A 121,896-nucleotide genomic window follows, 5' to 3' on the forward strand; every position below is an offset into this window, starting at 1 on the left:
GAAGTTCAAATCAATCCAAATTACCAATCTTGGGGAATGCTGCAGATTATAATTATTGATGCATTGATGTGTACTTACATACTAGCTTGTAATTTTCTCCCATGGATTAATATAGTCTAATGTGACTTTATTATAATTAATTTGTTGATTATATTTTGCATTTTGTATCTGAATCATCAAAGCAACTGAGTTATATGGATAAAATATGTCTATTAAATAAATAAAATAGTTACAAAGGTCCTTCAAAACTGTATACAGTGCGCCTACATAGATCATAAGTTTTGATTCCTATCAGCAGAATTGTTGTTGATGGACTGTAGATGGAGCAGAGAAAAGTAAAAAAAATTATTAACCACCACTTCATTACAAATTCATGCAGTGAACTCAGTCTTAAACAAACACTGTGCAAACTGAAACGGAGCATCAAGGCTTCCAGGTTTGCTTCCAGCAATGACACGAACAGCAACCTTTTGGCATTTATCTGTCCCCATCTACTGGCACACGTGGGAACTTCACAGATGTTCCATCCAGAGGACAGGCGAGAAGAAAAGAGAATTGTCTGTATTAGTAACTGCTGGAACTTCTCTTGGTTATATTATATATAATGTCTCCCTCTTTAACTTGGGGACCTGTAGACACAATCTGAAGATATTTCATCGTTGCATGTTTTTCAGGTAAAAATACCTGTAGCTTTACCTGAAAAGGTGGCTGTGAGTAAGATGCAAACAGAGCATAATGTGTCAGTCCGCGTTTTCTCCAATGTTAAATGTTTATGTTGTATATAAAACTTTTATTACTCATTCTATAAATTAGTCATGAGCATGGTTCCTTTCTCATGTTATCATACTACTTGATTCATATTTAATTTTTTATAATTATTTTGTAAGAGAAAGTAACAAGTAATGCCATCCAAGTCCTGTGAGACGTACAGTACATATAAAACAGGAATATTTATTTTATTTTTCTTCTATTTTTCATATGTGAATTTAAAAAAAAGCTTCATTTTAAGGAGCATTAATGAAGGTTTGCAATTTATTCACAGCAACACATTTCTATCTCTAAAACCAACAGATAATATAAAAACTTCATGCTGTAAGCTAATGAGGTCTCCTGCCACCTCTTGGTAAAAGAGTTGTTTACTAAGCATCAGTTCAAACCTAACTGATGCTGAACACCACCTCTTGGCTTCGGCTGTAATAAGCTACATGTAACATACATCACAGAGTAATTAATGTTTCTAGAGAGGTTATTAACTATGATGTAATGTATACAGCTCTCAGAGCCTTTGAGAGGACCATTGTGCTGTGATGCCCTGTAGCCAGCAGTCTCAGTCCACACTACAGCCATGTGGAGGCAGCAGGGTCTCACTCAAGTCAGCCAAAACGCCGCAGTGTTAGGTTGCTTTCCTTCTATTAAGCATTAACTGTACTTCTGTGTGTGTGTGTGTGTGTGTGTGTGTGTGTGTGTGTGTGTGTGTGTGTGTGTGTGTGTGTGTGGGGGTAACCCTCAGACTCAAGCAAACTGAGGCATTTCATGTTGCTGAAGGTCAGCGTAGATGATTTCATTACAACTACCATTTGTCCACTAAAAAAATTAAAATACAGCTTTGGCGTTTGAGCTTTTAAAAAGTCGCTCTGGAGTGTTAAGAAACCTGTGGAAAGACACCAGCCATCCATCACTTCCAATTTCACTGTCACTTCAGTCACATCCTCGACAGTTGCTCGGGCTTATCACCTTCAGAGATTCGTCCAGTTTAGACAAGTTGAGTTTTATGGTTTTATAGATTACAGCACAGCCTACTCACAGCTAGTACTCAAGAGCGACCCTTCTAAGCTATAACAAGAGAGCAAACTGTTTGACCCTCTGTGGACTGTGCCAGCATGGCAGCTAGATGGAATCAACTCAGCGGCTCTTCAGTCAATCATTGACTTTGATGCCGTAACAATTCTCAGATAGATAACAAAAAAATCATGATGGGAATATGAGGTAGAGGAAAACACTGCACACTGCTTTGTAAATGGACAGGATTTTGACAAAAAATAAATAAATAAATAGGTGTTTAAAAAATAAAAAAGGAAAAAAAAAAAATCCCCAAAAGACACGTACATATTTATAGACATGACCACAAAGTATTATAGCAGCATGTGGGTGGAGGGACAATGAAAGTGGGAGTCCAAAGTTTAAAGGTAAGTCTGAGCTGATTTTTTCCATCATATGTGGGTCTCCTGTGGCCACAAGGGGAGAAAGCACTGCATCAAACCTAATGGGTTAGTCAATAAATAACCAGGCGCACAGAAAAATATGGCTACTTTGACATGCGTTTTCATATATGACACCACGCTTTGAGCCTTCAGGCCCAACTCAGCGCATGGACCGATTGTGCTGCATTCGCGTGTACACTGTGGAGAGGTCAAGGTCTGAGCCAGAAGCACTGTTACAGCCAGTCACATATATATCACACATAATATCACAGCTCCTAACTGCACAGAAGCTAAGCCTCCAGGCGCAGAAACACATGCACAATCATCAGAGATAAACAGATATTTAATCAGTAGTTACCTCAGGATGACGTGCCCCACCAGTTTTTATGAGTTTTATCTAGAAAATAAGTGCAGCAATGCAATATTTGATAAAACAATGAAAATGTGCTGGTGATTTACTCATATCTGGCAATAATGCCACAAAGAAAATATTTGTCATATGACAAGTTCAAAATAAGGTTTAAGCCTGTGTGTTCAGATTTAGCAGGCAGTCCTGTTTCCATGTTCTCCCTGTGCCTGCGTGGCTTCTCTCTGGATGCGCCAGCTTGCTTGCAAAGACATGTTAGGCATGTTAGGTTAACTGGCCTATGGTGTGGACGACTGCCTGTCTCTCCATGTTGGTTCTATGATAGACTGGCAGCCTGTCCAGGTTGCACCTTTTGACCTACAGCAGCTGACGGAGACTCCCACGAACCTGAATTGGATGAGTGGTAAAGACAGTGGATTGATCAGGTTCAAAATGCATGTGATGACTGGCATTATTATTATTATTGAAAAACATCTCTGTAATTGTTCTATTTTCACAGTTCTTTTTGTTCTTCACCTTCTCATTTCTTTAAATCGGTTACTGTGTGCCACACTGGAATTCTTCCATCAGTCAAACTTGATTTTTTTAGTTCAGTTCAAAGTGCTTCACAGACGACTGTACAGATGCAGTAAAACAGAAACAAAATACAGTAACTCTTGAAATCTATTAAAAAGACTAAATATTGTAAAACAGAATAAAACATTAAAAACATAAGTTCACTAAAATGAAATGATGAGCAAATAAATAAAGCAATGCTCAATAATGTACATTATTATTATTATTATTATTAATTTGCCAGTGCAGTAGTTTGGCTGAACACTGTGTATCTGATACTGCCTGCGGCTGCAATCATCTTATTGGTTGTGCAGTAGTCAAGTACTACAGTATAATGATTGATTCCTGGCTATGAGCTGTTTTTTGAAGCTACAAGATACAAGATCAGTTTCATTAGACCTGAAAGCAAATAAATGAAAACAGAAAAAGAAGGTTTATTTATTTATTTAGCAATTTAGGGTTTTTATTTAGGGTTGATAACTAGCATGTTCTTTTGTTAGAGTTTAAACTTTTTAATAGGTGCAGAAGAAGAGCATGACAGACACTTAAACATGTGCTGCCAAACATCCAGAGGGAGCAAAATCTAGGCAGAATATTAACCAGTGACCAAAGCAGGTTAAAGGAATAAGGAACTCTTACGGCTGCTTTTGAAGTTGATTTTCAGAGAGTGAAGTTCAGTTTCAGAAGGAAACATAATCACCAAAGTGAGACAAGCAGGTCCCAAATTTACCATAAAATCAGCCGCTGCTCCTAGCTCCTGGGTCTTACAGGGTAAATATGTCATGGTCCCTGGCTCTTGGTGTCACTTGTACAGTATTTTAGCTTGGCTCTTCGTAATGTTAGTTTTCCTTTGTCATTTATTACATCCTCTCTTTTTATTCCAGTTCATCTCTTGGTTATGTAATATTTAGTTATCATCTTTTGAGACGCCTTTTCTGTTTCCCTAGTCGTGTCCCTGTGTCTGTCAGCTCTCCCTGAGTCTCGTCTCCATGATTGTCTATTTTTGTTTTTTCATCTGTCTCTGTCTCAAGTTTGTATCTCTTAGTCTTGGTCTCAGTTATATTTCCTGTTTTATTTCAGTAGCCTTTGTGTTTGTGTTTTGCTTTCCCCATTATCATTTCCCTGGTGTATCTTATCTCCCTGATTACCTCATAAGAACCCACACTGATGCCGGTGCCACAGTTTTGCATGTCAAGGAAATTTCCTTAAACAAGTTTGTAGTTTAAAAGATTTTTGAAATGCTTTATAAATTTTTCTTGAAAGAGAAATGTGTGTGGGCTCTTATTTAAATGCTGCCTGTGTCTTCCTTTGTCCTTCGTCTTCCCCTTATGCTGTGTGCGCCGTGCGTTCCTAGATTGCGTGTTCCTGGCTTCTGCTCTGCATTATTTTGTATTTATTCCCTGTGAGCATAAGTTCAGTCCTCGTCTTCCGAGTCCTAATTCTGCCTACCATGACAAAAAATTAAATCAACAATAACAAAAATAACGACAATCACCACCATCCCTCACAAGAAATTTCAAATGTGTTTAAACAAACCAGGAACTGTAAAGCTGACTCTAAGCCATCAACTCAGTGACCTGGCATTAAATCCACAGTGATTATTTTATTGCAAATGGGAGTGAGTGTAACATCATTGTAGCTTAATCATTTGCTCATATTCACACCAGTTATTATAGATGTAATATGGTGCATCATTAAAATCCTATCTCTGACATATCTCTCACTATAATCTTACACTAATATAGTGACCAATAAACACATGCAGGTACAAGGCTGTGTGTGTGTGCGTGAGCGCGCATGCGCGCGCATCTTATCTAAGAAGCTGTAAACCTGTGCGCGTGTGAGTGGGTGGGATGAGCGTGTGTGCACGTGTGCAGACAAACATGTTTGGGCTTCCTTTGAAGATTATGGATGCAGATAATGTGTGCAACTACAGCTATACTTGATGTACTAAAAAATACATATTGAATATGTATGTATTGTTTATATTACAAGTAGAGCTGCGACCATGTTGCCCCAGTGTCAGTACTATTAATTTAATAAAATATTTAACAATGCAGTAAATGACATTGTGGAAAGACCATCAGTGGATTGATATGTTATGTACATTACTAATTTAACATGAGCTGTTTGATTTGAAGAAAAATGAAACTATGTAGTTTTAAAAATTAAAAAAACAACATCCCAGATGGATTCATATGAATGATATTTTGGTTTTCTTGCCCCTCACCCCTGGAAGAATTGCAGTTTAGTGTTCCATTTTATACCACCAGGGGGAGCATGTCTGTGTTCGTTACACCTGTATCCCAGCCTGAAGACAGGTTTTTATTTGGGATGTTTACTTTTTCTTTTCTTTTTTTCTTTCGTTTTTTTTGCTATAAGCCTTGAAAATAACTACATTAATTAAAAAAAAAAAAGTAAAAAAAATTATTTAAAAAGAAAAATCAGAAATTAATGGTAAAAAAAAAAAACAAAAAAAAAACTTTCTCATCTTTTCTCCTTTGAACACTGTGAATTGTGTCCGTTTCAGTGCAGTCCCTCAGAAATTCAAGTCATGGGTTTGTCACTCAGCGGGCCCCTGCCTGCAGATGCGAACTGCACATGTGTGCGTGATCCTTGAAGTGACAGCATCGGGAGTGCGCTCTGCGCGGCGCTATAAAAGCAGCACTCAGGCTCAGAGTGAGCAACAGGTAACTCAGGTGAAGCCTCCTGCGCGCCTCTCAGAGATCAGGACACAAAGCGCTCCGCTGCAGGTGCGTACACTGTCTGCCATCAAGGCCACATGGTCGCATGTAATCTAGGAGATATTTGAGAGATACTAATAACTGGAGGATTCAGAGGCTGAGAGATGCTCTTGCGTTTAAAATGACAGATTTTTGGACAGGTGCTTTTTTGCTGATTATCTTTCAGGGCTGTAATAGTGGTAAGTGTGTTTCTTTCTTGTCCTCGTTATGAAAGCTTGATCAATTGTTGATCAGGTACAGATGTGGTAAAGTTAGAATCTCATCTTGGGTTATATTGACTATCACACAGCTGCTTAGTAGATGGTAAACAGTGTGGCCTGGCTTTGGGATAGCCATTTTATTTTGAAAAGGTGAATTATACAGCTAGCCTTATATGTCAACACTCTAACATCTGCTTTTTCAGATCTATGAGTTATTTGTGTATGTTTTTAAGTCTTGTCTTTTTTCTGTTTCTCAGACAGTCATGGCTCCCAGACCAGAAGTAGCCGGGGATTCCTCCTCCTCTATTGGTATGTCCTTTACTCGTGGATACTTTGGTCTGCTGTTTCAGTGTTATTTCCTAACACTTTCTCCTGCCTTCTTTCCATTAGATGATAAATCTCTATCTAAAGAAGAGGGTCTCCCACCTTCTTACTCCACTCTGGTGCTGGTGAAGGAGAATGAGAATGAGAATGAGGAGAGTGCGGCAGATCCGTGGGATCTCCCAGAGCTCAAAAACACTGGGGTCAAGTGGTCAGGTGAGGCAGCATGCATGTCTGACTGCTATGTACAGTATGTTTACCTTCACAATACCTGACGCTGATTCAGTGCTTTGTGTCCTTTTTGCTAACAGAGCTGGATACGAAGGGAAAGATTTTAAGAGTGCTGACTGCTCTTCTGAAGTTGGTTCTGCTGCTTGGACTTCTTTACATGTTTATTTGCTCCCTGGATGTTCTCAGCTCTGCTTTCCAGCTAGTGGGAGGTAAAATAAATAAATAATTTATAGGTTTTTAATCACAATTTTTCCAGGTACTGTAAGTGCTTATGCAATGTGCATTGAGAACTGTATTTTTGACCTCAGTGTGTGCGTGGGTGGGTGGGTGTGTGCAGGAAGAGCTGCAGGTGACATCTTCAAGAACAGTGAAGTGTTGGCTAACCCTGTGGCTGGGCTGGTCATCGGGGTTTTAGTCACAGTGCTTGTGCAGAGCTCCAGCACCTCCTCCTCCATTGTGGTCAGCATGGTCGCCTCTGGATGTAAGGAGACACACATAGAAGATGCATGCACACACAATTTACTGACCAGCGTATTCAAACAAATGTATTGTAAACCCACAATAGAACCTCTGACGGCTTCAAAAGGCTCATTCTGAAAAACAGGCTAAAAGGGCAGCTCGCTTAAGTTGCTTGAACCAGGAAACGTTTGTTATTTCGGTCTGAAAAACACTGAAACTATTAATCAATTAAAAAAAAATTAACTGTCCATCAGTTAAAGACTGTAGCTTTAGTATATTACACATTAATATAATATTATTACCTTCTTCAGTGCTTGAAGTTCAAATGGCTGTGCCCATCATCATGGGAGCCAACATTGGAACGTCTGTCACCAACACTATCGTGGCAATGATGCAGGCAGGAGACCGAAATGAGTTCCGCAGGTAAATCACGCAAAGATACACATGTAGGGACAAAAATATTACCGTAATTCTACAAATAGTGTTTGGCAGATGTTCACGAGTGTGTTCTTCTCTTATTTTCAGGGCATTTGCCGGCGCTACAGTCCACGACTTCTTCAACTGGCTTTCTGTGCTGATTCTTCTGCCGCTGGAAGCCGCCACTGGTGTTCTGTACAAACTCACCAAACTCATCATCGATTCTTTTCATCTCGAGTCGGGAGAAGATGCCCCCGAACTGCTCAAGGTCATCACAGACCCTCTCACAAAATCCATCATCCAGGTAACTATAAAACCATGAAGTGGATTTTCTATCAATATAAAGAAGAAATGCCTTTTTTTTTTTTTTTTTTTTTTTTTTAAATAAAGTTTTTCTTCTCATAGCTGGACAAATCTGTTATCAGTGCAATTGCCACTGGTGATGCAGCTGGCATGAACAAGAGTCTGATCAAAATATGGTGCAAAACAGAATCCAACACGGTAAGAAATCAACAAGTGCGAGTTACAAAAGTAGTAGTTACTACAGCAAAAACACACATGAAGCTATGGTTAGATCTGTTTTTCTCTTAATGACTGATTGTTAGATCATACTTTATAAAGAGGTGCAATGTTGCTTGCAGTCACTGAGAGATTATCACCTGCCACTGTAATAGCTACAGCACTGAGCCTTGCTTTTGTGATTTTTTGCCTTCTTTTTCAGACTTTCAGGAATGAGACAGTGGACACCTGTCCACCGGGTGGCGTCTGCTGGGACGAAGGAAACCAGACCTGGACCCAGATGAATGAGTCTTTTACCAATAACATAGAGAGCTGTAAGAGTTCATCCACGCCATTTTTGGAGGGGGGAAAAAAAGAACATTTACAAGGCATTTAGGATTGCCTGATCCACCAAAGCTCAGTGAAATATGAGCGAGCCAGTCAGCCACAACAACCTCTTTCATCCAGACTTTCTGAAGAGGAGACAATGACCACCTTTGAGATGTTACAGTGACTCAGCTAATACTCTTCCTTAACCCGTCTACCTGCTCAATAGGTCCATTCATGTTGTCTGGCTGAAGCACCTAGGTGTCACATGACCATAAAATGGATCACTTCTTGAAGCAGCACGCTTCTGGTGTTCGAGCTTAAGAAAATCGTTTCTTGGCTTCATTTTTCATTTTGATAAGATCAGAAATTGATCCTGATCAATGCAACAAACACAGTTTGTTTTACAGTTGCAAAGTTTTTGCCGAAATACTGAATTCTTAGTGTTTACATCAGCTTCATTTACCAGAGTTTACTTGAAATGTCTCAATCTCTTTTGCCATCCCTCGCAGGCAAGCACCTCTTTGCCAATACTACCTTGTCCGAGCTGGCTGTGGGCCTCATTCTGCTGGCTGGGTCTCTGCTCGTCCTCTGCACCTGTCTCATACTCATCGTCAAGCTGCTCAACTCCATGTTGAAGGGGCAGGTGGCTGTGATGATCAAGAAGGTTCTCAACACAGGTACGAAAACCAACCAAAACTTTTCCATGTGACGTCCAGCCTGTTTGATAGTCAGCACATCTGCTTCTGTGGTGATGCTCGATGAGCGACGCAGGTACAGCCTTCCTGTTGCTTCTGGCTCACCTTCAGGTCGAGCGGTCCTGTTGCGTGACGGAGAAAGCTCAGACACATTTACTGTTTAGACTGAAATATTCACGTTCTCTGGTCATATGGATATAATGTGCTCTTTGCTCACCTCGTGTGTTTCTGTTTGATCACAGACCTACCCTTCCCCTTCACCTTCCTCATGGGCTATGTTGCAATTATGGTGGGAGCTGGGATTACCTTCCTAGTTCAGAGTAGCTCTGTCTTCACCTCAGCCATAACTCCTCTTGTTGGTAAGCCATTATTAGGGCACAGATCTCGCTCTGTTTCTGCGATTTTATTTGACACTAGATCTTATATCTTGTTAAATCTTCTTCACCAGGTATTGGTGTCATTAGCCTTGAGCGAGCATATCCTCTGACGCTGGGGTCAAATATTGGTACAACAACAACATCTATACTTGCTGCTATGGCTAGTCCTGGAGAAACACTAGACAATTCCCTGCAGGTAAGATACAATTAAAACTTGCTCTTATGCGCCTGTATACAGTCACCGGTGTAGCTGTAAGGATGGTGATGCTGGTTGGTCCAGACTGTAGACTGTTTATAAAAGATGGATGTAGCCACAATGATGTCACCCAGTGGTTTGTGAAGTCTGATTTTGGCATTTTGGCTAGTAAGCTTGGTTTGCAAGGTGCGCCCACATATGGGTGCATTGTACATACAAATATACTGCTAATGCAACTGCCACCTATCAATCAAAGATTAAATTGAAATAAATCACAGCTTTAAGTCTTAATATAATTTAATCTTCTGAGTTATATGATAAAATATAACATGAGGAAGGAAACTATCCTAGAAACTTGCTTATTTATGGCATAAAGTTGGGTGTTTTAATGTGGGAGTCTGTGGGGATTTGGAGTCGTCCTCGTGTGAGCTGCAGTATTTGGGTCTACCCTGTCAACATCAGATGGCTCCAGATGTTATGTGGCTTTGTCTTTTCCACTTCTGAGGTTGACATTTTAGTTTTTCTGTGCGATATTTCAGCTATATATCCCAAGTGATGCATTTAAGGGTATATTTGTCACAAACAAATCAGGTGCCATACAGGAAAATCTATTTCTTTATCCATAATTTCTTTGAAATCTGATGGCGATAGCCTTGTTTGAATGTGATGTTTCTCTTTATTTTTTCTAGATTGCACTTTGCCATTTCTTCTTCAACATCTTTGGCATCATACTGTGGTACCCAATCCCCTTCATGCGGTTGCCCATCAGGTTGGCCAGAGGGCTGGGAAACATAACCGCCAAATACCGCTGGTTTGCTATTGTGTACCTCATTCTGGTCTTCTTGATTTTCCCCCTGACTGTATTTGGCCTGTCGATGGCTGGCTGGCAAGTCCTGGTTGGCGTCGGTTTGCCTTTTGTTGTTGTAATTGTCATTGCAATTATTATCAATGTGATGCAGTCTCGCTGCCCACGCTTCCTGCCCAAGGTCCTCCGTAACTGGAACTTTTTGCCCCGGCCCCTGCACTCTTTGGCCCCGTGGGACGGCGTTATTACCTCAGCTTCGAGCTTCTGCTGCAAACACTGCTGCTGCTGCTGCAAATGCTGCAAGTGCTGCAAGCAAAATGAGGAGGATGAAGCAATCAGCCGAGACAGGAAGCCAAGTCTGGAGATCTATGATAACCCGGCCATGTCTAAAGACGAGGACACAGACCAGGCCACGATAGCAACACATCTTTAATATTGTTAAGGCTCATTTGTATCTATATGCAAACCTAAATGCAATAATGTATACATTTGTAATTGTTCATCACTTCTCAGGTTGTGATATGTTATTGATTCCCTTTTAATGGATGATACACTGAGCACTGTAGTAAACGCTGGTGGATGAACAGAAGTGTTGCACATATTATGAACCTGCTGGTGCCGGGCATGTGATGCTTTTAATGTCGGCTATGACTTAACTATGGATGGTTCTGAATGTTATGAGTTATTTTTATATTTTGTAAGATATGTGGAAGGAGCCTTTGGTTTTATTTTCAACATTTCAATTTTAGATGTTTAATGTAGCATTTTAAAGTGTACTGTTATTAGTAAATGTTATGTTATCCCCCAGTATTTAAGACTATATAATATTTGTAAATAAAAAAATTGCTATTTTTAAAGTGCAGTATTGTCATTTTGTTTGTCTTTTCCTCTCACTTACATAACACAAGCTTATAGTTACTGATAGGACATTTTAATCAGCTCATCTGATATTCAGCTCTGCCTCGTGTGCAATATGTGAGCTCAGCAAATTCATTCTGAGTGGACTAAATTTAAAACAAGACGCATTTTCAAGTGCATGATTTTAACCTTTTGGAAATAGAAGTCCAAGTTATTTATAGTTAGTGATGAAACATTTTTATCTATTTGCAGAACATACGTGTTTCACATGAGAGATCACAAGATTCACTGTAAGAAAATGGCTTCTTGCAGCTGACAGATTGTATTTCATATCTGATTCACCTCAGAACACGAAGTGAGGGAGGGACTTCAGACTGAAACAACAAAGTTTCACAGAATAGCTTGTTTCAAATGTTAAATATTTGATAAATATATGTGAAGAAAATGTTTCTGTAAGCTGTGTTTAGAAATGCAACATTTGTTCATGCAAGGTTTCCAGTTAAGGGCTTAAAAGAGCCAATAATGGCTCTGTAGGCGCTGTAGTCTCTGACCTTGTGAGCCCAATCAAAGTACCTGCTCCTCCCTCACAACCACCTCCACCTGATTACTGCCCTTCCTCTATTTATGACATCCAGGAGCACCAGAGGGCTTAAAGTACAGGACATTCAGATCAAAAGGAGACTTTAATCATGCATTTTATGGTTTTATTTATTACTCAGTCATTATTAGTACAAATGAGATGTCAGTGCTGTGTAGCTTCATGAGCTACTGCAACTTTTTCCCTGCCAAAATGTCACTTTAGGAGGAAAAAAAACACAAAAAAGTTGTGCACATTTATAATATGTGACATTAGTGCATGTCATCCTTTTTGTCAGCTTTAATGAGCATCTGGTGTTTTTGTCACATTACAGTTAAACAGTGTGATGATTTAGTAAGCACACGGGTGACATAAACATATAATTAAGTCCAGATATTTCTTCTCTTTGTGTCAACAAGTGCTTCGCCGCTCTTTGAGCAACATCTTAAGACATCCCGAGAGGCGAGTAATGAGCACAGTCAGATACAATGTGTGTGCAGAATTTTGTAGCTTCTCTGTTATTAGTGTTAGATTCTGGAGTTCAGGTAAAGTGCAGCCCATTTTAATCTTCAGTTCTCTGGATTTTTGTTCTAATTTTGCCTCAGTTACGCACGCATCAGGTAGTTACCCAATTCCAAATAAAAGCAGGAGACTGAGACTTAAAAACAACTTTAAAATACGGCACTGCGTGAGAGTGTGAAAGTACACACTCAACTGTGCTTTAGAGCAGATAGTAGTTAGAAAAGACACTATAAAGGTTTATGAGCTATGAGATATATTTCATTTTACTGTAGTTGTCTGTTATTATTAGTAAACAAATCAAGTTTCGTCATCATAATCCTTCACACACCACAAACCTTAACGCACAAACACAGTCAGCTATCTCAGTGTGCGGCTCAGGAATGTTCACAGTGCTCCAGCACCGTGGAGGCAACACAACTTTCTGCAATATGTTATCACACTTTAATCTTTGATTAGCATGCACTGGACATATTCAAAGGTATTCAACTTGCAAACAGGTATGTTTATGGATTTGGTGAATGTGGAAAATATTAAAAGCAGTAATCATGAAGAATGAGCTAAAAAGAAAACTTTTAGGACCCAGAAAGTTAACAAAGGCAAATATTCAGTAGTTTGAGAGATTTCTTTCTAGGCCTGCATTCCTAACAGGCAGTAAAACTGAGCTATCAGCATTCACAGTCAATCATTGTGCCATAAATTCACTCAAAACTTGGCATCTCAAGGGATCAAGTGACGACAATAAAATGTGTTTCTAGGAGTAGTCCAGACTTTCTGCGTTTTATCTAAATCTTTATCGATCTTTGACCGACATGTAAGAGATAATTCTAATAACTCTGATAACTTGATTTGTGTTGTTATCACTGAACTAATTATATTGAGCTTAACAACAGAAGTGGGCAGTGAGCGACCCATGTATTACCTGCTACTCTAGTGAATACTTTTAAAACTGGCAAACATGTTAACTCTGCAGCAGATACGGAACAATTTCCATTTGCAGGCATGTCTCTGGCCACAAGGTGAACGTAAAGGCAAAACGTTACTGTTATTTTCAGCTCTGCTTTGCCCTCCACAGATAACGCTGCTTTGAGGGTCCACCACTTCAACTTCCTGTGTTAATAAACTGTATTTCTCACTGTGGGAGAGAGACCGGGAATCATTCTTTTATGTTTAAGGCAACATCAGGGCTGACTAAAACACTGCTTTGCTAACTTTGCAACAAAAATGACTCCAATAAATCCATAAAAGAATATAAATTCAGTGAATTTGTATTTATTAGTCAGAAAATAAACGACAACTGGAACAAGAAAAAAAAATGTATTTATGCTATTCAACAAATCTATTTCCTTTAGTCTCGTGTCAGCTGAGCTTGAATTGTTGCTGCATGTTGCTGTTATTTATTGTAGTTTCTCCTTTCCCTGCTCTCGCTGAGTGGAGCTGACAGCAGTTGAAGATGAACACCGACCAGTCTTACACTAAACAGAAAGAGTGAGAGAAGACGAGAGAGAGAGAGAGAAAGCAGTCACTTGATCACAGCTTGCAGTTGGGTTAAAAACAAACATGAATAAATAAGGAAAAAGAAAGAAATCCTCTGACCCTTAAGCTGTGAAGAAGCTATTGGCTTCTTCTACACTATGTTAGCTTTCCTGCACTAGTTACAGTAGCAGTGTGTAAACATAGAGCAACATAAAACTGACACAGGAAGAGCTCACTAGCAACACAAGGAACAATACAACGAAAATTTTAAAAAAACTAGAAACAGAAATATCTGGAAAGCTCAACTACTAGAAGTTCAAAGCCAACCTGGCAACTTGGAGATGCCAGAGAAGAGGGGTAATTAGGTGGGTGGGAACAGGTGGCGCAGAAAACGAACTAAGTGGAACGCACAAGAGCAAAATATCACAAAATGAAGCTGGAAACAACTTCTTAACAGTTTGTTTATACCCCTCTGCCTCGTAGGCTCGTGATCACAGTTTAAACTCTGCGTTGTTGTACACATTTTGAATTACAGGCTGCTCTCTCACTTTCATAAAACCATGACTACACCTGACAGCGTTTCTAACAAATTACTGCTGCAAAGGGATGTACTCTGCCACATGTTAGCAGCTGCAGTCAGTGCATACATAATGACAATAAAGCACATACTTTGTAACCTCATTTAAAATGGCATATGAAAGTGATAACACTACATTTGGTGCAGCACACAATTTAAGAGCTGAGAAGCTCGCGGCTGAGGACTGAAACAGACAGCAGGTACAAATACTGTCATGTATGTTACACAAAATTAATGCTGGCTTGTTTGTGTCTGTTTACTTACTTAATAATTAGACTACCTGTGTAGTACGGGACTGCACATTTCTCCAAGTCTAAATCAATGTTTTCAAATCATGCAGCTTACAGTCTGCATCTGAAGACTCATCCAGAGGACTGATGCACAGGTACGAGAGTCTGTCAGTTGGCACTCTGTACCTTTTTTCCTAGCAGCATTAGCAGTCACATCGCCACCAGTCTGTTTGAAGGCTGAAGCAATTTATTTATTAACAGGAGTTCTGATGGCTTTACAGCAGTAGGCAGTAGTATGTAATTACTGCGTGCTGATGGGTAAAGGTCCACAGCAACTAAGTAACGACTGAGCACACAGCGGCTGAGGCTGGATCTGATCCATTTTTCAGTGTCAAGGTTTTTGCAGCTTTTGTAAAGTCTGTATAAACAAATGATTAGTGTCTCAAACTGCAATACAAAGTGATGTTTTATGCCAGCATTTTAACATAATATACTGGACGGATGCAAGATGAATTGATGTTGTTCATGCTGGGTCACTGACTCGGTTGCTTTGCCTTTTTTTTTTTAATGCTGTGAAATGTCAAAATGCCCATTATGGTGCAAAGCCAATTTATATCAAAGCCTGAAGAGGTGAAAATTGATACTTTTAGTGAGATTGTGTCATTCCTCATAGTTATAGAAAATTCCAAGCCCTTACACTGTTTTGGACTGCTACAACAGTCCAAAAGAATATTTTTAAGCTACAATACATTCAGAGATGTAATAGCACAAAATAGCAATACACAAAAATAATACACTCTGGAGAGATCTGACTTTTTGGATCTCCAATAAGCACAATTTTTCCTTTTTTTTTTTTCATTCAGGACATTGTGTGAGGACAAACAGTCCTTCAGCTCCATGCAGTTTCAGCTTCTGTTGATCAGATTTGATTAAAATCAGTTTATTCCCTTGAGGTAAAACTTGAAAACTTTAATTAATTTTAATTTAGTTAATTATAACCCCGGTGTAGTTGCCTGTCTTCACCACAATGGCCTTTTACATTATATTTAATAGGAGACCTTACAGGCTGCTAACTCTTCATATAGCATCATTATATTAGTTTGATGTTATTCTCTCTCTCTTTTTCCAAAGTAGTAAAAACTAATATTTTAAATCACTAAACAATAATCATTTATTACAATAACAATTTTCTTGCTCTCTAGTGTATCTGGTTGAAAGAATTGCACCACAGTTATTATAATTATTATTATAATTAACTGAACAAAAAACAAAATGAAATGAAAATTTATATTAGAAACAAATGAAAATTGAACTAAAACAATTTGGTGTGCTTACAGAAGTCATGAAAGCAAAAATGCACGCACACAGAGAAAGCCTTTAAAATTAGTCTTTGTAACTATATCTTAATATAACAGTATGGAGGTGTTGGTGCATATATATTTATTAAGATTACAAGAAGGTGAATTGATTGCACAAATTGTCTTTATTGTAACATCGATATTGTAATATCTATCTTAATTTGATCATCCTAAATCTTGAGAAATGCCCCCATATTACAAACTAAAATTAATAGTGAAATTAATAAAGATTTAATAAAATCTAAATTAAAAGGAGCAAACCCAGTGTGGAAACTAACTAACTAAAATTAAATAAAAGTAACTAAAGGAAAATCATCTAAAACTATCATAACTCTGCTGTTTAAAGGTTGTTTCCACTCTGGGCTGAGTGGGATCAAAGCTGCACTCATAACCAATAATCACATCATGAGGAGTCTGGTGAATACAAAGATCTAAACACAAACCCAACCAGTACGTACCACACTGGAATGCACTGGTTCCAATAAGCAGCCTCCTACTAAGTCTGATCTTTTCCTGGCTTGCTGCCTTCCCTGAGCATACTCATCCTTAGTAACTCTACACACTGCCAGTGAACGGAGTGCAACTTCTGTTCAGTGTGACCGTCCTCTGTCTGAGTAACTGTGGCAAAGTGTAGCTTACTTTCACTGACGTGGGCAGCGGTAGTTTTCTCCATGCGGCTGCTCGTACAATCTAAGATTCGCCCTGATAATGATGACGATGAACCAAAAACATTTGATACTTTTTATTAGCTGATGACATTTTTGGCAAAGTGCTGCCGTGAATTAGTCAGAACTGTGGGCTTGTGTCATTTTTTTTTTTTTTTAAAGTGTTGATACTGTGTGGAAAAAAAGCTTGATCTGTGGGCACTGGAAACCCTGATAACATTCACGACTTATTTCACATTGTGCCATTGTGCATTCACTCAGCTGTTACATTTGCACACATTAAAAGTCAATTGTGTGACCAGCAGCCAAGGACTGCCGAGGGCTTGCCCTCTGGTCAGTCAAGGCTGAGGGCCAAATGGAAAGGCTCCCTGCACAGGTCTGAGCCTGCATTCTAAGAGGTAAGGTTAAACTGATTTGCACAGAACTATGACTAAAATAGCAATAAAAACAGTTATGGTCAAAATGTTATTTGGCAAAAAAAAAAAAAAAAAGGTAGTTAAAGCTACAGAAACATTGTAACAACAGTGTAATATTTTAACGTAATAGCACGAGTGTAATTTATATATTCCAGAAGTTATGAAAAAAAAAAAAATCCTGCAAAGAATTTTCCCTACAGGGATTAATAAAGTTTATTTTTAAGTGATTTATTAAACACACTTTTAAAAATTCTGATTTCTGCCACCATGTTGGACCTAATATTCTCGGTCATATAGTTTTGAAATATGTGTGTAGGAAAAACTGAAAATATATTAATTTTTTTTAAAAAGTTATCACAGAAGCACCCTAAATATCATGAGATTTTATTTTTTGATGAAAAAACGACATTTATGAATGTCAGCCATTCCCATGGCTTTGTTGTTGGATAAAAGTTTAAACTTTAAGAAATTCTTTTAAAATAGTAAGACATGGATGGACAAGGATACACGCATGAACAAAGCTCAGATCAGTGCTTAAACAAAAACACATACACTATAGTGCCAAAAGTATTCACTCATCCATCCGAATCATTGAATTCAGGTGTTCCAATCACTTCCATGGCCACAGGTGTATAAACCAAGCACCTAGGCATGCAGACTGCTTCTACAAACATTTCTTAAAGAATGGGTCGCTCTTAGGAGCTCAGAGAATTCCAGCGTGGTACCATGATAGGATGCCACCTGTGCAACAAGTCCAGTCGTGAAATTTCCACGCTACTAAATATTCCACAGTCAGCTATTAGTGGGCTTATAACACAGTGGAAGCGATTGAGAACGACAGTGCTGAAGCACATAGGGTGAAGAGATCTGCAAATTTCTGCAGAGTCAATCACTACAGACCTCCAAACTTCATGTGGCCTTCAGATCAGCTCAAGAACAGTGAGTAGAGAGCCTCATGGAATGGGTTTCCATGGCTGAGCAGCTGCATCCAAGCTTTACATCACCAAGAGCAATGCAAAGTGTCGGATGCAGTGGTGTAAAGCACACTGCCACTGGACTGTTGAGCAGTGGAGATGTGTTCTCTGGAGTGATGAATCGTACTTCTCTGTTTGGCAAATCCAATGGATGAGTCTGGGTTTGACAGTTGCCAGGAGAACGGTACTTGTCTGACTGCACTGTGCCAAGTGTAAAGTTTGGTGGAGGGGGGGGTTATGGTGTGGGGTTGTTTTTCAGGAGTTTGGCTCGGCCTCTTAGTTCCAGTGAAAGGAACTCTAAATGTTTAAGCATACCAAAACATTTTGGACAATTTCATGTTCCCAACTTTGTGGGAACAGTTTGGGGATGGCCCCTTCCTGTTCCAGCATGACCGTGCTCCAGTGCACAAAGCAGCTCCATAAAGACATGGATGAGTGAGTTTGGTGTGGAAGAACTTGACTGGCCTGCACAGAGTCCTGACCTCAACCTGATAGAACACCTTTAGGATGAATTAAAGCAGAGACTGTGAGCCAGACCTTCTCATCCAACATCAGTGTCTGACCTCAAAAATGTCCTTCTGGAAGAATGGTCAAAAATTCCCATAAACACTCCTAAACCTTGTGGAAAGCCTTCCCAGAAGAGTTGAAGCTGTTATAGCTGACAGCATATTAAACCCTATGGATTAAGAATGGGAAGTCACTCAAGTTCCTGTGTGTGTGAAGGGAGCCCAGCAAATACTTTTGGCAACATAGTGTAACCGGAATCCATCACAGAATTAATGTGAAACCATTTTTGCCAGAGTGTATTAGACTAAGATGGCATTACTGTTGCAATGGACTGAATCCTTATGACAAGTTGTGCTTAAAATTTGATACCAAACATGAGATTTACTGAGGATCTGTCATTCTCGGTGGCAGGGAAGCGACCACAGTGATCAAACTCTTTCCCAGGCAAGTTTCATTGCTCGGTAAAGTCTCACTCAAATATGTGTGTTTCCATGTTTTCAGTGGTGCTGCTGCTGCTACATTTCAGCCAGTGATCTATGCTCATTAAATATCTGTAACCGGCTTCCTGCTAACAGTTAACAAAATGGTGCTGGTTGCTTTCTCCTTTTATTTACAGGTCATGACAGCCAGAGACCGCACTGAAAACAGAAATATCATTTATCAAAGATATTTTTTTGAGTGATGCATAGCTAATAGCTTAAAAGTAACCACTGTAGCAGTACGCTAATTTTAGATATAATGGTTTTGACCAGGGTTCTTGAACCTGCAAGGATTTAAAAAATTTTTTTTTGCTTTCATGCTGGCTTACAAGTGTGCTTAATCTGGCAAAGTTAAATACCTGATACATACAAGTTACATCCAAAAATATTACACAGTATCAGCAGCGTCATGGAGGGATTTGCAGAGTAGTCACGTGTGGTAAAAGATTTTAATTTACAATTGTTAGTAATGTTGAGATTAGTGTATAGTCTAGTGGCTCTATGCAGATTTGGGGGGGGGGGGGGGGGGGGTGAAAATTGCTTAAAATGGCTCTATTGATGATAAATGTAGCCAACCGCTGGTTTAGAGCATCAAAGGTTATTTATGTCATCAGAGATCAATAGCGTGATGAAGCCAAAATACACTCATACACACCTGCAGTCAGACGTCTGCACCAAGCTGTGCTGTTAACTTGGAATAAAATAAAAAAAATAAAAAAAATATTAATAATCCAGACAGACCTTACTGTGTGGGATAAACCTGGAGTTAAAATGTTTTTGTAGCTATGAGATCATTCTGTAGTTGCTTTTTTATTCCCTTTTATCGCCTCAGTGGATTATTGTGCAACATGTCAGTAGATACAAATGCTGCTAAAGTCCAGCTATGATTGCATGGAAATATTTGCTATTTTTAGACATATTACAACTGAGTCAGGCAGTATAGCATAAGCATGCAATGCCTTTATCTTACTCTTGTATCTTTGGAGGTTATTTTTTAAAGCTGATTAAAAGGTGCCTTCTACGTGGCCACGAGTAGCTTAGTTTGTGGATTATTGTTGTTCCAACACATGAGGTTACTTGAGGTTTCAACCCAGCTATGTAAATACATTAATTAATAAAATACAATGAATGCATGTAGCTCCCAACGTTAGTCCAGCATTTCTCAAAGAGGCGAGGTTTTCTTGATGGACTGAGCACATTTTCTTCTTCTGCCATGTTAGAGGTGATTTGCTTATGCCACATAGAGATAGAGGGAGAATCTCCACTTTACATGACAACGCAATCAATTTATGTCCTGCAGTCGTGACACATTTGACAAACTGCATGCTGATTCTTTTTCTTTTTTTGCATAAGGAGTAATAAATGTGTCCACTAATAAAGACAGTTTACAGGAGATCTGGAATCCAAAAGTCTCTTCCTTCTTCTATGTGGCGAAAAGACAGCAGGTTAATGCTGATGACACTCTTGCAAAAGAAACTCAAGAGTTTCACTTCCTGGTTAAATGTAGACTTTAAAAAAAAGGGGGGGGGGGTGAATAGCTGTTTTATGAGGTTAGTGGCAGTCACTGTCTTTAAAAGCTCAGGTCTTAGCTCTGTTCTGTTCAGGGCTTTAGTGTCTGTGAGGGTCAAAATTCTGTTAATGTTCAATAGGGAGAAGCTTTAGTAGAGCGGAGTTTCTTCACTGAAAAGTTCCTAAGAGGGGCTGAGCTATACACAACCATTTAAAACACCACAGTGAGTTTGAACTTTCAAATATTAGTTTTTATCTGATCAAAAATGCACGCCAGTGAAAGTTTAGATTCCTCCATAATAACCAAATAAATAGTTCAGTGAGAGTTCAATTCAGGTGGAAATGAAGGAATGAAGTGTGAAAGCTGCAGATAAATTCTGCCAGTGTGCAGGAATGCTGCCTCAGCCACAAATACAATGCACACTGTGGCAATTTAAGGTCACATCAATCGGTTATCAGCCTGTTTTCCAATCACAAAAAAATTCCAACTATCCAGCATAAATGTGAATCATATTTCAATAATAACCATGACAACAGACTTACTGAATATAGCTTGAATGAAAACACAGAAATGTTGAAAAACATAAAAAAGGTCATTATTAACAAATATATCTGCACATAATGTACTGTATGCTGAGGCAAAATGATATCATCAAGCTGTAAGCTGACTAAGATATTAATGAAAGGCTTGCATTGTCAGTAAATCGACTTATTTAGGCCATGAAGTGATAAGAATGAGGTCAATGAGTAACAGTAACAAGTGAAAGAGCAGCACAGATCCTAACAAATGTTGCTTTAAAGCATTCCTGAAGTATTTACACAGGCTGTAAAACAGGCTTTTACCGAAATCTCTGAGACAGCAGGAAGAAGCCATAAAATTTGGAGCAGATACACTTTTAAATCACAAGTTAACAAAACTGGAAAAAAATAATTCAACGCTTAGGCTGACGAACCCAAGCTGCAGGTGGAGAGGTGGAGCGGAGTGGTTCAGGGAGTAGAGCCAGGTGGTGTATTTAGCACACCTGTGGTGAATTCGCTAATCAACTTTTCCTCTCGTTCATTAAGGTGCTGGTACCTGAGACAGTACAACAGTACAGCTGCCTGCCAGTTTGCAAGAAATATGAGTTGTGGGTTATGGAGTGTGTCCTGGGATCACCTCCAGCAGGGCATGTCACTGTTAAAAATAAGGCACACACATATGTAACGTGTCAACGAGAACGCACTGTATCAAAGAGTCAAGGTGAACCCACAGGTAGTGAAGTCATGTGTGATGATTAAAGAGCTTTTTGAATCAACTTAAGTATTTTCAGTTAATATGAATTTATTTTCTGTTGACTCACTCCAAAGGAATTAACTGTCCTTGTGGAAATAAGTGCACAAACACTCATATGAACCAACATGCAGTGTTTATCAGCCTTTTATTTAATTGTACAAAAAACAGCATAGCACCGTAATCCCACTCCTTAAGGCACACGTGAGTAATGCACCTATTTTCCTTCTCCAGTGAAACCAGAACATCAATGACGTGGCAGCTTTTGATCCATCACAATTCACCAGTTACTGAAATGTGTGAAGCGCAAAAAGATAGTGATCAATTTTGTTGTCCCTGGTGAGCTGTACTACTCAAACTAATAAAAACAGGAAGTCAGGGAGGCTCTCAAACAGAGATATCCAGGACAGAGACATCTTGCATCACTAGAATCTGACCAGCACTCTGAGAGGAGTAGCAATACTTGCAAGTTGTGGAGGGATGGATGCTTCGCCATCCCACGAGCTCATAAATGTCATCAAGACAGCTTGATGTTTACTTTTGGATATTCTTTTACAGTGAGTGTTGTGCCACTCTACACAGTTCTGGCTGTGTTAACACTGCATAGTTATGAAGTCCGCCTTTACTCATGGTGTCACAGCTTTGCTATTTTAGCATGACGGTAAATTAAACACAACTTGAGCAAATGAACTGTAACCAAAAACTCGTCATACTTTTGCTGATGCTCATAAGTTTCTGCTGCAAACCTGGAACTTCTCTGACAAGCACACTCTGAATAAATGCAAACTGCAGATGAAAGAAGATACAGTGGAAACTGTACTGTTACATGGTGCTTATTTAAATAAAAAATAGTCCAAATGAATGAATTAAAATAGAAAGTACATGTTACAATTTTAGATATTTGAGTTTGCAGAACATTTAAGTAATATGTAAACATGGTGCTGAGCAGTACAGCCTTAAAGAACTGCTCGCATGGCATAATCCTTAGGTGCTCATATGGATACCTATAGACACTATGGACAGGTAGTTGCTCTTACTATACTATTTATCTGCACCAAGGAGGTTATGTGATTGGTTCAGTTTGTTTGTTTATTTGTCAGATTACTCACAAAGTTATGGACCCATTTACAAGCTGAGATTCTTTACCATCATTTCACAGAGCAAAACAGGACCTTTTTTTTTAAAAATTAGATCTTTGCAAATACATATTCATTTGAGATAAGATAATTTGGGAGGCCTCCTTTTGATGCTCTCAAGAAAATATCTTAAACAATGATCTGGATCCAGGGCTTCATACATGGTGTGGAGGGAATCTTCAGCTTTGGTGGAGGTGGTGCTGTTGTAGCAGTAGTAGGATAAGTCAGCATGGTCACAAAAAAAAATTGGCCCGAGCATACACAGATGCAATAAGTATAACACCGGCCTCCCTCTCATTTTCATAATCTGGTAACTGACAACATTTAAAGGCTAGAAATGAATTATTACCTTATTTTGGGCAACAGCGTGGAAAAAAGTTGTTTTGTTTTGAATTTCATCCTATGATGACCTGCACAAAAAGATTCTACCGCATAAACTGCGGAAAACACTAGCCTGGAGATTACAGCAGTATGTGTAGGCAGTGTTTAAAGCCAGAGACAGACAACATCGTGGACAGAGATAGCTGAAAGAAGAGGGAGATCATTAGTCCGTCCCCAAATTATACACAGACGTCACTGTAAACTGACGGAGTGCCACATGGAGCTGTTTACACTGTGAAACTCCTTATTTAACTAATGACAGCCCAGTGAATACCAGCTATAAACTGCACATCATCACAAGTCACTCAGAGCTGTAAATAACTGTTACGAACTGAGTGACACTGCCTCTTCCTCGTGCTCATTGGCAGCCATAGAAACAAAATCCCTCAAAGGAAATCGCCTGTTATCTTTATGAATGCAGAAACAACAGCACCGCAGAGGCGCATTACTTTTCTTTTTTTACCAACACCCCAAAAACAGGCTCTAAAGGTGTGTTTGAAGTGTCACCCATTCCCATAGTTACTTCCTTTCCAGCCAAACTCTCCTTAGTGATGGATAAAACTGAGATTTTGACCAAAAGCACCCGGTCAACAAGAGATTCAATCAATATCGAGGGAAATTCCACTGCTCCAGCCGTATACCAGGGCCAACAGTTAAGCGCCCTGCATGCTGTTGCCACATGTCTTGTCTCCTGAGCAACGTTTATCATCAACATGCCACTGATAGGACAGGAGGCAAGCCTTAATAGTTGACTTATTAAAACAGAGCTTTTGGCCTAACATCTCATCCATCACTGAGGCCGACTCTTGTTGCTTTTTTTATACACAGGTATCACATTTATATTTTTATTGGGCGTACAGGCTAGATAAGAAAAAGGTCCTTCCTGTACTCAGCATTAATTAGATGGATTGTACGGTAAGGATTTTATTTTCCACAAATAAAACAATAGAAATATTATTGCTGGAAAAAAAGTTATCAGCTCTTAAATAAAGAGGCTTGCTCACCACCTAACCCGAGCTTCTCCTCTTCCTGTCTTGACATGAGTCACACGCCTCCAAAACAGAAATGTGTCACACGAATAGTTCTGTAACTCATCTGCTAAATGCATGCTCTTACAATATGTAGTGTCTGGGGCTTTTGCTGTGGCTATTGGATCACTGCCCTTGGTATGTTATGTCATAAAAGATGATAGAGTAGTGCGGTCCAGAAAGCACACAAGCACACACCCAACACGGTCACAGCCAAATCGCTAGTCTGTCGCAGCCACTGCTCGCCATTCATGGTAAGCCCTAGATTCCATGCCACTGTGTAGGTTCTTCCCATGATGCCATCTTGCCCTCTATTCAAGACGACACCATCGTGGCTGTCAGATGACGTCCGTGCCCTTGGTGCATTTGCAGGGTATCTGTCCACTGTGTTAATTTGCAAAAGAAGGAGGATGAAAGAAGACACTTCCCACAGCAAACATGACACTGACATTACGCAGATTATCTGCAAAACTACAAATCAAAGAAATCGGTGGTGCAAACCAAAGTATAATGAAACTGCACCACCTTGTGGCAACCACTGGCAATTAGGTGCAGTGGTGAACCATACAAATACCTACCAAGAGAGCTTTTCAACAGAGCCACAGCAGCAATGACAAGGACAGCAAGAAGAGATGTATACACCTATAAAGAAACACAAAGAAGGAGTTCATATTTTCTTTCACCAAATAGCAATCTCTAATGATGCCAACGTCGTATTCATGATAAAAGTCCAATTTGCATTTTTAACATTTTTCTAAAATTAAATGTAGGCCGGATTGCAACGGAGGTTAACATTCTGCAGATTCTGAGGAGTGCAGCTTGCGTTATATTTTCCCTTACTACACACAGCATGATTACATTGCCTTATGCCTACCAAGAGGAGCTGTGCACGGTTCTGAGTCATTCTCCTCAAGGCTTTTCCCATCTGGAGTCCGAGCAGAGCTAAAGAACAGGGCGTCACTGCCTTTTCACCCTCCATCACTGCACATCTTAGGAGATAAACATGAAAGCTGTGTTACATGAGATAAAAATAATACTACAATCAGCCCTCATACTCCTTTTAAGAAACAGCAGCAGAAGCATGCATTGCAATGAGCGCAACATTAAAGCCAACAAGTGAATAAAATGGATCACGTTATTGGAATCTTTGTGTCCTGGCACTAATGTGGATGTTTGTTTGACATATTCCACCCACCTAAACATTTTTGGAGATTCTGTAGTGTTCTTATGAAAGACGGGCACATACCACTGTAACACTGTAACATCACCTTCTTGGCTGCAGTCTTCTGCTTTGAAGTCTCAACATGAGCATTTTAGCTGCAGCTATCTTGCTATTTTATAACCAGACATGACAAGCGAGGGGTGGATCTCACTGATATAGCAAGGACACTGCATGCTCAAAGCAACTTGTCCATCACTATGTGGCTACATCCTAAAGCATCCCATGTTTCATTGTGTATTTTGTCTTGAATGGAAAAAGAAGTTACATAATAAACCGCACAAGAGTTGAACCTAGTGACTGAGATGATAAATTCGTCCGGAAAATGTCTCTGAGCTGGAGTCTGTATCCCTCTTTCATGTACTGATGACCCTGACCTCCCTGACAGTGTGCCGCCCTGCCTCACTGCTTTGATCCAGACTCCTCAGTTTCTAATTCAATTGAGCATCTGCTGGATGTGCTGGAACAAGATCCATCCACTGAGCCCCCAGGTGCAAGACACTGTAGGACAACCCCAGGGGTCTCATGTCCCTCTGATGGGTCAGAGCTGTTTTAGTTAAACTAGGGGAACACATCAGGCTGTTATCAGTCCTGGAGCATTTAATAGTGGCAAAATTGCTGGAATGTCTCAGTTACACAGACGGTGTCTTTTGGCTGCAAAGTGTCGCTTGCTAGACATGTCAAAAATGAGATGGGTCTCTCCCTCTGAAATTATCATCGACCAAAAGGGTTGCCAGTATGAAGGAGGATATCTCAACTCTAAACATAATCTTTTCCTAAACCCAACCAGGAAGTGAAAGTAAAAAGCAATCGAAATGGGGAAAAAAAAAATCAAGTGAAGTGCAAATGGGGATGAGCCATGGCCTCCGGGCTGATAAGCCTGCGACTAATGATGCTGCCATCTCTCGAGCCTTCTTTAAGTGGACTTTGTAGGTATCTAAAATAGGATTATCTTTCTGGTGATGTGTCATGGCACTGATGCCAAAAGACACCTTATGCATCACGGAGAGATAAAGCGGCACACTCAGTATTTGACATTTTGACATTTGCATCTTCTCCCTGTGCTTGTGTGGGTACTCTTCAGGTACTCCAGCTTCCCGCTACAGTCTAAAGACAAGTACAGTTGAAACCAGAAGTTTGCATACACTATATAAAAAGACACATATGCATGTTTTTCTCACTGTCTGACATGAAATCAGGATAAACCTTTCCTGTTTTAGGTCAATTAGGATTACCAAAATTATTTATATTTGCCAAATGCCAGAATAATGAGAGAGACATCATGTGATGTCATGTCTTTGGAATCTTCTGATAGGTTTATTGGCAACAACTGAGTTAATTAGAGACACAGCTGTGGATGTATTTTAAGGCACACCTGAAACACACTGCTTCTTTGTGTATCATGGAAAAGTCTAAAGAAATCAGTCAAGATATCACTTAGAGAATTGTGGACTTGCACAAGTCCGGTTCATCCTTGGGTGCAATTTCCAGATGCCTGAAGGTGCCTCGTTCATCTCTACAAACAATTATACGCAAGTACAAACAAGATGAGATGTCCAGCCATCATACCGCTCAGGAAGGAGACGGTTCTGTGTCCCAGAGATGAACGTGCTTTGGTCCGAAATGTGCAAATCAACCCACGAACAAAAGCAAAAGACCTTGTGAAGATGCTGGATGAAGCTGATGAGAGTGTGTCTTTATCCACAGTGAAACGAGTACTCTGTCGATGTGGGCTGAAAGGCCACTCTGCCAGGAAGAAGCCATTACTCCAAAAGAAACATAAAAAAAGCCCAAATAATGTTTGCAAATGCACAGAGGAACAAAGACCTTAATTTTTGGAGACATGTCCTGTGGTCTGACGAAACTAAAGTTGAACTGTTTGGCTGTAATGACCATCGTTACGTTTGGAGGAAAAAGGGAGAAGCTTGCGAGCCTGAAAACACCATCCCAACTGTGAAACATGGGGGTGGCAGCATCATGTTGTGGGGTTGTTTTGCTGCAGGAGGGACTGGTGCACTTCACAAAATAGATGGCATCATGAGTAAAGAACATTATGTGGCAATACTGAAGCAACATCTCAAGACATCAGCCAGGAAGTTAAAGCTTGGGTGGTTACAAATTGGCTTAAGGATAACAAAGTCAGTGTTTTGGAGAGGCAATCACAAAGCCCTGATCTCAATCAGATGATGATTGAGATTCATGTCAGACAGTGAGAAACATCCATATGTGTCTTTTTATATAGTGTATGCAAACTTCTGGTTTCAACTGTATGTTAGACTGATGACCTGTCCAGGGTGTACCCTGCTTCTCACACTTTGACAGCTGAGACAGGCTCCAGCCCCCAGCAACGGGATGAGTGAGAGTGAAGATGGATGGATGGATGGTTCTAATGTTCTGGCTAATAAGTGGCAACCACTGCTGTTAGCTAACTGCCTTTGTAGATGTTCAGTTCAAAGACTAAAGACAGATGAGAAAAGCTAGCACAGCTCTGTTTTAGCAGTACTGTATCCTCTTTGTTTGTTTTGTGTATCGTTCCTTTTTAGCTAACAATAAGCTTTTTCCACTCATGTTTCATGTTTGTGCTGAAAGTGCATTCGTGTTTAACCTAAAGACAGAAAGGAGCGCTACTGCAACCATCATTTATCTCACACATGGCAGGAAAGTGATTTAAAAATATTTAACTCCTGAGAATTTACATATTATTGTTCAAATGGCAGTATTTTTAATCTTTACTAATGTACTAGAAAGGTTACTGATCACTGTTGTTGTCACAGCTGATTAATTAAAAAGTACCTTTTTAGGATCCTCTCCATCACCTTATCCAGATCATCGTGACGGGAAACATTAACCAAGCTGAGGACGCTCTGTGGAAGGCTGTGGCCTTCTTGCGCCAAAACAAACAAGTTGTACATTCCCTGGGAGTCAGTATGAAAAATAAAATTAGAACAGCAGTGATGTTTTTTTTTTCTCACTGAGAAAGTATCTAAATAATAACACAGCATAATGTTGTTTGTTGCTTTTACTGCAGTGGGCCCGGACCTGTGAAAGTTTAATTAAGTTTATCACAGGGTGATGAGATTATAGCTGAAGTAAATCTGTCACCTGAGGGCTGCCTGCTAGTGCTGCTCTGCTATACATTGATATGGCCTGCTCAGCCAAGGATAATGAGTCCTCTTGTGTGCTGGGGGAATGGTAGTAATAGTAGTCTCCCATTTTCAGCAGAGCTATAAAAGAAGATAAATACTTGCTGTTCAGTGGCCAGATTGACAGGGAGACTGGATTTAAAGCAAAATGAAATGAGAAGAACTCACCGGACGGATGGGGATCAGAGTTTAATATAGAGTAGTTATGATATCTCCACTGATGCTCATAACCGAGATTCAGCTCCTGCATTTCGGAGAATGAGCGCACAGTGACAATAATGACTTTAATAGAGGAATTATGTGCAATTTGTTCATCAGAACTCCAAATATGATTGCAGGATAATGATGAAAAGCTCAGGTGGTGTTTTGTTTTAGGACAGCCATAACGGGTTAAACCAGAGAAAGTGGATGCACTCACCTCACACAGGTGTGCAACATTGCTCTGGGCCAAACCTAGACCAGTTTGAGCTGCCAAAAGATACTTCACAAAGGTTTCCTGCCTGTTGGCGACACAGTAGCAACAAATATGAAGAGGGGGAGACAATAGAAAAGACCAGAGACAATGATTAAATGAGGGCATTTGAAAAGTAATTGAAATTAATGTCCCTACCACGAGCCCTGGAGGTAGGCCTGAAGAGCCTCTCTTATCATAAATCCAAGGTGTCCATTTTGTTCACAGACCTTTTTCAGCAGCCTGCACGGAAGGTAAAGGATGTCTGCTGTATTATGGGATATAATTTACTCCACATAAACAGGGAAAATTTTAATATGATCTAAAAATAGTTTAGATTTGTTGAGGTCATTCTAAAAAAAGCGGCACGAGCTGCAGGAGGACCCTCTTTAAATTCATAAGATACCAGAGGAGCACTTGTAAGCAGAATCTCTCTGTGCCAGACAATAATGCGGTGACAGTGGTTCTTATTTTTAGATATGCAAATACTGGGTTCTGACCTTGAATTAGCCACTGTCATTGAAATTAGATGCCAATGAGCTGCAGGCTACAGTGCAACAGCCCATAACAAAGCTTTCTTCGCCAAGCTAATGAAAGCATCTTACATCACAGCCCTCTTCATATCCTGAGACACCCCTTCCAGGCATCCTGTCGAAAGGTACCAAGCAGCTTCCACCGATGCAGCTATATGACCAAGCTCAGATGCATTCAGAAACTGCTCAAAAGCAGCACTCTGCGGATCACATCAACAAAAATAGATCAGCTCACTGATCACACCTGGACAGTGCTAAAAATACATTTCTGAAGTTGTGGAAATCAAACCTCATTTTTCTGCGGTCTGTCTGGGTTCAGCCCACTGAGGTGATAAATCCCCAGGTTGAACATCCCATCATGGCTCCCATTTAAAGCAGCTTGTTCAAAGAATTTCACTGCAGTTTTGTGGTCCTTCAGTACAGTCCCATGGTACCAGCCTAGACCATTCAAGGCATTAATTGAGCCCTAAAGCAAGGGAAACAGACGCTAGTATTTATAGTAAATTCACACACTGTAAACACACCAACTGACTTGTACACGCTCACCATTGCTGCTGCTTTTTTCATCAGCCGAAAACCTCGGGTGTTGTTCCTTTTCACTCCCTGGCCCTGAACGAATCAACATCAATCAGTGAATCAATAACTGTCAAAACACAGACATGGCACACACAAACAGACGCACAAAACATCCAGTGTTCAATTCAACTGTAAAATAGACATTTTTACAATCTCAGACTACCTTCATCAGTAGGATGGAGTAGTCGTACATCGCAGAGGGATCCTTCATTTGCATAGCACTTCTCTCGAACCACTTCACCGCACTCACTATGTCTTTTGAGACTCCATTTTGCCCCCAGTACAGCATTGTTCCCATGTGTTTCTAAAGTTAATGGAGTTTTTATTAGCCTATTCTGAACACCTACTGTGTTATTGACCACAGAGGAGAAATTAAAGTACGACTGACTTTGAAAGGTTCACACAGCACTTATTTTTACAGTACGTCTTGTCAAAAGTCAGAAGAGTTTGTGTATCTCACATACCTGAGATTCTATGTCTCCTCTCTCTGCTTTGAATTTCAGATACTGGAAATCATCACTTGTCTCGTGTGTCAGGCGGCTTAAATCCTCTTCATTGTTTAAATAGATATGTTCAATGGCGTATTGCTTTGGAAAAGACAAACAGAGGCGTTATGATAGTGAACGGCTAGTGCTGCTACTGCGAGTAAAAATAGCATCAGTGTGCAGCGTCCGGAGGATGTTGTGCTCTGCCAAAAACAACCATCACTTGCATATCTGTCCATCTGATGAATGCATGGGCAATATTCAAACATGTTTAATATTTTGGTCTTGGCCAGTTTCTGAGGAAAATCACTGGAAACTTTATTAGGTACACCTTGTTAGTACCAAGATAGAACTGCTTTTGCCTCCAGAACTGCCTTAACTCTTCATGGCACAGATTCAACAAGGTGAAGTAAACATTCCTCACAGATTTTGGTCCATATTGACATGATAGCATCACACAGTTGTTGCTGCAGGTTTGTCAGCTGCACATCCATGATGCAAATCTCCCATTCCACCACATCCCAAAGGTGCTCTATTGGGTTGAGAGCTGGTGACTGTGGAGGGCATTTGAGTACAGTGAACTCATGTCATGTTCAAGAAACCAGATTGAGATTATTTGAGCTTCTGCAGCATGGCGCCTTATCCTGCTGGAAGCAGCTATGAGAAGATAGTGTACACAGTGGAATTTGGATTTGGGAGACAGACACCCTCTCTATTTTTAAGATTAGGCTTAAAACTTTCCTTTTTGATCAAGCTTATAGTTAGGGCTGGATCAGGTGACCCTGAACCATCCCTTAGTTATGCTGCTATAGGCCTAGTCTGCTGGGGGTTCCCATAATGCACTGTTTCTTTTCATTCACTTCTTTTTACTCTGTTTATACTCCACTCCGCATTTAATCATTTGTTATTAATCTCTGGCTCTATTCCACAGTGTGTCTTTTGTCCTGTCTCTCTCCCCTCAGCCCCAACCGGTCACAGCAGATGACTGCCTCTCCCTGAGCCTGGAGTTTTTCCTTCCCACTGTCGCTTGCTCATAGGGGGGTCGTTTTGACTTCTGGGTTTTTTCTGTAATCACTGTAGGGTCTTTACCTTACAATATAAAGTGCCTTGAGGCGACTGAATTGAATTGAATTGAATTGAATTGAATTGCGGTCACACTGTAAACCCAGATTTTGATTCCACTTAAAAATATTGAGTTCATATTACTTAAAATTACCTAGAATGTGAACATTACTTGTTAATGCTGAGTAGACTGTACTTTTTGATGGTCTATCTTATTGTAATTATGTGTTTGAGTTCAAACAACTTACCGGTAATATCATCAAGTTTTGCACCTGCTAAAGATCTAGTTTATACCAGTTTTAACAGATTGGATTAATGTGCACCTGCATGGTGGCACGATGGTTAGCAGTGCTACCTCACAGGTAGAATGCCATCTAGAAGGTCTGGGTTCAATTCTGGCTTGGCCCGGGCCTCTCGCTGTTTGGAATAGCAGACATTTGGTGTTTTTGTTCACAACGCTCTCTTGTATATTTTTTTTATTGTTCCATGGACAAATGTTATTTGTAAATGTTAATGTACCAGCATTCAGCAGGGCTGAGTTTTATCATGTTTATTTACCAAATTTAAACAGACACAGTTCAACACTGTAAAAAATATTTGTGTTACTGGGTGGTGTGGTGGTTAGCACTGCTGTCTCACAGCTAGAATAGCTATCTGATAGTCCAGGTTCAATTTCACACAACCATGAAAAGGATAGGGGGGGTTGACTGATCAAAAGTCAATTTATTTTTTCATGAACTATAAAACATAAGTTTGGTCAATTAGAACATACAATTTAGTTCAACTGGAAATGGAGTAGTGCTTACTTAACAGGCTGAGTTAAATGAACTGTTTGATTACTTAAAAAATTTAAGGCAACGAGTTACCCTGGTTTTTTTAAGTAGATTCAACTTATCCGGGTTTACAGTGCATAAAGTAATGAGCATGGTCACCAGTATTACTGAGCTGGGCTCTTGTGGTTAAACAATGCTTATTTGGTACTAGGAAATATCCCCCACACCACTACACCACCACCTCCACTAGCCTGAACCTTTAATACAAGGCAGGATGCTTTTTCTTGACACCAAATTCTGACCCTACCATCTGAATGTTGCAGCAGAAATTGAGACTCATCAGACCAGGCAACATTTTTCAAATCTTCTATTGTCCAATTTTGGTGAGCCTGTGTGAAGTGTAGCCTCAGTTTGTTGTTCTCAGCTGACAGGAGTGGCACCCAGTGTGGTACGTGCAGAGATGTTCTTGGATACTTTGAATGTAACGAGCCATTCTCCCTTGTCCTCTGATTTCAACAAGGCATTTTCACCCAGATATTGGATATTTTCTCATTTTTGAGAAACCCTAGAGATGAGAGAGTGGGAAAATCCCAGCAGATCAGCAGTTTCTGAAAAATACTCTGACCAGCCCTCCTGATACCAACAACCATGTCGTGTTCAAAGTCACTTAAATACTGAAATCAGCTTTGTTCGCAGTACATCAGTACATGCCTAAATGCACTGAGTTGCTGCCATGTGATTGGCTGATTAGATATTTGCATTAACAAACAGCTGAACAGGTGTACCTAACAAAGTGGCAGATGTGTGTACATTGCTCACAATTATTTTGGTCTATGTTGAGATCAGGATTATTGGAAAAATTGTTTATTTTCTTTTTACCATCGACTGCCCTGAATTATAAAAAGAAAGAAAGAAAGAAAGAAAGAAAGAAAGAAAGAAAGAAAGAAAGAAGAAAGAAAGAAAGAAGAAAGAAAGAAAGAAAGAAAGAAAGAAAGAAAGAAAAAAAAGCCACAGTCTGGCAGGGAGTGAATTTGGGCATATCTGAAAAAAAGTGCAATCATCTTGTCTTGATTATCTTATTTTCATAATCACTGGGAGATAAAATTGTATTTCAAATTAGAATTAAAGATATTTATTGTGTGAGTTTAATGGATTTTTAGAGCATTTTTGGTGGCACGCTGCAGCTTTGACACCGTGAAAGTTGAGACAGTGACTTGTGCAAGAGCAGATTTTTTTATAGCCCCTTTAAATAATTTCACAACTCGGTTGACAGTAAGAACAAAATAAACTAGGTTTTTCCTTTGTTTTCATTAGCACTCAAAATCTCACCCAGTCTAAACTAACAACCCCACACGGTCATAACACTGTGATTTAAATATTGTGATTGGTGCTCAGAAATACATGACATCGCTGTTTTGTATTTAAGATGGGCGCACACCTCCGAGACAACCAGAGACAAAACAACACAGAAGGAAAGAGAAAATAGAAAACAGGATCTTGCTGCTTTTATCAAGGATTCAGAGGGATTGTTGTTCTGTTGTCTCCTCTGGCTCTTAAAATGCTTGGTCAAAATGCCACAGAAAATGATCATTACTTGGTACACTGGCTCAGTGACGATGGAGTAGACAGTAAGGTCTTTCTGCCGTATTCATGGACCTCTGTTCATTAGATGCAGCTTATTGAAATACTCAAAAAATCAACAGGAAATCGCTCGGAAGCAGCCTTTTCTCATAGTGTGCTCGTCATCTTTCAAGTGCTCTCCCTCTACTCATCAACACGTCTAAATCATTCATAAATGAATGATTTAGGACCTGCGCTCTGTGTTGCGTCCAGCTGGCTGAACTAGCAGCCGCACTATTATTGTATTCTGAAGGCAGCGTGTCATTTCCACAGCATGTGTGCATGTTTTTATGAATGCATTTGTGTGTGAATGGCTCTTTTCACACTGCACTTTGTGTATTTTTAAGCTGAGCTGGCTGTAGTCACATATTATGCGCGGATATGAGAGAGGTATCAATCGTCTCATCTTATTCTTAAAAAAAAGAAAGAAAAAGAGAACTTAAAAGAAAATAAATACATTTCCCAAAATGCAGATATAGCTTTTTAAATATACTAGGACAAACTGCATGTTACAGTGTATCTAATATGGGCCCTTGTAACAAATTCCAAATTTTTATTATTTCAATAGGACTACTATAATTCCTACCCTTAACTGAATATCCATGAAAAGGCTAAAGCAGGAGCAGACAGCAATGAGAAAACACTTAATACTGATCAAGTAACAAACAGCATGAAAAGGAGGAGCAGGGATGGAGGAGGAGGGCTGCAAAGTGGCTTGCAGAGTAGCATCAGCAATAGCAAGGCTACAGCAACATAAACAGGATGAAATATACTTTAGTTATGTCAGAGTTGAGAAATTATTCAATGAAATGAAATAATTACCCCCTATAAGAGATTTGGCTTCCTGATGCACAGAAGATTATCAGCCGAGTCATCCTCTGACATGTGCTGGCATTAATATCAGCTGTTGTCAGCTTATCTACCTAACGCTATGCTCAACTTATACGAACTTCACTATTATCAAGATTGTTATAGCTATTCAAAACAAAACACTAATTCAGAAATGATTTCCACATTAGAAACATACCATGTTTTCATGTATTCTGGACCTGTCAATGCTGCTCTGTGTTCCAACGTTGGAATAGTAGCTATAAGCCATATCCAAGTCTTTAGGAAACCCATCAATTCCCATCAAGTGTTTGTACCCTGCATGCATCAGGGCAAAACGGTCATCACCCGAGGCGCCAATCAAACTGTAGACATGACCCTGAAAAATGCAAGGGGGGGTCAGTATTATCACTACTATTATTACTGTATCACACAAATGGCTTTACATATGATAAAACAGCAGTTAAGATACAAATAGGGCCCTGAGTGTACCTGCTCATGATTGACTGAATGTCCCAGGCCAGAGAGATGGATGGTGGCCAATAAGAGAGATGCTCTGTGATTTCCAAAGCAGGAGGACGCTCGTAACAGTGCCATTGATTGGGATGTGATTTTCATTTGTGCCTTATCCACAGGCAACATTGTTCCAACTGCTTCCTTAAACAAAGCACTCCTGAGGTGCTTCAAGCCCAAAAACCCTTCAGAAACAGATTGTTGTGTGAGTTCCATAATGCATCCCTTACACATTGGATATATTGTAGTGGTCGAGGTTATAAACAGAGCAAAAATCTCCACCTGTTCCAATTTCCTCCTCCATTGTTAGCAAGAAATGAAACAGAGTGCTGTGCTTTAACTGTGTTTCAAACGTCCATGTTTGTGTGCATGTTTTCTCTTTTGATTGAAACTGACCCCGCAGCCTTAAGAAGTCGGGGGTACAGACATCTGAAATGAAACAGAAAAAGGAACCTGTTAACAGTGTTCTCTCTGTACTCAATAGGAGCACTTTTAGTGCATTGACACACTTGATATTATGTCTCTCAAAGGTCACTCCTTGCAGAACAGTGCAACATGGCTTGTGTAGGACATATCAAAATATTTTACCTCTGCTGACTGGCGACAGAAGGTGATTCTCCGTCACTTCTTGCAGAAACTCTTTCGTAAATGCTCTTATTTCCTGACACTCATAGTGAGTCCTCTGCAGTTCATGTAATGTTGACACAGAATGCAGTTCATTTTTGATCTGTGATATGAATAACCCAGCATTTGAAAGGAGAACAGGCATGAAATGGCGCAACAACGTTATTTCTGATCAGAAATTTGATTTTTTTAAGGAAGCATTTAAGCCTCGTTTATCATCACCACATTGTTTGTTGCTCACACCAAGTGTGATATCACCACAGCCTCATAACTATTTATACTGTCAAGTGAGGTGTGCCAGACTTGCTGCAGTCTTCTCCTGAATGATACATGTCATCACTCAGAAAAAAAACCTCTCCATCAGCGCTGGCACAGGAATGGAAGAAGTCGCAACTGGAAGCAGGAGGTTTGTTCAGTTTTTACCAGAAAGTCTCATCTTTATTGCAGCATTTCCCTCTCCGTAATCTGAGAAACTCTGGGCTGCTGAGATGATTTAGCATTGACATAGCGATAAAGTGACGCCACCCACCGGGTCACAAAAATTGAGAGGTACGTGTTGAACTGAAATGACACCAAAGCGAGGCACCAGTAAATGTGGTGTCACTTTTGACAACCTGAGCATAAACTGCTGTTTTTCTAAACTGGGCAAAAGATTAAGCGCAGAATTTTCCTCGTGTTTAGTTTAATTTTGGTTTTGGGTTTAAGATATTTAGGATGAAATTATCTCTAGAGTGGACCTCTTGTGCTCATTTCCAGCTTCGTGTTTTTATTCTTGGCTTTACGTGATTCAAAGCTCACAATCTTAGCAATCTTTTACTGGGCCTGGGTGCAGCCTCTCAGTTTACCCACTATCTAATAGCAGCAATTATACCTTCTCTCCCTATAAGGCTACACATTTTAGGCTTACTTTCTTATGATTGGCTGCCCCTCACAAACAGAAGGCTTGAATAGCAGGTGGGTGGGGCTTCTGTGCAAGAAGTGTGTATTTGAGATGACCATATTAAGGATATCAGATCTCCCTGACATCACACAGATCCACAAGCAGAGTCAGACTGATTAGCAGTAGCCACAGTAGGCCCTGCTTTATTCAGTTGAGAACTTCTCTCTGGGTTTTAATGCCTTCTTTAATTACAGAAAGCAGCACAAAAATATTTAACTCAAATGAATATATTGTGCTTCTTTACACTTTACCTGTTTGGTTCCAAAACGGTAGTATCTGATAGGCCCGAAATACCCAGCGATGCCTGCTAAGTATCTGCTTCCTCCGATCACAAAGTATCCGTCAGTGTCATCATAATGGATGCTGTCCCGAAATCTATGACATTTAATACCACTCAAACCAGCAATCACACACAATCATAGGCTGACAAAAACAATATTTCTCTTGCAGAAACTGGGCAACAGTTGTGTTTTGCTCATGGGCTTACCCATATACATATTTTTTGGTTTGACCATCCCATGTGGTTTCCAGCAGCACCTGAAAGTCAAACATAACAATACATGAGCCCAGAAAAAAAAAAAAAAACCTGCTCAGCTGTAAACACCTCCAAATTGCAGTACACACTAGAATCGCCTGGAGTTTCCCAGCTGGAAAGAAACCATCATCAACATCTCACAGCTGTTCTAAAAGGAAACAAAGACTAAAAAACCCACCAGAAAAAGGATGACTATAAGATGGTGCCCAGAGCTTTATTTTGATTTCTGTTCCTCATCCCACCACCTCTAGGCCCATGCTTGGGTGCATTACCTTTGAGTCCTGTATGTAACAGTCTAATCTAATCCATTTCCACAGGGGCAACGCTGCTCGGGCTTGAAATGCTTCATCTGCTCCCGTTCTCTTACGTGCCTGAATTACGATGCCCCCTATACAGCACATACGACATATATTTCACCACAAGAGAGCCGAAGCTCTTTATTAAACACGCTCACAATCGTATGAGTGGGAGTGACCCACCTGTGTCTGTAAGTTGCATCAGAAGCGTGTCATATGAACTTTTTCCATTGACATGATGGATGATCCCACATAGCTTCTTCTGACACCATTTCAGTAGGTATATCCACACAGATAAGGTGACGCTGGAAACCAAGCAACGAAACGTGATTTGACAAATCATTTCATCATCCACTCAAGCATGAGGTTGAATTTAAAGCGCGGCGCTGTCTGCTAAAAACGCCTGACCTCGCTGTCTTTCATTGACCGTAAGTAAAAAGCTTATATGCTCTGGTGAAGCGGCTTGGTGAAGCTTGTAAAGTCATTTAAAAAGACACTGAAGTAAAACTAAAAGTGGAGTGTATTCTAACTGATGCCTGCACTGAAAAGGAAATGATCACTGACCTGCAGCCTGTCAATCTGCTGATCTCAACACAAACCGTGACCATTATCTACACTATCTACTTTATATGTGAGGAAAATGTGCTGGAGCCCACCTTTAAAACATATAACATCTAAAAGCTCTGTTTTACTTAATCCTTTGATTCAACATTTGGAACCTCAGCAGGAGATTTTTTTTCATGCTGTGTGGTTGAACTTCAGACTAAATCAGTTCCAGCTAAAATGAGGTAAATTAGAAGTCCAACCTGGGCTGTGTCACAGCATGAAGTCGGGCTCTCTCTAGAGCTCTGTCGATGAAAGGCTGGAACCTGCGGATCACTCCAAAGTGCTCACCAGTACTTGCCAGAGGGAACTTTAGCATATCGATTACATCTGTGTTCAAGCAAAACAGCAAAAGGCTCCATTCGCAAACAGTTTCACGTTTTCTTTAAAAGCTTTGGAGATAACGATGAGACATGCGGAGAAAATGACAATGTGATTAAGGGTCAGACCTGACTCATGTGGACACTGATGGATTCTGTGGCTGGTCATCTGCCACATTAGTTGAGCCGACCATGACGGGCACCCGGTGGGAGGTTTACTTGGCCGCTCAGAGGGTGGAATTATCTGCAGCACTTTATAAATCCTCAACATGGAGCTGCGGTATGTGCTGAGTTCACTGCCATTTTTAAAACTGTCCAGCCAAGCACGGACTGTCATATTCTGCGTGTCCAAAATGTTCCTGTTGAAAAAGTCGAGTTGATATGAAATGGACGGAGGCAGTCTGAGCGGCACCTGATGGATCCTGTAGACTTGGGTTCGGCTGCTGATCCACTTTCTCCTGAAGACCACTAAATCTGTCTCCTGCAATGTGGACACCACCACCTCGACTGCAAGCTGACATTGCCTGGAGCACTGATACCGCACGCGGACCACTGAGCCGTCTACCACTTTGTCAGGGACGGAGTCAAACCCTATAAAATTGTCAGGCAGGGTCTCACCACTCTGGGCTGAAAGGACTTGTAAAGCACACTTTGCCTGGGTAAAGAGAAGGAAATAAAAAACATTAAGCAAATATGAAGAGAAACAGGCTTGCATGAAGTTTTATTCTCTCAAACAAATCTGAAATATTTATGCAGCTGAAAACGTACCTGCAAGAGTGAAAATATGAAACTTGTTGAAGAATCTTGTAACATTGTTACAAGAATCTTTAAGCTGGTAATTACACAGGATCATCACTAAAGCAACTACTTTCACAGTCACATTGTTTTCAGCAGTTATAGCTTCTTTAAAGAACACAATAATTATTTTCAAATTTGCAAGACTGAAAAAAGGTATAAGAGACATATAGACATGTAATAAAGGTGCTTACCATTGGAGCAGAAACAGTGAAGATATATCCAAAAATGATGGAGTGAAACACATTCATTTTGATTGTGTTGTTGTTTAAGATGAAGTAAAAAAACAAAACAAAAACAAATTTATATTCGTTGGATTATGAATCTCTTTGACATTCAGAGTTTTAAATAACTTTGGTTTGGTTCTCAGTGTTTGACACTTCTGGAACACTTTTCCAAAGAGCTCTGTGAGCGAACACCCTGTGAAATGCAGCCTTACCTGAAATTCTGGTTTTTCAAGTTCATGTAACAAAACTTTTAAAGGGCTGGTACCCACAAGGGCTTGGCTATATTTACTCTGATGAGTAATAAAAAGGTTTTGATTCATGTTATTCATGATTCTATTTGGGAACTTTCCATAACAGTGAAGCATCAGAGCTGACTTAATCTGATGTACTGGAGCCAAGACTTTGTCATCAGCAACCCCCCCACCCCACCCCAACCCCCCCACCCCCACCCTCCACTCCCCCCGTCCTCTTTGGCCAATGCCCACACAAGACTTTGAAGAAATCTGACCTGAAAAAAAAACCTGATATGGCAGCCAAAATTAATTACCCATGGGCTACTGACTGTTTATGTTTCAAAGTCAAGGGCATGACACGTGGTCATGTTGCTAATGGGTTGCTTTAGGTAACCACACGTAGATGAACATGGTCTATATAAATGGTGGCTGCTGCTATAACAGACATATGCTCTTGATGGTATATGGCAAATCTTTACCTGACATTAAACAGAAGCATTTTTGATTGGATTTTGTTGGAGAGTTTTTTTTAAGCCAGCAGGATATGCTGTAAAAAAATATATATATTTATACTCTGTAGCCTTTTCTGGCGTTCAGAATCATAGGTCATAAGTTTTAATGGCTTTACAGGACATATGCAATTTTCAGACCATCTTTGAGGACAATCGACGCACCGAATATCCTGCAGTGCCACATGGAAAGAGGATTGCTTCTAACTATGTGAGTGGTTTGCCCTTTAGCAGTAGCACAAATCTGTTTTATTTTTACATACCAGTGGCAGAGTACTTAGATCAAAGTCCGATACAGTTTGGGCAAATCAGCACAGTCCAGAGCTCCAGTGCCATCTCATCTGAAGACTCCTTCTTAACGTCCTCCTCCTTGCCAACATGCCTTCCGTTTGCTTCCTCACAGTCCGTGCCTCTGCCCTTTCCCATGGCTCACGGCACCACCACCTTGGCTTTCATGTTTCAAGGTGGCGTGATGGCTGCAGCAGACACTCGTTCCAGTTGCTCGGGCCTCGTCGCGTGCCCAGCCTCGCAGAAGATCCTGCCCATTCACAGTCACTTGGTGGGCCTGACCTCGGGTACTTCGGCCGACTGCGCGCTTTGGAAACGTATTTTGGCTCGTGAGCTCCGGCTTTACCAACTCCGCTACGGTCGACGGTTGTCCACAAGAGGAGCTGCCAAACTGCTTTCACACATGCTTCACCCTTTCAAAGGAACTGAGCTGTGTGTGGCTGCCACATTGTGTGGGTGGGATGGAGGAGAAGCGGACGATGGAGAGGCTGGTCCTGGTGGTCATGGAGAAACAACAAAAAGTCAAATGACTGAGCAGAAAAACTTTGCAGATAGCCCCAGTGAAAAGGTCTCTCTGGCAGAGGCTCAAAGCTTTCCTTTCTCTCAGCAGTGCTTCAGCAAAAAGAAAATTAATTTATCTGGACCGGATCTGTTTTATGTATGCAGTGATGGTACTCGCCTACAGGGAATGCTTTTCTCTGTGGGCTCAGGATCCCCTTATGCCTACTCAATTCTGGACCAAGGAGTTCACTGGGGACTGGAGGTAGATGAGGCCACATCAATAGCTAGAGAAGCTGTGTACAGGGCTACGTATAGGGACGCATATTCAGGAAACTGTACGGACATTTTTCACATCACCTCAAAAGGATGGACTCGCAGAAACCGGGAGGATTTGAAAGAGGAATATTACAGAGAAAAGGAAAGGCGGAGGCGTGAGAGAAGGAAGAGGCAGGACGTGACTTTGTCTGAGTAAAGACGTGAAACAAACAAAAATGGCTTGGGAAGCGAAAGGCGTTGGGAGTATTTTGGAGCGATGTGATATGATGGCATCTTTGCAGCAGTTACTAAATTAATGAACAGGACAGGCAGTTGCATCCTCCGGGCTATTTCTCAAATGATTTGGGCATGCATATCGTTCCCTCTAATAAACAGCTGATGTTTTGTTTGTGCTGATGATTAAAACCTATTCTAAGAGCACCCTGCTTGCTGGCATTTTGATTTAGACTCTAAAGCGTTATGAATCATTTCAAGAATGTGAGATAATTACTACCTACTCCTGCATGCGGGTAAATCGCATAAACACAGAGAAGCAGAAAATGAATAGTCTAAAAATCTAAATGTCTGGAGGCTCAAGGTCATAATGTATTGCTGTATGCAAGGCAACACATTTAGCTGCAGCAATAAACAGTAAGGGGCCGTAAACTGATTTGTGCCTGCTGTCAGAAGACTTCTGAAGTTCTTCTGACACTTCAATAAATTAATGAATAAAAGGAATTTCGCTGCCTGTTCATTTTGTTTGAGCACTGTGGTCATAAATAAAGAATAGCTGTAATTACTCAACTGACAATGACTCTATACTGCAAAGTATATTAGGGTAAAAGGTACAGAGCTGTCCATCCTCATCCTCAATGTTCAGCTACCTCTGCTATTTTTAGTGAAGAGTATAATGATGAAAGGTTCACAACACGAGTGTTATGGCGCACTGATTTCACTTGTTGTGTCAAAATGTTGTAATGAAGAGCATGACATCCTGTTTCTATATTCAGAAATGATAAGATCATTTTTTAAGTATTGCAATATAGTATGAGTGAGTTTTTCTAATTGCTAACACACTGTACGCATATGTGTGCAGCGAGCATGTCTTATGTGTTGTTAACAGTAAAAAATAAATTACAGGCTGGGATGCGTGACTGGAGCATCAGTGGGGATGTGCACCAGTACTACTATATGATTGACTGCAGCTGTGTGAGTAAGAGGGGAAAGCCTCCCATTCTCCCAGACCTCATGCATAATTCCCATCTTTGGAAGTTCATTAATGGCAGAATTATTGAGCGAGTGAAAACAAACAAACAAAAAATGTAGAAAGAAAGCATTTGGTGGTCTAGATTTGAAATCTTGCGGGAACCAACTCTTGAGAAAGCGAGTTGGTGAAATATATATATATATATATATATATATATATATATATATAGCACCTTTAAAGAGCATGTGTCACAGAGTGCTTCACAATAAAAAATATGAGTCACACAGACATTAAATGCACGCATCCAGACACAAGGTGAGACAAAACTGAAACTAACTCTGAACAAATTGTTTTTAGCTGCTTTTTAAACGGATCTGAAGTTTAAGCGCAGTCACCTCAAAAGCCGTGTTTCCTTTCTTGTTGAGACTGGAGCGAGAAACAACCAACAAACCGTAATCAGACGACCTCGCCCAGAAAACATTCTGACATTCTATTGTTTGCATGTCTATTCAAGTCATTCATGTCACACCAAAAATAGCTCCACGATGAAAGGTGTGCAGGCTTCCTTCATGAATGTCAGCTGGACATCCTAGACTTTCTAGTAAGGGGGAAGCTTGGTATCTTTTTTATCAAGAAGAACAAAAACAATAAACAAAGGCAAATTAATTCTAGCTAATGGAAAGGGGAAGAGAAAAAATGAATGCCTAGTAAATTGGGATGGATCAGGAGTCATTCTTTACATGATACATAAATGTAACTACGCATAACACTAGTCTTCAGACAACAAATGTGCTAAAAATATTTTTTAAAGGTGTCTGAGTGAGTTTGCTTTTTTTTAACATGAGATTTACATTAGTCAAATGATCTAATAAATTAATGAAGAAAAAAAAAAGAGGCATCTGTCGGTCCACATGATCAGGAACATGGGATAACAGAGGCTCATGCCTCAGTGAACTCATGTACCTCAGGAAACCTGCAATGAAGCCCGGGGGTAAAAGCACTGGACAGCTGAAGCTGCCCACCAATCAACACCTCGTATACCTCACCTGCTGAAACCACTCTGAGGATAAACCCTCAGTGATCCCAGGTGACACGGAGACAGAGGCAGCTGCAGGCGATCTAATGATCCTTCTACAGGACCACTTACAGAAGCCTGCTTCTTCAAGATAAATCTTTTCGATCAAAGGCTTCCTGTTAGTCATCTTGGCTTGAGCTGAACATGTTTGCGTTTTTAGGGACAAACACTGTAAAGGTGGTTGATTTCTAACACAAAACAAAACAAAACAAGAGCTTCACAGCCAAAATGAATCCAAGGAAAGAAAAGAAACACACGATCATTAGAAGTTAAAATGGCAACTGAAATTCAAATCACAGGCCTTGATTTGTAAGAAAAGGTCAGACTGGACATGAGTTGGTTGGAAAGAATGTCACCATCTGGTCACCTGCTTTCTAACCACTTTTCACTTATGCAGTCAGACAGTGGCCATTTTAGGCCGGCTGTCGCTGACAGTCTCCTGCTGGTATCACTAAGGAACAGAGGCTCTTTTATACATAGAAGTATGTGCTGACCATCCGCGGCTCTAAGCACAAGACTTCTGAACTTGACAGAATTTAATAGGAAGCGAGTACAGAGCTTTGTGCTCTGAGAGGAAACAAGGACAAAATAGTAATTCAAAGTTTTGAGTCCACAAGGAGAACCGAGTCTAAAATTCGAGTGAGCAGTATTTTTTTCCTTTTGCTCGGCCTCTTCAAAGCTTTTTTTGTTCAGTTTTGACAGTTTTTTTTTTTTCCTTCATGCAAACTGCAGCTGAAAGCAGAGCGAGCTACACTAGAACTGAGCAAGAAGCAAAATGTCACAGACCCAGCTTTCTATGTTACTTCAGTACATCTGTTTTTTGGTTTTTGTTTTTTTGTTTTTTTGAAAACATCTGACCCTAACAGCCAGAAAATTGCCAAAAACTCCTTGACAGCTCAGGCTAAACTGAGAACATGTTTTGTGCTTAGAAAGCTGTCCCTGTGAGCTCTCACATCCTCAGCACCAGATTGATTACTGCCCGGCTTTGTTTTGTGCTTGCTCAGTAGTTTTGACATTAACGAACCTCCGTAGAGGCTGGGTACAAGGGATCTGAGGAGTGACCTCGGGGTTGCAAGCGTACTTTCTTGTCATTATCACCAAACACTTGTCTCATCACCACTTGTTTAAAGGCTCTCATGTTTCTTAGTCATCAGACAGAATTCAGGCTAAGATATGATCAAAAACATGGTTTTGTAAAGGAAGACTGCACCCTGCAGATGATCACTTTTTACCACATTCAGGTACTCAGTGTGGTTTACGCTGCTGTGCAAAAAATAAATTCTTTCAGATTAAAAATATCCAGAACATTTGAGGCATAAATAAAGCATAGAAGATATACAATTGTAGCAATTTATTACTCCTGATTTGAAATGGTTCAGAATGCACATCTCTCTCTTTTTCTTTTTTCTGGTTTTAACTTACGCAAAAAAAACAAAAAAAAAAACAATTACTCCAAACATCAACTTCAAATTTCAGATTGGTGCAGTGTAAGGAAAACACATCTTAAACTGAAATAAAATATGCTATGGAGTGTGACAAGGGTGGTAATTACAGTCCCACAAATGTTTTTAGCAAATGAGAGAACGCAGCTGGTGAAAATTCCTCTTTTAGTGCATCTCTGAGTGACAATTTTCTGGTCCGGCTTCGAGGTGAAACAACTGGGAGAAACGCGAACTCACTGAAGATGATTATGCAGACTGGCTACATTTAGGCAGATTTTAAAAAAAACACTGCATGGCTTTCAAAGACGCCATGGAGGCTAAACAGGAAATACTGAAGGCAATTAAACAACACCTGCTATGACTGTGGAGATATTTCAGATATGAAAATGGACAGCCCCAGCATTTAGAGGAGATGCATTTGTTCCCACTAATTACAAAAAATAATAAAAAAAAAATGAAAGAAGCATTTAAAAAAAAAAATGCATTTCTCAGCGAGGCACCAATGCCATTAACTGGGGTAAGCCTTTTTTTTCCCTCAAAATTGGTCCTTTTAAATATGATTATAATTATGATTATACACATAGTGTTATGATCTCAGTCAGCAGCAGCACAGCTTCTCTCATCTGGCTCTGTGCGCATGCAGGCATGCAGGAGAATCAATATTTTTCTTTAAAAAAAAAAAGTTGTAAGCTACTGGGTTCTTTTTCCCACATTAGAAGTGTTGTAAGGTAATGCTGCCTGTTCTTCTGCTCTTCAGCCAGACTAGGTTACATGGGTGAGACGTGCACTCAGCAGACACAGAGTCAACAAGGTGCTGGAAACCTTCCTCACAGATTTTGGTCCATATTGATATGATAGCATCACACAGTTGCTGCAGATTTGTCAGCTGCACATCCATGATACTAATCTCCCATTCCTCCACATCCTCAATATGCTCTATGGGACTGAGATCTGGTGACTGTGGAGGTCATTTGAGTGCAGTGTACTCATTGCCACGATCAACAAACCAGCTCGAGATGACCTGAGGTTTACTGTATGTCATGATGGGTCATCTTGTTGGAAGCAGCTATCAGAGGATGGGTACGCTGTGGTCATAAAGGGATGGATATGGTCAGCAGCATTACCCAGGTAGGCTGTGGTGTTTAAACGATGCTCGAGCCTAAGAGGTCCAAAGAAAATATCTCCTGCACCATTACAGCAGCAGCAGAAGCCAACAGCGCTGATGTGAGGCAGGACGGATCCATGCTTTCATGCTGTTTTCTGACCCTGAGTGGTTATTTGAGTCACTGTTTCCTTCCTATTAGCCCGAAGCAGTCTGGCCATTCTCCTCTGACCTCTGGCATCAATAAAGCATTTTTCGCCCTGGGACCTGCCACTCATGGGATATTTTCTCCTTTTCAGACCATTCTCAGTAAAGCTGGGAAAATCCCAGTAGATCAGCAGTTTCTGAAATACTCAAACCAGTCCATCTGACACCAGCAACGTGCCACCAAGTCACTTAAATTAGCTTTTGTCCCTATTCTGAACTTCAGCAGGTCATCTCCACCGTGTCTACATGCCTAAATGCACAGGACTGCTGCCATGTGATTAGATATTTGCATCAGCAAGCAGTTGAACAGTTCAGCTATGCCTAAGTAAGTGTCTGGTGAGTCTACATGATTCCTTAAAATCACAGACAGAATTAGAGCTTTAAACACAAGCAAAAATCTTGCGGAAACCTATCTGATCTACTGAATACAAATTCATAAACTAAAGCAGATGGCACATGCAGATTTCAGCAGGTTACACCAACAAACAGGAAAAAAAAGCCACAAAAGCAGCCTGATATCAGACAGAATTGTCAATTTGCTGCACTCTGACTCACATCTAGAACCCCACGAACACCAAAGCGGACAGAAGACTAAATCATGTGCACACTTGTGTTGACTCAGCAGGGATAATATTAAATGCGAAAAGTGGGGAATTATTATTTGAAAGCAAAACAGGATGGCTACAAGTCTCACTGCATGATATCCCACTATGTTTACCTGGAGCTTGATTTTTGTGTTTTCCACTGTGCAAATAAAAACTTTGCAGGAATGATGCAAAAAATGTAAAAAAAAAAAAAGAAAAAAAAGAAAGAAAAGAAAAAAGTGCATATTAAATGTACCAGAATGCAGCAAATTAAGGGTCTGATGCTCAGAATTTCCAGGGGGAGAACCCCGAGCCCCATAACATGTTCCCACCAATGCTCGAGCGAAAACTGCACCCACACATTATGTCCAAGTACACCAAAATGACGCAAACAGTTTGTCTTTGTGGCACTCAGTGGCCGCTATTTCAAAAATAGTAGGCTTTTAGAGTGACTATGGTCGTTGTGTGATAGTTACAAAGTAATGGAGAGAGGGAAAATAGAGAGAGGTATACACACAGAGAGGGACGGAGGGAGGGAGGGTTTGACAGAGGGAGAGAGAGACTGGGCTAAGTGGACAGACCTCACGTTGAGCTCAGATGAACCTCAGCATCCTTTCCCACGTTGGATCATTTCAGCTCCGTTAAACCAGAGGACCACCAGAGCAAAACCGCAAACACACGGTAAGCTCCTCTCATAATTGACTTTTTTTTTTTTTTTTTTTTTTTTAAATCTTCAGATTTCAGTAGTTGACACAGACAAGTTTCCAGCCCTCGGCTCGGCTCAGCTCAGCTCCCCACTTTATCGTCCAGATTCTCGGGGTCTTTTTGGAGGCTTTTAATCGGGACGAGGCGGTTACCAAATGTTTCTCTGTCAGTTTGAAGCTGTTTGTAGTAGATATGTGCGAGCTGCTTAGTTGAAATAACAGTGGGCTGAGAGAAGGGTCTGGAAAAACAGACAATTATTTTGGGTGACTGAACTGAGCGCCAAGCTTTGACAGATGGTGCGGATGACGCCGTGCTTCCCCTCTTAATTTCCCGGCTAGGTAGGTAATTTTTGTCTATGTGCGTGTGCGCGCGCCGTTTATACTCACCTGCCGCGTGCACTTTCGCGCGGGGACGCTCGCTTGCAAAAATGAATGAGGTCGCTGGACCTCGGTTAGTAGCCGAAAGCAGAATTTTGGGGACGTTGCATTCATTATAATAGTTAGCCCAAGTGTGTAAATCACATTAATATGCATCAAGTAGGTCATTTTTCTGGCTTCCTCTAACAAGACAAGGTCACGCTCCGGGCTGTTTGGTGTATCTCTACTAGATATGCTAATGAGCGGTCCAGATGTGAGTGTGTGCGTGCACGCGGAAGGGCTTGTGTGTATCAGAGACCAAACGGAGGCTTTGTCACGTGTTGTGGCGAATCTAATATCAGAGCCGATAAAGGAGAGCCATTCCACTTCCCGTTTATCCCACTGGACGAAAATTGGCAGCAAGTCAACAGGGGGCGCTCATGAGCTAGCCCTCAATGAATAGAAGTGAATGGAGTTACATGGCTAAAATAAATAAGTCTCATTATACCTGCCTCTAGACAAAGAAGAAAATCCCATATATTGTTTTATTTTTTTCTTCTGATACAGTATTGATAATGTGTCTGAGTTGAAATATAAAAATGCTCATGTCCTTCAGTTTTTCTTATTTTTTGCCCATATGACTAGCATTCTCCTAATGCATGCTGATTGTTTGTTAAGGAGTTATGACAGGCCACTATCTTGATGGCATCCATTTATAGATGATAACTAGATGTTAGAAGTGTCATTAAATCAGACAGAAGTTTCCGTGTGTGGATAAGAAGCAGCTGGTTGCGCTGGTCGAAGGTGACTGAAATTCTCCGCAAGTTTTTTATGATGCAGTGAAGTCCTGATAGTTGCAGAGAGGTGTTTTACTTCAGTCGAAACCTTTTTTTAAAAAATGGACCTGTAGCTGTTCTCTCAACAGCTTCTATCGAAAATATGGTGAAAATGGTCTGAAGAAAAAATATTTACCCAATGCAATTTACATTTTTAGAGCTGTGCCTCTGTAGGGCTCCATTCCTTCTCAACTATCTCAGGAGCGCCCCCTATGAAACCAGAGGTTCACAGAGCGGAAGGTTTCTATTACATTTAAAGTTCGCTGGTAATATCCTTTGTTGTTTGCAATATAATGTCAGAGAGACATTACTCTGCCTCTCAGACTCTTTACCTTGTATCCACAGAAGCGTTTTCACATGACAAATTAAACATGGCTAAACACTTGCTCATCGCAGGGCATTTGCTCACTTAAGCTGTCTAGTGTGTCAAACCTTGACAATAATGAAGTGACTGATGTGCTGAGTACAGTGGGCCTCTCTTCACCAGTCTGACTTGGATAGACTTAAGAGATTTCCCTGTGTGCACTGAGCCAGCGAGAATGGATGAGAGGTCTGTGGGCATTAAGACGAATGGCAAAAGGAGGGTAAGCCTGAGATGTTCAAATGGAGCAGAATCTGTCCACATCCTGAATGTTTAAGCCACCCCCCCCCCCCCCCCCCCACTCCCCCCACACCCCTCCCCAGTGTACTTCCACTACCACTTCCCCTCCTCTGCCTCCTCTCTGCCCCCATCTCCCATTTTTCCCTATGTATAAGGCCTGACATGCACAGGCTATTTTTAATAAAAACGAAATAGCCTTGTTGCAGTGAAGCATCTCGATGCAGAGTGAAGTGAGACTGAAACAGCGATTTGCAATTTAGAGCTATGTCACCACTCATCATTCCATTCTGAGCCAGCAACAGCAAATCGTCCTCACGCTTTCATCCTCTATCCCTGCCTTACATTTCACACATATCTTACACACACACACACACACACACACACACACACACACACACACACACACACACCCTTTACTTTAAAGACTTCAAACAACGGTGAATGACATGTACTGCTGGCAACATGGGTTTTGGACCAAAGCTGGCAGGGAGAAATGTAAGCCGTAAGCTCAGTCTATGCTAATGCACAATAGCTGAGGAAGACAAAAGTGTTTTGGAAGAGCCACTTCTTGTATTTCCATAGATCTGGGAAGCCGGCAGACAGATGCAGATGATGAACATGAAGCATTACACATGGATGACTTGGTAAATTTGGTGTGGAAAATGAAGCAAAAATAATCAAGGGTGGATTGCCTTTTGTGGGAAAAATAATGACGTAAAAAGGGCAGAAATTACTTAATATTTCCTGTGATCAAAGCTCAAATTGTCTCTGTTCTCAAGCGTACTTCTTTAAGTGGGTCAGTATCTGCAGAGAAAAAGAACATTGGCTTGATTTTAATGTGCCCATGCAGCATATCATTTTGGATATATCAGAAAATGTTCGGGTTAGAAAATGTTCTGGTTCATATTATAGAAACCATCAAAGCTTGCTGCGTTCCTATAGGCTAACGCTGCACCATTTTCCCTCATAATTTATCAAAGTGCATGCTTTTCTGTACATTTATTGAGTCAGATCAGGCCATTGGATTTAATTTTTGCCAGAGCACTGTATAGTTTGTGCCCTCTAGCCAAATTATTGATAATTTGCGTGAAATGCAGATTATTTTCAAGAACTTTTAACTTCCAAATCTGTTCAGAAGAGACATACATGCATGAAAACTTTATTTGCATGCGTTTGAAGACCACCTCCCCGTGTACCCATGACTCATGTAATTTGCTGTGCAAAGATGATAATGCACGCCTCCATGCGTGCATAAAGGTGAAAGCAGCTGTCAGAACAGTCACTGGAGGGGAAAAAAAATGAGGCAGAGTGGTGGGTCCAGGTGGGATGTGGGTGCAGAAACAGCCATCATACAATTTTGGATCTTGTTAAGTTGCTGACACTTTGCACTGCATCAAGTTTCAAAGATCAATGACCAGAGATCTGACTCAAATACTGACGAAAAGCAGATCATTAAACTTTAGGGAAATGAGGACAAGTCATTGATTAAATTATTTATGAGCCTAATTAATCTCTTAAGGGGAACTTCTTTCAGAACTGGGCACTGAAGCATGGGTAGACCATCTTTAGGGATGGCATCAATCACCTGCTGTCCAGGCAATTGTGTGTGACAAGGAGCAGTAAAGTACCTGAGCTCCACCTCATCGCCGGACCTTCAGGCTCCGAATTAATTGAAATTTTTTAGGACCACGATTATCTCTCCGAGAATGAGATCAATAACCAGAATCACACACAACAGCAATGAGAGGACTATGACCAACAGCATCAGGTACAAAGTGAACTTTTCCCTATCAGACACCATCATCATAGTTTCTGTTCAGAACTCACGGTTATTTGTACAGCAGCTGGCAGAGAGTTCAGATTAGCAAACAAAGCTGTGCAGCAAACAGTAGAGCAAATATTTATCTTGAAATTTGTCCTAAAAAAATTCTCCTCTTCATATAATGAGTAAGATGTAAGGCTTATTTTTTTTTCCCCAGTTCTGTATCTTAAAGCACTTGTTTCTCATTTTAATGAATACAGTCAAGATCACACTAATTATGTCTTCTCTCAGGTGATCCTCTGCAGCATGTGCACTGCATGGGAATATGAGAGTAAAGAAGCTGAAATGAAGACAAACACCAGGGAGAGGGAAGGAAAAGCTGAAGCAGGAGCAGAACGAAGGCATGCTGGAAAAAAACCATCATAAAAACCGGCAGCCGATCAGCTCTTTGTGAGCCGTTCCATGAGACAAACTGATCGGCGAACGTCAGCAATGGCAGCGCATGTTATGCTTCTTTTCCTTTTATTCTGCAAAGGGGAGAGACGTGGTATTTCAGAGGCTGCCGGCCTTTCAGAGGAAGATCCAGATTCTCAAGTAATATCAGACGAAAAGCAACAAGTTTTACATCATCCAGAGTCCCTGGACAAATTTTTTATTGGAATCAAAGAATTGGAAAGTCATGTACAGGATTCCGAGAGTGATGCAAGAACCCTGCCAAATGTGGCTTTTCAGCTAAATGACGGCAAGCCTAATGATTCTGACTTTAAGAGCAATGCAGCAAAGCAAATTGACACGAGACTTAAACCTCCAGATTCTTCTGCCAAACCCCTTATACCTAAACATAGCTCTGAACTCACTGTGAACCGTGAGAAAAGGAACAATTTGACTAATGGAGAGGTTGAAGGTGTAATTAATGATCACAGTCTAGTGCCAAGCTCAGAGGAGGAGTACGCTCTCCAGCCTCGGCTCTATTTGGAGACAGGTGTCAGTGACGTTCAGCCTGAGAGGCTACGGGGCCTCTCTAAATGGGTCACAGAGTCTGAACGTAGTCAGTACCTGCTGCCTCACTCTCGCCGCCGCAGGAGCTGGCTCTGGAACCAGTTCTTTGTGATTGAGGAGTACAGAGGGCCCGAGCCTGTGCTCATTGGACGGGTAAGCTATTGGCACAGCCGGTCAGCATGCACATGTGAATCACCTGAATCTCACTGTAGTGCAACATAAATGCAAATTGTGTCTTATTTATGAGAACCAAAGAAGTTTTTTTTTTGTTTTTTTTTTTGCACACACAAACATTTTTGTAAGATAAGTTATAATCACGCAAAGGATTTAATTGGAGCAAAGAAAAATCTCTTCTGTGCTCAATACATGTATTTACATAAATCTGTTCTGTTTTCGGTACATTCGTTTATTTACATGTTTTCCTTTGTCCACGTAATTTCACAGTGACAGTCTTTCCACTCATCGCTTCATCTCATCCTCGCCCCCGTGTGTCTCCATACGCACGAATCTGTGCTTAAAACCTGCGTACAAACATACTGCACACATAGCAGGGATTCATTCAACTTTTCTTACCTGACATTATTTATGCTCTGCAAAGCATGTGTAGTCAGAAATAAGAAAGGCCAGGCTGCATTAGAGTAAATAAAAACATATGTTTATCTTCACGCTTAACATATTAAAGCCATGTTTATTAAAAGAAAAGGATTTCAAAGACAACAGCATTAAGAGTTATTCATTTGCTTTGGCCAAATATATTAAACATAAAATTGATGGTTTGTCATTTTTGCTGGATGTTATCACTTTCCCACTTATGGCTTTTGTCCAATAACTGGCTATCAGATCAGGTGGTCCTTTTCCTCCACCAGCTTTCTTCTTTTTCCTTCCGCTCTGTCTTTTATTTGTCATTTATCATTTTATCCTCTCTTATTAAATCGTTTGTTTTTCTAAATTAACCAACATTTGCATAATCTCAGTGCACAGAAACATCCTCCACCTAAGCAGATTTTCTGGAAATTTGGCCAAAGTCTTTACTACATATGAATAACCTATTAATAATTATACAGCTAACTGAATTATCAGTTACAATGAGAAACTAAAATTAAATATGCATATAAAAGATGGTTTTGGAAACATTTTGGAGCCTCATTGTTATCCTGCTGGAAGAGTTCACCGTACTCAAATGGCTCCACAGTCACCGGATCTCAATCCCGTAGAGCACCTTTGGGATGTGATGAGATTCTCATCGTGGATGTGCGGCTGACAAATCTGCAGCAAAACTAAGTTTTTGCGGTGTTAAAAAAGTTCCATTGTGTGCTGGAGAATGAGGCACAGACCTGATCATGTTTATGCATCACCATCCTCACTTGTCAAGTCATATACTTGAGTTTTTACAGCCATCACACCAGCAAGCTTCAACTGCTGCCTGTGTCGCAACATGAAAAGTGTCTGAGATGATTTAATCCACAGCACACCTGAACCATTCAATCCCAGGGGTTTACTTGTAGCACTTCACAGTTAGAAGCTCCACGCTAATGCAGCTGCTGGCAGCTACAGCATACTCAGAGTTGGATTATATCAGCAGTAACGCTAACAGGGAAGGCTGCCAGCCACTTTGTAGCTAGCAGTATACTTTATAGTGACAGTCTAGATTGGATTCTTACCAGTGCGGTATACACCTCATAAATGTTTAATCTTCCTCCGTGGTTGTTATTGATACAGTCAGGGAGGGGTGTTAAAGCAATCAGGAGACATGTAGGACTGTTTATTCCTCTGCAAGCAAAGCCTTGATGTTGATATTCATGTAATACAGTGCCCTTCCATTGTGAGGAGGTTGGAAGCACAGTGTTTTCTCTCAGAGGTATCTCATTTTGTTTGCCAGAAATAGAGACATGATCTTGTCAAAGCCATTGCCGGTGCAAGGTTTGAGGTGAGCTATCAACAGTTCATATCACAGGTGCCACCACCCGTGCAAAAGAGGAAGGAATTTCTCCGCCAAAGAAAGCAATATGAAGCAGATATAAACCCGGAGGTGTATGTACTGCATGAGCGAGAGGAGGGGAAAATTGAGATTACAGAGTGGGAGAGAAAGTGACAAAAGGATTGGAAGAGACAGTTCCCTCTTTTTCTTGCTTTGCTTGTACAGGGTGGATAAATTTCTTCCCCACAGTGAGAGTGTTTTTCCATGCTGACTGAAGCACAGCAGGACTGAGCCAGCAATTAGACAGTGAGGAGAGGAGGTCTGGATAGAAAGTGGGAAGCAGGGAGGAGGAGGGGGGTGGGGAGTGAAAAGCAGGGGAGCGAGGTGGGCACAGACTCTGACAAAGATGTCTCTCGTGGTGAAGTGTGGGATCAAAATCAAAGCTAGCTTTAAAGAAGAAAGAAGGGGGTGGGTTAGAGATGAATTTAAAAAAAAAAACTGGATCCCTTATCTAGCAATTTGTAGGGTATGCTATCATGAGCATGTATAATCCCAACTTCATCCTTCCAACACATGCGCACCACATATACACACTCAATGTACACTCATCATATATTTTTCCTTGGTTTTCTGCCTGAACCCCGTGCTGTGTGTGTGCACCTGTTGTTAAAATGCATTTATGTGCAGTATGTTGTATTATATAATGTGGACATCTGTCTTAACCACACAAACGATTCTGTGCTGATCATTATGTAGGCAATTGAATTTGCCTATTTTTGTGTTGCAGAAAGAATTTTTTTTGTGCCACAAAATGAACAAGCCTGGAACAATCATGCGAAATTGCTCTGCACATTTGTAAACAGACAGTGTTGCAGCTGCAATTGAAAGTCAAGGCTCTCACGAGTGTCTCAGGTCCACTGCAAAGATTGTGATTAAGCCGTGTGGATTATGAACATGTGCAGATGCGCCTTGAGACAGAGCGATGTGAAGGTTCTCGATCAGAAAGCTCAGTGCGATGAAGGCTGAGTAATCTCTTTAGCTTTCTATTTTTGTGTGTTTGGCCTTTTACCTATCAAGCTCACACTAATATCCTCGCCGCCATTAAATACCAAACCAGTATTCTGCACCAGAGAGCAAAACAGTCAGAAAGAGAGAGAGAGAGAGAGTGAGAAAGAAGGAGAATTGCGAGCAGATGGACATTCTGAGTGAGCGAGGTAACTTGATGAAAAGAGAGGAAAAAAAAGGACTGGAAAACGAGGTGGTTTATAAGGTAAAGGCAAGTCAGGCAGATGGATTTACGAGAAGGGGAGGAAAGCGACAGATGGATAGAAGAGACAGAAAGATTTACAGATGGATAGTGCTTGAGTTAGCAGAATGCATCTGTGAACATACATGTTTGATATTTGCAGTGTCACTGTCCGCACTGATGTGCATTTGCCCTCAACAAACCCCCGATGGCATGCTTGGTCCATTGAGTTAATTAGCTGTATGCATCAGTACTCATCCTGGTCCCATATGTATCTTCCACACCTGGTGCCATTCATTTCAGTTTCAGTGAGCACATCCCGCCTTGACATAAATCAGCAATTTCACATAGTCAGGGTTGCAGTAGCTGCTAAACAAATGCAAGTGTTAATGAGCGATACCTGCATCAGCATCTGTAAGTAATGTTGCCTGAAGGTGTTGTAGTCATTTACCCTGTATGCATTTGTTTTTCCAGCTGCACACAGATATGGACAAAGGAGACGGAAGCACTAAATACATGTTGGAGGGAGAGGGAGTGGGCTCTGTGTTTGTGATTGACAGCAACACAGGCAACATACATGTCACCAAGTCTCTGGACCGAGAGGAGAAAGACCAGTATCGTCTCATCGCAACAGCTACAGACCGTGAGACTGGCCGAGCCCTGGAGCCGTCCTCTGAGTTCGTCATCAGAGTGCAGGACATCAATGACAACCCACCCGTCTTCCCCAATGAACCCTATGTTGCCATGGTGCCGGAGATGGCCAACGTAGGTATGGAGCCTAACACAACACTGAAGTGGAACTCCACACAAAATCTCCTGAGAGGTGATAAAATGTTAGCAGTGTTTTACCCAACTGAGGATTTATTCAGCTTAAATTTGTCACTTGCAGAGGAGACATATAGAAAAACAAAACTTGAGACGGTCTTATTCAAACATATTTCCTGTCTAACATATGTGCAGTTCTTTACTCTGTAGCGAGCGGAAAATTAAGCTCTCAGAGGTCACTGACGGGTGTCGAGTGACACAAATGTAGTTTTTCCATGTCTAAAAGACCATCACACACACGTGCAGTGGCATTATAGGACTGCTAGCAAAAAGCAGTTTTTGGTTATTTATTAGCTCACTGTGGGAAATTATACCAATCTGTATAATCACATAATGATCTATAGCGATCTGTAGTAGAAGAGTGAAACACATATCCTGAAAACTGTAACTGGAGAAGAAAACAACCAAGGGCTTATAAGCTAACAAAATGCCTGTAGCCAGCTAATATTTCTAAATTTTACAATTTTAGAGGAATTAGTTTAACATTCTATGTTTAGCTAGCTGTTAGAATGCTAATGTTAGCTATAGAGATAGTGTAGCATACAAAACAACTGGCACCACAAGCACAATTTAGAGCCAAAACACTAGCTGACTTTAGCTGGCTAAAATATCAGATGTTGCTATGTTAAAGGATTATTTTGGCACCTTCAACTGTAGAAAAGCTAATGCTAGCAGTAACAAGCCACTGTTGGAAACACAGAGCACATTAGTCACAGCTTTCTGAATAGTCCACATTCACATTCTACTTTTATAAAATTAGAACTTATAAAAAAATGTTTCAGTTTAACCTACAGAAATACAGAAGTGTAAAGTTAACCTTTGGGTATTTGACTTGTAAGTCCATCTTTTATATACAGTTTGTTCTTTCGGCTGTCAAGGCTAGAAAGAATAAATACCTTAAAAATGTTTCTGCCGCATAATCAGCTTGCCAGCTGTCTATTCATTTTCTCAGTATCCTGCAAACAATCATATTTTTTGCCACAATGTGGCTGTGGCTGAATACACTCCCACTGGCATCATTTCAAGAAGAGAAATTGTGCAATATTGTAACTGGGTATGTAGCTGTATTTATTCAAGCAACATATGTACTTTGGAGCTTTGTGTGTGTAGAGAGACAGCAGAGAGCTGGATTATCTTTGTTGAGTTTTTGGGATGAAGTATTACTGTTAGATGGCTCATTAACCAGCCACCTGCTTTAACATCTTTAATTTGAAAGGGTCCATTGACCTGTCATCCGTATCACGCCTCTGCTCCTTTACAGGTACGTCAATAATCCAAGTCACAGCCAGAGATGCTGATGATCCAACATATGGAAACAGCGCCCGGCTGGTGTACGCCATCACTCACGGCCAGGACTTTTTCTCTGTGGACCCTCAGACAGGTCTGTTGATATCTTCCAAAGTACCACACAACCTCTTTAAAGCTGTTTCATAACATGCCTCTTCTGCTGATGTTCACACTTCACATAGCTAATCCCTGTGGTGCTCTTATATATATTGTGTGCGGCGTCATTTTCCACCATATGTCCAGTATGGATAAGAACAATTTGCATGTTCTTTTCCAGACTTGCATTAACTATGATCCGTTCAGAAACAAAAGTGGCCTGAAGTCATATGTGTGCAGCTTCCTAATTCTAAAATATATGCATCTGACTCGCGCTGATGGTAATTCAAAGAGGCGTTGTGTCACTGTGAAATCTGTTGCTGTTGTGATTTTTGCTGCATGTCCCGCTCTCCTCTCCACCAGGCGTTCTGCGGACAGCCGTACCTGACATGGACAGAGAGACTCAGGATGAGTATCTGGTCGTTCTCCAGGCCAAAGACATGGGGGGCCATCTGGGTGGGTTATCAGGAACTACGACTGTCACAGTGAGGCTGAGCGACGTCAATGACAATCCCCCTCACTTTAGAAGGAGTAAGCAGATCACCATTTAACTGTTGGCTACTTTCAATATCTGTCGCTTTAGGATGTGCGTGTGTGTGTGAGTGAGTGAGTGAGTGAGTGAGTGAGTGAGTGAAGATTTAAATGATGAAATATCTTGGCGTGGCGTTTGTGACAGCAGCCTGATACTTTACCCTCCTTTGGGCTCTGGTCCCTTTGACAGGTTCATGATAAGACATAAGCCCTAAATAAGCTAAATAGCTTGTTACTCTACTGTATCCTATTTGATGCACTCTTCCTAATCATTGTTTCTAGCATCAATTGTGATCACATAACCTCTGCCAAGACTGCCATTAACACTGAAATAAACACTCCCATTTGGCCCCGGAGGTTTAAATGGACTCTGGCTTGACGTAGAAGAGTGAAAGATCATGTCCGCTTTTCTTATCCAAGCTTTTCCCTGTTCCATGATATTAATATTTCATCTTAAAGTTCAGTGCTTTCTGCTTCAATAGACAGTAAAATCACTGCAGAATGTGTCTAACACTTTGAGACATATACTGCATTTTCTCTGTACTACTACTTTTTCTTTGCTGGCTTTCTTCGTCTTCCTCGTCTTGCAGACAGTCTATGCTTACTGCCATTCATCTTAATGCTTAAAGCTCCCTCTCCTCATGTTGATAAATTGTTCTGCAATACAATGTTTTATAGAAGCTATTTAATATTTCCAAATGTCAGCAGTCTGTTATTTATTTACTGATATCTGACTATATCTCTCCCCCCCCCACCCCCGTCACTGCAAGTCATTATTCTCATTTTGACAATAATGCCACAATTTGCGCAAATGGCTCATTTAGTTTTTGAATGCAAGAGTGGAATATTTAAATGTTCTTCATTATGTGGAGGAATTGAGTGATTAACAGTCAGTAAGGTAGGGCTGCTTTGATTAAAATGAAAGCATTTCTCTAAATGTGCTCTGCAGCATTAGCAGAGATGCAGAAGTCACCATGGGAAGCCAAGTAAAAAGACCTGCCTCAGATCACTTTGCCTGCTTTCATGCCTGCTTAAGAGACACTCTCTAATCCAAAGTAAACATAACAGAAAAACAAATTAACTGCGTAATTCTCTGTTTAATAAATACAGCTCATTCATAGGAATGTGGGAAATAACGCTCAGTGAATTTGAGGCTTTAGAGGTTTTTTTTTTTTTACTGTCTTTTTAACATTACTGATGGGATTTATTAGGCTGGTGTAGAGCTAGGGCTGTCAAACTGCTTTAAGTATCATTTGTGTGGTAGTTTAAAAATGTCCATTTTCCCAGAACCACATTTTTTTCCCTTTATGTATCAATTAGGTTGATCAATTGGTAAGATCATAATTCATAACACCAAAATTAATATTGAATCGGAGTGTAACTTTGCAAAGACAATGTCGGACTCTGTAGTTTTCTCTGGGCCCCTCCGCAATCGGACCAGGAGCGACATGTTTAGCTGCATGTTCTCCTTGAGTGAGTGGTGTCCAAAAAATTATGTGGGTTTTATAGATAATTGGGAATGTTTCTGGGGAAAACCCGGTCTTGTTAGGAGAGACGGCATCCATCCCACTTTGGATGGAGCAGCTGTCATTTCTAGAAATTTGGCTGAATCCCCCCCCCCCCCCAAAAACTCCATCCCTGCATCCCTCCAAAACTCCATCCCCATAGAGATGCTGCTGCTCCCAGACCACCAAAAACCAAACCAAAAAAACAGCAAAAAAATCAAAATTTAAGCATAAAAACTCACAAAGAAAGATTAAAATAGCATCCTCAACTCACCAACAAGTCAAACAGTTAAATCTGGATTCTTAAACACTAGGAAAATTAAATAGAAATAAAGTTCATTAAGTAAGTTTACAGTTTTGCGTGGGTTAAATCATTAGCAGCCTACAGTAAAGACGGGCACTGTGGGGTTATTTTCACATTTTTGTTTGAGTAGAGGCGCAGACACTTTAGCATAAAGTTTCTCCTGTGTCACTTTTCTCTACAGTTCAGCTCGGAGAGAGGTAAAAATGTAGATTGCCTCAAAGAGAAAATTCCACACTAAATTTACAGTCGCTTTGAAGATATTCACCTTATTTGATGTGATACGAGCTTTAGTTGAGTCTTGAAATTCATTTTTCCACCGAGAACTATAAATGTCGTGGCCCAGTTCTTACTCAGGAATTACATAAGGAGGTAATCTGGATCTGTGCATTGATTACAGCAACCAATACTTCTTCTAATATGTGTGTTTGGGTTCATATGTAAGATATAGTTAAAATTAATGTTAGCACACCTTTAAATCTGGTTGTGAAATATGTGTGTAGAGAGGTTGTTTTGATACAAAATTGAGCCAAACACTATTCTCATCAGCATTCAGTGCCAGCACAGAAACTGTTAAACTCTCTGTTTTCCTCCCCGCAGGTGCGTGGTCCTTCTCTGTTTCAGAGCTAGCTGCACCAGGTGTGGAGGTGGGCCGTCTCACTGCCACTGATCCTGATCTGGGAGAAAATGCACAGCTGGAGTTTACCATCCTGGACACTGAGGAGGCTGAAATATTCAACGTAACTGGAAGAGACAAAGAGGCTGTCATCGTGCTGAACAAGGTGAGTGACTAGACGCAGCTGCGGCAGGCAGAGGAGGGAAACGTGTACAAGGCAGCTTTAGTTTATTACCTATAACAATTTTCATAATAGCCGACTATTTGAAGCTGCATGTAGGTATTTACGCTTAAATAGCCACATAATGAGAAAAACATCTCCAATTTGCAACATTTGAGATGATTAAACAAATGGGCTTTGGTCTGGTATTTGTGAATTAATTTTTTATAAGCAGATAAACACTTCAGCACCCCACTCAAACTCCCACTGCTGCTGATAGGTTCAGGCTCCCAGGGCTCTACAATGGGCAATTAATGAGTAACAGTGAACAAATAATCAGCTGTAGCTCATTTGAAGTGTTAAAAGCAGCCAGTGTGAAGCTGCCTTTTTACTTTTAAGGGTTTTAAAAGCATTGGACATTCAAACATAATTACTGCACTTTGAAATCTTAAATTAAGAAGTTGCAAAGAGTGAAGTAAAGCGAGAGGCTGATGATTAATTTCAGAATTGTATTAAAGCCAGATAAAAAAGAAAGAGAGTCCAAAAATGGAAGGTGTGTGTTACATAGAGAGATAAAGAAAAGCGAGAAAAGGATCTTAAATGAATTATGAGGTATTGTATGTGTGCAGTAATAAACAGCATTTCTATATATTAATCATATATGAAGGGTCTTAAGTAAAGAGTGGCCAACTGCTTTATTCTTCATTCAACAGATCCTTGATTACGAAACCCGCAATTCATATACTTTCTCTGTGGAAGTTGCAAACCCTATAGTGGATGCCCGGTACATAAGAAAAGGTCCCTTTAAGGACCAGGCAACAGTCCGGATCATGGTCCTTAATGCTGATGAGCCGCCGCGATTCTCCCAGGCTCTGTACCATCTGGATGTGTCTGAGAACTGCCCCCCTGTCTGTTCCGTTGGTCGGGTCTACGCCGTGGACCCAGATACAGGACAAAGCACCAACATCAGGTAATTATTACATCATCACTCTCTCATTCAGTCACCCACTCGCTCACTCCGGGCTCTTTTATTCCTTGCTATTCTTGATAGTGCCTATTACTTTATCTCAGGTACTCCATCGATCCCCAGTCAGACCCCGAGGCCCTGTTCCGCATCGCCTCTGACACTGGCTTCATCAGCACCGTGATGGAGCTGGACCGTGAGCAGGAGCAGTGGCATAATATCACTGTCATTGCCACACAGAGGGGTATGTCAGACCTTCTGCCCTCGGGCGCTCCGAGCAGCAGAGCTTACCAAAGTCATCTTTCACTGAAAGTACTGCCTGCAGTTGGGAATACAAAGTGTGGAGTAAAAATGATAGAAAGTCTGTGCAAATTTTAACATTAGTGTCACTCTCCTTTTTTTTTTTTTTTTTCAGACAACCCAAATCTTGTGTCAAGGGTTGTGGTTGCCATAGAGACACTGGACCAGAATGACAATGCGCCGGAGTTGGACAGGCAGTACACGACGTCAGTATGTGACTCGAGTGCCCCCGGTCAGGTCCGTTCTTGTTTTGTTTTTGCCTGTTATTTCGTTTAACTTCAGTCTGGGTTCTTGTTTTTGTCCACTCTGTGTCAAACTCCCACAAGTGACTGTTTTTCAAAACCTGAGCAACTCTCTGTCCCACTTGCAGATACTTTTACTTCCTTTTATCACTCAAGTGTTAGAGGTCCCATAGAAGTGCCCTTTTTTTTTTTCTAAGGAAAGCAAATTAGGGGTTTTTTTTTATCCATTATAAGAGAAATTGATTAGAAATGTTGTAAATGAAATTATTCATCATAAATACTTTAGGATTTTTTGATGGAAAGTCTGTGTAGCCGTACAGAGGCCCATTTTTCAGAAACCATCCTGTGCTGATCCTGTTTGCACAGCTGGAAAGGAGCAGATTTGGCTAGTCCAGTGTCTGGAGCATCAGCCTGTCTCTGGAGTCTTCACTGTAGTTTTATTCTAACAAATGCTAACGTGATAAATTAGCCGTTTTAACGTGACAAACATGTATTAGATAACAAAATGTGCCTTTCATGGTTGCTGAAAGTGAAGCTTGTAGCTACTCTGCAGATTTTACAATTACTATATGTCATTATTATGACGATTAGTAACTCTAACACTAATTATTCTGATCATTTACAACATTTTTTAACAGTTCAATTCATTTCAGTTATATTTAGATACCACCAATTCACAAGAACAGTCATGTCAAGGTACTCTATATAGTAAGGTAAAGGAAGGTACCTTACTATATGATCAAGATGATTGCCTGTGAGCAGCAGTTGGTGACCCTGGGGAGGAAGAAGTTCCTTTTAATGGGGAGAGGTCTCCAGGTGTCTGCTGAGACCAGAGGGGGAGGAAGATGCAAAAAAAAGAAAAATGAGAGCGTAGAGAGAGCACAAACAAATGGGACAAAACACAAATTATCTGGGAGAGAGAAGACAGAAGTTAGTGGCATGTAAACAAATCAGGAGTGAAAAGAGGGACGTGTAGGACAGATCAGTGCATCATGGGAAATCCCCCAGCAGCCCGAACCTGCAGCATAGCGAGGAGATGGCCCAAGCTCACCTGATCCGTCCCTAACTCGAAGCTTTATCAAAAAAAGAATGTTTTAATCTTAAAAGCAGAGAGAGTGTCCGAATCCAAACTGGGAGCCGCTTCCACAGGAACATTTCTGATAGCTGAAGGCTCTGCCTCCCATTCTACTTTTAGAAATTCTAAGAGCAACAATTAAGTTTGCAATCTGAGAGCAACGTGCTCTATCAGGATAATATGAGACTATTAAGTATTTAAGATCTGATGGGGCCTGATTATTCAGGACTTTGTATGGAAGAAGAGCTTTTGTAAAAGAAATCTGGACTTTAAGAGGAAGTCAATTAAATATTATTTAAAATGAAAACTAATGTGATTAAAAAACATGAAACTCACCCCCAAACCTTTGAGTGACAGTTCATTTCCAATTATAATAACAGATTCTTTAATATGGATGGGCCTTATTCCTTCACAGTGAACCTTTCTGACTGTGCATGTATGTTACACTGAATTAGGAAACTTGAAAAACCAAAGCATGAGTGTGAAGTTAAAGTTGTAATTCTTGGTCTGCTGGTTTGACAGCTGGTGCAGCAGTGTGTTTTAATAAACAAAGGTCAGTCAGTATCAATTGCAGCTGTGATCTAATTTCATTCTGCACATTTTTTAAACTGAGCCACTGTTATGAGAAATAAATGAGCGGTCGGTTTTTGTTTCCCGTGACTGCTTCATAATTAAAGGCCCCCCTCGTGTTTCACTGGCTGGTTGCTTTTGTAATAAGACAAATAATATACCTGATTTATGGAGCAGTTACAAAACAATCTTATAAAGTGCTTTTCATGGATGAAGCACACATTTAAAATATTTCTGGACTGGGACAACAGGCTAAATAAAATCAGTCATCCATCCATTCATTCTCTAATCCAAATGGGGTTTGGGGGGGGGGGGGTTGGGGGGGGTTGAAACCTATCTCTGATCACTTCGTGCAGACGGGTCGCCAGTCCATCAATGGGTAACACAGAACGGCCCGGTTCCAACCCCGCCCCCTGCCAGCGGTCCAGACCTTTCACCAACTGAAAACATTTGGCGCATCATGAAACAAAAAAATGTGACAAAGACCCAGGACTGCTGAGCAGCTAAAATCCTCCATCACACGAGAATAGGACAATATTCCGCTCCTAAAAAGTCCAGCAACTGGTCTCCTCAGTTCCCAGACATTTACAGTGACTGCTGTAAAAAGGAAAGGGGATGCCGCACAGTGGTAAACGTGGCCCAGCCCAGCTTTTTGGAGACGTGCCCGCTGCCATCAAATTCAAAATGACCTTTTTTTTCTAAAAATTGCACATTTTCTCAGTGTATTCGTTTGATATGTTTTCTGTTTTGTATTGTAAATAAAATACGGGTTTATGAGATTTGCAAACATTGCATTCTGTTTTTATTTGGCATTCATTGCAACTGGAAGAAAACATAAAGAACTTTTCAAAACGTCTACCAAGTCATGTAAAAATGAGTCCCACTGAATTCATTTTTTGTACATGTGTGGAGTTTCCTCCATATGGGACACAAAAACAGGTGGCAAACCTTCACACACTGGAATCGGGCCAGAGGCGGACTCATGGTCTGTGGTTGTCATGCATGCAGAGAAAACCCACACACAGAAGCAGCTTCCTGAAACCTCGTGGCACAGGATGATGCTGCTAACTGCCTGCAAATAAAATCAAGAACAATACAGACATTTAATATGATCATTTTTAATACAGCACTATAAGAGTGAACATTAAACAACAGCACTACCATAAAATTTAAAACAGTAAAGCTGGCATCATTGTTTCCTGTAAACCCTCTGTGTCAGACTAATATTACCACTAACAATGAAAACACCTATTGAGGGCTAATGGCAGAATCTAAATTGAATGGCTTTTGCTCCAATAATGACAACAAGAAATATTCTAAAGCTACAAGTACATGTTTGAATAAGTCATTTTTATTTGATTGATTCTTTCATTTGAACAATTTTAGAGGTTTTAAGAAGGGAAAAAAAAAATTTTTTCACCCTATTATCATCCTTTTATTTTTTGTTTCTCTGTTTCCTCTTGGAGAATTCTTACCTCCAGGATATTATTAAAACAGTGCGTTTTCATCTGTGATTTCTCAGGTGGTTCAGATTTTACGAGCCATCGACAGGGACCAAGCAGGACAGGACACCCCGGTCCACTTCAGCATCCCTCCAGAGTCCAGCTCTGCCCTCAACCTCTCCATCAGAGAAAGTGGAGGTTGAAAACATTGGCTCTGTGTTTCCTTTTCATGCAGAACCCAGAAAACTGACAACAGCCAAAACTGGTGCATGTTTGTTGTGCAGTGACCGTGTATGATGTGTGTGTGTGTTTTTGTTTTTGCCACTTTTATCAGGTGTGACAGCCAGCCTTGTGCTGCAGTCAGCCTTGGAGCCCCTGCCTGGCTTCTCCTCATCTTTACTCACCCTTTACGTGCCAGTTGTGCTGCGCGACGGGGCCTCGGGTCTAACCAACACCGGCACAGTCACTGTGACCATTTGTCCCTGTCTGCGGGGGGGCATGCGGACAGAGGACAGGGGCAGACAGAGGGACAGGAGATGGGAGAGATACGCGGTTTGCCTTCCTGTGACGTCCGCCTCTCCCTCTCTTATCTTCAGTTTGGTCACATTACTGGCCATGCTGGCTTGTGTCACAACTCTTCTGGGTACGGTTGGTCAGCTCTCTGAAGTCTCTGAACTACTTTAAACATTCTGTGTTGTTTGTGACTTTTTTTTAAAGACGTTGAGCAGTTGTGTCAGGTTGTTTCCGTAATGTCCAAAGTGTACATGGTCATGTGTCTCTTTTTTTTGCCCGTCAGTGGTGTGTGCACTCTCGCTGTCATTGCGGCATCAGAAACGAGACTCCCACTCAACCTTCGAGGAGGATGATGTCAGGGAGAACATCATATCGTATGATGATGAGGGGGGAGGGGAAGCGGACACCGCGGCTTTTGACATTACAGCGCTGCAGAGCATGCACAGAATGCAGCACATGCACAACAACAGAACCATGTGAGCTGATCCCAGAAATAAAATAAAAAGTTTATCCTGGCCACGCTGATTTGCGAGAGTGTGTGTGCGTTTCTGTGTCTGTCCGTGTGCTTCTCTGACATTTATCTCTTGGCACAGATGGTACACCCAGCAAAATCTGCCAAGGGCCAGGACGTACAGCTGGAGCCGTCACCCACGCCCGGGCCTGGACCCTCAGCAACGTCCTGGCTCCGCTCCGCTCTACGGGCGCTTCTGCTACGGCCTCCACACACTGCCTGTTCTTAGAGATTATCCAGCCGGGCCACTGGAGGCAGGTCTGCAGCTAACTCAACTGACCCACGGGCTCACCGGAGGTCAATTCAGCAATTCCCTCATCATCCAGAACCAGAGCACCTTTGAGCCTGCACTGCACTCTCCTGAGATGAGCTCTAGTAGTTTTGAAGCAGAAGGCATGGTGAAGAGCAAAATTACAGAGCAAAATGAAGGCAGTGAAGCAATTGCAACTGGCGCAAAGGAGAATCAGGATCCAGCTAAGGTCAGACAGTAGTGTGGGAAAAAAACATGAAATGTAACAATGGTTGCAGCAGTCATATTGATTCAAATAAAGGATTTGAATCTTAAATGAAACTGAAATTGTTTTTCCACCTGCACACTTAAAGGGACCCATTCGGCTTTTCCTTATTTTCATTTATACACTCTTGCAATGTTAGATGCTTATATTCAACATTAACATGATCCCTATGAAGCAAAACCTGAGTCTTTAAACTGCTCTAATGCTCAGTTTTAGGCTATTTTATCTATGTGTGATATCAAAGAGAGAATATCCCTAATATGTTGGCACACAGGTAAACCCACCTGCAGCTTCTCTTTGCAAAAAGTAGCCAATCAGAAGAAAGTTGACTTAAAGAGAGCAGAGTCTCAATAATCTGAGGGCTCAGTATAGGGTAAATGGATGGATAAAAGGATTATTTTTTACTGCGACTCATGCAAAGCTACTCTATTAGTGCAAGAATAAAAAATGGAGGTTTAAATGCGCATAACAGGTCCCCCTTAAGGCTAAAATCTTTATTAAATTAAACACGGGCTTCTGAGTCTAACCTCTTTAAAACCATGAAAAAAAGACAAAAATAATAATCATAGTTGATTTTAGAAATACACTGGAAATCTGAAATTAGTGCAGCTTACACGTCCCTTCATGATTATATCACAAAAAGCTTATTTGTGGTGGGTGGGTGTCAGAGACTGTGTGGGATGTTCAAAATAAATAAACGAAACCTTCTGAAACCAGAATTCAAGTGTTCAGACTTACACAGCCACTCTTTCAAGATCCTTCTCGAGATCAAACACCTCAAAAACTGCATATTTCAGAAAAATGAACTGATGTCAGTACAGTCAATTCAGAGGTGTTTCAAGTCCAGAATGAAATATTTAGTAGTGTTTACTGAAAGAAAGTTGAAAACTCCACTATTTTCCTTCTATACATTTCTCTTTCATGTCTTTTTAAATCATCTTGTTTCTTGTCCTTTCTTTTGCAGATAAACTCAGCGGAAGCAGAGTCGACACCAGTCACCAGCATCGCTGCAGATCTGACCTACTGTGACCCAAATGAGTCTTCATGCCAAAGTCACACCAGCTTCTCATCAAACCAACAAGAGGGGCGACCGGGGTCATCCCAGACTCAGATCAGCACTGGGGCCACCAGCTGCACAGTGGATGACATTGATACTGATTCGTCTATTCCCTCTATTTCAGAGCAAAATTATTCAAATGGCAGTCAAATGAGCTCTGTGAACACTCCTGTGTACCTGAAAGGAGACACGTACAGCATTGTAGGCTCGTTAAACCCAAACAGCCGAGGGACGTGCATGAATGGGACTACCAGCGGCGGGCTGTACCCAGCGGGAGTGCAGCTACTGAACATGTGTGGACTTCAGGGAAAGGCCGCACATTCGGTTCAGTCTTTGCCCTTACCTGAGGGGATGTTTGGCAACAGCAGAGGTTGGGCGAGCGGGGCGGAGCCGGCGAGAACAGAAACCGCCAACCCACAACCTCTCAGGATGGAGGAGCTCTTGAATATTCGTCTGGACCAGGTCACCTTTGACCTATCGCAGCCACCCTATGACTCACTGCAGACTTACGAGTTTGAGGGCCGTGATTCAAGGGCCGAGTCGCTGAGTTCACTTGAGAGCGATGGAGAAAAGGATGATGGGCGAGTGGTGGGAGGGATGGAGGAGTTAAACCAGAAGTTTCAGAGGCTGGTGGAGATTATCCGAGAGAGGAAGAGGGAGAGGGAAGGAGAAGGAGAAACGCAGGAAACAGAGGGAGGCAAGACAGCAGAGACCACGCTCAGTGAGACTCCTAAACAAAGTGAGGACAAAGGAGCTAAACTACAGAGATGGGATTTCTAGACTCTAATAAAAGAAAAGTTTGAGAGAGGAGAACTATGTTGACAGTGATGGATTTTAAACGCAGCAGGGGTGGCAAAATACACAGCATCCGACAGGAATCGTCTTGTTGTCCCCCCCCCCTGCCAGGAGGAATCCAGGAGGATGACAGTACTGTGAAGATTTGTGGTGCAATCAGTGCACAGCATATAGTTTTCACCTCCACTGAATTTTAGCAAATGCATATGGAACCTGTCACTTTTCACACTTCTCCTGTAACTGATATTAATAATGCACTTGGGCTTTCAAAGCTAACATTATGAAAAATTTACTTTTATGTAAAATATTGATTCTGAGCCCTGAAAGCTGCATTGTTAGAAAATAGGCCTCATCAAATATTGACTGGAATTGTGAAATTTAATATTGATAGTTTAATAGGGGCACACGCTCTAGATAATCCCTGAAATTTGAATGCATTTGGAGCTTTAATTGGAGACTTTTGAAACACACACACACACAAGCGTACGGTACCACGACACACACTGCCACATGTTTTCAGAGTTACAGAATGAGTCCGACTGTATCATGTAGCTCTATAGAGAGATTCCTGCAAGTAGTCACCATTATAGTAAAACCTGCTCACTATGCAATTTGCTCACAATTAGAAATAATTAGACTGTCAGACTTGTGTTTTGTTGTGAAAGTACAGTAAAACATGTCCATATGTAGATAAACATCAACCTTGACTTCAGTGGTTATTGCTGGATATTTACTGGAATCGCCACACAGGAAATTCAAGTGACTGATTCTCACTTAAACTGTTGCAGACACAAGCTTGCACTATACAATTCCCTGTAATTTCACCCACGCAAGATTATTTATAATTCACCATTGTGTTTGGCCGTCTAGAATTATCTCCAGAGGCTTATTTATCTCCCACCTTTTAAAGAGACAAAATTAGGCAAAAGCCATTATGCGCCGCAGTACACACAGCCATTGTTCTTGTGATGAGCCCAGAACACAGGCAACAGCAAAATAATCATTTACTTTGAGATTTTGTAATGTTATTCAGGCAGTTTGTCATTCAGACAATGACTCATTTCTATAGCTATTTCAAAACTAATTTATTATTCAGAGGGTACCAGAATGAGTTATTAAAATAACATTATTTTCTATAATATTGTAAAACAATTTTTACTTTCTTCAATTACCCCCCCCCCCCCCCCCCCCCCCCCCCCCCCCCCCCCCCGGCTTCCTTTACAGGGGGGAATTTGGGTCTTAATCAGTTTCAGTTTAATAAGGTTGGATCGCTTTTCGAATTAAATTTGACAGAAAATCTTTGGCTTCCTGACAAGAGGCGAGACAATGAAAACGCAGAATAAAAGGGAACGGGCCAGATGATAAATCACCATCACCACGCAGCATATTATCAGGATACTGCACATCGTCTGGCACGGTACTGCCAGATATTGCTGTTGAAATGACAAGTTTCCTCCCAGATCACAGGAGCACACTGAATCTAATAATCAACTAAATATAGACAAAAGTTAGAATGTGAAAGTCGAGCTGTGCTATCACTTCAAAAGTAGTCAGACAAAAATAAAATAACAGTAAATTAAAATATGTTTGAAATTCAGGTGTTTTAAAGGTGCATTAGCATTTATGCACACTTTAAAGGGTGCTGAGAAGAGTGCCGGGAAGAACAGGACGTCAGCGTCGGGCCAGGTAACCCCAACTGACAGTGCAATGGTGCCACCTGAAGTTAAACACGAGAACTGCAGCTGGAAAAATCACAAAAGCTGGAAGTAGTTACTGAGCCCAGAAGAAGGAAAGGACCGTTTTTATGTTTGGGCTTTTTTAAGACTAAAAATCCATGTAAAAAATTATTTTGGACTTCAACTGAAGACAAAATGGGTTAGTGTGGAAATCATGGGGCAAGGAGATTAGAAGTTAGAGTTAAAATACTATTTAGCTTTTTCTCTGCCCACAGTTAATTATATTTTATAATAAAATAGAAAGTGCAAAAAACCCAAACAGTACAGTAATTATCTCAAATTTCAGGTCATAATGGTTTGTTTTATGTCTTATGTTGCTAATTTAACAGTCTGACTCACTGAAAACTCAACTAAATAATAAGCTAAATAAATAGCTTGTAGAGTGCAATTGCTAAGTGGCACTACAGCATGGCCCCTCCTTCCTTTTAGTTGCATTGAGTTATGGTTGAAAATTGTACATTTAGGTCAATTTAATGTATTGTAGAAAAAAAAGCACCACTGTGAATTTTTTTTGAGCTAACAGGTCATCTCAGAGCTCGTGCTAGGGAAGCTAGCATAGTGCAGCTAGTTTTCTGGACAACCCAGGTGGTCCACCTTGATCATTTAATAGTAAATATAATCTTCACATTTTGCTTTGTTTAGAGGCCACAAGGCATCGTTCTTCTGATTATTTCTTTCAGGTCCGTTAGCTTGTTTTCCAAGTCTGGCCTCAAGCGTGAGTGATATCTGAGGACATCCTTAGTTTCCTGAGATGTTACGTTGCGTCAGCCTCCATCCTCTGTGTCTTATATTTGATTTTACTGCTCATCTGTGCACACCAGTTTAAATAAATACAGCCAGCCATCAAACTGAAGCCACTTCTAACTCCATGGGGTGACCTTTCAGCAGAGTGCAGCTCGAATGTTTGCTTTTCAGACAGCAGTCTGTACATCACTGAAGATACAAAAGAAGATCAAATTATCCCAAATATTGTTGCCATAAATCATGGAGAGAAAAAACAAATTAAATAAAAGAGGTCATTTTAGGGACCGTAGCCCTTCACCCTGATGGAAGCATCTAGAACACAACATATAAGGGATGCTGAGGGTCCAAAAAATTCTCTTTGTTTTAAGGGTGGCACCTCTAACCTTAGAGCACAACTTCACATTCATTTTTCCTGTTTTCTCCCATTTTTAAGACTAAAAATATCAAACTAGTAAATCACAGAAAATGAAATAAAGAGTCGTTTTCATCCTTGTCTTGGCTACATATAAAGTTTGCAATTTCCTTAACAAAGAACAGTTTGCCTTTTTTATATTTCATTTAAAAGCCTCTCATTCAGAAAGTCTGCCTTGCACACGTGAACAAGCCCACCTTCTCTGAGGAAAATGCAGGGTGATGAAGTCAGAGAGCAGATGTCTCCACATGAAGACCCAGTTAGCATAGCATTGTGTTCTGGGCAGACTATTTCTGTTTATACTTTTGGTCAAACTCATAAAGATATCTGTCAAAGTTAGAGTAACCCCTAGAACCACAATAACCATATTACTGTTTAATAAACTATAATTATTCTGTAATTGGAGTACAATTAACTGGAGTCATTTATCGGCGTTGGTTCTCCATGTATTCATTTTATGACAATATGTTCAAGTTTGGTAAATTTGTCCCAGATAAGCTATAAAAAGGTTTCCCCGATTCAACAAATGCACAAACTTCAACAGCATTAAGACTTCGTTAGAGAAATTAATCCAGTATACCAACATATTCATTATCTCTGCTCATCCCATGAGAACACTAAACAAATGCAGGCTGCATACAAGCTACAACTTAATTAGCAAGTGGATATACCTGCCAGCGCACAGTTGTGAGGCGCTCATGTGTCAGTGCAACAAGATGATCGGCTCATGTGTTCCCAGATTTGGCTGTTCATTGGCTCTTTGGTGAGAGGAGTGGAATATTTATCATCATCACAGAAGTCTCCAACAGATTTCTGTTCAGGGTTCTCCGAGTGCCACATCTCTGTCTTTAATAATGCTTCATCTGCTGTTGCTAAAAAAAATATTATACCTTACATTGGTTTGATTTTGGAATTAAAAAAACAAGTTGGCAACACATTTTGCCCTGGGATGTTTTTCACTTTAACATCTGGTGCTTGGGCTATATAGTTATTACCCAAATTACCCACCAGTTTAGTCTCTGTGAAAGCCGACCAGTGGTAAAACATTTGGAGGAAATGACCTGGTACTTTTCTCCAATATGGTCTGCAGGGAGGCACTAGTCAAAATCACAGTTTGAACACCTGTTCACACATAATATTGAAACTTTGGAGCCACACAGAGTGCAGACAAGGAAGCATGAGTGTTTTAAGAGTGTTTTATTAAATTCCTTCAGAGACCACCATAAAACCAGGCCTCCTAGGCTTACTAAGGGAGGTCATAAAACCATTTTCTTACTTGGAAAGGCTTAGTATAGTGAGCAAAATATCTTTGATTCATCATCCTTCAGCACTTTGGTCGAGGGACAAAAAATACATTTGTCTGTAAAATGGCATTAAACAATGTAAAACATTTAAGGCAGCATGTGATTACTATATTGAAAGGCTCCACAAATTAGCTTGTCAACACAAAATCATCGAAACTGAAATGAATTAAATTAGAAACTTTAACACAAATCACTGTAGAGCAAAAAAATCCACACAGAGCAGCAAAAGGATATTTTTCCCATCTTACTGTTGCACAAGAGCAGTTTTTATAGGAGGATTTTACATCTTTGTGAATCGCTCATCATCTGAGAATGACATGTTATAAATACCATCAGCACCATTTTCAGTTGTTTTGACCCGTGTCTCTTCCTCGTTTTCCCCGTCATCTGTTTTCTTGTTCTTCTTCCTAGAAAAAGAGTGAGGCAGACCAGATGAAGCTCAGTTTTAGAATGCTAAATTTAATACATCCACAATCATCTGCTCACCATTTCTTATGGACCAGAGGATACATAAGCAGGATAATGATGCCAGCACTAACTGCACCCATGACCACCCCAAACACAATGAGCCATGGAGGGGTGTCAGGAGGGACCGGCGCTGCCAGGGTGGGAAGGACGCCATCGAACTCCAAAGTTTGATCAGTTAGCAGAAAGGCACCGTTGATGCGATTCCTCATCTTTCTGTTGGACAAAGGAAAAGGTTTAATTAAAGGGGATTATTCTGGGAGAAACAACACTGCCCTCGTTATCTGACTTTTATACATTTAGCTCCATAAGTATTTGGACGGTAAAGCAATTTTTTTGTAATTTTGCCTCTGAACACTACTGTACATTTGGCAGATTGTTTAGGAATTACTGTCAATTTTAAATACAGTCCCCCATTTTCAGAGGTTCTGAAGTAATTGGACACCAACATAATTTTAGATGTAAGGATTGTTTTTAATTATTGGATGAATACTTGCTGTCAATGATTGCTTGAAGTCTCGAACCCATGGGCATCACCAAATGCTGTCTCCCCTTCCTTGAGATGCTCCGCTAGAACTTTACTGCAGCCACCTTCAGCTGATGCTTGTTTGTGAGTCTCCCTGCCTTTGGTTTTGTCTTTGGTAACTGAAAAGCACACTCCATTATGTGGAGACCAGGTCACTGACTTGGCCTTTAGAGAATATCCAGTTTCCTTGCCTTGAGAAACTCTTGGGTTTGTCATGGTACTGGGTTTTAGAACCAAGGTTTTGTGTTTTTGGACTGTTTTTCATTCTTTATTTGGGTTTTTGGAGCTCTTAGTTATGACATTGAAGGTGTGTTTCAGTCTACATCTGTTTTGTGGACTTGGAGAAGGCGTTTCCCTTGGAGTATCCTGTGGGCGGTGCTTCACAAATATGGGGTATCTGTCTGTTATAGGTCATTCGGTCACTGTACAACCACAGCGAGAGTTTGGCTCGTATTGCCAGCTAAGTCGGACTCATTTCCAGTGAGTGCTGCAGCCAGGGCTGCTCTTTGTCAGTGATTCTGTTCATAATTTTTATGGATAGAATATTTCAGCACGGCTGTGTGGTGGACGGACTCCACTTTGGTGGTTCTGTTGACTTCATCAGGTGATTATCTCCAGCTTGCACTGGAGTGGTTCACGGTTTAATGTGAAGTAATGGAAATGAAAATAAGCATCTCCAAGTCTGAGAAGATGGTACTCAGGTGGAAAAGGGTTGGGATGGATGGATGGATGGATGGATGGATGGATGGATGGATTTGGGTGTTTTGGGTTTTCATGAGATCTGGCATTTGGATTCCAAGTTCCTCAAATGTTTTGAACTTTCTGCATTTCCTGTGAGTTATCAGTATTAAACCTGAGCCTGTGCCGACCTGTGACAGGGTTGTTTCTGCAGTTTGCTTTGGGTCATTATCCATTTGCTCTGTGAAGCGCAGTCCAATCAGTTTCACATCATTTGGCTGGATCTGAGCAGAGACTGCAGCCTGTACACTTCTGAATTCATCCTGCTATTTCTATCAGCAATCACATCATCAGTAATCACTAATGACCTGGTTCCACTGGTAGCCATATATGCTATATTCTCTACCGTTTGACAGATAATGTGGTATGTTTTGGCTCATGAGCTGTTTCTCTTCTTCTCCATACCTTTCCATTTTGGTTTCATCTGTCCAAATAATTTTTTCAGAGCTGTTCAGACTTTCTGATGTTTTTTGGCAAAGTCTAATCTGGCCTTCTTGTTCTCAAGTGCTTTGCACCTTGCTGTAAACCTCTGTATTTACATTCATGAAGGTGTCTCCTGGTTGTAGACTTTGATAATGATAAACTTAACTCCTCAAGAGTGTTCCTGACGTGGTTAGATGTTGTGAAGTTCTTTTTCTTATCCATGAAAATAATTCTGTCATCATGCACTTTAGTGTGGTCTTTCAGGCCTGTTGGTGTTGCTGAGTTGGCCAGTGTATTCAATGTATCTTTTTAAGAAAGTACCAGGTTGCTGGTTTCACCACTCCTGAAGTTTTTCTATCTCTCTGATAGGTTTATTTTGATTTTTCTAGCCTAATGATGGCCTCCTTCACTTGTCTTTGGGTATCATATTAAGAGTACCAGTGAACAGCTACCAAATGCAGGTTTAATATTTGGAATTAGTTCATCATTAGTTATTTTTAATCTCTGGCTCTCTTCCACAGTGTGTCCTGTCTCCCTCCCCTCACCCCCAACTGGTCACAGTAGATGGATCCCTGCCCCCGAGGTTTCTTCCTGTTAAAAGGGAGTTTTTCCTTCCCACTGTTGCCAAGTGCTTGCTCACTGGGGATAATTCTGATTGTTGAGTTTTCTTTAGGGGCTTTAAAGCAAAATATAAAGCAATTTGAGGTAACTGTTCTTCTGATTTGGCACTATATAAATAAAAATAAAAAATAAATAAAATTGGAGTCATCTCCCAATCCTTTATCTGCTTAATCATAATGAGGGAATAGGCCTCACCTGGCCATGAAGCTACTTGTCAGTCAGTTGTCCAGTTGCTCCTGAGCCTCTGAAAATGGACGACTAAATATAAAACTGTATAAAAGACTAACTGAAATTATTTTCATACATAGAGTATTTTTTTAAACTGTCCAAATACTTATGGATTTGCAACTTTGTCTCACAAACTGCTAGAATGCTAATTATTTTTAAATCACATTTTGCTCCATGTGTTCATGCAACATTGTTTCAGTAATGCTCAAATGTATCCGGTTTCAAATTCCTTTCTTTGGTCAGGATCATTTTCCCCTTCCGTACCTCCTCCAGGGGGATCTCTGTGTACTTCTTAAAACCGATGAGTCACACACAAAAGCATTTTTTTGTCATGAGTGATAAAATTGTTTTTAACTTTTAGGCTAACCCGGGGCTGGAACTGTTTTTGGAAGCTTTGAAACCAGTTTGTCCTCTTAGGGTTTTGCATACATTAAGAAGACAAACAAGAGGAGGCGGTAAAAGTATGCCAAGTTAGCACAGCAGTGTCTCAACAGTGAGTGGCATACACAGTGGGAGTCCACTGAGATAGTTTGCAATTCCTCTACAGGACCTGTTCCATACTGGGCATCACAGAGGCCATCAAGTTGGACACAGACGCTACTGAAGTGGCCCCAGGGTGCTGTGGATCAGAAACAGTGATCCATGGCTTGTTAGTGGTAATCAACTGTATATTAAAGATCGGCTTAACTACCATGACACTGGCTATAATTTGATACAAAATGCAATTTTGGAATTATTTTAATGATATTATTATAAAATGCCTTCTCTTCTCCAATACATTCTGCAAGCTGGTGAAGCTGTGCCCGAATCTGGGAAAATGTACAATTCCAAAGTCTGCCTGTGAGTCTCCTCCCAGTCACGAGTCTGGAAAACCTCCAAAAGGTAAGATGCCAAGTGGCAAACATGGCAGGTGACCAAACATTTATAAACTGACTCTTACCAGTAAAAAGGAGTAGTGGTTCAGTGCAAAGTCCAATGCAAAATTTGAGCTTCATAAGCAGTAACAGAGAGATTGTAACGTTTTACCTGCATATGCGGATCTGTTTGATTTTCTGCAATATAACACATGTATGTGCAGTAACTACAGAGGATTTGCTAACATTTTTTGTTACCAGAAAAAAAAACTTTACTGTTCACTTTTTATTTAAAATTTACAGTGTCTGTATCAGTTAAAGGAGTGCGTGTTGACCGATGGCCGTGGAGTTTGTATGTTCTTCCTTTGCCTGCGTGGGTTCTCTCCTTGTACTCTGGCTTCCTCCCTGGCTTCTCATTATAATTAAATTATAACTCCTTAAGTAAAAGAGTAACCTTTTACTTCATAAAAATAAAAGCAAATTCATGAGTTTTTCTGCTGTCGTCTTGTTCTAACAACCACATTACATAACCTAGGGTAAACCGGCTAATGCAAGCTCAAACTCCAGGATAAACGAGATCCTGGAGTTTGAAAGCGAAGTGTTTGAAGAGCTCAGGTTTGTGGTTGATCAGTTAGGTTGCTGCTTTGAAGCCTTGTTCAAAAGAAATAAGGCAAATAGCTAAATTAAGGAAAATAGTTCAGAATGTCACAACACCAGTATAAGGTGGATCTGTGCCTGACCTACATAATCTAAACTCAATGTACCATATTTAGGCCAAAAAATTATTGTTCAGTGGATGGGAATATAATTACTCTAACCCTATATATAATATAATTACACTCCCATTTACAGTCATTTTAGCAACTCCTTAGATTAAAAAAAAAGATAAATATTTAAAAACTTTAACATCCACTGTGAATTGCAAACAATAAAACATACATTAAATCCAATGTTTTTTTCTCTGTAAAACTCATGGGGGTTACATCAGAGTTTAATATTGTTTTAAATCTCACTGGAGACAAAAATATAACAATAATGATAATAAGTACTCTGTAGTGTCTCTGTAGTGATTACCTCACTGCACTCTCCACGACTCCTTGATCAACAAGGTCTGTGGTGTTCGGCCACGTCGCCACAAACCAGAAGGACACTCTGGCCGTCTCACCACACACATGGATGTCTGACACTCTGGTGAAGTTCCACAAGACAATAAAAGCAAAGTCATGTTCATAAACTGTGAGTCACTCATCTTGTTAAATGTGATGTCCTATTAAGCTTTTACAGTTGTTGTGTGTATTTTACTATTCACAATGAACTTTTATTTTTCCTTCTCAGAGAATAAGGAACACAAAAAAACAGCCTCACCCAAATTCTCCTCCAGTGTGATTCCTCATGACAAAAGCCAGAGTCGCTCGGAAGAGGAACATTTCATTTTGGGTCCAGGGATACTGTAATATCAGCAGCATCAGGTTAAAGGACGTTCCTCAGGAAAGACCTTAAAGGTTAACTGTTTACAAGACAGACTTTGTAATCAGTGAAGCTTTAAAGGTTAACTATTAACGGTTAAATTTAAACAGTCACACGTACTTTAAAAGAATTATGGATATTGTTAAGTATTTCACTGTAATCCCGTGCGTAAAATATTAATAAAAGCAGAAGTTAATGAGTAGCATATTAGTTCATCGCCATATTTATTTGAAATTACTAAAAAGACAGATATTAAAAATTCGATTTTTTTAAGCATATGTATATACGTTATATGCAGGTTTCCCATATCTGCATTAGCGCCCGCAGTACGATCACAGATCCTAAAGAGGAAAATGGTTTTGGAGGATATGATTATTTCCAAAAAGAGTTTGAGGTTTTGATTGGTCCCACAACATGACAGTTTGACACTTTGTCTCAGTCTCTTTCAAATGAGCTACGTCAGTGGTTCCCAAAGTATGGGTCGCGGCCCCCTTGTTGCCGCAAAGGTAGTGCAGGCCAGCGCTAACAGACGACCGGGGGTGTATAGATGGGGGGACCCCCATGGGATTTTCTGTTTTTTAAAGGGGGGGGCCACAGCACTCTTGACTTTGGGAACCACTGATCTACGTCATGAACACAGCAGCACCTCTGGAGCTTGTTACCCCGCCCACTGACAGGTGGGGGGAGGTTATGTTTTCACCCGTTTGTCTGTCTGTCTGTTTGTAATATAACTCAAAAGGTTTTGAACCAAGATTGATGAAACTCTGTGGAAATATCCCTTAGGGGCCAAGAACAAATTACCGTATTTTCCGGAGTATAAGTCGCACTTTTTTTCATAGTTTGGCTGGGGGTGCGACCTATACTCCGGAGCGACGTATATGTGACATTTATAACACATGAACCAAAATACTCCAGCCACTTGACATCTCCGTGAACTGCAGCTTTAAGGCAGTCTTGCGTAACCTGTGGGCGCAGTGGATGATGGATGGAGAGCACAGCTTAACGGCAACTGGGAGAATGCGCCACCCAACTTTCCTGGAAGTCATTGGATGGATCAAGAAAACATGGGCTTCAGTGACAAACCATCCTGTTGGGATTCAGAAAGGCTGGAATAATTGGAACTGCAGCTGACGACGAGTCTGACTAACGCGACACAGAAGAGGAAGCGGCGCTTCGTCTACGGAGTGTACGGAATTGTTTAGAAGTGACACCGAGGATGAAGAATTCAATGGATTGATGGTTTGGTTAACTTGTTAGTATGTTCTTTATGCTATGGTTATCTGAATAACTTAATGTTATGTTAACATACCGAACACGTGTTCGTTGTGCGTCATGTAGCTGAATGTGTTACGTTAGCATAACGTAGGCGTAACTGTGTTCGTCCTGTTCTTTAATCCATTATTATTTTAAATTGCCGTTCAAGATGGAATTTCTGCTCTGAGTCTCGGATTCTATCAACCCCCCCCCCAAAAAGTGCGACTTATAGTCCAGTGCGACCTATATATGTTTTTTTCTTCTTTATTATGCATTTTTTGGCTGGTGCGACCTATACTCCGGAGCGACGGAGTATATATGTGGGGTGGGGGAGGTATGCGCTCTACACAAAAATCACACACATATAAAATTCATATCTCTGCACATGTTTGTTTGTTTTCATTTGGTCTTTTTAGTGAACGTAAACTAAATAAAACATATCCGCACTATATCTGCCATCATCTGTTCAGGTGGATCTCATTTTTCAAATAAAAATGAAATCACATTTTACAGTTTTTAAAAGCCAATGAAATACATTTCTAGTGTTTGTGATGTTGTAATCTATGGTGGAGTATGACAGCACTGGGTGGTATCTATTGCAGAGCAGTATCGGCATATAGTATAGTAAATGTGGGGTGGGGGAGGTATGCGCTCTACTAAGTGCCCTTCTAGTTTATGTATGTTTTTTTTGGGGGGGGGGGGGGGGGGGGGGTTCTTCGAGCAGTACACTTTGAACTTTCAGAAGTGTTCTCGAACCCATGCAGTGATTGATAATAAAGTCTGTTTTTACTGCACTGTTCTCTGAGTACATTCAGCACTGAACTTCAGCACATTTCTCTTGTGTACAGAGATTTCTCTGGATTCTCTGAATCATTGATATCATTATGTACTGTAAAAGATTCAGTTCTCTCTTTTTCCTCTTTGTTGAACTAGTCTGCCACAGAGTGGCCTGAAAGACTTACCCCGCTCGCATGCTTTTTAAAAAAAATACTTAATCATGTTTATCTAATTAGCATGAGGTGTTCTATCAGTCGTTTTTTTTGTTTTGTTTTGTTTTTTGTTTTGCTATTGTTTTTAGCATTACACAACTTTTTTAGTCTATTGTTGCACCTGGTCGCACTTCCCTTTAAATGTGTTGCTGGTATCAGATTTAAAATGAGCATATCTGTACATAAAGGAAATCAATGCGTTCTGTCTTTATTTGTGGTTTTAAAAACCATCCCAGTTTTTTTTTTAGGGAATGTGATTATATTTATGTATGCAATATTTTTAAGTCAGAGTTGTTTATAACAGGAAGACCGATCTCGGGATGTGGAGGAGTATTTAAATATGTACGTACAGCTTGATCTCCCAGTGCAGTTTTGATGCTGAGTCGAACTTTGTAGCCTTCTGCAGCACCTATAAAGATAAAAAAAAGACTGAAATGTTCTCTGCGTGCTATGATTTGCTGTCACAGGTTTTAGATGAAAAGTGTAGCTGCCGCAGTGTATCTTTGCTGTGCTGATAGATTGAATTTGATGCTGTGCTTGGGATTCAATCTCCCTCAGATATTTTTCCCGACAGTCTGGTTGTAGATTGGCATTTCTGGGATCGCTGTTCAAATCTGCAACCGTGAGCGAATGAATGCAACCCGTGTTCTGAAACAAATGCTAAGTTATGTGCCTAATCTGACTTTGTGCCAGTAAATAGATTAGAAGCTGCATTCCACATTAACTGCAGGGCTAAGAAGGGGGAAACTCTTGCCCCGACCACAAAGCCTGCATTGATTCAATCTAGAAACAAAATAAATCATGCTGAAATATATGTGAATACAAAATAAGAGACTTACCTGGTTTACAGAGCTCTTCCGCCACAGAAAATGACAAACTGAGCAGGAACAAGGACAACTTTCCCAACATTTTCCCCCCAAAACAAGAAACCGAATAATAAAATGCTGTAACAGCTCAGACAAAGGTCCCAGCATTCACTGATCCAAGGAGGTCAGCAGAAGGATCAAAACTGGATAACACTGGGGTTTAATGGTTAAGCCAGGACACACCTGAACTAATCTATCCTCTTAAAAAAAAAAAAAAAAATGGCTGTCACTGCGCTGCATGGAAACAGTCAAGTGGGCGCTGCATTTAAAGTGCTCCTGTTTGTTCGTGCTTTCTAAAGGAGACAGATAGGTCTAATGTAAGAGGCAGACCTCCCAGAGGAGAACAGAACGGCCCAGTCTGTTTCTATTTACTTAGTATAGCACAGTGTGTGACCTTCGAAGTTACAGCCACTTAAAATGCTATAATAACTGGCAACCCTAGAAACAGAAACACAGAGACTGCGTGAAACGGAGCTGCCTGGAAAAGGATTCAGCATCTGCTAATTAATAGAAGTGGATCTGCTGTGCTCATTTTCAGCTCCATATTTTCTTGTTGGACCAGAGTAGTATTGCATGATTCGCTGATCAATATATTACTTATTTATATATGCTGGGCCTCAGTGTAGCCCCTCGATCCATCCTCTGTCTGAAATAAGCTGTTTTAGATCTTTGCCCTTTATGGCTACCCACCATTTAAAGCTGTAATGTGTAAAATGGCTACTATAAAATCAGCTTTATATATATATATATATATATATATATATATATATATATGCATGCTAACCCTTCCAGAGTTTGAAAATACTTCTGATTGGTTGTCCTGTGCAGCAGATTTAAACAGTAGGTGGGTGGATCCCCTCTTTTGCCATAGTCTATGTCAGATGGGACTCGGAATAAAAGTTAAGAGGTTTATTTACAATGAAGCAAAGGCGAGATTTTGACAGCTGGAGGATTTCAAGTTAGTGAATCCAAAGCGCCAATACAGACAGGTCCACAGAGAAAACTCTCTCAGTAACTTAGTGACAGTGCAGGATTGCTGTGCAGAGGAGAACAAACAGGTGAGACGAAGGCACAGAGTAGCAGCAAGCAAACAGTCTGATAGAAGGAGCCAACTTCACTATTTCCAGAGTCCCAATCAGGCACTGAGTGAAGGTATTCCTGCCTCTTAAATAGCCCACAGCAAACCAGATGATTATCAACGGGTGAGTTCATTAATCCCAGGTGTGAAGGACTGCAGGGTGGGAGCAGAGGTAGGACCCGCCCCTGAAACACAAAGTGTGGTTAGCTCACACACCCACACACACACACACACACACACGGTGTGAAACTAGAGCAGTGAGAAAGAGAGAATGGGTGAGCCAGCACAGGAGGACCGGAGGATCATGGCAATCACCTCATACAGGTCCAAGGGTATAAAAAAAACAATAATCTGATATTTTTTTTCCCATCTTTGAGCATGTTTAATATGAGCATTAACCATCTTAAAAGGATACACAAAAGACAGAAAATAAGGACATTAAAAACAGGTGCAGTTCATTTAACCTGCACCTGAATGAGCCATTTATATTAAACCAAGTAGCAAGATTTACTGCTGCAGATGCCTGGAGGATACTTAATGCACAAAGTGAGGATGCAAACAGCTCAGCTGATAGAGATGAGTTGGGGTTACTGGTTAACATGAAATCCATATTATGACAACAAATGTCACAGATAAAGGAAACAGTAAAAGTATGATAAAAAATTTTTTTTCAAAAAGTACAACTCTGTAAAACAAACTGGGGTCACTTGATGATTATACGCAGTTGTAAAAATAATTTGGTTGCTTGAGGGTTACGAGCAAAAGCTCGATTCAGCCCAACACTGTCTGTCCTGTTTGTCTCTGTACTCTCTGTCTCTGACCCAGCAGGACAAACTGTACTATCCACACTCCCTGTTCCTCCCTACACGGCCATCAGGACTAGCCTAGGTTTGTTATGTGATGCAGAATTAAAATCTCCCACAGCAGATCTCAGTGAGTTCATTCTGGTCCTCTTCTCTTGAAACACCTTAAACAAAAGGTTTCAGTTATTCTGTGAATCAATATCTAAGCTGACACACATTCAAAGTTAATGATCCATTCCTCCTCCACAGCTGTTAGGTTAATTTTCCAACCACTGCATCTCAAACGTATGTTTGAAAAGACCTTTTATAGGAAACTAAGTTCACATGGATCACGTTTGCTTTTAAAGTCTCATTCCCACGATAGCGGACGGTCTCAGTTATTTAAAATGCGCACAGCAGACCGCACTAAACTGCCCCACAATAAACGATCTTTTGAACCCATAAGATGTCATAAGTGTTTTTCCATAAAACAGACCATGATGATGCTTCACTGAGAGTTAAACCACTGAGATACAGTAACAGAACTGGGCTTTCCCCTTCCTTCAAGATCATGAACCTGATTGTTTAACAAACCAGCCAATCAAATGCAACAGCAGTTCAGTGCATTTAGGCATGTAAACATGGTCAAGATGCCCTGCTGAAGTTCAAACGGAGACCCACGAGTCTCGATTTCTGCTGCAACATTCAGCTGGTGGGGTCAGAAACTGGGGTCAGCAGAAGCCTTGTGTCAGCGGTTCAGGGTGGTGGTGGTGGTGTAATGATGAGAAATATTTTCTTGTCATATCTGAGCCTCTTAGTGCCAAATAAGCATTGTTTAGACATCTCAAAACACATCACAAAAGCTCAAATCATAATGAGTCCATTGCACTCAAATGGCCTTCACAAGCTTTTTTTTTTTTTTTAAAGGCACTGGATGCCTTTTTGTGTTCACACTGTTAGTGGGATTTTCCTAAATTCTGAATTCACTTTAGTTTAATTACAGTTCACTTTCTGCTAAACACCAAGTTACATTAACAGCTTTTGTTGAACTGCTCAGGCTGCAGGTGTTTTTTTCTCTACACATGGTGGCAGTAGAGGCCCAGTGAAGACGTAATTTAAAGCATGATAGCGTTCCTGTTTCTGTGAAGCTATAACAAAAAACGTGCTACACTGCATAAAACTGCTAATGTAAAAAGTATTTTTCACGGCCTTTAGAGTTCGTGTGCCTCGGTGACTCCTTCAAAGGGCGTTCTGCTGAATGTGCACAACTTCCAGGTTAATCATCTCACTGGGTAGATTACTGCTCAACCAGTAAAACCCAAAATGTGTTCATTCTTATGAGACTGATGACATTCAGCTTCAAGATTTTCAAAAACATTTTTCAAATCTCTCCTGGGAAGAAAAAAAAAAAAGAAAGAAAATCAAGATAACACAGTTTGGCAGGTATAAAATAGTATTTTTGCACCAACAAGGTGATTCCCAAAGAGCTGTTAGCTGAAAACCTGGTACATCCAGGCAATGGTGTGCAGCTTCTCCTTAAAAACATGTAAGGAAACTGGACAAGCTCAAAAGAAGTGGCAAGGGGCTACATTTCAGTCAGTGGTGTTGGGGAGCTTGTCAAAATGGATGGAATTATAGACACGGAAAAGTAGAGTCAGATTTTGATCCACCACACAATACCATCTGGAAAGCGTCTGAACTGTTCCTGAAGACTCAAAGAAATCACAAGAAAGTTTGCCTGAGAGACGATCAGTGCCGTCGCCAGATCTCACTCTTAAGGGGGGCTTATGAAATCCAACAGGGGGGGCACCACTATTATTAGCTTGATTAGTGATCTGGCTGGTTGGCGGGCCAGGGCGGGCCCAAGCGTATCAGTGGGCGGGCACGGCCCCCTAGGGCCCATTGCGACGGGTCTGGAGACGATAAGGGTGGTCATACCAAACACTGAGCTTGTTAGAATCAAACAAACTCAGTTTTTGTCTTATATTTCTATATTTCCATTTATCTTTGCACATTTTTCAATAAATGGCTTCCCATTTTCCTGGAAAGATATAAAGAAATTATCAAAATCAGAAGCCTTTATTGTCACCAAACACAGGTGCTTGATGAAATAATGGGTGGCTCAAGACTTTTGCACAGCACTGTATAGGATTTAAGTTTTATTTAATGCTGTTACAGAATTGTACGTATCAACTGTGGCTTTTCTGGATCATTTCTGCATCCAGTATTTGTTCTGTGTATGTTTGCTGATCAATGGAACAATGAGGAGAAAGCAAGATCTCGATAATACTCCCATTACTGTGTCACTTTAACTTTATGAAGTTAGCAGTAATATTTATCCCAAGGTGTTAATATTAGCCTCCATAAGTAAAAGTAAAGTTTTATTGTTTGTGAATTCAACTTTTCTTTCAGGAGAAAACTACTGTTTGTTTTGCTCTTTAACTTCGTAGTTCTTAATTGGAAAATGCTAAAAAGTTGCAATTAAGCTCCATCTGTTTAGCTTTGGAAGTTGGACTAAAGTGTCTGAGCTGTTGATCTGAAGATGATACTTTGGTTAAAACTCATTCAGGCTATTTTTAGAAGGCTATTGTAATTTGGGAGGAAATACATGACTGATATTCAAAGTGCTTCCCTGTGTAACCTCAGAGCGCAGCACATTAAATGTTTCACTGCTTGTGAAACGCTGTGCAGCTGTAATATAATGCAGCATAAGAAACTGTAGACTGACCTGTAATAAAACAACATTTGATATTTGATTTAATTATGCATTAGAAACCAGGCTCTTCTTTCAGCTTGCCCTGAGCTCTGTCGCCCCCAGCAGGCGCAGGGCGGTACTGCTACAATCAGTCACAATAGGCATAGGAGTGGACGAGCCTGAGGCGAGCAGGCGGTCCGTCTTCATAAGGAACTCTCCTGTAGGAGGTGATACTAAACCCCCCCCCCTTCTTTTCCGACCTGAAACAGGAGCCGGAGTCCGGAGCAGGATGTATTGATCTGTTTGGCTGTAGTGCTTCTCCGGCAGATCCTCCATGCGTCAGCCCCGGGAATGGAACAGGAATCCGGTGCGGCGGCGTCTGCGGGGAGTTTCATCTCCCTGAATGAACATGAGCAGAGGTATTACTCAGGTCTCCACGGTCTGTGCCAGGCTGACACTTCAGGAAAACTGTCGTCCGGCAAAGTGGCAGAGCTGTTCAAGGCGTCTCAGCTACCTCCCGAATCCCTGCATAAAGTGAGTGTGTGCTTGTGTCTGCGGCTGCTTGGTCAGCTCATGTTATTAAGTGTGGACGGGCTGAGAGCTGCGGCTGCTGCTCCCCAAACCCCACTGATATGCGGGAGACGCGGAGCCTGTCGTCTCCTGTGTGTAATAACGAGCCGCATTTTCACTGTAATGCCTTTCTGATCTGTGTGTGTGAGAGAGGGAGGTTTCAGACACCCTCTTTTCTTTCCCCCTCATTTACAAAGAAGCCAGTCTCCTTACATATATGAAGGTACAGCAGAGCGGTGGTCTGTATGTCTCCTCACTACATCAGCAGGTCTGTTGGTCCTCAGATGATGCTGCAGATCGTACACTTTGGTTTAAGGTCAGGCCTTTTGCTCTGATGTGCAGCAAGCTTGTTTACTATTGTAACCAAGGAATTGCTGATGTGATCAGCAGCAGCCTTTGTCAGTAGTTAGATTTCCACATTCTCATCCTCTTAAAGAATAACATTTTAAACCACTCACTTCTGGAGCTTGTGGCCAGTTCTTTGGAGGAAAAACTCCACATTGAAAAATCAGCCACTATTCTTTATATAGATATATGCATGATATTTACATACAGTATATATGTGGATATATGTAAACTTATAGCAGTGTATTTCACAAAGTATTGTGGCTGCTCAGATGTGATGCAGCTCTGCTACATGTGCTGCAAACAGTAAACTGCATAGGGTCAGCTGACCTTATTTGCCTGATTAAAATGAAGGGGAAACATAAACGTGTTAATAGGAATTATGCAAAATCTCAGGTCCCTTTTTTTTCTAAAACAAAAAGCACAAAAAAAAAAAACTTGAGCTAGGTTCTTCTTCATGGCTCTATGAATATGCACTCTCAGGAGTGCCACTCAAGTTAACACAGGATGCCGGATGCGTGGAGCCCCTAAAATATTTGGATGTCTGATCTCTGACAGCAGATTTGGAGGCCCATCATTTTGCAGGTAGAGGGCTGATATTATGTGTATAGCTTCTCATACACGGGTCACACAGTATTCTGTAAAACAATCCAAATCAGGTGACAAATATTAAAACTTTAATATAGACGAAAAACACATTTTCATCCAACATCAGTGTGACATTCCCCACGTATGACACCGTGTATCAAATTAATGTTATATCCATAAGTTGTGATGGTATTCTCTTGCATATTCATGTGTGGAATTTCCCTGGAATTTATTTTTTTTTCCATGCAAATCTGAGCTTTTCAGATGGGGCGTGTGATATGCCACTGCTGCCTGATGTCAAAGAGCGAGTGATAAATCAGACAGGCCCCATTTACTGCTGGTATAGGTTACTTTAAAAAAAAAAGTGAAGAGATTAAAAGTGATTAAGCTTTCGAGGGATGGTTACTTCAACCAAGAAGGTTATGTGATCGGGGTAGTTGCTTTTTTGTTAGCAGGATTACTAAAAAAGGTATGGTTTGGTTTATTTAATGTGTAAATCATAACCTATAAAGGCGATGTTGACTGTGATGGATCATATGGCACATAAATGAATGGCCATAAATGGCTCTTGTAGCAGTTTTACAAAGACAGCAGCGTATCTCAAAATGTACTCCATTTATTAAGGCACATCTTTGAAGTATATACTGTATCATTTCTGGTTGTGGGTCTTGGAACATGCTAAAGCCGCCACTTTATTCACTGATGCTTTCAAAATCCCCTCTGAAGGAATGGGGGGGCCTAATTAAAACCAGACAGAACTAACACGTAAACAACTTCAATTAAAGCTTTCAGTGAGCTCCTTGTTTTTCTTTGCATGTTATTAAATATGCTTTATGGGATGAACCCAGGCAAGCTTGACAGACAACTTAATAGCAGTGGTGGTGTTAACGGTTTCTCGCTGGCTCCAGTGTGAAAGAACCAAGTCAGAGTCATTTTGCTGACCCGTCACTGGAATAAAAACACATTTTTCAGCTCAGATGAGCACAGCAGGTCGCTGCCTCCGTTCACGCCACCCTCTGTCCCAAGGGGTCCGCTCCCCTTCGATGGCAGGCTATTGTGTCTCTGTGTGGGTGTCAGGAAGTTTGGCGCTGAGCCGCGCTTCCTTCCTGTTCGGCCTGGATCGCCGCCACCACACGGGGGTGATTGACACGCAGCCTTCTGAGCTGTGTTTGGCCCTGCTGCAGGATGCCTGCGCGATCACTCCTGGAGTCACTGTTGACTTCTGGGTCATCGTGTCACACAGTATCAGAGACGGGCTTATGTCCTCTCTTGCCTCTGTGATGTTAGATGTCATGTTGTGGCTCTTTAAGTTTTACTCCAGTCGCACTCATTTCCCACCCTGTGCTGCATGTAGAGGTGTGTTTAGCAGATTTACAGAGGAAGGATCTTTTCTGTCTAACTCCTGTTTACAGCAGATAAATAGAAAAGTGTGACATTTCCTCTTGCTGCAGCGAGGTCAGTCGTTGTGCTCGTTGCATGGACGTACAAAGACTTGGGGTCGCACTTCTATTGACTGAGATTAACGTTACCGCCTACTAAGCGGATGTTCCTCATAACATTTTATCGTGGGAAAATAGCAGCCACAGTGGTGGGGACCAAATCCCAACCTGTAACTCACAGTACGTGTATGAAGTAAGAGTATATGCTGTATGTGTGAGCTTTGTTGGCAGTTGTTCATTTTCCTGGTACGTGTTTGTTTTTAGAGGCATGTTCAGGTTCCTGCAGAGAGATGACGTGTTGACCGATGTGCTGCCAAACCTGTCCAGCTTAATAAGGGTGTGGTCAGAGTTTTTGTGCTCACTTCCTGTTCTGATGGTGCCAGTGCTGCTTAGCCGATTGTTTACTGAAAATATTAATGGAAAAAGGTGTGCCACTGATATATTGGTAGGTATGCTGTCCAGGATAAAAACCTTTATTTAGATAACATAATGCAAAGAAATATGTTTGCAGTATTTTAGAAATGGCGTCATCACATCCTTTGTCCAGTAGGGTGCCTCCAACACTGTTGTTTACAGTACTAGACACGGTCTGCAGTACATATAGAAGAAAACGCAGCAGAGCTGAGAGGGAGGTGAAATGTGCTGTGCTATTGTGGTAATTTGCTGACTAGTTTGTTTAACCAAGTCTAAAGTATGTGTTGGTTTCCTCTAAGTGCTCTTACCTCCTCTAAGATTAAGTGGTGATTCTAAATGAGGGGTTTGTGGTTGGTTGTCTGTCTGTCTGTGTTTGCCCTGTTAATTTATATATATATATATATATATATATATATATATATATATACACACACACACACACACACACACACACAAGCCATTGGCCTGTGGAGTTAGCAGCAACTTTCTGCATTGAAGTATGAAGACATGGCTGAGATGACCTGCTGAGCAGCAAAATGGGGAAGAAAGCTGATTTCAGTGACGTTGAATGTGGTGCCAGGTGGGCTGGTCTGAGATTTTGAGAAGCTGCTGATCTTCTGGGATTTCCTCAAACAGCCACGGAGACTAGTCTCACCAACATTGGACAACAGATGACTGGAAAGTTGTTTGGTCTGATGAGTCTTGATTTCTGCTGCGGCATTTGGGTGGTAGGGTTAGAATTTGGTGTAAACAACATGAAAGCATGTGTGCGCCCTGCCTCATATCAGCGGTTCAGGTGGTGGTGACGGTGATGATGGTGTAATGGTGGAGGGGATATTTTCTTTGTATACTTTGGGCCAACTGAGCTTTGTTTAAACAAACAAAGCTCCGCTGGTACTCAGTTGGATGGCTGTAGTTCAGGAGGTACTAATCAGAAGGTTGCTGGTTTGATCCCTGGCAGCTCCAGTATGTATGCCAAAGTATCCTTGGGCAAGATACTGAATCCCAAGTTGGCCTCCAGTGTGTTCATCAGGATGTGAATGTGTGTGAAAGTTGATAGAAAGCACTCAGGTGTAGAAGAAAGTGCTTGTATGAACGGTTGAATGTTAGAAGTTTAGCGGTTCACAATGATAGACTGTATATAAAAAGGGACGTATCCCCACTGGTTTACAGTCATCACTTTTGGTCCTTTATCTGCTTCCATGAAGCTTCTTTTTGGAAACAGAAGCGGCCATATTTGACTTACTGAGTTGATCACCAGGTGCATCGCACAGACGCACATTCACGCCAAACCTGGCACCAAGTGAACACTAACGCAGTGCAGAGGTCCAGTTTAGTGACTCAGATAAGCAGAGCTTTAAACTAGCATGAAGCTGCCAGCTACAGCTGTATGTGTCAGCATCCATGTGTCAGGTAAAGTGGCCACTCTCCTAATAATGCCAACAGTAAGCTTTAATAAAATTCAGTTATTCAGGTGAGGTATGAATAATCCACGTGCAGTGCATATGAAACTCTACAAACATATTAGTTGCTTTTGGAGCCAGTTTACGGCAATTTGACATTTTATTTTTCAGCTCTACTTACTCCTTGGAGTTAAATTCTGCTATCTAATTTCTGTGTGTGTGTGTGTGTGTGTGTGTGTGTGTGTGTGTGTGTGTGTGTGTGTGTCGGGGGTAAGAGCTGTTTAGGATCACAACAAACAAAAACCTAAAGCTAAATTTGGTACAACTGCTGACAGCTGAAACAAGCAGTCTCATCTAGATTGGCTGGGAGCTCATGGTTTAATCTTGTATTTTATACGTCAATCATACACTTTTATGTGAAAGTGTAAAAGTAAAGAGGCAAAAAAAAACATTTTCCTCTGAACTGCAGTGGAGTAGAAGTCCCAGGCTGCTGACGTTTCCTCACTTCATAACATGCATGTTGATCTTGGTTTCACCAGCGATTATCTGGTAACAGGAAAGATGTGAAATCATGTACCTGGAAAAAGTTTTAAAAACAGAATATTCTCTCTACTACTGCAGGGTAATGTGCTGAGTGACACGTCTCTTATTCAAACTTTCATTCTCAGCCAGGCATAAGATTCAGTAATATCTGCAAAGTTGCACCAGCGTTGACGTTGTGTGCATTGAAATGTTTTTGGCATCGTTCCTCTTCCTTAAATAACTTTCCTCTCAGGCCACAGATCTGACCTGTCAGTCTGGTTCCTCGGGGCCTTCGCTGTGCTTCCTGGAATAATCGCATCATCTCTCTTTTTTTTCCCGCTGAAATCAGGCGCGCACATCAGTGCTGCAGACCTTACCCCCTGCTGTCTGCTCAGCCTCGTGTCACAGCACTGTAGTTGTTTTGGATGTCCTTCCCCTGTAAAAGCTGTTCAATGAATGTGGTGCAGGTCAAGCAGAAATAACGCCTCATAAGGCAGTGCGAGCCCCTCAGCCTCGTTAGACAATAGGTATTAACAGGCCCCCTGTCATTCATTTTTCAGAAATGCATGCCTCTTAATGTTTACTAAAACGTGTCCTCGTGAAGGCCTTTATTTGGTGACTTATAAAAAAAGTAAACCTTGCTTTGGATTTTGTCAGTTTATGGAAACTTGTTTGTAGATAACTGGTGTTAATCCACTGTTGCCACAATAAAACGCCTGTCTGGATTTTATGAATTCAGCCTTTCATGTGGAGAATGGCCAAAGGAAGAGGGCATTAAATTTTGGTGAGGATCCAGAGCACCTGGGATACTGTAAAATTAGCGAGATGGCAGAAAAACGCACTCTGGTGATAAAAGAAAGGCTGTCGTACTGAACTGCTGGAACAATTTTGGAGGGGGAAGAAAATCCAATGTAATCTAAAGTTTACTTTTCAAGTTAAAAAAACAAAATAATAAAGGGATGAATAGCCAGAAAAAAGTATAGCATAAATACTATCAGTAAAAACATGACAGGATGCTTTAAGACGAGTTTATAGGGATTAAATAAAGATGATGTCCTGTATATTGTGTTTACACTGTAGTGATGTTTGGTATTATCAAGTTAACTGATTTCCTCAGTGGATCATCCATCCATCCATCCATCCATCCATCCATCCATCCATTCTCTTCCGCTTATCCTGCTCAGGGTCGCGGGGGGGCTGGAGCCTATCCCAGCTGCTATAGGGCAAGAGGCAGGGTACACCTGTACAGGTCGCCAGCGTGTCGCAGGGCTAACACAAAGAGACAGACAGATGACGATTCACACTCACATTCACACCTATGAGCAATTTAGAATCACCAAATGACTGTGGGAGGAAACCGGAGTACCCGGAGAAAACCCACGCAGGCACAGGGAGAGCTTCTCTCCCCTTAAAGCATTTGTTGTTACTCGAATCAAACGAGAACATAATAAACTGATTCTACTGTCTTGCTTATCTTGTATATATTTTTTTTTCTAGCTCTACTTTGTTTGCCCATAATTTTGTACTGCACATTATCTTAATCAGGTGGTAAAATAGGCTCGTGCTTAAGTTTATTTTGGCCCTGGCTGGATCAGATTTCTGTCACTGCAGGCGGTATGAAAGCTGAGATGTGTCACATTGTTAGAATTAGGCCACTGTGTCAAACCTTTTTAGAGCATTGTTTAAGGTGTGTTTCAGCTGCTTTCAGTCTACAAATGCAAACTTACTCTTTTAAATTAAAAGTTGGCTTTTTCTTTTTTTTTTTTTTTTTTTTTTTAACTTTCCATCTTTTGCAGGTGACCGAGGTGTGTGGAGCGAAGCGTCTGGGTTACTTTGGTACATCTCAGTTTTACGTGGCTCTGAAGCTTCTCGCAGCCGCCCAGTCTGGCCTGCCCATCCGCCTGGAGAGCGTAACCGCCAGTAAGTCTGCTGCTCAGAGAGGAGGCGTCTTATGAGAGCAAAAAGGGGATCAGGAGATTATCTTAACGTGGCAGGATTTGGTCTAATCTGGATGAAAGGGGAGTCGCGTGGAAAGGGCTGAGTGGGTTTGCCCTTATTACAGAGAGCACACAATCACTCACACGCTGTCCTAAGAGAAAATCTGTTTTCCTCGTAAAACCGCATAGCTTCCTGGATTATTAGAAGGAATAGTTTGTGTGTAGCTCACCTCAGCAGAATAAAGCCTATAAAGAAGTTCGTCCTGATTAATTCCCTGATGCTAATTCTAGTTGAACCAAAGGTCACTGCACAAGAACTATGGAAAGAAGTAATTTCTCATTTCTATCATTTATTTATTTTCTCTCCAGATCTACCTCTGCCTAGATTTGTTGGTCTGAAGAATGAACCAGAGATGCGATACTCAACTGGCCCCCCCAGCGTGGACGCTCAGGGTGCTCAGTGTGGATCTGCACCCGGTTCTGTCTCCTGGACTCCAGCAGACAGGAACACCTTCAGGCATCTGGAGGCCAGCGTGGATAAGAAGGTAAGCCTGTGATTTTCAGTGCCACACAACATCATGCGTGCACTGCCATCTGCTACTTTTGGCCTGCATGCATGCATGCATCAGAGTTCGTATATCTTAGTACAGTTATGCAGTAAGGATGCACTGAGCAAAGGCATTCCAGTCAGCTGTAATCATCAGAGCACTTGATGAGAGATTAGAGAAGAATGACAAGCGTCTTCGGGCCACGTCAGCTCGTCCTGGATCAGAATTACTAGAACTGGATGACTGAAGACTTCTCTGGCCACATATTGCAATAGCTTACTCGTGGCAGCAGGGTCAAAATTTGGCATCAGTATCATGAATTTGTTGTATTGTGGAATGATTTCAGTTCTGGACTATACCAGAGCAAATTTAGGGCAGCCATTATGCTTCCTCTTAATCCCATTGTACAGAAACTGGCTGCAGTTCAGCCGGGAGTGCTTGCAGAATAGTCATCACTGAATAGAACCTAATGAAGCTAAATGAGGGAAAAATATATTTTTAACCTACTTTTTAGACACAAAAGCCCACATTTAATTAATATTTTTGCAAATATAGCAATGATAGCATGACCAAATTGAAATAAAATGCCCAGCGCATGCTGAGTAGTTGGTTAAGGATTTACAACATAACAGATGGCAGACGATAGCTAAAACTTTAGGAACGTATTCCAGCTGCGGGTTGTGGTGGTTGGTGGTGACTGCTCTCAGGCGGTGGCTGCTACTCATTTTGTGAGCAAAATAAAAACGCGGGATGCCATAAAGTGTCTTGTGGTACTGTAATGTCCCCAATTGTTTTACTACAATCGAAACGTGTTAACATAGAAATGTAACTATATCTGTTGCAGGTGCCCACGAGTCTAGCAAGTGGGAAGTCTTATACCTCTGCATTAAATCTATGCTGTAGTTATTTTGCAACTGCAAATCCTTTTAAAACCCTACGCCGTAACTTACAGTGTAGCCTGACTAGCGTCTCACTAGAAATGTAATTACACGACGCGTTTTGGTACCGTTGTTTCCTCCTGCCCTCTCTCAGCTGCTCCTTCTGCTGTCGGCATTTTTCAGATTGACTGGAAGAGAGAAACTCCGTCACAAACCAGTGTTTTGGCAGCAAAATTGCAGCGCACGCTGTGCACAATACAAATATTGGCAGCCACATCAGTCATTTAGTTAAGCAATGTCTTAGGTTCTGCAGTGAGTCAACACAGAAGTATAAACTAAGGTTTAGTTTCAGGGTCTTCGTTCTCTCTTGTAGTTTGCGCCTTCCCTTCACCCTCCAACCAGTTACAGCCCATCTTAGAGGCTGCCGCAGGTCTCTTCCTGTTCGGGCTACAAAATAAAGTGTCGTGAGATGACTTTTGCTGTCACTGTATAAAATAAAACTGAATTGGCAGTGTAGCTTTTAGGCTTTTTTTTTTTTTTTTTTTTACTAGCAGGCAGAATTATCAAGGACAAACCTTCACACACTGGAGAGGGGGATGAATTGTTTTTCCCTCTGGCGTATAAGGGATTTAAATGTGCTCCGTCTCTGTGGGGTTATGGTGCAAACCATGAGCCTTAATATTCCTGGTTTTGAATGTCACCTGTCTGCTTTCTACTTTCCTCTATCTAAAGAAAAAAAAAAAAATGCATAAAATACTGACAAGGCCAAAGTGTGCCAAGGACATTTCAGCACTTTTGCCTTAGTCGAGTCACTCAGAGTCACTGCATGCTGTTTTATGTGTGTGAGGTAAACGTTTATACCAGGTGATTAATCTTGAGACTGTTGTGGAGAGCTGCGCCAAAAGGTTCTAAAGACATAAAATTAATATTGAGCAGAACTGAGTTGGCATAATATGAATTTAATTAATTTAATAAGCTTATCGGTGCGGCTCTCCTCGTTTCTGATGCGGCCCCTTGAGAAGATTACAGGTGCTGGTCATAAAATTAGAATATCATGAAAAAGTTGATTTATTTCAGTCATTCCATTCAAAAAGTGAAACTTGTATATTATATTCATGCATTACACACAGACTGACATATTTCAAATGTTTGTTTCTTTTAATTTTCATGATTATAACTGACAACTAATGAAAACCCCAAATTCAGTATCTCAGAAAATTAGAGTATCACTTAAGACCAATACAAAAGTATGAACATGAAAAGTATGAGCATGTACAGCACTCATACTTAGTTGGGGCTCCTTTTGCCTGGATTACTGCAGCAATGCGGCGTGGCATGGAGTCAATCAGTCTGTGGCACTGCTCAGGTGTTATGAGAGCCCAGGTTGCTCTGATAGTGGCCTTCAGCTCTTCTGAATTGTTGGGTCTGGCGTATCACATCTTCATCTTCACAAAACCCCATAGATTTTCTATGAGGTTAAGGTCAGGCGAGTTTGCTGGCCAATTAAGAACAGGGATACCATGGTCCTTAAAGCAGGTACTGGTAGCTTTGGCACTGTGTGCAGGTGCCAAGTCCTGTTGGAAAATGAAATCTGCATCTCCATAAAGTTGGTCAGCAGCAGGAAGCATGAAGTGCTCTAAAACTTCCTGGTAGACGGCTGCGTTGACCTTGGACCTCAGAAAACACAGTGGACCAACACCAGCAGATGACATGTCAGCCCAAACCATCACTGACTGTGGAAACTTTACACTGGACCTCAGCCAACGTGGATTCTGTGCCTCTCCTCTCTTCCTCCAGACTCTGGGACCTTGATTTCCAAAGGAAATGCAAAATTGACTTTGATCAGAGAACATAACTTTGGAGCACTCAGCAGCAGTCCAGTCCTTTCTGTCTTTAGTCCAGGTGAGACACTTCTGACGCTGTCTCTTGTTCAAGAGTAGCTTGACAGAAGGACTGTGACAGCTGAAACCCAGGTCTGCATACGTCTGTGCTGGTGGTTCTTGAAGCATGGACTCCAGCTGCAGTCCACTCTTTGTGAATCTCCCCCACATTTTTGAATGGGTTTTGTTTCACAGTCCTCTCCAGGGTGCAGTTATTCCTATTGCTTGGACACTTTTTTCTACCACATCTTTTCCTTCCCTTCGCCTCTCTATTAATGTGCTTGGACACAGAGCTCTGTGAACAGCAGCCTCTTTAGCAATGACCTTTTGTGTCTTACTCTCCTTGTACAAGGTGTCAATGGTCGTCTTTTGGACAACTGTCTAGTCAGCAGTCTCCCCCATGATTGTGTAGCCTACAGAACTAGACTGAGAGACCATTTAAAGGCCTTTGCAGGTGTTTTGAGTTAATTAGCTGATTAGACTGTGGCACCAGGTGTCTTCAATATTGAACCTTTTCACAATATTCTAATTTTCTGAGATACTGAATTTGGGGTTTTCATTAGTTATAGTCAGTTATTAGTCAGTTATAATCATCAAAATTAAAAGAAACAAACATTTGAAATATATCAGTCTGTGTGTAATGAATGAATATAATATACAAGTTTCACTTTTTGAATAGAATTACTGAAATAAATCAGCTATTTCATGATATTCTAATTTTATGACCAGCACCTGTAATTACCCACCTCTGATTTACACTGTCCCTGTTTTTGAAGGAACCCTGGTCCCCACCGCATTCCCCATGCAGTTCACCACCTCGCTCTCCGTTGACGTATCGCAGCTACCCGTACACCAAGCAGAGAAATGGAGTTGACCCACAAATTGGTAAGAAGACTTCCAGTCCTGTAAGCAGAGTTTTAAAAACCCTTTTCACCTTTAGGTTTTATTTCGACCACCATCTTTGCTATTGCAGGATTCTCCAGATTCTCCAAGTGCTGAGTGGCATGACTTAGCATGTCTGGAGCTTGTTTGTACATTTTTTTGTTATAAATTAGAAATAAACTGGAATGAAAAATGAAAAAGACAAGGTTTTACTGCATCTCTGACACCTGTTCTTTCCCCTAAACTTTCAGTTTCTCTCCCCTCACTTTTCCTTTTGATCTGTAAATCTCTCAGTCTCTCAGATCACATTTTTCAGGAGTGTAATCAGCAGGAAATCGCAGCATGTCAGTCTCGGGTTTCTCTTTCACCAAAGCTGTGTTTTTCTCTTCTATCCTTCAGCCTACGAAAGCAAACATTCCTCACGGCCGATCGTTCAGCTGGAGCAGTACTCCTCACCCAGCAAATACGGGACCAAACCCACTGGGGAGCATCCAGCTATGACTCTGGTACTGATGTTTTTCTTTTTTATAGATTTACAAATGCATTTTATTAAGTCCATACTATGCCCTGTCTTAGAATTTCTCTATCTGCTCAGGCTTCCTCAGCAGAGAGGCTCGAGCAGCAGGGTGTATCGGACTATGCTGAGGATGACCCCTGGAGGATCACAGAGGAACAGCTGGAGTATTACACCAATCAATTCAAAAGCCTGCAGCCTGACCTGGGGGCTCTCATCTTGGGTAGGGATGCCCCACCGCCAGCTGCATTCATCGAAAAATGAAAAATCTTGCTATCAAATTGTTTTTCTGTTGTTTGAACTTTATTTCCAGGAGCTGTAGCCAAAAATTTCTTCACAAAATCCAAGCTCCCAATTCCAGAGCTCTCCCACATTTGGTAAGTGCTGCTGACTCACGGTGGTGTTGTCTGTGTCCTTGTTCTGTTCTGGGGTCATTTCGGTGTTTGGTTTTTTTTTTTGGCCCTCTGAGGCAGACAAAGGCCTCTTTTTAAAAGTGCAGACCGGTGTGACACTTCTCGGGAAAATGTTTAGCCTCAGGAATATTTTTAACTCTTTAGATTAGATGGATTTTTTTTTTAATTACAGTTAGTGGGTACCTAAGAATAGCAGCAAGATTAGAAACCAATGACCTCAGCTGACCAAACTTCGGACATCAAACTATATCCCACTTGCACAACTTGTAGTCTGGTTAATAACTCAACAAGTCGAGTAAAAGTATATTTAACTGAAAACCAGGCTGTGATGCACACTTTATATCCATCTTAAAAATATAGTTTGATGGTTTTGTAATTATGCTCATTTGCTTTCTTTTAATTTTACTCACTGCTAGATGGGAAGAATGAAGTTACAACCGGATAAACATGAGTATAAAATGCCTTGGAGCAGGCGCTGTTGGTGGTTAGCTTAAGTTGGACAAAATGATAAACTATAATGCTGGCACCAAAAATATTTACTCGGGGCTTCATAGTTTATGTAAAAATGGGAGGATGATAATATTAATAATAATGTTAAATATGTGCATATAGAATTTCTGCACCAGTGCACAATATTTATATTTAATATTCCAGGTTATGTACAAATTAATTAAGGGAGATGCAGCATACTTTGGTTGGGGCTGCTGGTAGAGGACAGAGGTGAACAGGCTGTTTCACCTTGATTCAAGTATATGCACAAAGATAAACTGCTAACTGGCTCTTGCAAAATAATTAGCAGCCTAGGCCTATAGCAGCATAACTAAGGGATGTTTCAGGGTCACCTGATCCAGCCCTAACTATAAGCGTGATCAAAAAGGAAAGTTTTAAGCCTAATCTTAAAAATAGAGAGGGTGTCTGTCCCCTGTATCCAAACTGGGAGCTGGTTCAACAGAAGAGGGGCCTGAAAGCTGAAGGCTCTGCCTACCATTCTACTCTTAAGTATCCGAGGAAGCACAAGTAAGCCAGCAGTCTGAGAGCAAAATGCTCTACTGGGGCGATACGGTACTATGAGGTCTTTAAGATAAGATGGGGCCTGATTATTTAAGGCCCCAGAAGCTGGCCAGGCTTTTCTAACCAGTTGCCGGTGGTAAGCGTAGCTCGGTGTCAGTGTCAAACTGTTCCCTTAATGACAGCAGAAGTTGCTTATGTCTTTGCAGTTTATGTTCTTATGCAGTATGTCAGGGTTCAGCTCTCACTTGTAATACGTTTTGAATAAGAGCAAATCTGTTCAGAATGCCTGCTAACCGCTAATGCAGTATCATGTTTAAAAGGCCAAATAAACATTGTGGCGACTCTTTATGTTCCTGGTGCATCATTTCAGATTAATGTCCCTGTAATTATGAGAGTTTCCTGGAAAGAATTTTGTAATATGTCACAAATTATGAAACTGGAGACTGCGTGTAATTTATATACTTTACTTGAACTGATTCTAATATATTACTACTTTAAATAGACTTTGCGGTCTGTGCGCTGCATGCCTGCTAGTAAATTAATCTCAACCTGTTTTTAAATAAAGATTTCATTTCAAAGAACGATGTATTTTTTTTTTTCCAAGAATTTTGCTCTTTGCACAAAACTTAAACACAAAGTGTTACCAAAACAGTTTCATACATCTTTATCATCTCCACTCATTCTGTGTGTGTCATCTACTATTTTTAAGGGAGCTGAGTGATGTGGATAGAGATGGGGCTCTCACGTTCTCTGAGTTTTGCACAGCATTTCACTTGATTGTGGCTCGCAAGAATGGTTACCCTCTCCCAGAGAGCCTGCCTCCCAGCCTGAGGCCAGGGTTCACACAGCATGAAGAGAACATACCCGACACTCCTGAGGTAAGAGGGACAGGAGCGACGACGTGGATTCTTCAGGTTGTGACTCGATTCAGAGTTAAGCTCTTTATACTGTGCTTTCTTGGCAGAGTGCAGGGCCTTTAATTGTCTTTGAGGATCCTGAACGGAGGCCCAGTCAGCTGGTAAAAACAAATCTTCACTCGAAATATTTAAAATGTTTTATTTGGAGTTTCATCCTGGTGCCTGTAGGGGGCACTAGCGAGCTGCCGATGAGACAGAACAACTCGGTTCAAGTACACTGCAAAGCAGTGAATAGGTTGAGCTTAGAGCATCTTTTGCTTCCTTAAATGCACAGTTTACATTGTTCCAGTCTGTGCAGGTCCTGACTTTCTCTTTGACATGTTTTTTTTTAGGATCCTGGCATCACGCAGAGGCTCCAGCCAAGCTTGACCTCAACAAAACAAGACTTGAAAGAAGAATCCGGTAAACAAGGTAAAGTAATATTTAAAAAGTAATTTTCTTTTTATTTATTTGAGTAACAAATGTAAAAATGTTATATATATATTAAAGTCAGATATAAAACAGGTTCGTCTCTTTGAACTGGGTGCCCTCCTGAAGACATAATAATATATTAACTGGGATAATGGTACTTGAAAAAGCCCATAGAGCTCTTCCAGTACTCGTCTAATCTTCTTTCCAAGCCATACATAAATAAATTCTCCATCCAGTAAGCACGGTGATTTCCTTACACTAACAAACAAAAAGTCATCGCATGCCTGTCGTCCCACTCGCCCTCTAAAGACAAACACAGGCAGAGGGAGAATGCTAACATGTGTTATTTCAAAAAAGGTTTCAGTTTATGCAACACTAAAGTGAAATGAATCTATTCAGTGAACCATAATTTCTTTAGAAATGAGTAAATGCTGAAGTGATCAGCCCTTTATGCAGAGATTTTTTTGTTGTTTTGGGTGGGTGGGTGGGGGTGCATATGAAGATATTATTGGTCCTCATATAGTTAAAGCAAAGAGTCTGTGGTTAAAATATTCTTATCACAGTTCTGAGGATTTTCCTTTGGTGGAAGGCCAAAACCTCCAAAAGTTTTTAAATGCAGGGAAAAACAAAAAATTGTTGTTGTGTCCTCATTTCTGATCTTTACTTGTTACAGTGTCTCCAGATGTGAAGAGGCTTCCGAAATCTCGAGAGAAAGAAACTCTACAACTCGGTCCTTTTCCTGAGAGGCCAGGTGAAACTAACCCTTCTGTTAACCCCGGGGGGGGGGTTCTCTGTTCCTGTGCAAAAGTACATCATGTGCTGCAAGTTTCAGAAGAGCACCCGGTTTTATATTTTTTTATATATATATATATATATATATATATATATATATATATATATATATATATACTGATGGTCATTATATGCCTACAGCTCCAGTTTGGAGCACACCTATAATTATTCATCTTTCTCACAGAACCACCTCAAGATCTGGACCCACAGATGAAGACAAAAACGAGACCGAGGTGACACTCAGCCCACTCTGAACCAGGAAAAAAATAGATAAACATGTGCTGCATTAATAACCATTATTACATTTTCTCACCCATGTGACCTCCAGGTCCTACTCCAGCGCTTCTATCGAGGAAGCTATGAAGAAGGCGGAAGAGCCACCCACCCCTCCGCCACGACCACAGAAGACCCACTCCAGGGCCTCCTCGCTGGACCTCAATAAGCTCCTCCAGCAGGGCGCTCCGGGTACGACCCGCATTACGACACTGTCACCCAGTTCCTCCCATCATATCAGTTTTATAACATGGAAGCTGGGAGGGTAAAGTGCGTTTTGCAGCCAAGGTTTTGTTTCCAGCAGTTCTCCTTTTACGGGGAACAAAAGCGGAAATGGAGATGAGCGGTTTTTATTGTTCAGTCTGAAAGGTGAGTGGCTCACAAGAGAGCGATTCAGTGTGTGGTTATGAAAATATGGCATATTTGAGTTTAAGGAGTGAAATCTGAATCCTGAGAGCCAAACGGAGGTATAACATTGTAATGTAAACTTCTCTCTTGGGATTCCAGGAGTAAAAAGTGGGTGGCTGCTGCCTCCTCCAGCCCTCCCTCCTAGACCAACAGCTTCACAGGTAAGACCTGTTTGATTAAGATTTTGATAACAGTGCCGCGTGCTAATGAGCAAAGCACTTCCTGTTCCTCTGAAATCCAAGTTTCTTAAACTAAAAATGAAAGAAATCTTTGGTTAATCAGCACCGTATGTACATCTTTCCTGTCAGGTTTCTCATTTTCTCAGTACTTCAGAGAAAACTGTCCAGAGCAAAGTGCAGCAGCCAAACTTTGCTGACTTTAGTCACTTCAGAGAAGAGGTAAGCATTAAACCTGAACTTCCACCTTTGTCTCGGTTGGAATTTGCAAATGTAACAAACAGCAACACAGATTGTGGTTCCAAAAAGAAATGTCAGCATGTTCCACGGCACAACTTTCCACGTCAGACGTCGCACTATAAAAGTGTCATTGAAGATGTGCCCGTCAAACACGTGAACCTCTGTTTAAAGACACAAATACATTTAAGGGTTATGACAGCCGTGTGCATCAGAGTCTGCTTTGGACCGCAAGTGAATGGACACACTGTGGATCCTTAACCATGCATACCGGTGTCCTGTTACACCTCCAAGTCCTTAAACAAATCCTTGTTTAAACATTTATGTGAGTTACTCCTTTCAGTAAACGCCGAGTTTTTAGCGATAGTTTCCTTTTTGTTACTGTAAAATCGCTGAAAGCCAATAACAATCTAAATTGCTGGTTTGGTTTATCTTTTTTTTGTTTTTTTGTTAACCTTGAAATGCTCCTACATCCTCTCAGGGAGCGCGCTTCCTTTTTCTCTGAGTCATTTTCATACTTCTGCATGTTCTGACAACTTTAACGTTTCCTCTTCCTCCAGTCGGGAACCAAATCTAGCAAACACGGGCGCGCACTGTACTAGGAAGTATCCTCACTTCAGAATTACGGCCTTAACCTTCAGAACATGTGCTGCTTATAAAACTGAACTGATTTTGTGGTTGCTTTCTAATGAATCGCTTTATAAACTTCACCCCTGCCGTATGGTGAATTGCACAAATGCTAATTACTGCTTTGCATTTGGGACTTTTATCAATGCATATGTTTATTTAAATCAGCTGCACATCCAGCAGGCATAATAAACACAATGTGCAAATGGAAAGTGCCCTGCACTACATTTCCTGGAACTGCAGGTGAAAAAAAAAAAATAGTCCCCATTCCCTTTATCAAAGGTTATTGTGTTTACACAGCTTCGTACAGTATTTGTTTTTCCTTGCGGGAGTGGAGGGATTTTGGCAGCTTTTTCTGTCTTTCTGGTGTCCAAACCTCTGGCTTTAATTTGGCGAATCAGACGTAGTTTTGGGGTCAAAAGGCAAAGCAGCTCGTGCTTCAGTGCTACCCCTCTCCTCTTCGTCGCGTGCTGTAAATCATACTCTTCGTTTTTCATCGGACCAGATGTGCTTGAAACGCCACAATTTTTGAAATGCGCTAAAAACGTAAAACTGAAGCTTCACTTTTAGATTTGCCGTCGTGTTTTTAGCCCAGCATCTGCCCACATTTTGGTGTGGATGTGTCTTTTTTTTTTTTTTTTTCTCATCTTTGTGTGTAAATCACTCACGTCTAACCTCTTACACTGTCTTTGTAATCACTCGTCTTTAAAGGTGCCCTTTCATTACTCTCACTCTGCCCTTGGATCCATTACTCCTCCTCCTCCTCCTTCCCATCACTTTAGAGCATGGCCATCTCTCCGTCTCTCCACATGGTGCTTTACTTAATTAAAACCAGCTGCACTAGATGATCCCAAAGGTAGCTGTAATATGTACATTTCTCACTTAGTAAGGCAAATAGAAATCCATACCAGCCCAGGCTCCTCAGAGAGGCAGTGAACTATAAGCGTCCTTAAAAATAACTTCCTTTACATAAAACACGTCAATCTCGAGTTAAGTGTGAATATTTTGACACCAGGTTTTGCGGTGAGCTCATGGGAGCACTTTAATTTACAGTTAAAGTGGATGGCTGTGTCTCACTGCTCACTGTATTCTGTAGTGAGTATTACTATACCCGATACTGTGAACTCAAAGTAGCCCTAAAATGCCTTGAAAAAAAGTAGTGTACAAATGATGGTCTCTATTCAAGCATCACGCATTGCACTAAAGAAAATGACAGGAATGTGAGCGGAGCATAAACACCACAAAGTTTTTATTAATTTAAATGTGTTCTGTATAAGATGTGTTTAATACTTTAAGTTTTTTTTGTTTTTATTTTGATGTTTTTATTGTACGACACGATCAGAAACTCTCGTTTTTCCAAATCACTGTGTTGTTCTCAACATAGAATTCCCTAAGTATTGAGAAGGGAAACACAAACAAATACATGCTTTTATTCTGCATTTTTTTTTAAGAAAAAAAAAAAGAATTAACTTGTTAATTAAATCAACTTTACCTCCCTCTGTTCACTTTGTTAAACTTCCACTTCTGCTCCCTCAGTCTTCGTATACCCTACAGTAACTTTCCCTAAACTTTTGCTTAATTTGTTTCACTTAACTTCACCTAACTTAATTTCACTGACGTTCAGCTTATTTTACAGTAATTGAAGGTGACCCCATAGCTGAATGGCTAGTCCCTGATTTCCTGGTGGGCTGAAATCTTACTGCTTCTCATTCCCCTCTTTTGCCCCTTTTTCCCCCTTTCCCCGTGTCTCTCCACTTTAACTATATTAAAGTGCAACATGAGGAAAAATATTGTCCTGTTAATTTACTTGTTTTTACTAAACTGCATTTATTTTTGCTTCACATTACTCTTTTTTAATCTCGTGTAACCTCACTTTACTTCACCTGCCTTTTATTCATTTCCATTTACTTAACTTTCCCTCACAGTTCTTCACATTTCAAACTCAAGTCCTTCAAAGTAGCTACAGCAGAGTCTGTCGAATGTTCAGACAGTAAGGGTGGGAAACAGCATTCTTCCCTTATTGTGTCCAGTTTGTGTATTGTTTGCCAGTCACCGCAGAGTTTCAACCAGTTTGAATAAGCTTCATGCGCCTTATTGTTCTTAAATATTCCAGTGAAATGAGGACAGCTTGAAAAACGCGCTTCCTATAAATTGACAGTGACGGCACTTCTTTAATACCAGCCTTCGCGTTGCTGGAGTGAAACAGCCGTGACCTGCAGCTGATGTGACCACACATTCTGCTCATGGGGCTCCTGTGATTCATTGCCACTGTAGCAACTACTACAGTGCCTGTCTTTAAATGTTTCCATGCTGTGGTTGTGTTTCACATCCAGTGGAGCAGTGAATCTCAGGCTCATTTATTTGAAAGTCAGTTGGTGTTTCTGAGCAAAATACATTTTTCGGTTTCTTGGGTACAATTTACATCAGGAGCCTGTTTAAACCATCATGAAAGCCCAGGGATTTCAGTTGCCACCACAATGAAGAGTGCAGCCAGAACAAATTAGTGGATCAAATTGACTAAATCCAACATTAACAGATGGGAAATATTGTAAGAAATGCCTTCGACGTTCACAAAAACTGTGGCCTCTCCTCACACGTTTGCCCTAAAAAGCATGTGGTGACACATTAAGCATCCTCAAACAGAAGAATAAGGCTGCAAGGAGATGCAATAAAGGTAAGGTAATCCATCATGGCTGCCCCCTGAGCAGGCCGTGTCTGGAGCGCACTACATCGCAGTCCCTGCAGGCACGGTACTGATTTATCCACGGACAGGGCAGAAGCATTTCTTTCTGCCTCTTTATAGCTGCTCTCTCAATTTAATTCACCTCATCGTGGCATTAACACTCTTTTCTCTTTGGAGGAATATATCTTTTATCATCTTTCTTAAGTGGCAAACATCCAAGCTAAGTCTTTCAGCTTATACTGTTGTCTCTGTTCTGTAGGAGGAGAGCAGCATGAAACCTGAAGATCAGGGCCCACACTCCAGATTTGGACTCAGCACTGAAGACTTGTCAAATCCTTCGAAGCAGGTCAGAACTGTTCATGTAAGCCACTCCTGTTGCGCAAGCGTCAGTGTCTCTCTTTCAATAATTCTATCTTTTCATCTCTTATCATTTCAGGACATGACTGCTGCTTCTCACAATCAACCTCCACAGAAGCCAGTTCGCAGGAAATATCTCCCAGAGAGCCAAAACCTGGAGGCTGTACCTCCGCCTGCCATGCCATTTCCTCCCCCTGCTAAACCTGCGCAAAAGTTAGTCAGCCATTTACCTTGTGACATGAATCAGTTTAATCAGGTGTAGCTAAAAATAGTGGGTAAAATATGGCCAGGAACACTAACTGTTGTTAAATCTGGTGTAGTTATTGCTTTACATAAGAAAAAAGCTACATAAATGGCCAGTTGTAGTGATAAACCCGCAGAAAATTATCCCTCTTTGAAGTTTTTAAGCTTTCATTTTAGCTCATAGCACAGGTTTCATAGTTCATTAGAATATTTTTAAAGTATATTTGTTATTAAAAAGATTTAACAACTCATTGGTAACTAGCTGAACACCAGTGGTGGACAGGCAAAGTTAACGACTCTTTCGTGAACACTTTTACTGTAATTTCACTGAAATGGTCTTTGTTGATGAGAACTCTACTGAGAATTGTCATTTCATAAAATGTGTTAGTATCTTCTAAAAACAGTAAGGAGCTAGCCTTTTTATTTAATATAGTGATTTAGTAGCTAAAATAGCAGAAATATGTCTTTGAAGATGGTGAGCAATGCAGAACTACCAGGAGAGTGAATATTGGACTTTTGGAAGGTGTTATTTTATTAATCTGTTAAGATGACACCATCTTGAAGTTTGGCCTTCAAGATGGTGTGACTCAATCGTGGTCCCTCTTCACAAAAAGAACTCTAGACACAAATGTGGTAACTATCATACTCTCTTCCTAATCTCCCACCTGAGCCAAGATTTTTCTGAAAATCCTACTTGATAGAGTGCAACAGTCAGCTGATAAGATTCTTGCCCAAAACCAGAAAAGGTAGAAGTACAGTCCAAGAAATCTTCATCCTCAGTCAACTCGCTGAGGAGTTTCTTGAAATGGACAGACAAATATTTCATGTTTTTATTGACTTTGAGAAGGTGTTTGACAGCGTTTATCATGAAATTCTGTGGGCTGCACTCAAATCTGCTGGACTCTGATCAAAAATTGTCAACCTCATTCAAGTTCTCTACAATAATACTAAATGCTTTATTGGAATTGACAACAAATTGTCCGCTCCCTTCAGACCTGGTCATGGTGTTCCACAAGGATGTATATTAAGTCCTATACTTTTCAACATTATGCTCCAAGCTACTATTGACAAAGCTAGCAGCATTAACCAGTTTGAAAACATTCTCAAAAATCAAGGCCACTCCTATATTTCTCTTGCATTTGCAGTTGATATTGACCTAGTGACTGACTCCACTCAAAGTATGTCTAGATCATCTTAATAAATTCTGGTCTACTTTTGTCAACTATGGCCTTAAAGTTTCCTCTAGAAAACCAAAAGTCATGATTACGTCCAAAAAACTTCAAAAACCAAACATCAACCTTGTCACACCCCCCACACCCCCGACACTGCCATCAACTTGGTCACTTCCTTCAGAGACTCATCAGCTGGAATGGTAGACTTACCATCCATCCATCCATCCATTCTCTTCCACTTACTCTGTTCAGGGTTGCGGGGGTGGGGGGGCTGAAACCTATCCCAGCTGTCATAGGGCAGGAGGCAGGGTACACCCTGTACAGGTCGCCAGCCTGTCGCACAGCGCAGGGCCAACACAGAGGGACAGACAACTATTCACACTCACATTCACACCTATGGGCGATTTAGAATCACCAATTAACCGAACCCTAGTAACTGCATGTCTTTGGGAAGAAATCAGAGTACCCGGAGAGAGCCCACGCAAACACGGTGAGAACTTGCAAACTCCACAGAGAAAGGCCTGGACCGAGGGGGAATCAAACCCAGACCTTCTTGCTGTCAGCAGACTTACCAATGAAATCAAAAGATGCGGCATTATCGCCACTACTTCCTTTAAGAAACATATCTACTCTCTGGAAAACACGTAATATCACAATCAAAGTTAAACTCCAAATCCTTTACACCATAGTTCATAGTATTTTTCTCTGTGCTTGTGAGATGTGGCACTTGCTTCCTTTGAGTTGAAATCCTTACAGGACTATCCTAAACAGTTATGAGACTAGTCACTAATTAGGTGGTCCTTACTGCCATCTCAACTTCACACCAATCCCTCTGACTACAGTCATCATAGACAGCTTCATTGGCTAGGTCAAATCACATGTATGGACTCGGCTCGTACCCCTGAGATCACTCTCACGGCTCGATCTTCTGCCAAAATCTGCAAACTTCAATCATGCAGACATCCAGTGCCTTACCCAAGAGAGACAACAGTGGCATGACATTATTCATAGCATTCAGTGGGGGGCCAAGCAGTGAGGCTGGAGCCACCCATAGTGATTATAGGTTTTCTTACTATTATAATATCAGCTTTTTGCCTCTCCAATGTGAGTCTATGACAGTCCCTTGAACCGTCTTGTCAAGATTTGTGAAATTTGACACACTTCCTCAGGACACCCTCCTTATCATTTTCACCAAGTTCTGTGCCACTACCTTGAGAATTAGCACCACCACTGGGGCAAGGTTGGACTTGCGTTTGCAACTGTAACTTGTGACCCGTGTGGCCAATTTTGGAAATAGAGGTATTGTTGTAATCCTTAGATTCAAAGATGGACTTTACCACTTTCACCCATTACTTTAGGATTCTGCATTTTTAAGCCTTAGCTCAAAGATTTTGGCCACCAAAATGTGGGCCTTTTTTTCTGGTGCCAGAAGTCATCATTTTTGGGTGAAAGGGCGACGTTCTAAGTTATCAGCTCGCAATGTAGGGAGCTAGGTTAGCAGAACGCATTCATAAACTGTGTAGGTGTCATAACCTTTATGTAGAAGATGGATGAAGCTTCCAGGCCTGAAAAATGAAGCCAACACGAATGTGCCTGTATTCTATTTAATGGCTGGCAGCTGCAACCTTTATTTATTGGATAATTCTATTAAAAATGCTCCAAAAGGCACCAACACCACCATTCTGGAGTAAGTTCAGTGACTCAAATTAGTTGAAGTGAGGCCTAGCAAACAGCTGAAAGGTGCCAAAGCAGTCACACTAATAACTTTAAGCCTTACCACAATCCAAACAGGTGAATTATTTAAAAAAAAAAAAAATCTGACCAAAACCTGTTTTATTGAGACTGCAAACATGTTAATTTCATAGTTGAAATCTGGCATTTTAACATTTTAAGGGGACTAAATAAATTTTGGAGCCAGTCCTAAGTTGGAGAAACTGCAGTTTGTTTGTTTTTTTGTTTTAAGCCCCAAAGTTTGCAGCTTGCAAAGTCCTTGTAAACTTTATAACTAAAATATACCACCCTTTACAGCTTGTTGCGCTACCTCAAGTGGCCAAAAAAAAATGAGTTAATGCAGGTCAAAGAGCTTCTTAAAAGTACCTACGTGCTCTTAAGTGATCGTAAAACCCATGAAACCCACCCAGAAAGGGGAATTCACCAGACATTAAGGCACACCCTAACTCACTGTAATGACTCTAGCATGTGTGCTCCTGTCTCCTTATTGACCAGACTGCTCATTGAAACTGTCACTTCAATACAGGGTGATCATCAATAACATCGGGGTCTCCTAGCAATCACCATATGCAGCAAGTTGCAGTGGCGTCTCATTCTTTTGATGTGCAAAGTCTAAACCTTTGATAAGAAATGGAGACTTATAGCCATGCCATTCTGGTTTATGCACTCAAAAAAAATTTTTAAAGCAAGTAAAACTGTGTGAAATTCTTTCAGGCTGCTGCCCAGACAGAAGAGGGAGATCCAGCAGGCTATTCGTAAGAACAGGGAAACCAATGCTGTGCTGACACGCCTTAATAGTGAACTCCAGCAGCAACTGAAGGTTAGTCCATTTGGTATTTTTTTGTATATATCAGTAGGGTTTTGCTGATGGAACGTGTGTCCATTTGCATTCAATTTCTCACATTCCCTGCCCTCCACCTCCTTCTCTGGGAAATGGGGAAAACCAGCCCTGCATTGCTTAGAAAACACATATAAAGGTTGCATGCTTGACACACAACTGCAGTGCACTTCTAAATCTGACAGTTCAATTAAACAACAAAAGTACTAAACACTGTATTTTAACAGCAGCCACAAGAGCGTGGTAGTGTTCCAGTTAACTCGGTTTCAGAATCCCCTCGAATGTGTGTCCAGAAGTTGAGTTCTACTCTTTTGCCACTGACAGCAAAACGCTCCCGCTGGTCCAACTCGGTGAAAAGCCCCAAGCTCAACTGTCTGCCCCCCTCTGCCCGTCAGTCATAGCTGAACTAATGGCAGAGACTTGGCTGTTTGCATTGGGGATCTGCCCGTGGCGCACACTCACTCACATTTGGAGCACATGCTGCATGCCTGTCATTCTCCTCGTAAATGGTCCAGGAGTGAAACCTTCACGCTCACATGCAGGGCTTTCGTAGCTTTAATACAACAGAGGAAAATGAATGAAAAGGAGACGAGGGCTACCAACAAAGGGCCTACTTTGTCCCATTTTAAAATATCATGCAAAGAAACTATTTTGTTCTTGGATTTCAAGGATTTATATTTCCTTTCCCTATTGTAAAAGGTCGTCTGGAATGATATTTACTCGTTCTAATTCTCCTATGTCCTCAAAGTATCTGTGGAATTCTGCAGAGAAAGGCATATGTGTCTTTATATAGACTCGAGCCTTGTTCAAATACCAAACAGCCACTGGCATTCACAACTGTCTTCTTCAAAATATAGCCTGGGTCGGTCAGGCATCCAACTACAACAGGGTTGTGTGTGTGTGTGTGTGTGTGTGTGTGTGTGTGTGTGTGTGTGTGTGTGTGTGTGTGGGGAGAGAAGGAAGGCTGGATGGAAAGGGAGACTTGACTTTTTTACAGAAACAATTCAAGAAAGTTTTAATGAAAATATCCACGAATCAGTTGGTCAGTAATATGATGTCAGAATCGTGAGGAAAACACGTTCCTGAGTGGAGAAATTCATACACGCCCACTCAAAAAGTCTGAGAGTTCCTGAGAAACATGGCTGATGAAAATAAATATTTGGCTGATCTTAGGAAAATTTTTTAATGAAATCTTTTTTACATTTAATTTGTAATATTAGATATTAGTTGCCATCCACACAGTGTGAACTAGATCGGTTAGAAAAGCTACTCATAAGCGTTTTATACTGGAAACAGTAACAGTTGTTTAAAAAGACCGAGTGACCCGAGCTCTATATTTATCTGTGCTGTTGTGATATTTTTAGTTTTAGGAGTGTTTATTATTTTGTCGATCCACTTCACATCTTTCAGAGTATATATGTATTACATTTTGGTATGTTTTTTAACATTGTAGGCTTTGATTTCATTGTAATTTTTCACTTCTAATCCCTACATTGTTTTACAGTGACCCAGTGAACCTAGAGTAGCAAGATTTACTACTGCAGATGCCTTGAGGCCGATACTTAATACCAAAGAGACGATGAAAACAGCTCAAGCTCAAGTCCTTGTGTATAAAAAGAATGATTGAAACCATGATTATTTACACTAGATATATATAAATATAAAATATGCTTTCACTGGACTCTATGCAGTCCCTTACTGCTTCCATAAGAATTAAGAGGATAAGTAGCAGCCAGATGCTGCTAATCAAATACACTTAGTTAACTGATCATCAGGAAGTAGGAGCACCTCTATTTTGGCAGTTTGCTGGTCTGGAGCATTCAGATGAGCTACATCTCAGACTCTACAGGCCTCAGTTAGCATGTTAAATGTTAAAGGTCATGACAGTCCTGCTAATAAAAGACTGGCTTGTTTGGAAGGGTTGCAAATGGAAAGCCTCTTCTCTCTTGAAAGAACATGGAAGCACCACTTAGGTTTGCAAAGTTCGGAATCAACCAAAAGACTTCTGGAACAATGTCCTTCGGACTGATGAAACCAAAATAGAGATGTTTGACTGTAATGTACAGTTTGGCAACAAACAAACACAGCATACCAGCACAAACACCTCCTACCGTCTTTAAAGCACAGTGGTGGAGGGCACAGGACTTGGGCACCTTGCAGTCACTGAGTCCACTATGAACTCTAGTGAGTAAGTAAGTAAAATGCATTTATATAGCACCTTTCTAGATAAAAATCAGAAAGTGCTTCACAACAATCAAATCGAATCAAATCAAAAATGGTAACACACACTAAAACACACACAAAGCCTAAACAAATAAGTCTTGAGCTGCTCTTTAAAAGATTCAATAGAGTCCACAGACAGTCTCCTTTAGTTTTCAGCTTAGAGCGAGAAACCACCTACAGATTTTGGTCAGAAGACCTCAGTGGTCTGTGTGTGATGTATGGGAGCAGGAGTGTGCTATTGTATTCAGGCATTTGACCATGCAGAGCTCTGAAAGTGATCACCAAGATCTTAAACTGAACTTTTTGGGGAGCCAGTGCAGAGATGACAAAATAGGTGTCACATGAGACCACTTAGGGGATCTATTAAGTAGCCTCACAGCTGCATTTCGAACCAACCAAGTCCAATCTTGAGGAGACAAAAGCATGAATAATCATTTCAAATTCAGATTTGGACACCATTCGACTAAGATTTCGTGAATGGAAAACAGCAGGATTGCACAAGGCAATTACATTTGACCAGGCTCTTAGTTTCAAAAAATGTAACACCTAATTTGATTGAACCAATGATGATAAAGAACCAAGATTATTGATCACAGTGGGAACAAAGCTGTCAAACAAGAACTTCTGCTTTCCCGCTGTTAAGTGAAAGATAGTAATCCAGTTCTTTATAACATCAACATAGTCCTAAAGAATAGATAGTTTTTTAACATTCTGTGGAGAAAATGAAACGTACAGTTGGGTATCATCTGAATGACAATGATATGAGACCTCTTTAAAGGTGCCCAAAATGTCTCTGAGAGGTAATAAATACAGTGTAAACAAAATAGGTCCCAAAACAGAACCTTGGGGGCACACCACAGGACAAAGTGGCAGTTGAGGATACAAAACTGAACAACTGAGTATACCAAAGTATTCTAGAGACAAATGTGAGGCCATCTGTCCGATGCTAAAGTTTGGGTGAAATTTGGTCATGCAACAGGACAGTGATCCCAAAGACAGCACCAAATCTGGAACAGAATGGCTGAAAAAGGAAATAGTCAAGGTGTTGCAACAGCCCAGTCAAAGTCCAGACCTCAACCTGAGTGAAATTCTGTCTGGACCTTAAGAGCTGTGCATAAACAAAGGCCCACAAACCTCAATGAACTGAAGCAACAGTGGAAAGAAGAGTTGAAAATCTTCCTCCACAGTGACATATGTGAGAGACTGATAAAATCAATCCATCCATCCATCCATCCATTTTCTTCTGCTTATCCGGGGCCGGGACGCAGAAGCAGCAGCCTAAGCAGAGAAGCCCAGACCTCCTTCTCCCCAGCCACCTTCAACAGCTCATCCAGGCGTTCCCAGGCCAGCCGAGAGATATAATCTCTCCAGCGTGTCCTGGGTCTGCCCCAGGGCCTCCTCCCAGTAGGACGTGCCCGGAACACCTCACCCAAGAGGCGTCCAGGAGGCATCCTAGTCAGATGCCCGAACCACCTCAACTGGCTCCTTTCAATGTGGAGGAGCAGCAGCTCTACTTTGAGCCCCTCTCGATTGCTGCACTCCTCACCCTGTTTCTAAGGGAGAGGCCAGCCACCCTTCAGAGGAAGCTCATTTCTGCTGCTTGTATTCGCGATCTCATTCTTTACAGTAGTGACTGCCTGATAAAGTCACATAGAAAATAATTACTTCAAGTTATTGCTGCTAAAGGCTGCTGAATCATGAGGTGTAATGTTTTTTAAACTGTCTTTTTCACACGACTGTAATATATACTACACTGGGCCATATATACAAATGACTCAGACTGGAGTGTTTTATGCTCCAAGTTAACTATCTTGTTTTCATATTCCAGCTTAAAAGCACATAAACACAAGAAGGTTTGAGGAGCAGCTTCCTAACTCTGGAATTTTGTCCATCTGAAGAGCACTCATAAGCAGCACAAAATCCAGCCTAGGTTTTTACTTATCCCGAAGAAGGAAGTCTGTGTAAATAGTCCAACAGATTTCTTAATTCCGATGACGTTTTCATCTGATATGGTTAAGAATGTTGATGTTCAAAGATATGTTGGCAGGCACAGGCCTAATCAAGTTTAGCCTGGATAAACGTGATCCACCAGCTCTGCTATTAGGTCTGAATTTCCTGGTTAACTGCAGGTCTCATGAACTCTATATATCAGTGACCTTATGACCTTTATTCTAGTACAGAGTAGGGAGTGACACCAAAACATAACTGTCTAATATTGAGACTGTATATATTCCACATTCACATAATCTGTTCTGTGAGGCAGAGTGAACTGACCTTGTGATCTTTCCTCTGTTGTCACCCTCAGGATATATCTGATGTTTTCAGCCCTACAGCGGGTACAGCTCTGAGAATAGGGGAATCTTTCTCCATTTTGGGGGGGTGTAATGAACATTAGGGGCCACTTCAGGGGATTCTTTTTTTTTTTTCTCCATTCTTCAGTCTGTACTCACACGGCAGTGTATGCTCTCCCTGGGGGACATTATTGTGTTCACTCCTCACCTCCTGCTGTGCAGAGCTTTGTGCTCTCTTTTGGGGAGTGACAAGGTCAGGACCTAAATTCCAGATATTAATGCTGTACATATTCCACATTCACTCAGTCTCTTCCACTTGAGGTGGCAAACTGTAAACTTTGCTACCCTGAAGACAAAGCTTACAATTTTAGGTAAAACGAGATTCCCTCGTTCTGTTCAACACCTTCATATCGGAACATTAGGGGCCACCTCGGGAGATTAATCTTGTTACACACCATAGCAAACAGCCGGTCAACTTGACTGTCCTGCTATATTCATATTGCAGTGTCCGTTCTCCTGGGGGGCACATTATTATTGTCTCTCCCCGCTCCATGCTGTGCAGATTTTTGTGCTTTCTTATTTAGAGTGACAAGGTCAGAGTCCAAATATTAATCACATAATCTATTCTATAATTTGTGCAAGGGCTCTCAAAGTTTGGGAGAAAGCATGCATTTGGGCACCAAGACATGAAAAATGCAGATGTCAAGGAAAAGAATTCCAAAATCAGGGATTTATTTTAAACATTAACATTTTCACGGCAGCACACAGAAGAACCTGCAGACACAAGCTGTTAGCAGGTGCAAAGGATGTTCAAAGGACGGTGCTTCATGTTATTGTAATGTTTGTGTTCTTCACACCAGCCATAAAATATTTGTATTAATGTCTGCAAAACTGCTCTTATGTTTCTTAGCATCAACTCTGGTTGGATTCCCCGCCTGTGCCCCTCAGAGTCAGTTTTTTTTTTTTTGTTTTGTTTTTGATGCAAAGTTTTACCTCCATACGTTTTTCAACTTGCAGGCCCTCAAAACATAGGGTGCACTGAAATTTTGCACCATTTTATTTTTTCTTATTTATTTATTTTTTTCGCCACATTTATGAGTCCTCACAGCTTCGTTTCCACATGAAAAGCTGGAAAAACACATTTATCTCCGTTTAAAACCGCAGCCAGTTCAATCTCGAGTGTCACAATCGAAAACCAAAAATGACATTTTTTTTGCTAGCTGATTAGCCTGCAGGGAATATTTTAATGAAGTTCTCTTCTTAATGCTACGGTTTGTAAAAGTCAGTTATATCTAAAATCTTTGTGAGCTGTTCATAGTAATTAACACTGTAACCTTTTGGGGCCGTTAGCCAAGTTTCAACCTTGTTCTTGGCCATCATCATCGCAGCAAACGAAGCAAATAATGTCATGACCGCCTGAGGTACGTCTCTTGTTGAGGATGCGGCGATCTGAGGTCATGTTTTCTTTTGCTTGGCTGCAGGTGGTTCACAAGGAGAGGGTCACCTTGGAGTCCCAGCTGGAGCTCCTGCGGCCTCTGGCGTCGACGTGACCGAGCCTGAAGTCTGATCGGAGTCACGTTCCCGCTCTGAGACAAGGGGGGGATGCGTCAGCTTCTCTATTAAACATGAGTTGTTGTCTTTTTTCATGAACACTGAATTACAAGTAAAAGGGCTGACGATGGAAGCAGAAGTGCGTCGTTGACCAGACGAACAGGGATGTAACTTTGCTCCAGTCTGTGCGTTTCTTTGTGTTACTGTTAAAGAGGATCTGCAGGACTAAACCGTGTGTTTTTAAATCACTGTATAATATGCACATGTAAAATGTTTTCTTTATGACTTTCTAACTTATTTGTGCTGTGATTCACTCTTAGGTTCTCCCATAAATCTTTTATAGTTTACACCATGTTTGCACACGTTTCCGTGATTATGAAAAATGTATTTTCTGTCCAACGAATCCTCTCAGAGTTCATGTTTTTCTATACGCCACATTTCACGTGTATCTGCATACACGGTATAAAGCAAGTGATGGTGCTACAGATTACTTTCTCATTCTTAAACTGTTTGCACTAAAAGAGAAACAAAAAAGAAAACTGGGCATTTAGGAGGATGGCAAAACTCAAAACGTGTGATGTGCGATGAAGCGTGCGCGCAAAATGTGTCTTTTGAAGGACTGTAGCTGTGGCACGTGTGAAGAATGTCGACGCTGGATTTGTGTGAAATATGAGCCGTTCCGTGTACTCCTGTAAAGCTGTTACATTGTTTAAGTGTTTCCTGACGTCTTTGTGTTATCAAAGCCTCCAAAGTCGGCCTTGGTGACTGAAAAAAAAGGATTTAGCAACCTCAGCAGTCAGCTTTCAAGTGGACTTTAAAACTGTTATTATTCATATTTATGATTTTTTTTTATTAATCGCCTTTTCCCTCGTAAAAAGAGGGAAATAAGAATATCAGCATCAGCTATTAGCAAGATTATTTTAAACCCAGAGTTTCACAATAAGTGTATCCCTTAGAGGTTCTTTCAAAAACAAAAAAAACATTATGAGCAATCAGCAAAAGCCAAATTAGCATGAATAACTAAAAGAAATAATAAGCACAACATTCATCTCATGGTTTGCAATAGATTTGGAGACTGCCTGAAGAAGCAGATGTCATGAATTTATGTATTTGGAGATGCTATGTGACTCAAGCTTCCTCCTCCTTTTTTTTTTTTTCTTTCCACACGACTGATGGATCGTGATGGCGATAATGAGACGGCATGCCTGTAACTGCATGATTGTGCTAAACTGATGTGAGACTACATGAACCTGAAATTGTGCACAACCGAGCTCTGGGCTGAAGACAATAATGAAACTCATAAATAAAGTTGCCTATTTTTATTGCTTGAAATTATTTTACTGCCGGATTGCTGTTTAAAGATGCCTTGCCCCGGAATAAAATGCTCCACGTGCTCGACAGCTCCACTAAATTTGGGTATATTAACAGATGTATTGTAAGTCATTATCACATCTTGGGTATGAGAGCAGGAGAGATCAAACGGGCTGCAGTCGTAACCCTGTGGTACTCACAAAGCAGCTGTGCTTTTCTCGACACAGACACAACAACAGAGGGTCACCCGGATCACCGCTGATGGCTGTATTCCCAGACCCTCTGCTGCTGCCGTCCCAAAATATCCTCTGACACACTTGGCTCTCATTAAAGACACATCACACACCGATGGGCCTGTTTCTCACTCGAGTGCTGCACTCACTCCTCTAATAGCTCCTCTGATCATTATCATTACCTAGATTTTTTTTTTCTAGTTATAAATGTGTTATAACAGCATTTGGTCTGTTGGTTAATCAGGGCTTTGGTCCAGACATGAAATGTTTCACCAGCTAAAGCTGTGAAAGTCTTTCTATTCGGGGTCTCCAGAAGAGGAGTCATGATTTTAGGGATTAAAATTCTTGGCAGGTTTGCCAGAACATTCGGTGCTGAATGCGTATCCCCCTGAGGGTCATTTGAAGAGTGTTTGGTTCACTGCATTCACCACTCACATATTCACCTACACTAATTACCTCATATCTGCCTTTGTTAAAGTTCTTACATTCCTTTTTATTGAAATAAACCATTTATTAATTGGCCTTGTTTGTCATGATCTCACCACCCAATTTGTGGCAGTTAACACCTTTGAGTCCAAGTTTACATATTAGATCCTTCATTTAAATCTGGTCCAGTTCCCTTATCACGTTAGACAGCATTTATATTCTGACTATAAGGACACTTGGGTGTACTTACTGAGATACATGAGCTATTTCTTGTGTCTTTATCTATTTATGACATCTATATTTCTACCAAATCTGCAGCAGCACTTACATCCATGCACACACCGCCCAAACATGACAGTTCTTGATATGTGATGTGAATGGCTGCCACATCAAATTTGTCTTTGGGTTAGTGTGCATCTAACTTCCTGTAGTAGCAAAAACCATGCAAATAGCTCTCTAATCCACTGAGTAATGAGCCATCTAATAAATCGAGCTACAAAGGCGAGACAATTTAAGTTTTATTTGTGCAGTTTTTTCCTGCAATCAGGTGCAGTTTCACAAAAAGTCTGGATTAAAGTGTCTATTTGATTTTGGCTTCTCACACACACGAGGTTCACATCAGCACAAATCTTAGCAAATGTGTTGTCAGTCATGGTGAGTCTGTAGGAATCCACATCATTAGTGGATAGATATTTAAACCAGTTCAGTATTTAAACCCATCTATCCTCATCTGGTGCAGCTCCTTCTTCCCAAAGGACTTTACTTATAGCCACAGCAGTCACAGCATGTTTAGTTGCTAGATGACATTTTTAAAGAGGTGGAAGTGGTACTCAGAACTAAAACTAGTAAATACTGCAGTATAGAAATACGCTGTTACAAGTGACAGTAATTTATTGAATGTTTTAATTCGGTAAATGTAAAAAAAATATGAGAAAATATAAATATCAAATCTAAGTTAACTAAAATGTTATCTACTGTCTAATATTTAATGATCATTTATTAAAAGAGAGTAAAAAAGTATATTGACTTTGTAGCAAATAACTAATATTAGTACTGATAACAGGACTGAAGATGAGAGTCCCAGAAAGGTCCAGGATGAGACTCGTTATATTTTAAACACATCAATTTAAAACCTTTTTCTCTACAGGAAGTGCAGAGTAAATACGAAGAAAGTTAAATAAATACATAGTAAAAGCATTACAATGCATTTCTAATACGGTTAACCCAAAATCTCCTGAATCCTTTTGGAAAAGTAAATGATTTAATAAATAAATAGGCAGAGAGCTCACCCCCCCCCCCCCCTCCCACCCCCCCCACCCCCCAATTTTGGACCCAAAGATACGCCCTTGGGTGCAGTTCAGAGACTAAATTTGTGAATGAGAAGCCCAGCAGAGGGCCACTGACCACAGCTGCCTGTGTCCCAGATGTCAGATAAAGTGCCCCCGAATTTTAAGCCTCTAAAAAAACTCCAAATGGATGAGTTATCCAAAAGGCTCCTCTGTATTGTGGTTATGAAGAGGAATTAACTATATAGACCCAAACTGTTTCTTATACCAGGCTGTAAACATGTTTTCATTGCCGCTTTAACACGGGAGTCAGTGGGGATTAACTCACTTTTGGAGTCGGTCTCAAGTGGCCATTAGAGGAACTGCAGTTTTTCAGCTCCGTGATTTTCCATTTACAGCCTTTCATTTTCTGGAGCGTGCGAGTCCACAGGCATGTTTGATCCCAGCTTCAGTGGTTATGCATTGCATCTCTGATTTCTCCTGGAAATCGTTGCTTATGACTTGTTTCCAACATGTGAAGCTTTCTGCTTCAGAAACTAAGACCACTCCTGAGTGAGCTCCTTTGCATGATTGAATTCACAGAACATTTTTAGGGAACAGAAGAGAGAAACGGATACTTAATCCAAGGGAAAAGGATGGAAGCGTCTGAGGCATCTGAGAAAATGAATGAGCCTGAGTAAATTAGTTCAGTCTGGGAAGCAGACACAGGATGCCAGACGACAACAAGGCGCTCGTAATTCCTCTGCGCCATAACCAATATTTGGCACAACCCTGCGTGTCGGTACCTGCTGCATTAGCTTACAGTCGCTCCTTCCATACTGTGGGTTATATTTCATCTTATACATCAGGAGATGAGTGTGTGTATTCATTAAATCAGATGGCTTAACAGAGAGCTGTTCTCACTGCACTATAAACACTACTTAAAAGTGTTTGGCTTGCATTTCAAGTGACAACTGAGGGTGATGAGGAAACTGTATGTCAGCCATGTGCTACCTCTAAGTATAAGCCTGTTCATATAATTACCATCTCCCACTTAGACAGCAGCTGTCTTATTATTCTGTATGTGGTTATTAGTATTAATGATTCTTACAGGTGGAGACGGTGATATTTGGTGCTCTCAGATACATATCATAGAGACCTAATTAGACCTCCATATTATATCCAAATGAATGAATGGCATTAAAATGAGCTGTATGAAGCAAGTCAAATGGAATCAAATGAAGAGAACTACAGCCACAACATTAAAACCACTTATTGTCTAATACTGTGGAGATCCAAAACCCATCGAGGATAAGACAGGAGCGCTTTGGCAGAGGACCCAAATGCAGACACCGCAGCTGTAATGGGTCCATCCATCCATCCATTCTCTTCCACTTATCCTGTTCAGGGTCATGGAGGGGGGGCTATCACAGCTGTTATAGGGCAAGAGGCAGGGTACACCCTGTACAGGTCGCCAGCCTGTCACAGGGCCAACACAGAGAGAGACAGACAACCATTCACACCTATGGGCAATTTAGAGTAGCCAATTAACCTAACCCCAGTAACTGCACGTCTTTGGACTGTGGGAGGAAACCCACGCAGACACGGGAAGAACATGCAAACTCCACACAGGGAGGCCCAGGCCAAGGTGGAACTGAACCCAGACCTTCTAGATGTCATTCTAGCTGTGAGGCAACAGTGCTAACCATGCTACCGTGCTGCCAGCTCTAATGGGTAATACATAATACTTTTTTTTTATGTATTATAGCTCTAATGGGTAATACATCCAGAAATAAAAAACAGACGAGAACAAGAAGACTGACAAAAGGCTGAGAGTGAGACCGGACTAGATATACGCAGAGGGCTGATTGGGCAACAAGCAGGAAACAATCAGGGACTCAGAGGTGGAAAAGACAAAGACAGGAAGTAAAGCAACAGAAGAGACCAAAATAAAACAGGAAGTGACAACATGGAAAGATGAAAACTAAGAGAGAAAAAGAGTGAGGAAGCTTTTCTCACTTCTTATCATGTCTGTCCTCCATCCTCCTGCCTGTGAAAGGAATCTCAGTACGAAATGTTGAAGGATGTCCTGTCCTGTAATCAGACGGAGAGAATGGATTTGGTACAGGGGCTGTAATTAAAGGTCCAGATTTGTAGAAGTGTTTTAACTTCAGT

The 121,896-nt window shown here is 40.9% G+C and overlaps 6 protein-coding genes across 10 annotated transcripts; 4 read left to right on the forward strand and 2 right to left on the reverse strand.

Moving 5' to 3' along the window:
* The first annotated feature begins 5,809 nt into the window (after positions 1 to 5,809).
* Positions 5,810 to 11,206, forward strand: slc34a2b (solute carrier family 34 member 2b). Of its 3 annotated transcripts, none has more exons than XM_030727474.1 (13): positions 5,810 to 5,876; positions 6,325 to 6,376; positions 6,458 to 6,604; positions 6,700 to 6,828; positions 6,957 to 7,100; positions 7,390 to 7,501; positions 7,604 to 7,799; positions 7,901 to 7,996; positions 8,217 to 8,328; positions 8,833 to 9,000; positions 9,261 to 9,377; positions 9,467 to 9,591; positions 10,281 to 11,206. In XM_030727474.1, the coding sequence occupies exons 2-13, from the start codon at positions 6,331 to 6,333 to the stop codon at positions 10,827 to 10,829; spliced, it is 1,941 nt and encodes a 646-aa protein (XP_030583334.1). In that variant the 5' UTR covers positions 5,810 to 5,876; positions 6,325 to 6,330; the 3' UTR covers positions 10,830 to 11,206. The 3 variants fall into 3 exon arrangements, with proteins under 3 accessions (XP_030583334.1, XP_030583336.1, XP_030583335.1); XM_030727476.1 differs by having other exon boundaries at positions 5,824 to 5,876; positions 6,329 to 6,376; XM_030727475.1 differs by lacking the exon at positions 5,810 to 5,876 and adding an exon at positions 5,986 to 6,046.
* Positions 11,207 to 21,949: 10,743 nt separating this feature from the next.
* On the reverse strand, positions 21,950 to 39,923 carry LOC115779161 (protein sel-1 homolog 3). The gene is made up of 24 exons (XM_030727674.1): positions 39,867 to 39,923; positions 39,007 to 39,532; positions 38,761 to 38,887; positions 38,138 to 38,259; positions 37,931 to 38,046; positions 37,611 to 37,660; positions 37,375 to 37,498; positions 36,148 to 36,286; positions 35,842 to 35,988; positions 35,539 to 35,744; positions 35,246 to 35,425; positions 30,743 to 30,865; positions 30,442 to 30,582; positions 30,249 to 30,311; positions 29,992 to 30,168; positions 29,775 to 29,902; positions 29,329 to 29,412; positions 29,137 to 29,218; positions 28,887 to 28,962; positions 28,678 to 28,799; positions 28,369 to 28,490; positions 25,231 to 25,345; positions 24,935 to 24,998; positions 21,950 to 24,740 (listed from the first exon to the last, which is right to left on the reverse strand). The coding sequence occupies exons 1-24, from the start codon at positions 39,921 to 39,923 to the stop codon at positions 24,505 to 24,507; spliced, it is 3,327 nt and encodes a 1,108-aa protein (XP_030583534.1). The 3' UTR covers positions 21,950 to 24,504.
* An 827-nt stretch (positions 39,924 to 40,750) lies between these two features.
* Positions 40,751 to 41,902, forward strand: LOC115778902 (proteasome subunit beta type-5). Its single transcript, XM_075074362.1, has one exon. The coding sequence runs from the start codon at positions 40,751 to 40,753 to the stop codon at positions 41,900 to 41,902; it is 1,152 nt and encodes a 383-aa protein (XP_074930463.1).
* A 5,956-nt stretch (positions 41,903 to 47,858) lies between these two features.
* On the forward strand, positions 47,859 to 69,667 carry LOC115779387 (cadherin-24-like). Its single transcript, XM_030728023.1, has 14 exons — positions 47,859 to 47,983; positions 51,854 to 52,714; positions 56,200 to 56,494; positions 57,812 to 57,931; positions 58,297 to 58,464; positions 60,871 to 61,052; positions 61,760 to 62,016; positions 62,118 to 62,254; positions 62,426 to 62,547; positions 65,720 to 65,837; positions 65,974 to 66,282; positions 66,436 to 66,628; positions 66,746 to 67,142; positions 68,143 to 69,667. Exons 2-14 carry the CDS (start codon positions 52,025 to 52,027, stop codon positions 69,013 to 69,015), a joined length of 3,861 nt encoding a protein of 1,286 aa, XP_030583883.1. The 5' UTR covers positions 47,859 to 47,983; positions 51,854 to 52,024; the 3' UTR covers positions 69,016 to 69,667.
* Positions 69,668 to 73,104: 3,437 nt separating this feature from the next.
* cltrn (collectrin, amino acid transport regulator) lies at positions 73,105 to 81,859 on the reverse strand. Of its 2 annotated transcripts, XM_030728078.1 has the most exons (6): positions 81,631 to 81,859; positions 81,142 to 81,200; positions 78,447 to 78,529; positions 78,156 to 78,269; positions 73,713 to 73,907; positions 73,105 to 73,633 (listed from the first exon to the last, which is right to left on the reverse strand). In XM_030728078.1, the coding sequence occupies exons 1-6, from the start codon at positions 81,698 to 81,700 to the stop codon at positions 73,507 to 73,509; spliced, it is 648 nt and encodes a 215-aa protein (XP_030583938.1). In that variant the 5' UTR covers positions 81,701 to 81,859; the 3' UTR covers positions 73,105 to 73,506. The 2 variants fall into 2 exon arrangements, with proteins under 2 accessions (XP_030583938.1, XP_030583937.1); XM_030728077.1 differs by lacking the exon at positions 81,142 to 81,200 and having other exon boundaries at positions 81,631 to 81,858.
* A 4,533-nt stretch (positions 81,860 to 86,392) lies between these two features.
* On the forward strand, positions 86,393 to 117,888 carry reps2 (RALBP1 associated Eps domain containing 2). Of its 2 annotated transcripts, XM_030726548.1 has the most exons (19): positions 86,393 to 86,746; positions 93,290 to 93,413; positions 93,800 to 93,975; positions 97,513 to 97,621; positions 98,018 to 98,124; positions 98,214 to 98,355; positions 98,446 to 98,509; positions 100,266 to 100,434; positions 100,521 to 100,574; positions 100,806 to 100,884; positions 101,558 to 101,635; positions 101,861 to 101,909; positions 102,005 to 102,141; positions 102,457 to 102,518; positions 102,666 to 102,755; positions 106,340 to 106,426; positions 106,517 to 106,650; positions 110,298 to 110,403; positions 116,417 to 117,888. In XM_030726548.1, the coding sequence occupies exons 1-19, from the start codon at positions 86,564 to 86,566 to the stop codon at positions 116,483 to 116,485; spliced, it is 2,019 nt and encodes a 672-aa protein (XP_030582408.1). In that variant the 5' UTR covers positions 86,393 to 86,563; the 3' UTR covers positions 116,486 to 117,888. The 2 variants fall into 2 exon arrangements, with proteins under 2 accessions (XP_030582408.1, XP_030582409.1); XM_030726549.1 differs by lacking the exon at positions 110,298 to 110,403 and having other exon boundaries at positions 106,517 to 106,584; positions 117,233 to 117,881.
* The last annotated feature ends 4,008 nt before the right edge of the window (positions 117,889 to 121,896 follow it).

This window comes from Archocentrus centrarchus, chromosome 4 (genome assembly GCF_007364275.1).
Source record: "Archocentrus centrarchus isolate MPI-CPG fArcCen1 chromosome 4, fArcCen1, whole genome shotgun sequence".
Taxonomy (NCBI): domain Eukaryota; kingdom Metazoa; phylum Chordata; class Actinopteri; order Cichliformes; family Cichlidae; genus Archocentrus; species Archocentrus centrarchus.

Bases quoted from the DNA above. Each gene is read 5' to 3' on its own strand.
- LOC115778902 (XM_075074362.1), top strand. From the start codon at position 40,751: ATGGCTTTACAGGACATATGCAATTTTCAGACCATCTTTGAGGACAAT.
- cltrn (XM_030728077.1), bottom strand. From the start codon at position 81,765: ATGCTGGGACCTTTGTCTGAGCTGTTACAGCATTTTATTATTCGGTTT. The intron at 78,270-78,446 runs GTGAGGCTGTTT...GAACTTCACCAG, and splicing joins CACACTGGAGGAGAATTTGG to AGTGTCAGACATCCATGTGT. The intron at 73,908-78,155 runs GTAATCACTACA...TTTGTCCAACAG, and splicing joins GTCGTGGAGAGTGCAGTGAG to AAAGATGAGGAATCGCATCA.
- slc34a2b (XM_030727474.1), top strand. From the start codon at position 6,331: ATGGCTCCCAGACCAGAAGTAGCCGGGGATTCCTCCTCCTCTATTG. The intron at 9,001-9,260 runs GTACGAAAACCA...GTTTGATCACAG, and splicing joins CAAGAAGGTTCTCAACACAG to ACCTACCCTTCCCCTTCACC. The intron at 9,378-9,466 runs GTAAGCCATTAT...CTTCTTCACCAG, and splicing joins AGCCATAACTCCTCTTGTTG to GTATTGGTGTCATTAGCCTT.
- LOC115779161 (XM_030727674.1), bottom strand. From the start codon at position 39,923: ATGAATGTGTTTCACTCCATCATTTTTGGATATATCTTCACTGTTTCT. The intron at 38,888-39,006 runs GTCTGACCCTTA...GCTTGAACACAG, and splicing joins TCAGTGTCCACATGAGTCAG to ATGTAATCGATATGCTAAAG. The intron at 25,346-28,368 runs GTACTTTTTAAT...TTATCTCCTAAG, and splicing joins ATGGAGAGGATCCTAAAAAG to ATGTGCAGTGATGGAGGGTG.
- LOC115779387 (XM_030728023.1), top strand. From the start codon at position 52,025: ATGAGACAAACTGATCGGCGAACGTCAGCAATGGCAGCGCATGTTATG. The intron at 65,838-65,973 runs GTTGAAAACATT...CACTTTTATCAG, and splicing joins CTCCATCAGAGAAAGTGGAG to GTGTGACAGCCAGCCTTGTG. The intron at 66,283-66,435 runs GTACGGTTGGTC...TTTGCCCGTCAG, and splicing joins TTGTGTCACAACTCTTCTGG to TGGTGTGTGCACTCTCGCTG.
- reps2 (XM_030726548.1), top strand. From the start codon at position 86,564: ATGGAACAGGAATCCGGTGCGGCGGCGTCTGCGGGGAGTTTCATCTCC. The intron at 101,636-101,860 runs GTGAAACTAACC...TCTTTCTCACAG, and splicing joins TCCTTTTCCTGAGAGGCCAG to AACCACCTCAAGATCTGGAC. The intron at 102,519-102,665 runs GTAAGACCTGTT...CTTTCCTGTCAG, and splicing joins CTAGACCAACAGCTTCACAG to GTTTCTCATTTTCTCAGTAC.